General features: G+C 39.8%; 7 protein-coding genes across 18 annotated transcripts; 3 read left to right on the forward strand and 4 right to left on the reverse strand.

Moving 5' to 3' along the window:
- Nucleotides 1-3137: 3137 nt before the first annotated feature.
- On the reverse strand, nt 3138-10295 carry LOC115013578 (kinetochore protein NDC80 homolog). Its single transcript, XM_029439984.1, is given in 18 exon segments — nt 3138-3699; nt 4020-4122; nt 4342-4349; nt 4351-4473; nt 4653-4745; nt 4864-4953; nt 5174-5320; nt 5572-5777; nt 6353-6497; nt 6799-6899; nt 7070-7163; nt 7259-7348; nt 7512-7614; nt 7949-8121; nt 8577-8703; nt 8991-9077; nt 9525-9623; nt 10161-10295. Coding segments are annotated over 18 exon segments (1926 nt in total). The 5' UTR covers nt 10169-10295; the 3' UTR covers nt 3138-3570.
- An 802-nt stretch (nt 10296-11097) lies between these two features.
- Nucleotides 11098-38582, reverse strand: nipbla (NIPBL cohesin loading factor a). Its single transcript, XM_029439542.1, is given in 50 exon segments — nt 11098-12370; nt 12465-12662; nt 12928-13102; nt 13251-13606; nt 13761-13907; nt 14297-14497; nt 15038-15145; nt 15506-15696; nt 15819-15992; nt 16247-16337; nt 16579-16733; nt 16959-17052; nt 17187-17327; nt 17596-17631; nt 17633-17727; nt 17845-17953; nt 18049-18102; nt 18246-18344; nt 18509-18643; nt 20121-20267; nt 20466-20564; nt 20740-20842; nt 21017-21237; nt 21658-21744; nt 21874-22017; nt 22510-22642; nt 23203-23285; nt 23408-23537; nt 23761-23861; nt 24080-24160; nt 24258-24409; nt 24970-25201; nt 25419-25505; nt 25607-25707; nt 26100-26261; nt 26439-26612; nt 26711-26887; nt 27043-27256; nt 28893-29638; nt 29756-29998; nt 30254-30475; nt 30679-30769; nt 31538-31686; nt 33238-33398; nt 33615-33726; nt 33832-33932; nt 34615-34780; nt 35033-35181; nt 36490-36562; nt 38168-38582. Coding segments are annotated over 48 exon segments (7590 nt in total). The 5' UTR covers nt 35097-35181; nt 36490-36562; nt 38168-38582; the 3' UTR covers nt 11098-12022.
- Nucleotides 38583-40772: 2190 nt separating this feature from the next.
- Nucleotides 40773-53647, reverse strand: LOC115013669 (excitatory amino acid transporter 1-like). The gene is made up of 10 exons (XM_029440120.1): nt 53524-53647; nt 52724-53045; nt 51562-51699; nt 46760-46964; nt 46546-46588; nt 45631-45899; nt 45316-45549; nt 44621-44815; nt 43543-43677; nt 40773-42857 (listed from the first exon to the last, which is right to left on the reverse strand). The coding sequence occupies exons 2-10, from the start codon at nt 52905-52907 to the stop codon at nt 42650-42652; spliced, it is 1611 nt and encodes a 536-aa protein (XP_029295980.1). The 5' UTR covers nt 52908-53045; nt 53524-53647; the 3' UTR covers nt 40773-42649.
- Nucleotides 53648-64379: 10732 nt separating this feature from the next.
- Nucleotides 64380-72360, forward strand: lmbrd2a (LMBR1 domain containing 2a). Of its 2 annotated transcripts, none has more exons than XM_029440760.1 (18): nt 64380-64514; nt 65615-65830; nt 65984-66093; nt 66703-66801; nt 66928-67095; nt 67194-67404; nt 67542-67616; nt 67717-67821; nt 67910-68093; nt 68427-68608; nt 68779-68912; nt 69141-69246; nt 69377-69474; nt 70764-70867; nt 71187-71233; nt 71360-71468; nt 71873-71972; nt 72077-72360. In XM_029440760.1, exons 2-18 carry the CDS (start codon nt 65657-65659, stop codon nt 72138-72140), a joined length of 2070 nt encoding a protein of 689 aa, XP_029296620.1. In that variant the 5' UTR covers nt 64380-64514; nt 65615-65656; the 3' UTR covers nt 72141-72360. The 2 variants fall into 2 exon arrangements, with proteins under 2 accessions (XP_029296620.1, XP_029296619.1); XM_029440759.1 differs by having other exon boundaries at nt 64381-64514; nt 65526-65830.
- A 936-nt stretch (nt 72361-73296) lies between these two features.
- On the forward strand, nt 73297-80829 carry golm1 (golgi membrane protein 1). The gene is made up of 11 exons (XM_029440480.1): nt 73297-73495; nt 74863-75004; nt 75481-75660; nt 75807-75861; nt 75959-76061; nt 76267-76390; nt 77572-77734; nt 77927-78154; nt 78251-78415; nt 78610-78708; nt 79295-80829. Exons 2-10 carry the CDS (start codon nt 74876-74878, stop codon nt 78705-78707), a joined length of 1245 nt encoding a protein of 414 aa, XP_029296340.1. The 5' UTR covers nt 73297-73495; nt 74863-74875; the 3' UTR covers nt 78708; nt 79295-80829.
- A 1996-nt stretch (nt 80830-82825) lies between these two features.
- On the reverse strand, nt 82826-93827 carry naa35 (N-alpha-acetyltransferase 35, NatC auxiliary subunit). Of its 6 annotated transcripts, none has more exons than XM_029438860.1 (24): nt 93660-93827; nt 92522-92577; nt 91919-92047; nt 91797-91830; nt 91346-91460; nt 91085-91159; nt 90102-90290; nt 89835-89901; nt 89660-89703; nt 89497-89547; nt 88944-89027; nt 88662-88776; nt 87171-87349; nt 86955-87014; nt 86726-86832; nt 86373-86439; nt 86141-86239; nt 85775-85953; nt 85546-85682; nt 85353-85420; nt 85120-85260; nt 84758-84880; nt 84362-84442; nt 82826-84203 (listed from the first exon to the last, which is right to left on the reverse strand). In XM_029438860.1, the coding sequence occupies exons 2-24, from the start codon at nt 92535-92537 to the stop codon at nt 84144-84146; spliced, it is 2220 nt and encodes a 739-aa protein (XP_029294720.1). In that variant the 5' UTR covers nt 92538-92577; nt 93660-93827; the 3' UTR covers nt 82826-84143. The 6 variants fall into 6 exon arrangements, with proteins under 6 accessions (XP_029294720.1, XP_029294721.1, XP_029294723.1 ...); XM_029438861.1 differs by lacking the exon at nt 93660-93827 and adding an exon at nt 93618-93641 and having other exon boundaries at nt 91919-92044; XM_029438862.1 differs by having other exon boundaries at nt 84144-84203; nt 90123-90290.
- Nucleotides 93828-93969: 142 nt separating this feature from the next.
- agtpbp1 (ATP/GTP binding carboxypeptidase 1) lies at nt 93970-121165 on the forward strand. Of its 6 annotated transcripts, none has more exons than XM_029438854.1 (27): nt 93970-94099; nt 95469-95527; nt 96926-97056; nt 100659-100726; nt 101213-101276; nt 101608-101754; nt 102270-102401; nt 102507-102600; nt 102778-102815; nt 103082-103290; nt 103410-103587; nt 103838-103879; nt 104664-104764; nt 105398-105514; nt 106260-107011; nt 107625-107708; nt 107879-107968; nt 108057-108205; nt 108488-108575; nt 109291-109435; nt 109974-110124; nt 110862-111042; nt 111224-111353; nt 111974-112105; nt 112809-112985; nt 114120-114271; nt 118818-121165. In XM_029438854.1, the coding sequence occupies exons 2-27, from the start codon at nt 95496-95498 to the stop codon at nt 118996-118998; spliced, it is 3765 nt and encodes a 1254-aa protein (XP_029294714.1). In that variant the 5' UTR covers nt 93970-94099; nt 95469-95495; the 3' UTR covers nt 118999-121165. The 6 variants fall into 6 exon arrangements, with proteins under 6 accessions (XP_029294714.1, XP_029294715.1, XP_029294716.1 ...); XM_029438855.1 differs by having other exon boundaries at nt 118821-121165; XM_029438856.1 differs by lacking the exon at nt 103838-103879.
- The last annotated feature ends 12447 nt before the right edge of the window (nt 121166-133612 follow it).

Genomic DNA, 133612 nt, shown 5'->3' on the forward strand with positions numbered 1-133612 from the left:
TATGGATGCCACCTGTCCATATGGGATCTGATAAACACACCATGGTCTGTCCTGTTTAGTTGAAGTAAGTCTCTGTGGCTGTTAACACACGGCACCAGCCTTTCTCCTCTCCTTCAACTTCCTGCACAAACCCCTCCCCTCCTCCCCATCCAACACACACACACATGCACAGGGGTTGCCTCTGCTAGTGGTGGAAGTTATCCATCACATTTTTCATTCCCTCTCTCCACGGAGCCCCTCACAATCACCTCATCTCTTCTCATCACATCTGCCAAAACATTTCTCTCACGCTCGCAGCGCTGACGCTTTTCAAACGTTCCCCCTGTAGAAACTTCTTCCAGTTTATTGTATTGACACGATGTGGAGTTTTAGGGTCAGGCCGTCGCCCCAAATCCCAGGATTATACTTCAGCTTTGTTTGCAACGCTTTCAAATAGAAAATACTCCTTTAGCAGATCTTATAAGTCTATGATGTTGAGTTAGGCAAAGTTATGAAGTATTTCAGGATTATTTTCATCACCTGCCAATTATTTTCTCAAATAACTTAATAAAAAACTGTCAAACAATAGTGTAGAAAATGTCTCTTAGAATTTCTATCATTAAAGGAGACATCTTGAAATTGTCCAACCAACGATGACTAAAACAGAGACAAGCAGCAAACTCTCACATTTGGAAGATTTCCAACCACTGTTGTGTTGTTTAAAATATCCATTACTCTTTTTCATTTGCTTTCTTTCTTTATTTCCATTAAATAATTTATTTATTTATTTATTTTTTCTTTCAACAGGTGGAAGTTAAGTGACGAAAGCAATCAACTGCAATTCTTTGCTTCAAATTTTAAGGACACTTTATTGATTCTATTTATTCATTATGAGACAAAGAAATAAAAGTATCTAAAGGATAACATGTTAAAGTGTAAACACTTATTTCCAACATGGTCCCAAGATGTTAGAAGACAAAGAAAACACAAACAAAGCACAAGAAAACTAAACCAGACTTATTATGGCTCTGTGTTGATGCATCATGTCATGTACAAAATATAGGTAAGATAGGTACATTGAAATTTACTGGACAATTTTAAGTGTTAGGTTGTAGGGTGGATTTTCCCTTTAGGGTGGAATGAGTAAATTGGAAAAAGATGCACTTCTGTGAAATCATAACTCAATACCACCGTGTCAAACAAGAGTAGCTGAATAAGAAAACATACATCTTTAATTAAAAAAGATCCTGTGAAAAAGGCTGTGAACCCTAAAGTTTAATAAGACAGTCTGACAAACACTGGATCAGGATACAAAAAGAAAAAAAATATTTTTTTAAACCCAAATTGTGGCTTGAATTGTGTAGATTGCCACAGGATATCTGGATTGAATCTCTGGATAGAATCTCTGGATATAGATGTGAAAAATACCAATACTGCAGGCCAAGCATGCAGAGTTCATTGGAAACTGGTACAATGTGCGATATTGACCGTGACATAGGAGCATTGTGGAGCCTCGGACAAGCAATTTTCAATAAATGGTCCTAGCAGCAGTACAGAAAACTCCTAAAAGAAACGCTTCATTTACTAATGAGCCAGTCAGTTTATGAGTTTTGGCTTAAATAAAAAACTTAAAATGCTCTAATTTGTTCAGTAAAAAATAGGATAAATGTTGCAGACAGAAATGGAAACTATGTCTGCTATTTCATTGGTTCAGTGATTGCCTGAACTAATCTTAACTTAAGTCAAATTCATAAATTCACAGATAAGTAAAGGTGTCCGAAACCCATTTTCTTCTCATATATTATCAAGACTGGATCAACAATGTATAAGAAGCAAAGTGTTTTTGAGTTGGGTTAAATGTAATGGCGGTGCTGCAGGTATGTTGTATTGACTGCAGAGTTAGTTGGTACTTGCATTTCTTTAACAACACATAGGGGTATTTGCTGCTGTAGACTCCCATTGAGATGAAGAGATTCAGCCAACAAAAACATTTAAACACCTTTGCATCTGGTGCTTACTCTGATCCAGAGAGTTGTTACACATCTTTTGTTCCTACAGCTGAAGACAAGTTAGATTTAAGGCTTTTAAAAGACACTCGCAATGAAATATAAGACCAACCCTACAATAAGCAAATTCTTAAAGACCACTTACTTACGGTTAGGCACAACTTTACCCAAATGTTTATTGTAGCAAAACATTTCCCCATGTTGTTGCTAACTGGAGATGCATCTGCAAACAAACATGTGTGTGGCTGGTTCCGCCTGACATTAATGCTAGAGACATTTGGTAAATCATTCTAAAAATAGATAATTATTTTTGAGATTTTCAATTGCAATGTCATAGACCTTTGAAAGATGAATCTAAGACATTTTAATAACAGGTGAGGCCTTATTGTTATATTCATTTATTAAATACCTATTAAGCCTTGAAGAATCCATAGGAACCCTGTGTTAATTTTCATATATATATATATATATATATATATATATATATATATATATATATATATATATATATATATATATATATATATATATATATATATATATATATATATATATATATATATATAAATATATACACACACACGTTTTAGCAACCAGAGGTGTGTGCTGCCTTCTAGTGGCTTCAGAACAACACAACTATTGGGACCGCACGACCACCGTGAGGAAGGATCTTAAAGCCACAAACAAGGAAGTTTACAAATATATGAAGTGCTTTGGTATGCATTACTCTGGCGTCTTTTTGACACATGTTAAACAATTCTATAGAAATTTAACGGTTTAAACCCTTTAGTGTCCGCAACACAGCACAAATATGAAGACATATTTTAAATTGGTCAAACCATTTGGCTGAAAAATTAGTGGTTCTTATCAAACTTGCATTATATTTAGTCTTTTTGCACACATTTATTTTTCTATACATGTTATTATATTTTTAGGAAAAACAGTCCCATGTGTCCAAAGTCTAAATATAATATGATAAGAACATGGCTGTATCTCAGACAAAAAAATCACGTATTTGGTAAACTCATAACAAATTGAATATTAAAGATATGCACACACATGCAGCGTAAAGAAATGTTTTTCCTATGAAAGACATTTAATAAACACAACACATTTTCCCTTAACATATTGAATATAGTATTTGGGCACAAATAGGGTTAAAGTCACTTTTATTTAGCATATGAATGTTTATTAAAAGTGTTGAAACAGACACAAAACACAGACGTGAACATTCTGTTAATAACTAACTGAAACTGAACGTGAATTAAGACTTCAAAACCTCCGTCTTGATGCAACCACTTTGTATTTACAATGCTTCTGTGGCTGCAAATACACACTGCTGTTCAAACAGAATAATTTATACCAAGAAAACTGGCGGTGACATTTTTTGTTAATCTAAGGCTATAAGTCATAGGATACAATTACAAAAACATGTTCAGAACTAATGAATGAAAATCTAATGTGTTACGTTTCTTTCTTTTCTCAAGATTCATTCTAAAAAAACACAAATGACAGGAAAAACTCCCCCACCCATTGTCTCTTAAATTATCTGCCGACTTAAAGGCCCCCACCCTCACGCCTCACTTTACAAACTGTTTGCTTTGGATGTGAAGGTCTTCAAAGTTTCCCTCAGCTTCTGCACAACAGCTTCATCCTCTTCCACAGCCTTAGAGCAAACACGCTGCACTCTGCTGTGAAGATCCTCCATGCACTTCTGTTGGACAAGAACCACAGCATGCATTACAATATAAATACAGGAATAATGATGCCATCAGACCAATATGTAAAATATCTTTAGATTAAGATAGTTGTAGTGCATTCGGCTTTTTACAACTGAGTTTTGCTATAATCCCTTTTGTGTCTTTCATACCATCAAATCCTTTTGGCATGGAAAGCCTCAAGATATTGAGGCAGCGATGGCTACAGTCGCATCTAAACCACTGTGAAATACTTTGCTACATTTACTTAATGACACATAAGTTTATTAGCTTGCTAAAACTAATGTAAGTATGCCGGAGATAAAGAGAAAGTCACCTCTGTGATTGACAAGTGGTTAGCAGCTGTAGTAAATACAGACGCTAGGTTGTTTGCTACTGTACGCCTCTCCTCATTGGTCTCCTGCAGCACCAGGTGGTACCTGAAGAAGAGATGAACACAAGTGTTTCATTCTGAGTTAGACAGACAGAAACCTGGAGGATGTTAACACTCACATAAAGTCTCATCTTATAAAAAATGAAAATAAATGAGGCAGAGGTATTAAGATGAGACAGTATTACGAGGTCCTTTAGACAATGCTTTGTTGTGTAGCGGCCACAGGCTCCAACAGGACGATGTAATCCTTTAGACAATCACTCACTGTTGTTGCTGCTGCCTTCAGTTGTTGCACTGACTCGTCGTATCCATAATTAACCTTCTTCTCAAGAAGCCTACGATGGTTCTCCACTGACTCCATCTCTGCTGCCCAGTCCTGTTCCTCCTGGGCCAGCTCCTATATGGAAACAAGCACGCAGGAAACTATTGTTATTACATGTATGATGCAACTGTGCATTTTCTCTATGTCACCAACATGTTAAAATGTAAACTCATTTTTGTTTATCAGCTCAGAAGACAAATAGTTCAGTGAAGAACAGACACAAACAGAAGCAGACTGAAGTATATGGACTATACCTGCATGTCGGAATCCAACCGTTCATCCACCTTGCGGATCTGCTCTCTCAGCTGCTTCAGGTCATTGGACTTGTCCAAGATGTTAGAATTCACCTTAAAGACACACACACATTTAAAAAGGACAAATGTGATTATAAAAGACGCACTTTGGTTATTTTGTGTGTCAGTACAAGAAAAAGATGACAGCGCAAAATAATAAGGTTTTTGTTACCTGTTCACTAGACTCCTCCAGACTGAGTTTCATGTTGGCTAATCGACTGTTCTCCTCCTCCACGTCACTGACGAGCTTTCTGAGGAGCATCTACAACACAAAGCATAGATCAGAACATGGACAGAGAATACCAAAATATATCTTCACACAATTTTGTTTTACATCAATCAATTTTCCAACAGAATAATATATAAAATGTCAAAAGCTCGAAACAACTGGAGATAACCTCAGCATTGGGACAGTAAGCTAGCCGTGTTCATACGGAATTTAATAGTTTGTGTGAACAGGATTATTACACAATACACAGTACCTGTGTCTGCGCTTTATGCTGAACCATGCCGAGTCCACATTCAAACGGCCTGATCTCAAAATCATGACCACAGGCGTTCTCTGCAGACAGTGGTATCAGCTTCAGTTTACGTGCCAGCTTGTGGTACTCTGCTACCTTCAACTCCGCCTGGAGGGAAATAGCAGGATAGGACAGACACAGGAAGGGCAAGGAAACAAGTTCAATCAAAAAGGTCAAAATGCGTGCTGCTGGATGAAAAACACCTGCTATTATCAATCTTTACTGATTACAACAGGGACACAAAATATCATATTTTAATCCCAAGAGACCAAGTCATATGTCATATACCCTATCTTAATGGAAAAAAGTGCTACTATCCCTGCTCCTCTGTGCAAACATACTAGATCTACATACAGTACCTTCTCGTTCACTTTGGCCAGAGCGATCTCCTCATTCCACTTGTGCTGCTCAGCGTCTTCAAGAGACTTGCTGAGACTGGAGATGGTCTGTTGGAGTTCTCTCTTCTCTCTGTTGATCCTCTCGACATCAGCCGGCGTAAACCTCTGGTTCTTCAGGAGGTGCAGCAGTTCATCTTGCTCATGTTTTAGAGACTCCAGATGACTGCCTGCAGAAAGAGAAAGACAAAAAACACGATATGAAATCAGATTCAATCCTCAGTTCTGATTGGAAAGCTATTGTAGAAGACCCAATAGGCCCTCTTGTGACTACATAACAGATTAGTTAAACCCCCGGGTGTGAGCCAATTTGAACCAGAATACTGTTAAATTACTAAAACAGAACTTTGTTGCTTAGTAGGAGCTTTCTTTGTTTACTGGGTGACAGTAAGAAACTCAATATGTGCAGTTAGCAGTTCAGCAAAACCCTGAAAAGTATGGTCTCTGGTGGCCTATTAATTAAGAACAGGAATGTTAAATGTTTTTTTTAACAGGGGAAAATGTCACAGCCAAGACACAAATCTAGTTAAACCTTAAGTGGAATCCTTATTGTGTTGGCGCCGTGTGTGTGCACAGGCCCAAAAAGAACTTGGAAATGTGTAATTCCAGTACTTAAAGCATAGTAGCAATTAGTGTCTGAATATTGAGATCCACCATCAAATGTCCACAGGATCCAGTGCATCCTGCTAAAGAACCAGTGCATCCTGCTAAAGAACAGCATCTAAGACCATCTAGTTATATTTACCAGTGGTCTCCAGCTCCTCACTCAGTTCAGAGTCTTTGTTCTCCAGGTTGGCTGTAAAGGAATCCAGGCTGCTTCGATAACTCTGGAGTTTCTTGAGGTCTGTCTGCAGCTTCACTCTTTCCAACCTCTTGGTCATTAGACGGTCCTGTCCAGGAAAAGGAGATAGAAAATTATTTATCTGATTTATTGTTGCTCACACTAATGTTTCATATTACTGATCAGGCTACAGCTATAAAACCTTTGCACCTCCAATAGTCATAAATATCTAATTTTCCTTTTGTGCAGTACTTTTTTGTTGACGATGATCAGGTTTTCACCCTTTCCAAACCTAAAAATGAATGCAGTGCAACTGCTCTCACTGAATATAAGAAATTGTAATGGAAATATCAAGATTTTTAAAAAGTCATACCTAATCTATGCGCAGGTCAATATAAAAGTCTTCCTACCGTCTGGCTGTTCTTCTCCAGTCGGTCAACCTCAGTGCTGAGTATTCCGTACTTCTCCTCCATGGAGTCCAGCAGGGCTTCGTCAACGTTGTAAATTTTCCCTGTGAAGACACACATTTTTTATTTATTTTTATAAATGGAGACTCAAAATTGAACTTAAAAAAAATCTAAATTGAAACAAAATCTTTTATTTACAATATGCTTGAATAGACATATAAAGCAAGTTATTCTTAAAAAAACAACTCATTTCATAGAGAGATGCTGTGCTTACTTAGTTTATTGAGGAATAATTCATCCACATCGTCAAATGTGTCATCCCCCTGCATGAACTTTGAGTATGTCTCAGCTGTGTAGTCCAAGAGGAGCTGCAGTAAAAGGGCCAAGAGAAGATCATTTAAACTGGCTCTGGCTTTTTCAGTAGAGTAGTGTTAATGCCTCATGCTGCTGTTTAAAGAAGTACCTTGTTATACTCGGCCCCTTCCTCGATATCATCAGTGTCCTCGCAGAAGTCACTGAACAGCAGCTCCTGCTTACTCAAACACCAGTTGATCTGCCAGACAAAATAATAATAATATAATAATTGGTTTTAACTAATTTCATTAAACTACAAATGTATTAATTTATTCTGCATCTAATGCCAATCAACCTTTTTTTTTTATATATATTAAAAGTCCACTGTAATTCCTATTGAAAAAGTATCGTTTGCTTCTCACCTTGACTTGGTCAATTAGCCACATGAGAGCAGCAAGAGCCTGAGGCCAGGTGTGAGGAGCTCCAACAGAATACATTGAAGACTTGGAGAGAACAAACGGATACCTTGAACCAAAAACAGGGAGAAAATAAAAGACAGTCAGCAATGTTTCTTAAACTATAGAAGGTACTTGCATGTACAGACTTGTATAGTATGATTATGTTATTTGCCATTTCATTTAAGATTTTCCTCTCCATCATTCTTTGTAGTATTTTTTTTTTTTATCTAGTACCATCCTTAAATTCCAGTGGTACTGAAGTGCCTTCTTAATACTCATAGATAGGCTACAAATTGTTTTTTTATGTTCAAAATATGCACTTAAGATTGTAGGGGTACTAAATAAAACAAAGAAATACTAATAAATAAAATACTTATTAATACTAAAAGACATCATTTTACCTCAGGGCTTTTAGGATAGCTGGAACCTCTTCCTCAACTTTTGAGTTTGGCATCTCAAAGGTCGGGTCTAGCTGACGGTAGACAAACTCAAACACCTTCACAAACTCCTTGGTGGAGGGAGACTGGAGGGTCTTGGCTGACAAAGTGCCCGGGTAACCCTGCTCTGTCAAGAACTAGAAAAGACAAAGAGAATATCAGTCTGTACATGGCAATATGGATTACTCATATTGACTAACAATACCTATACTTTTTGCAGGTACAAAAAAGGTTAGGCTACAATTAGATGTCACACTCAGTCAGATAACGTCAGCAATAATATTTAATCACTGTGACTATAGTGATAAAAAAAAAAATACAAACCTGATATCAGCCAATATCAGTACTGTGCTAATAGTGATTGTGCGAGACTGTCAGGGGTGTTGCATTAATAGTCAGCAGTTTAATGTATATTGCTGTCTGCCAAAGTCAATTTTTGGATATAACCACCAAGGGGCACTAAAGTCTTTTATTTTTTTATATCCCACACAGTGGACTTAGTGTATTGAAAATAAAGGGTGTAGCAATGTTAAAACTAACTAACCTACTTGTGTGTAAATACATTACATGGACTGAGACAAAGTGTTTGTACCTCATGCAGCTGTCTGATGCATTGCTGAACAAACGCTTTATCATGCAGAGGTCTGGTGTCTTTTATCTTCTCACTTCCTCCAAACCCCGACATGGTGCTGTTACGAGGCATGCTGGCTCCACTAGTCCTGCAGACAAAATATTAGCATTACCACCACAGTAGCAAAAAGCAAGTTCATTTATTGACAAGGAGAAATAAGTTACATTCATTTGCATCTAAATAATTGCATTGTAGAAACTTATAAATTAGGAGAGAAAAACGTTTTCACCCCTTTATTTAATCTTTCTACTACTGTAGTCGTACTGGTATCTGTGATGTTTTATTGATGTATAGATACTATTTGTTCTCAGTATTTTATATGTGAAGTACATTGTAATGCAACTTTGGTACATTTCTGAAATATTATTAACATACCGCCGTGGACCAAAGAAGCTGGTCCGCCTTTCAGAGTTCACAGACTGCGGTTTGGGTATGTTGAGCTTTCCAAATGAAGGTTGTTTGCTGTAAAGAAACAAAACTGTAAACAAATGGATGGATGCATGCTGACTCACACATGAACAAACTAGCACTAATCAATTTATCGGTCTTCACTGAGTCATCACATGTTCACAAATAATGTTTGAAATATTATGCAAAAATAAGTAGAATGTAAACCATGAAGCATAACATTATAAGAAATAGCATGAAACTATACCCAACATATTTTCTCTGTACAGTTTAGAACAAAATAAGATGTCTCATTGTAATATTTGGGATATAACCCCTTATTAGAAGTAATCAAGAAGCAAAGGGTTTAGTTGTTGTGTGGGTGTGGCTAACATCATGTAAACACACTCACATTTTTGTCCAGTACAAGAGTGGAGTCCGTGCATGATACAAGAAATACAAGCATCTTTGCTCATTATACAACTAAAATGTAGACATGTTTTTAACTCGCTTCAAACCAACCTCTTAGGCGTTGTATACACCATGCTCATCCTGTTGCTGTCTTGCACTCGCATAGGCAGCTCCGATGGTCTGCCGCTTGTTACTCGACTCAGCCTTCCGCTGCACACAAATTATCAAAAAAGAAAGAGGGCATTTATTAACGCTATCCTACTGTCTCACAATGTCCGCAAAATGCATACAACTGTATATTATATTATATTAGCTCGATAATGTTGGCTACTACTTGAAGTTGATGTCAGGCGATATGGCCACAGCTGGCTAACGTAAAGTATGTCAGTATCTCAGTGTATGTTGTGCGGTAGTTAGCTAACTAGCTAGCTACTCGTTCAGTGACTTAGTTTAACTACAACGAACTCTACACGCCGAATTAGTTGTTGTCTAGCTAAATCTAATAATCGTTGTTAGGAAGTAAAGATGACTTTAAGTAATTATGACGGTTGGAAACATCGTTTAAATGAACGTTAACGCTAGCTAACTGTAGCTAAAATCAAACAACAATGACGGCTGCTGACAATATCTTCTAAGGCAAGCTAAAACCCATTACATATCGTCAGACTTATTTGTCTGGTTATTTGCTAATAATTCCAGTGATACAAAAATCAATTTGTGGTGTTATCTAGCAAATTTAAGACGTACCGCTCCATATTTTGTAGCTGGAAAGTTAACGTTTACAAAATGAATCGAACATCCGAAGGGACAGTCTCAAACGAACCAAAACAAACCCCGCCAAAAGAATACGAAATTTTCTAGGAAGGCGGTGCCATCACGAGAGTACGGTGAGCCATAAGGTCCAAGAAGACTTCATAACGCGCTCTACAAATAATGACTTTTCCACAGCGTCACACATGCATTGTAATTATAAAAGAAAAGATGCACAAATGTAATATTTGGAATATTGGGAAAGTCCTCTCGCAAAGCAGTGTTTACTATTGTACTGCCTATGACTGTAATAAACTGCCGGAAGAAAACTGAAAATCTTTTACTTAGGCGAGTAGCAATACTACAGTTTCAACATTCTGTTACAATTAAAATCCCTGCATTCAAAATTACTTACATACATAAAGTATAAAAGTATTAGCATCAAAATATAATTACAAAAAGTAAAAATACTCATTTTGCAGAATGGCCTATTTCAGAAACATATACTGTACATTACTGGACTCTAAAGCCACATTAATGTTGCAGCTGGTAAAAAAAAAGTGGATCTCATTTGGCGTAACCTTTAATATATTAGTTGATTTCTATTTTGTAATTGCAGCTGGTGTAAAAATATCCAAAGAAATTACATAGTAACATAGGCAGTTACTGATGTTAGGTCTTCCATAGCGGTGTAGCCCGATTCCCTGAAGTGCAAAATTTGTTTATAACAAAAAAACAGAATTACATGATGATAGAATAATCATATTATAAAAAAACAAGTAAAACCACAAATTGTGGTTACCATACTCCCTCATATGTAAATGATCAACCCTCTTAGTCCTTCAGGCCTGTCTGTGTTTTAACAGTATTCAAGTCCTAAACTTTTCTTCATTTATAAAATGAAAAGATCAGATTAACACCTTGAGCAGACAAGTGACAAAGAGAAGTAGAAAATTTATTGCAGTATTTGTTCCACCAAAAGGGTATGAATCCCCTTTCCTCTTATTACTAGGGTGACCTAATACAACAAAATCTACATTTACAAAATATCCTCCTGCAATAGGCCACATATACTGCATGCGTAGTTCGAAATAGAATAAATTATGTCCAGAGGACTCTGCCATTGTACAGCATGGACAAACAAAAGTGAACAAAAATAAAATTTCTTTTTTTTTTTGTCTTTTTTCTTCTTTTTCCTTCAAATATCTAAAAGCTAAAAGGAAAAAACCATCAGGGTGCTAGTAGTATAATAAACTCCAAAAACACTTTAATAAGAACATCAAAAAGACTAATTTCCAACATTCACTTAAGGTTTTATTCTTTTTTTTACAGCTTTTTTGTCTTCAGAGATATAAACATTTTAGTTTTTTGTCGTGTTAAACTATGATACAGTGGGAGTAGAAATGAGCGACTAGAATCTGCTGCACAACAGCGAAGGAGCTCCCACAACAATGTTGACATAACATTTCCCTCCAGGTCTCTTTTCTGATAGCCTTTTTAAGGGATAATTTGGGTGAATTATTCCTTTAATGCCTTCTGGATTCTATCCTCTGCACTTGTACACAAACAAAACGTGAGCAGTCCCTCTAATATAATAAGTCTTATGTTTGTGTCATTTTCATTTTTGCAAGAATAACTCATGTAAAAGTATGTAGTGTCAAATATTCTTGCCCTCTTGTGTTTTCTTACAAAAATGAGGAAGAAGAGGAGGGTAGGAATCCAGTGAAGTTTGGCTGTGTTGTTGGAGGTGGCAGGTTGAGGAGGAGGAGGAGGAGCAGGGAAGAGGAGGATTTTGATAAAGTAGAAATGGAGAAGGGGGACCAAAAAAAAACAAAAAAAAAAACACCACACGGGAGCCATTAGCTAGCCCCTCCTTCCCGCGCCGCATACAGTGAGCGTAAAGTCTGTACTACTTTGTTGCTCAGTTTGTGGTTGCTGGTCAAGGCAATCTTCTTGTAAATGATGTCCGACTCCTTAATAGTGTCCACCCAAGGCACCTGTTTGCGGCCATCGCGTTTCTTGGCGTCCGCCCAGGGCCCCGAGTAGGAGCCGGCCATCCAGTGGATGCTATATCCATTGGAGGTCTTCTGGATGACTCGAGCTATTTGCGGCCGGTCCTTGTATTTGGGGCAGCAAAGGGCAATCACATCCATAGACTCCACTATCTCACTCATGGAGTCAACTGCTCGCCTTGACCTTCGAGAGGACTGCAGAGAGGACAGAAGAAAAAACATTGCACCATTTTCCTCCACATGTTTTAATTGTATTTTATAGATAGTGTTTGGATCCTGTTTCTCTCACCCCTGGGGTCTTTTCGTCGCCATCACTATAATCGTCGTCCGTCTCTGGTCCTGCCTGATTGCGCGGACTGGGTCCCGACATGGGTCCGGCGCCTCCCAGTAGGGCGTTTATGGCTTTGTTTCTGATGTTAGCGATGGCAGAGGCTTCTCCCTCTTCATCCTCCTCGTCTGGGTCCAGATGTTCCATCAGAACCTTGAACTGTGTGGAGTGAAAGCACAAGAAACTAACTTTGAGACACACGTTTCACACTCCATAGCAGTTACACATTGACCTCTATGAAGCAAATGTGACATAATAAAGTTGGGGTAACCATTACAAACTGACGGGTAAATAATTAGAAGTAGTTTTGTATTTCTATGCGTACGTAAGTAACTGGTGAGATGCCTCAAAAACAGATTAACTGGCAATCGCTGATGTACACTAAACATTGGCAAAGAAAGTCTCATGTAGCTTCATCGCTTACATCTAGGTACTGTCTGACAATCCGCTTCTTGACATCGTTTGTCAGTGTGGCACGAGCGATGTTGTTGAAGATGAAGTCGATGGTTTGTCGTGGGTGGAAGAGAACAGTGTTTTTTTTGTTCACTGCCTTATCGTACACCTTGGCTGACTCTGTCGGAGAGTACTTCTGAATTTTACTGTTGGAAGACAAACAATGTTGAGTTACAGAGGTCATGACTTCCCAATGTGACTGAAGGTTTGAATTGGTCAAATTAATCCACTTAAAAATACAGATATATTATTGAGAAAAGGGCTGTATAGAAATAAACATGGCGTAGACCTTACCCGTCAGAGAATCCATATAGGTTCTTCAGATGCTGTTTGAGCACCAGCAGCAACAGGATGCCCTGAACCGAATTAGCAAAGTCCAGGAGACCTGTGGGATTGTCTGGGAGGAGCCTCATTACTTTTTCCATATCCTCCAAAACCAAATCGTCCAGATCGGATTCTGAGCTCTCAGAGTCTGCAACAGGTTTTCTGACCTTTTTAGGCCGCCGTACCACATCGTCATTTTCATTGTTTTCTTCTTCATGGCTCCTGGGGGAATCGCAGTTCATCTTTTCCTCTTCATCCTCCCCATCAGACGTTTGCTTCCGCTCCTTTACCTTCTTCTCCTTACGCCTCGGCTCCTTTAGCAGAAGCTGGACAGGAGAAATAATTAAAAACCCATATAATTACTTCACTGTAAAAAGAAAAGAAAATAAATAACTTGCTTTTCAAGATTTGTTCAACCCCATTTGAGGAGACATGTTCCCCCAATACATGCAAGCTACTTAAAAGAAAATGCTACCCTACCTCTTTGAAGGTTTGCAACAAGTTGCTGCCAGAAACAGACAGGGTGATGTCTATGTGGTGCATAATGAAGAGAGGCTCCTCCTGGCTCTGGTATGGGAAGCAGGCGAGATTGTCTGCTACAAACAGCAGCATGTTTACTTCCGTCTTCTGCAGAAAGAAAGAGAGGAGGGGAAAAGCGTCATAGAGAGTCAGTGTCTGGTACAAACTCTCATTGCAGTGTTCACTTATTAGAATTTATATTGACACATGCTCAAAAATAAACTGGTCTTATGAAATTTGAATAAAATATGAATAATGGGATTTAACATCTTGTGTTCGCCGTCTATGTGTAAAAGGTCGTCTGTATCCCTTAAGAGTCGTATTTAACACTTATACTGTTTCATTACATTTCTTGCCAAGACACACGGTTTGCAAATGTGTAAAAAAAAGTAAAAAAACACAAAGTATATTTTCACTTGGTATGTTGTTATTGAGGAAATTGCATTTTGACACTGAGCAGTGCCAAGACGTGTTACGATGAGTGCAGGTTTACTCACAGTGCTGTCATCAAAGAGGTTCAGCAGTGAGATGAGGAAAGCCCTCCGGTGCTGCCGGTTCCCCCGGATCATAGAGAAGAGGTGGGCGCATTGTGCTGAGTGCGTCTCATCGTGTCTGAAACCTCTTATGATGTGCCTGCGAGACGACTCGATGGCCTGCTGCAAGTTGTACGACATCTTCATCCCAGCAACTGCCTTCATCTGTGAAAGAATATGTTGAAAGAAACGTGTTACAAACTGAGCATTTCAGACAACTGCTGAGACAGCTGCTACCATGAGAGTGTGAAAATGAAATCATTTGTGTCGCAGGATTTCTCCAGCACTACAGAAGTTTCATCTACATTGTCAAAAAAGGAAAAACTATTGTAGTCTGTAGAATCTGGCTGTTGTGCATTTAACATGCGTGTTGCTGGCGTTGGTCTACTGGCCATTAATAGAATAATAATTGACCTACAAACCACTTCATGCAATAAAGCAGTTTCGGAACATGATTGTTTAAAGTGATGCGCTGAACAGTTTTTGACTTCATTATATGATTTTGGCACGGATACAGATATCAGTTACTTTCATCCAGACTGTTGCTGGAGTGGACGTGTGTTGATTATTCTGTACTGAAGGTTATTAGAGGAGCACTTAAAGACCGAGTTGGAATTCCTTATCAAAGACCAAAATGCTCAACTAGCTCAAGTCCTCGAGTTACAAGACGAGAAAGTATTTTGAAACTTAACACTGAACACTCACATGGATGAATCCTGTGTACTTCTTGTCAATCTCCACCAGCTGCTGGTCAGATTTGTTCCTCATGCTGGGCTCTGGGTCTGTTGCCATTGCAATGAGGTAGGGTACACACTGCACAGACGGGGCAAAAACGATGTCACATTCTTATGTTTACATTTCTGTTTATCAAACACATTATAAAACATTGAATTGAAGTAAATGAGAGTTTAACTATACTACTACAACACATGAAATAATGGATCTGGATCTTTTAGGTTATGTTTAGGCTTTAAGATGCTTATACACACACACAAACATTTTTACAAACAAATGTATCAGAATAAAAATGTAGATATGATAACCATAAAATATTATTGTTTGATATTCATATATTGAAATATTGCCTAGAGATTTGTTTAGTAATTGGGACTTTATTATTTGTCATTTACTAGAGGTTGGGTGGTTTGACAGCTTCTGGTTCTCAAGTCTTACCTGTACAGGATGGATGAGACCCTGGTTGAGTGTGAGAGCTATGACGTTGAGAGCAAAGTGCCGTACACTGGACTGGGTGTGGAAGAACGCCTCCAACACCTGTTTTAGATAAAGCTGCATGATGGAGCTGCTCATCCCTGAAGAGATGTCTCCCATCTCCTTCAGATCCTCCTGTTTGGACAGTTTCTTCCCTGCAAGGACCAACAATAGGATGTATTACACCAACCTTTACAGGTAAAATACCAAATGTCACCAACAAAATCTGTCTGCTGTCAAATGGATGTAACACTGGAGTTCTGACAGCTTAACTTACATTCTCTGTCCGCTTCCTGCATCCGTGTGTCCTCCTCCTGAAGGTACGTCTGGAGGTTTTTAAGGACCTGGATTTTGAGGTTGATAGAGGAGGCCCTGTCTGCCAGGATGCCGTTGTACAAAGTCTTCACCTCAGGCATAAACATCTGGCTGGGATGCATGATCACAAGGAAGCCTGAGAGAAGAGAACAACAGACATCAAAGACAAGTAAGAACAAGTAAACAATGCATCTCCGTCTGCTGGGGCAAGAAAATCTGCTGCTAGCACATAGCTGGCCTTACGATTGCTGTCTTGCAAGTTGACACTGTAGGTCAGAGTCTCAGCATCACAGTCTGCCAGTCTTTCTAAACACTTATTTATGCACACAGTAAATATGGTGACCTTTACATTTAGTCAAACATAATAATATTAAAAAATAGTGTTCTTGCCTAAGCCGATGATGGCTTTGGTCTTGACCTCCTCGTCCTCATGTTTGGTGAAGTATACCAGCAGCTCGAGAACTTTCTCCTTGATAACCACCTGTACACAACATACAAAGAGAGTTGTAAGGGTTGTGAGCGTACATTTTATCATTTGTTATAGCAGCGATAAAAAGGCTTTGGTTTCACATCAAATCTAATTTTTCTAACTTTCCTTATAACACATTCTCCATCATTGGTTGTTTTCTTTAATTATAATTTGACTTGTAGCTGCAATAAATTGCTTTCCCCAGCTTTGATTTAAGATGTTAAATATTGTAAAACATCGACTGCACTCCTACCTTGTTGGTGCCCTTGAACTCCTCCAGATCAAAATCAAAGTGCCGGGCCAGGGCACCCACAGTGAAGAGCGATCGCAGCAGGAAGGGCTTGTTTGCTACCAGCGTCGTGCTGTTAGGATCCTCGTGATGCTGAACCTTCAGCTTGTTAAGTGCACCTGAAAAAAAAAAAAGATAAGCGAGCATAAAGTTACTTCTAAGAAGATTATTGTTTTGTCATAATTGGAGAATAGGTCTACTCTCTTTTGAACTGAAACATTGTTTGAGAAATTGAAACAAGTTATATCGAGTTGTCTTGGAATGCGGTGAAGGTGACATCTTAAAGCTCAACACTGCAGACTTCTGTGCATACTAAATTACAGGTTTCTAACTGTATATCTCACCATAGAACCTGTTGAAGCAAGCCCACACAAACTTATAGTTGTGCGTGACTTTGTTGACAACAGCTCCAAGACAGCTCACACAGTGTTGGACCACCTAGAGAAAATGAAGGAAGACCATCAAATCATCGCTCTAACATCACTGTTTACACTTTACATTTTACATTTCACAGAGCAAACGTGGTTCTACAACGGTGGACCCTTTCTAAAAAAAAAGCCACTGTCACACACCGTCATGCCGTATTTGATGATGAGCTTCATGAGGTCTTCTTCGATGGTGGCAAGGAAAGTTTCACTGGGGTGCTCCATCAGAGGCACCACAAGCTCCAAGATCTTTGCCACGTTACAGATGACCATGAAGTCATTGGCAGTCTGCAGGGGAAACAGGATAACAGGAATTACTGGGGAGCTCTGATAGATCCGAACCAACCGATAATGACTGGATTGGGGGGGGGCCTGTACTACTCAGAGAAATCGCATCAAGCAAATTGCAAAATTGTGTTTTCACTGCTCAAAACAATCTGTGGATCCTTTATGTGAATTTCTCCACACGGTTCAATATTTTAGCTATAATAATAACATTAAAGTATTTTCTTAATACTTGTGCAATAACAAAATGGGTTTAGTATACAGAACTTACGTTACACTTCGTGGTCAGGTAGGGTTGCATGGTCATAGGCATGTTTGACCATCAGCTGGGCCCTGATCTTGCTGAATAAGTACAAGGTGGTGATGCACGCCACTAGCCGTGTTGAGTTCACACCTTTGTTCTCTGCAGAGGAAAGAGGAAGTAAATTCATTAGAATTTTAATTCAACACAACTAGAAGTATAGATGGCGGTTTGAAATAACAATGAATAAGTTCATGTCAAAATAATAAACTTACATACCTGAAAGAGTCTCCTCGTACTTGAGGATGTGCTCTACTAGATTGTCAACGAGCTGAACACAGGCCTTTTTGGCTGGCTTATACGATGCATCCTCTTCAGACTTGAGAAGCTAGAGCAAGAGAGACAATGTTCCGTTTTAAAATGTTTTAAACATCGATATGTTCCCCACCGGGTGAAGACCGGACACAAAAATCAAATACTCACATTCTGAAGAAGCTGCTCAAACCAGTCATAGCCAGTGTCTCGACACGCTGCAACCTGAAGAAGAAATCACACATGAAAATTAAAAATACTCTGGCCAAACTTTACCACAAGACAAAGATACAGGGTGAAGGTTGAAGAGAGATTTTGATGTATTATTATAACTGGTTACAACAAACTGGTAAGTCAGCTAAACTTACCACATCAGTGATGTTGAGGATCTTTCTGGTCATGGTCTCCTTGTCGTGGGCCGGAGTCGGAGTGAACCACAACTTCTGGAATGTTTCATTCACCAATTTCTATAAATCGCACAAGTTCACATGTCATTAGTTTCAATCTATACTTTATACAAACCTTTCAAAAAGGTTTTGTGATGAATATATTGCAATACAGAGAGATTTATCTAAAAAGGGCATGATAGATAAATAGAATTATAATGATAAATAACAAAGTGGATCCATACCTTGATGCCTTCCTCATCATTGACCCTGCGGATCATCCTCACACACATCTCAGTAATCTTACTGAAGGTTGGCTGCTCAAGACAGATGTCTCTGAGGATCTTGATCACCCGTTTTCTTACGCTGATACCAGTGTCCTGTGTACCATAAACAATTCAATTCATAAAGGCTTGGCAATGTTCTGTGAGCATATCATCAAAAACTATTGTTTTCATATACTAAAGAAACTCCTGCATGGGGTGCGATAGCACGTCTCTGCCAATAGGTGGCAGCTTAAGACTGTATTGAAGAATGAACTTCTCATGAACCCTCCTGAGCATTTCCATGACAACAGGCACAACAATTTCAATGCATTCACTTGTCAGATGCCGAGTACAAAGTTTGTGTGTTGGACTGCATTTCAAACTGATCGCTTATATGATCACGGCCATCGCAACGTTCAGTGTTAGTACTACAACGCATGCTGCTACTAAACTGGCTCCTTATTTAATTATTTCCATCATGCAAAAGCAGACTTGAAACATCCAAAGTTAACCCTTTTATGCCTTTTTTTCTTCAAACTCAATCTATGCAGTGCTTTCCCATGTAAACTCAGGGATCCGAAAAACAGCCTTCTTGCAACAGTGGAAGAAGCAGCCCTGCTTGTTCCATTAGCGTTTGTGTTTAACAGGTGCAAACAGCAGATACGTTCCCACAACAGTTATGAACTAGGTTTTAAAGTTTAAAACATATTGTGGGTGCCAGGAAGGAAAGTTTTTTTTTTTTTACAGGTGACAATCTTCTTTGTCCAATGAACTGACCAAAGATGCCTCATCAAAAGGCTCCATATGTAGGAGTAACGATTAGCTCCAACGTTAACGGTTCTTTTATCAGCACTTTTTGCTGTCATTTATTATCACGCTGTAGCATCTCCCACACACACACACACACACACACACACACACACACACACACACACACACACACACACACACACACACACACACACACACACACACACACACACACACACACACACACACACACACACACGAAGCTGCAGTGGAGACAGTGAAGTGAACTCAAAGACAACAACCGCGCTCGTTACTGGAAGTAATTGCATAAACCGTTGCAACTAAAAAGCCAATACTATAATCAATAAACCTTTTCAACAAGTATAAACGTGTAAACATGGAGAACAGCGATATGCCAATCTGGTCTGTGTGCAGTCTCTCATATCCACCTCCGCTATGTTTTACACAAGCACAGCGTGCTAGCTCGGCTAATAGTGAATTGTTACTGACCTACTACACACTACGACAGTAATATCGTTTAAATCCTAACGATACCCATCCCTAACCACAATGGCAGACTTGAGGTGTGGCGTAAAAAGCCTGAGACAATGGACACACCAGCCTACACCTGTGCAGGCTGGTGTGGGGACGTGTGGTTGTTTAGAGAGCATTAAACTGACCCATATATAGCTATTCATCAACATTTTGATGACTCAACATACCATAACATCATTGCAAAAAAGGCTAAGAGATTAACGCAGTTATCAGAAAAACAGACACATGTCTACAGTTCACTTAGTGATTGAAAGACCTCACAACTGAGTCAGATCCAGCAACTTACCAGTATCCTCTCTATGAGCATGTCATAGTACTGCTCCGTGAGTTGGGGTCTGCTTAGCACAAATTTGCCCAGCAGCTCCACAGCTGCCTCTCTCACACTGGTAGAGTTGTCCATCAAACGACCATGGACGCCACGCTGCATGTCGGACTGCAGAAGGGAGAAGAGTGTGTTAGTATTTAGCACTTGGATACATAACAGAATATCATTGACATAATAAGAAAAGCATATGTTGACATAGCAAGAATGTGACAAGAAGGTTAAGACAGCCCACACACGTCTTTGAAATGAATGTGTAATTCAGGCATGACAAATTGTCCCTGTAAAAAAGCACAGATCCTGACATACCCTTGCCAGTATGCTGGGGTCCACAGCCACAACCTCAGACAGACATTTCATTGCTTTAGTCCTTACAGCAATGGCACTTTCCCCAAGGACTCGCAAGATCTATAAAAAAATAAATGCACCAGACTATGATAAAAATGTATAATTTTTTACAGTTTACAAAACAAACCAGTAAGTCTTAATATCAGCCGTATTATACTGTGTGAACAATGATAGATTATTCCATGTAGGTGATGCGATTAATTAAAAAGACAAAGATACAATATTTAAATCTTACCTGTGTTAAATAAATATCAAAGCTCTGGGCAAACGGCCTCATGGAGGCCAAATAACGCACAATCAGACAGGAGTCCTCATAGTCCACAGTGTCAGAGTTCATTCTGAGAGAGGGGCAAAGAGGTCCAATGTTAAAGGACTATACAGTCAACAGTCATTGAGACTGTAACTGACAGGCGGCTGTGACAACATAAAAGTAACAGAGGTTTAAATAGGTCAAATAAGTTGATGTTATGAGTGATATTGAGTACACGGCTGAGACATTCACAAATCCTTACTTTAGTGTGGCGAAATGAGCCGGCGTGGCCTTGATGATGTTGCGCAGGAACTTCTTGCGCTTCTCAGCACGTTGCATAATTTCCCCGGTGGTCTCCATCTCCTTGGCATGTTGCGGTCCGTCCGAAGAGTCCTCATCCTTCGGGTTCTGGTTCCTCATTGACTTCTCAGCCTCTGTGGTGGTGTCCCGGAACCACTGGGCAACGTAGAACTTTCTAGCAAACTAGAGCACTGATAAAAAGGTCTCCGTATCAGATTTTGCTGATTCAAACAATATAATAATATATATTTGGAGTAGCAAATCAATTAAACGTCATTAACACATGGTGATACTATAAGCCAGTATTGTTATGTGTGCATCTAATGTAGCAATACAAAATTAATTAAAATAAAAGTAAAAAAGTTGAGTAATTTGAGCAGATAAGAGCATCAATTTATGGTTTACAATTTCAATCGATGTTTCTCAATGTTGTGGTTACATATAGCAGTTGCCCATAAGAAGGTGCTTCCATATGTGGCCAATTAGCCCATTTAAAGTAATAAACCAAACGCCAACATGCACATACAGAAAAATTCATATATAACCTTAATTTAAACAGTGTTTGAAGTCACCACTTGTACAGCCAGTCTAATGTAAACCCACCACCAGTGAGGCATCTGTCTCAGCATTGTCTTCCATGTAGTCCAGTAGAGCCTTCTGCAGCTGCTGGGTCTCATCATTACCTTGAGACTATATAAACAGAGAGAGCGAGAGAGATGACAAATAGACATTGTCTGCTTGTTCCATTGAACTTAGTTGTCACTATAAACATCAAATGATATGCACAAGAGAGAGTGAGGGCATCCAATGTTCTTCTACCCGTTTCAGTATTCGATCAATTGATCTCTGGTCCATCTTGCTGGTGACAGCGTCCTTCCTCAGACGGGCAGCCACTGTGCCCAGGTAGTCCAGAGATGCTACTCTCAGAGCCATCTCTGTCTGCTTATTACTGAACTGGTGTACCTGATGGGAGCAGAGACAGATGAAGAAAGAAAAAATGTAAAAGAAGATTGACTTTCACTTGCACGCATAAAAGGAAAAACAGAAATAAACCATCTCCTCATTGCATTAGTGCATTTCAAATGAATAACTTTCTACTTTAGTACATCCTCATTAGCTAATGTATTGCAATAGTAGCTACTCTTCCTATGGTCCATATTCATATTTCAAGTGTCCTTTAGTGTTTAAATACTTGACTGGCACAAATGCCATTAGGTTGATGGCAGATGTCCAACACTCGTGTTATAGAAATGTCTGATGAAACTATTGCATCAACCAGAGGATGTGTTTTACAAATAATGAGTTGCAACCTCTTAAGTCCATTTCTTAGTGTTAAAATAGTTATTTTTTGGCAAAAAGCTGCCCCCTGCTAGTGATCTGGATAATGTATTATTGGAAACACTTGAGCACAAACATTTACACTTCAGTTTAAAGAAAGAGCTTCGTCATACTAACCAGTAGTCTACCAAGCAAACTGAGCAGCAGCTCTGCAGCAGGCCACTCCGGTTTGTTTACTGTCGAAAGCAGGTCCTGGACAAAGTTCTCAAACAATGGCCGGTAATCTTCTTCTCCCTGCTTACTGCCACACCTGAGGACGGCCAAACAGGAAGAAAGCGTCAGAGGAAGAAAGGGGGTAATAACAGGAACAAAGGGAAAGTATAATGAGAAATAATTTATAGTAGCAATATTAAATCAGGGGTAAAGGAGTCATGAAGACACCAAGAAATGTTGTAGGAAGTGTAAGTTCCAACAAGCCGGCAGACTAAAGCCACCAAACGCATTAAAGTGTTCGAGTACTTGAAAGGCTTAGAGCAGTGTTTTGACAAGTAGGTCCCTAAATTGTTAGCAACCTGTGCAGTACCCAGAATGCACATGGGGAAACATGCACATCACAAGGATGCTGTTGGTTTGATACATACATTTGCTGACTACAGAGGGCATAACAAACTGTGGCAGTGATGCACGTGAAAGGCAGCATTGCTCCAAATGAGAAAAAGTAGTACTTCTTCAGCCTTTATCTACTGCATTAGTCTGCACTGAACGCATGTAAATAAATACTGTAAGCTGAACGCTTCAGTACAATTCAACTTTGTAATCAAAAAAGTACAAAGTCTATCTGAAGGCAGTACAGACTGGAATGGTAATTACTTTTTGAGGAAGACAGAGAGGAAGTTTTGTGCCGTTCTCATCGCCGTCTCATACGAGTTGGTTATCAACAAGTCTTGATCCACCTAAAAAGAAGGGAAAAAAGAACTTGTGAGCAAATTTAATGTCTGAATGTGTGTTTGGATTTGTATCAATTGTATATTTTCTTGCTTGCTTGCTTGGTGGTTTTTTCAGCTTGCTGCCCTACCTTGGTGTCGTACTCGTCGTAAATGTCCCTGTCGTTGGGGAGATGCACCACACACTGGATCAGCTGCAGCACCAGAGCCGTCACCATTTGGATGTACAACGGTTCTCCATCCTGGTCTGAACTGTTCAGCCTAAGAGGTGAAGATGCATGATAAGTAACTATTCTGGGAATTATCCAGGAACATAATAAGACTTGCTGGGTTAGGGAACATACTTTTGGATTGGGAAATGTTTCACCTCTGCCTCAACCATTATTATTATTTTGCTACATTAATATAGCCTCTCATTTGGTGCCTTATCCCTGCAATACCTAATAACCAGAAATCAATGTGAAATCATATAAAAACAAATTACCTGAAATTCCTGAGGGAGCGTTTGCTGGTGGGCAGTCTGGCCAAAGAGGTAAAGATCTCCTCCAAGATCAGCTGCCGATGCTTTTCATATCGTGAGAACACCTGGAGACAGAAAATAATAAAAGGTGGTTAGTCTCGACCTTCAAAGTTTTTTAGAACAGTAAAAACACATGTACACAAAAGTCAGAAATAGATGTTAAACTGTAAAAAACTGCAATTTTGTATTCACCAGAAAGTGACCCAAAAAGATTGCAAGCAGTCTTTTTAGATTAAGCACCAAAATGTCTATATATTTTTAGGAGAAAACAATGTGCACTTACTGCTGTGACTAATTTAATGGCACACAGCTGCAGCTCACTGACATTCTCCACAAAAAAAGGAGTGATTCCCATAGAAGAAACCTGGAGAAACAAAAGAGAATGGCATAAATCATCATCTGATTTGCAAAGCCATTCATGACTTGATAAACAGATGAGTGCAGTCCAACACTGTTTTTACCTGGAGGATGGTGGTGTCTGTAAGCAGCTGGATCTCTAGGAGCTCAGAGATGTTGCTGACAATGTCGCACACTTTGTTGTACAACATGACAATCACACGTTGCTTGTGAGTGGAGCATTTTGCACGCTTTGCCTTGGAGCTTAACAGGCCACCTAAATGGACAAGAGTAACCCTGTTAAATGCTTCTCAAAGTGTTTGTGATCATTAACCATGATTTTACATTTTCCGTTAATGAAAGAAGAAATGTCCCTTAATATGTTTTGGCACTCTGTTGAATTACCTTCTCCTTGAATGGCAGGAACTTTGACTTATATATTTATAATTATATTATTTATAATATATATTATGGTTATTTATTAAGTGTAATTCAGGGAGGCATGTAGGTTGCTTGAGGTTAGATGCTTGTGTTTATTACAGCTGTACTTTCTGCTGAAGGTCATTCCATTTGTGCTTACGGTATAGTCAGTAAAAGAGATTTGTTTTATTTTCATGTGATAACCTTGTCATTTCCAGACACCAGGGATCATATTGTTTGTCCATCTCTGAGCTTACTTCGTGGACAGCTTTATAACCTTGATAAAAAAGGTTCTCACATAGTAATCCACCACATTCCAAAACTCATCAATTTAGTTTCACTCAGATCACAACAGCCCAGTGACGTATTAAAATCTAATAATCAAATTAAATACAGCTGTTTTTTCTTCCTCCTCACCTCCATGAGGGTCCACCCTGTAGACCGGGTCATATTGTGGATACAGTGAGTTCTGAAGATGGAACTTGGTGTATTGTAGCACCCGCTCTATCACGTCTTCTATGTAGACAGCCTTCGGCATGTGCGATGAGGTCATGATGTTCAGAGCCGTCAGACATGCGTCTGCTGACTTTGTGACTCTCTCCATTATCAGGTCTCTCCAAAGTTTCTCTTCATCCTCAGCATCGTGGTCCTGAGGTGAGAAAGGAAAACAATTAAATAAACTAATTCATTCGGGCAAATAAATATTTTGTAGCATTTCAACGATGTTCTACTTTTGCTACCAGTGGGTATCTTTTGATCTACATGAATACTGTATTGATTTCTGTAGTATACCACACAATTCTCATGTTAGTTAAATTCTACTTTCGAGAACATTCAACACAGAAAGAGGGAGGAAGGGCGCTCACATGGCTCATCAGGGTGCAGAGCTTGGACCCGTCCTGGATGTTCTTTTCCAGTATGTTCAGCAGCTTCACCAGCTTGTCTGATGGGATCTATAACAACAGAGACCCTTGTTTAGACCTACATCTGAAACAGCGCCACACATCCACAACACTCACATTTTCTTTAACTTCATATACTATATATACAGTACCCTGCCGGAGATGCCCATGGCCTTAATCTTGGCGGACTCGCTGCCCAGCTCGCTCAACTGGTGTTTACCAAGCATAAACTCTTGAGGTATCTCATCATCATCTGTTGGCGCGGCAAAGCACAAAAACAAACAAACAACTAGAGTTACTGCTGTGCATGTGTATGCCTTGGCCAACCCGTCAAGTTGCAGTTCACATCCATGTCTGTCAAAAATGTCATCACTTCAGCATTTTATCTTTTTAGATATTTGTGTAAAATTGTCATAATTCGCATGACTTTTGACCCCAGTTCTTCAGTTCATCCTTAAGTCCTAGTGGACGTTTGTGACAAATTTGAAGAAATTCAACCAAAGGCGTTGCTGAGATATCACATTGACGAGTGTGACAGACAGAGGTACGTACAGACGGACCATTCAAAAACATAATGGCGGCGCATAGGCGTAATAACATACAGGGAGGTTTCTGCATTTGGAATTGACGAAGCACGATATTTACCAATGGCTGTGAAATCCACATCCTCCAGATTCTCCAGTATGTTGTCAATGCTTGTCAAGAACCTCTTGAATGTGGACGAGTCCATCAACTCTTCTTGGGTCAGCTTGGGTTCATATGCTTTCCGTTTCTTCTGCTTCTCCTTTATCTTCAATCTTCTGGCAACTGTGAGAGAAATTTCATCCGAATTGTTTTCCCTTCGTTTTGTTTTTATTGTGTGTGCCAGATACTTCACACTCTCTTCTAATCTCCAAATATAATGTGGCATAAGCTGTATCTGTCAATGTCACACACAAAAGTAAAAAGAAACATAATTGGAAAACCTGTGGCTTGAATACAGACCTTCACTCATGGCGGGAGGCGGTGAATGTTCATCGGAGGAGTCTCGGTAGCGGCTCCCTGAACCTCGTCGACTCTCCCGGGGCCCGCTTTTCCGATGTTCCCCCGAAGCCCGGCGCTCTCTTTCTTCCACATCCCAGGTCCTGTCTTTGTCTCGGCGTTGCCGCTTTCTTGCAGCTGTAGAGATTAGTGATAAAGAAATCGGGTTCATTACATTCCAAGAATATTTCTTAAATCAAATGACCAAACTTTGTGCATCGAACAATTTGACTCACACTCTCCGTTTGCGTCAAAGTCATCATCTGAGCTGACCTCAGCATATTTGGGCTTCTCGTTTACAGTGCTTCGTTTCCTCTTGTTCACCTTTACCCTTTCACACAGGGGCATGGTCGACTCAATCTCTGCGAGCAGCTCTGGGGGCAGCTCCTTCAGAACTTCCGGGTCCATGCCACCTGATAATTTGACAATTATATTTTCAAGTTATTAGCCAAAAGGTTATTCTGCCTTTAGTGCACGGTAAAACAAAATGCCCAGAGTGAAAAATGCTGTACGTTATTTGCATGAAATGAGCAAGGATGTTTGCAGTTCAAAAGCTTCTTGTTCTTACCTTTGCTAGACTTTACTGAGGAGATCCTGTTCTTCCCAGACTTGCTGTGTCGGATGATCCTCTGGATCTGGTCAACAGAGAGCTTTTTCAGAACCACTACAGGTTTGGGCCTCTTCTCAAAGTCCTTCACCAAACCAAGCCTCTCCAGTTTAACCTTGGGCTGTACCCACATTGAACTTTCATTTGACCCACTGCCATCCTGATCACGTTTGAGCTGGAAAAAAAAACAAACAAAGAGAAAAGAGTCAGAAAAGCCAAGTATGAAAGTATGAAGTTTTGTCAAGTATGAAAATCAAACTTCAATTAAATACACTCTTTAAAGTTTGGGACAGAAAAACGTGAGCTTTGTTTACAGAAAATAAAAATCATGTAAAATAATAGAATGTAAACAATGGATCAAACTGATTGACATGGGATTAGTGATTTTGATGTTAGCTTCAAGTATAGTTCCAATAATAAACATTTAAAGGAATAATCCACCGGCATCCCAACATTATCTCCATGTTTTAAAATAACGGTCAATACGTGGTACATTGTCAACACTGCAGTGCCAAGGCAGCAACTCTCCCCAGCCACTGTGGGTGAGGGGCCAAAATGGTGTGATTGGGGTTGTGGATGTCTCCACTGTTAACATTTCTCACATCGAGATTTGACAAAAAAAACACGTTGATGTACAACATGCAATCATTTCTAAATGGCTGAAAGAAATTCATTAGTTAATGCCGAGCAAATAGCCTCTTCTAATAGCCTTTGCCAATGCGAAACACTATTTGACATTGAAAACACTACCAATGACCGACATGCGTCGATAAGTAACAATTTTAATCAAAACATTGCTTAGCCCTACTGAGAACAATAGATGGGAACTTTACAGAAACGATTAAGATCGTTGCTGTGATCGCATTTCCTTCAACCTGATCTATGCTGGTAGCCTTGTAACCGATAAGTTTGAGCCAAGTTTCCATCCTCCAGAGGCTGCATAGCTGGTTTAGTCCTGCCAGGACGGCTTTTAACCGTTTCAATGGCCACTTCAACTAAAAACCTGCTAAACAGCCATATTTTCAATAGACATGCCATTCATTGCTGGTATGCTGTGTGGATGATTAGCTACCAATTATAATTGCAACATTTAACCAAAGACAATCTTGTTTGCTTGGGAGCTAAATATTGCTACCATACAGTGGCTGCTCACGCAACTATGGTTGCTTTTTGAATGTTTCAACTAATCCTTTCTAGAAGCGCAAAAGAATCTACTGAATGCAATACATGTAAAACTGTACTAGTATTTTAGTAAGCAAACACTCAAAAACTACAGTATTTAAATATTAGCTCAGCAGATTTTACTGCAGTGGGGGGAAGTCACTGCATCATGGCCTGTGGCTGGGGGTTGCATCTCTCAACACTGCATTGACAGTAGATGTAAGAAAGGATGAAACAAATGGAAACTGGATTGTGAAATACAAAATCTGCTTTTTTTCAGTCCCGATGTTTGGGTTGCACAATACTGACAGTGAGATTTCCACACATGAAATATCTGAGAAACAGCAGTGGCGCTACTTGCTTTTGTTTACACACACACACACACACACACACACACACACACACACACACACACACACACACACACACACCTTAATAAATAAAAACAAACAAAAAACAAACATTTTCTTCTACTTTTAGCAGATTGTTAGAATTTTATCCCAGGAATAAACAAAAGGCTTACAAATAACAAACATAAACATGTAAACAAGAGTGAGCAGTGGTGTGATTTGGTTTTGTGAGATTGCAGGCAGTGAAAGTTGAATGATTGGTAGGCGAGTAGATATTTGGTTTGGATAAGCCCAGATCACCTTAGGGATCTGGAAGTTCTTCAGTGCGCCACTATGCCCTCCCAGGAGCTGCGCAGGGAAAGAATCTGGAAGTTTAGCACCAGAGGCAGATGAGGCCGGTTTGGAACCATCATGCCTATTGCCGCTCCGACCAGGCTCTCCAGTGGAAGAAGCCCGGTACCTATCTCTGTCACTTCGGCAGCGAGAGTCAGGCGAACGTCGGTCTCGACCACCAGTCTCGCTCCGATGCCTCCTATCTCTGTCAGATTCTCTGTCCCTGTCTCGTCCATGTTCCCCTCGGTTTGATGGCTTTGGCATGTCTCCCCGTCGCTCAGAGGACTTCTCATCATGTCGGTGTTTTGATGACTCCCGACCATCTCTCCTGCTGTCATGTTTATCAACCCTGTTCTTTATGACTTCCGGTCGCCCATCTGGTTTCAACCGCAAAGCTGTGTCAGAACCCTCCACTGCTGCCGGCCCACTAGCTGGTTCTTCAGGCCAGCGTTGGGCCTCAAGGGCTGGAATAGGGGCAGCCGGACAGGGGTCGAGCTGGCCATCAACTCGTCCTGCCTGCTGAAGATCGATGCTCACCATGAGGGGAGGGCGGCTGGCACCGTTCCCAGCTGCGGTGGCCTCTTGTGGGGTCAGTTTTCCGGCATTGCCCCCTCCTGTTGATCCACTGCCTGGAGCACCTGTGGGGCCGCCGGGTCCCCCCGCGCCTGGCTCTAGGGGAAAAGAGTCCTGTTTCCTCTTCTTCAGTGGCTTGTCTGTAAAGAGAAAGACATGAATATTAAACCTACTTACAAAACCTCCAAAGTTATAAACTCACAACTATTTGTTCAGCTTTTTATCCATATAGCCATATTTAGAGATATTCTAGACACCTTTGTCTTGCACCTCCTTGGAGCACTTCTCACTAGCAGCCTCTCGTTCTATCCTTTCAATTTCAGCGAGGGCATCCAGCTCTGCCTCGTCGTAAGGGGAACTGGGCGGCTGGAGACCACTGGCACCACCAGCATGTTGTTGCAGCCGAGCTCCAAGATTTTGCTGGAGAACAGGCACCTGCTGAAAGCCCAGTTCTGCCTCCATATTGTCAGAGTTCTCGTCCATTCCCGGTAGAACATCACCTGAGATATTAACAAAAACACTTTTACAGGGTTGTGTTTAAAGGGGCTGACGGTTTCCAGTACTCCATGGATTCTGACAGACAGGATTTATTAATTTTTTTCTTAAAGACACGAGCGCAGCATACCTCTTTTTAGTACTGTTAATTGATTAAAAAGCTGTGAAAGTGATTAAGTTTTAAACTGGAGATGTAGGAAACCGCATAACAGAAAAATGGGGATCCAGCTAAGATTGAGCTGATCTAACATCTTCCTTACCTGGGGTATCGGACTCATTTGACTTGACCCTGGATAGCTTGAGGGTGAGTTTTGTAGAGTCCTTGTTCGGAGAGCTTACAATGTCGTACATATCTTTCTCCTCTTTCACCGCTGGGGTTTTCTTTCTTTGCTGGAGCAGCTGTTTCTGGTCAGGTCCTCCATCCCTTGGTGACAGCGCATACGGAGGTGGTGACTGCAGAATCAGCGGAGGACGCGAACCCGCTGTGACGAAGCAACACCAAATAGAGAAGAAAGTTATCCTCCAAAGGCATGTAAAAAGAAAGCGCACAAACCCCAACACAGCAAAGTGATCATCTGTTACTGTGAAATTGTCATTATGTATTTAACGAAGCCAGAGACGGCTGTTTCCTAAAGGAAAAGGGTAAGGCACTGTAGTGTCTTCTTTTCTCTTCCAGTGTCCTTACGTTTGGGCGTTCCTTCACTCCCTGCTGGGGAGCAGCCAGACTGTGGAGACCTCAGAGAGAAAGAAGGATTCCGCATGGCAGAGTCACCATCCTGGACAAGAAACAGACAAGACAGATGTGAGCTACAAGGTATGAGCTTCACACTGGACGTTCAACCTAAAACTTACTCCAAATTGTTGCCAATAAAGCTTCTCTTTTGGGGAGCAGTAACTCCAGTGTACGGTTACGTTTATACAAATGTTTTTCCTAAATATCTTTTGCATTCCCCAGCACAATGGGAAACCTAGGGAGATTCCACCTGAAAACCAGTGTCAATTTAGAAAACTGCTAATTCTAAAAACCAAAATAAAACAAATCTCTGAACCAATTTAAGATTCAAGTTATTAAAACACACACACACACACACACACATACAGGTGTTAATTGAGAAACCGTTGTGCCTGGTTGGTTAACATTACATAACTTCTGAGAACTTATGAATTACTTAGGTTCTCTGTAGCCTGAGGCAGCTTGTAAACTCGTGCACCTGAATTCTTTCTAACTGTGTGTGTGCAGTCTATTGCACAACAGACATTTATCATTTTAGCAGTGTTTTCCATGTTTTTCCTCATCCGAATGCTCACTATTGCTTGTTTGTTACCCGAGCAGTGATAGGGGGGACTTTCAAGTACAGTGACATCCTTGCATATCTCTATATTATTTCTTTGAGGAAAAACGGCTTTTTGGCTAACATCACAAATCTTACATAAGTTTCACCGGTTTAAAATAGCAATATTCAACAGTCCAACTTTGTTGTTTTTTCATGAACACTACCTTGGGTTGGGTAGTAAACTTATAATGTATTCTTTTTAGATCGTACCTCAGTGCTCAGTCGATGTACAATGTTCATGTAGTCCTCAGTGCCATGTCTGTCCGAGTGGTGGTTCGCAGCGTTGGCCATCTGACCCGATACTTTGCCCTCATGGATATTTCGTATGCCACCTGGAACCATGGGACTGGCCACAGACACTGTCAGATAAAAGAAGAGGTTTTCATTTTTATTTTACTAAATTATCTACAGTGAGGTTATTATAATAGTTTTGATCATTACAGAAAAAAAAACATCTCTTAAAAATTAGAGATGTGTCCAAAACTTTCTTACAATATAAAGTATATCAGCACTTAGTAATGGATTGTATTAGAAATGTTTTGAGTTAAACTGCATAAATGTGGCTTCAGTTCTTCCAGGAGTCACAGAGAGGTTTTATATGTTCCAACACCTATACATATAAAATGTAATTACTCTGAATTTACAGGTTGTATACGCAGTCCAATTTTCTTTTAGTGCGTAAACTGCAAACTTGTTTTGGCTCTTAGCTAAAAACAAGTCTGGGAAACAGACGGCTGTAATTCACTACATGGTTAAAACAAACCCGTTCCTCCAGTTATTAGTCTGATATTTTACTAATAAACTGGGAATGCAAAGACACTTTAAATGCAAAGGATTAACATTTCAACAAATGACATTTAATTGGAGGAGGAACAACAATTGTTACAGAGGTTGTATTCATGTTTTGAGGGCATGAATTTTCTAGTCAAAACCCCGCCCATTACAACAGTAACCGTAAACACAACATAAAAGTTAGAAAAGTGAAAATGAAACTGTCGTACGTAAAAGAAACTTGGATTATAAAACTACAAAAACAACTTTTCATAATTTAATATACAACTTAAATTCTGAAAAGTTCAAATGTACAAACACGCAGCGTATCAAATATTTGCTGCACTGCAATTTCTTTTTGCACATCAACTGATTTATACAACATAATGACATGTCAAACTTGACCTACAGTATCTGCCCTACTGAACACCTGAGCTACAATCATGAAATTGCCACACTGACTCAGTAAGGCCATCGGGAAAAAAGTTATTTTCAACTTTGTTATTTTTATACGAACATTCAGGAAATCCCCGGTTAAACATCTAAATCCAGTGGGACAAAATGCAGTTGGAAATTTAAAAAAAACAAAACAGCAATGAAGCAACACCTGTGAAGCAACTGAAGGAAGTGTTAAGTTCACACTAACAGTGGCTGAACAAGGAAGGAACAGAATTTTGTCCACAAACCCACAGCTGCGGATCACAGGCAACAAATAAAACACCAGCAAGCCGAGCGCATTAAGAAGATCAAAGTCAATCATTTAGTTGTGTCATTTGGCCATCTGACAGACTTAAATGTGATTTCCATTACAATTCATTTACTTCTGATAAAATCTAGATTTTTTTCATGTCCAAAAGAAAAATATAAGTTCACCAGTGTAAAATATGAACACCTGAAATCATATCAAATCACCAGATTTCTCCAAACGGGGGTCTCACACTAAACCTTACTAAATGGTGGTATTTGGATGTTTATATATAAACCTTTTAGGAGACACAACCAAACCTCAAATTGCTGCTAGCATGTTAACCTCACATACAAGTCTGAAATGGTGCTGATGTCTTTCAATGAAGCATACAGATCATATACATCAGCCAGGCGCACGCACACAAACGGGCAACACACACATACACTCTCACCTTGTTGTATCTGCTGGTGTTGGTTATAGCTGGGTGGTTGTTGGTGGGGATACTGTTGTATGTAACCAGGGGCAGGACTCTGAGGAGTGTAGGGGCTGGGTACCGGACTGTTCTGGCCCATGTACCGACTACTTGAACCTGTCTGGGGCGCCACAAACCGGCTGTACAAATTGGAAGAGAGTACAGGGAGAAAGAACGTGAGCAAGACAGACAAAAAAGGAAGTTGCATGCCTAAACACCATGAAACTAGATAACACTAAATGTTGTGATGCAACTGGGATATACAAATTTAAAACAGAAGAAAATATGTTAACAAAATTGACATGGTTTTTAGTGTTTTGATACATTAGTCAGTTAAATGTTGCAGCCTGGCTCACCTTGGTGGATTGGGAGACATTGCAGCCGGCTGGAAGTTTGCAGGCTGAGAAGGGCTATGCAAGGAATTTTGGGTGATCTTGTACGGTGGTACCATTGGCTGCTGCATAACATCTATTCAGAGATTAAAACACAGTATATTAGTTTATAAATATCAACATGAAGCTGGTCTTTATTACTGTATGCGCTCAAGTCATAATGTGCAACAGGTATTTATACTTTTCTCCCTGAAGATGCCAGGGTTCCTGGCCAGCATGGTCTGCAGCAGCAGTGGTGCATCTCCCTCTGGCTCGTCGCTACCCAGGTTGTCCTTCAGCTCTCTGAAAAACGCACATAAAAACACAAGTTCAGTGGGTAGCATAATTAATAGTAATAAGTAGAAACAGACAATAGTGAATAATTGTTTTAATCTAAAACATGTTTGAATGAAAATATGTATTGCATCAAACAAACACATGACTCATTGTATACATGTGTAGCCTGTAATTCCAGGCTGGGTGATTGAATGATGTGATGTATTTTCTGAAGCTGTCCCTTTAATATGTTTGGCTGTCTTAGGACTGTAAAGGCAATGTTGGAAATCAATGAGCAGAACTGTTTAATGGCAAAATTGGATTTATAAAATCTTTGCATCAATTTAATGACTTGCATTGCTTTGAGGGTATATATTTCAGTGTATTTATATCAATAAACATATCAATACTTCAATACAAAATGACATATTACATGAAAACAATTAAGCCTTGTTGCACAGCCCTACTACATAAGTATAAAACAAAAGTGGCACCTTTTAAGATAAATGATAATACTTTTAAGCTATAATTTGAATACATAAGTGCTTGACTTTTAAACAGGTTATATTTATTTCTAGCTTATTTGCCTGCGGGTAAATTAAAATGTATACTGACTGAAGTGTTAAGTATTTAATTTCTCCATCTAATTAAACATTTATTTTAAGGACACTTTTTAAGTTTTGTCATTTAAACACACTTTCACACTCACATGTACTCTGTGGAGACCTGGTTGAGGCCATGGGCTAGCTGGGAGGCCAGATTCTCATCCCGACAGCCCAGTAGGCAGGTAACTTCCTCCGCAATCCTCCCATTGTATAGGAGGCTCTTAGTGGTGGTGGCCGGGAGAGGGGAAGGGAGGGGCAGCTGGTTCAACACTGAGACGAGATGATGGACAGGTAAATATGAGAAGAAGAGACAGACAGGGTGAGAAACAAGCATGAGCAATACAGGACACATGGTCGCAGAAAAGTAGAGAGAAGAAGAAAAACAAGTGGAAGAGACAGAATATGTAATTATAATTGCACATTTGCATCTGTTCAATATTTCACTTTGTCATTTTACACTGGAAGCAGAGACACAACTAAATCTGTGATGGTGTGTTTGGAGCACGGCCGTGTGTCACTCACAGTCTGTGAGGCTAGCGATCCCAGCAAGAGTGGTGATGGGAACATGAGGCATATCCCCATTCATGCTGAAGGTGAGGGTGGGGGGTGTGTTGATACACAGGTAGATCAGGGGGTCGATGGACGACACCCGTCCTCACATCTCCTGACTCCTAGTAGAGAGGAAGGTTAGTCAGGGAGAGAGAAAGACAAAAAACAGCATGAGTGATGGACAGAAGAGGAGAAATTGTAGGAGAAATTGTAGGAGAAAAAGCATTGATTTACAAAATGAGTAAAAGAGGCAGAGAAAAGAAAGCATAGAAAGAAATGAACAAAGGTGAAATGTCATTCAAACACATCAAAAACATGGAATCAAATGCTGTGAATGAAGAAGCATTTGCTGTATATACTGCCATGTCTGCATGTTTCTGTTTTGTGAGGGAAAGATGGTGCAGACTGCATCATCTGTAAGCCACAAATACATGTGTCTTATTAGATCTCGTCAATCAAGATAACCTGCCATGGATCTCACACTTTTCACTCACAGATCAGGTATATTATTAGTTATACATGTTACTGATCCATAAGGCGGTAAACAGTGCTCTCTGCTTGGATCACAGGGACACGGGATCAGGAATGCCATGCCGGTTAGGTCTCTTACTCAAGAAATGTCCAACAGATACAAACGCACATAGCAGTGACAAATCAACAATGAATTATTCAAGTGCAATGTACTAATAAATTAAATCTTTAGAAAAGGATTGTGATCTTTCTTACACCTTGCAGTCATAGTTCAGCCTCAGTATACTGATTGACACTTATTATGAGTCATTTAAATGTTAAATGATTTAATAGCAGATATTCAATACAAACACACATCTTATTGTCTTCAAGAATTGTGGAAACCAATGCATTCTCTGCATGGAAAATATATTGTTAACATGTACATATATGTAAACATATATTAACATCACGGTTTTGCTTATTAGATTAAATGACAGAAAGGGGCTTTGTGTCTACTACCATAGACGTCTATTCCCTTTCACTAATTTCAAACTGTCAGGCACTTCACTCAAATTAGGACCCTATGTCACATGTAATTCATCTTAAATCCATTTGCTTGTTAGGTGTCCTTGACCTCTCAAGTAAGACAGCACAGGAGATCAGGAGATCAAAGAAAAGAAGAGGGTAAAGCCAGCTTCAATTTTCAGAATACCAGCCCACGTTTAATGGATAAACCCGGTTTTACAAGCCGATAGAAGGACAGTACAGGGCTCTTTTGATATCTACATTTACTCCACGAGATATGATCATATATTATTGACATCAAAATTGATTAAAACATTGATAAAGAATAAAGACAACGATTAGATGAGCCTCAAACCCTCCATACACACTTAATCAACATGCTGCCTCAAGTCAGAGCAAACTGGCATTACGACTGTTAATATTGACAATGGCTCAAATCATCATAGTAATACCTTTTTGAAGAATTCTGTGCAGTCTCGGGTGGACTCACTGACATTTCAGATAAAAAAGTCCTACCCCTTCAATCTGTTGAAAGAGAACATGGCGGTGTCAGATTTTGTGACATAAAACTGCATTTTACTCTTCTTTAGAAGACAATAACATAAGAGTGTCTACAGCAATTAAACTAAGAAACTGACCCAAAACAGAAAAAATCATGCAAGATACAGCATCGCAATATTGACTGTCACACAAGCATTTCATATTTGCAATGACCATGGCTATACTGCTACACAAGCTTCAAACCTAAAACGCAAAAGTATGAAGCTCTGTTGACCTTATGAAAAAATATTTTTAAAGACTAAAGAAATGCAACAATATACAGACTTTATATACACTTTTTACAGAAACGTCTGATGCAACTTAAATATGTAAACACAATGTTGCAACCAAACCTCAGTGCAAGCCGATCGTTGAGGTCAAATAGTAAATACGTGCAACAGTTCCTGCACGAGTTAACTGTTACAGAGAATCAACAAATGGATATTGTAAACATTACATTCGCTAGCTGTAACATTAGCATGCACAGTATATGTGCTCTTCCTCACTACGCAGGGGCTTGGCTGACAGCTGTGAGACTGACAGCCAGGAGGCAGCACAAAGGAACAGATGCACTGTGATGGTGGCGGCAGTAGTGGGGGGCTGAATCCTCCAGTAGCCGACAGCCACCGTACACATTCTGCAAACTGCAGAAAGCAATCAAACTGTGTGTGTTGTGGTCAAGAAGCAAACATATATGCGATCCCACTAACATGAACATGACTACAAAACTCCAATAGTTAAGTAACTATGGCTGAGGCAACGTAGCTTGTGCATAGTGTTGTGCAGTCTGTAGTCACTCAAAACATTTCAAAACAGGATAGCAACCAAAACCAACATTAGCCCTGCCAAAGCTTCCAGCAAACCAAAGCACAACGCGTGGAGTCAAACAACACAAAATAATGACAACCCAACAATTAGCTAACGTATTGTTGACGTTAGCATACATTACACTGTTTATCTTAGTTAGCTGAATTGCCTGCTGCAGCCCGCTACTTGCGAACAAAATCCTCAACGTTACACTGCCAATAAGTTGACTGCCTGGATCTTTCAAGCTAAGAGAGAAGCTAGTGTTACTCTTACTGTAGCAGCAACGATCACTAAAGCTAGCTGCCTAACATTTGCTAACAACAATAGTCGTGTTTTAATGGATAGCTAGTTATGCTAACTAGCTCTAACTGTTGTTGGTTAGCTTTTAACGTTGTTCCCCGTTCAAATATAGGGACTGCATTTCAAATGATACAAGGAAGCGCTTGTCGGGCTTGATGAATGTTAGTAAATTTCCCTTGAGCTCCGGAAAATTGCGATGAGTTAGTGAGAGTAAATGTAAAAGCAACGGCACGAAACCTAATTCCTCGGCAACGGCCCAATCCTCGGGCTCGACAAATGACATCCAGTTGAGGCCGTGCGCCTTGGCGGAGCAAAAACACACCTAGCTAGCTTGGCTGGCTAGTTCGCTAGCTTCCGTTACCTCCCGGTCAACGATTAACGACGCCGTAGGTGGTCTTGCAGAAGAACATTTATTGATGGTATTGTTAATAAAAGCCATTTTAAAAGTTTGTTTCATAATAATAGATAGGCAATTATATTTACCTTCGGATGTTGCGTTGAAAGGGAGGGGAATGTTTTAGCTTGGTTTGTGTCCGTGTCCGTATCTCTAGCTCCCCCTTTCTTCTCTCTCGCAGCTCCTCCAGAAGGAACTCGATTGGCTTGCCAGCTAGCTGGTTAGCTAGCTTGCTAGCTATCAACAATAATCCGGGTCGGACTGATTCGTTCTTTTTCCGTCTCTCAAGGGTGAACGTTTCCACGTACATTCATGAGGAAACATTCGTTCTTCGGAGTTTCAGTCGGTCTGCGCCGCCATAAACAATGAGTGCAGTCAATTTCGACAGTAAATGAGAAATATGACGATTGTTGCGATCATGAAGAGGCTCTCCTCTCGTAGAACAAAATGCCGACCGGAAGTTCTGCCGTCTGACTGACCAAAGATCTCAGGAGTGACTCCCTCCATCGGCGCCAAACAAAATGCCATGCAACATTTCGTGTGCGAGCCGCTAGACATCGCTGTAAAACAACTTTACATAAAACATTTAAACATGTGAAATGTCTGCTATTTTTATTTGTATTTCTATGTCTATACAAAGATGAGCTGTTATATTTGTATGATGATTTTATGATTTTATTATATTCTATAGCAGAAACCCCTTATTTAAAGTTTTTATAAATTAAATGCAGCATTAAATACAAACTATTCAGCACTCCACAAACCCCTAAGCCTCAAAGACCCTTGATATAAGTGAAATGTATAATTTTCTGAACTGCTGAATCTTCATTCTCTCTCTGTCTCTCTCTGTCTTTCTTTAATGATTTAATTTATTTACCCCTTAACCCCTGGTACACTGTACACTGTATGTCTAGTGTTTGTTACTGCACCTGTGTTGCAATAAAGTAAAAAAAGACAATAAGGACAACTTTACCTTCTCTGGTAGCGTACATTTAGTTAAAAAACATCTAAATAAACTGAATATATAGGCTACATCTATAAAGATTTTTTCTGGTGAAGAAACAGGCCATGGAATTACCAAAGGTATTGATTAAATCACGATAAATATCTTACAGTTTCTTCTCTCATATGTAAAGGTATAGCCTACTATATAATGTTAAATATTATTATTTAAAAAACACACTACACACAGATACAATAGTATTTTTAAATGTTCAGATCATTTACTTAAGTAAAGCAGTACCTTAATACTGCTATTTATAAAAAATACTCAATTGCAAGTAAAAGTTGTGGAGAATTAGCAACATATATTTAAATCATCAAAAACAAAAGTAGGCTACTCATGCAGAAAGATGCTTTTTCAGAGTGTTACTGTATTATTTGATAACTATTGATGCACGAACATAACAAGCAGCATTTTAATGATGTGGAATGTCAAGTTGGGGGTAATTGTAATTATTTAGCCTCCTGTCATTGCAGTTTGATCTATGATAATGCAAAGCTGTTCTGTCCAGAACAATCTTAATCTGCAAAGTAACTAGTAACTATAAAGGCAGTGGAGCCAAACATAGGGTCTACAATATGAAATGTGATGGAGTAGTAGCCTATCATAAAATAGAAATTAGTACAAGTACCTCAAAGTTGTACTTAAGGACAATTCTTGCGTAAATATAATGTACATGCATACACAATTACACAGGTGTCTTTCTGGGTGGGTTCATATGACATCAATAAAGTTTCATTTCGAATATATATTTGATGATATATAAAAATGTAAATAGCTATATATTTGGAGGTGTTGTATTTATTCTCATTTAAAGTTTAAAATTAAATCAAAGGGTAGATGAGATGAGTATTAAGATATGATATTAAGGTATATGCATGTAAATTGATGACATATCTCAACATGTGCCATCTGAAAGATACATTGTCTGTATGTATAAAATATGTCAAACATGCTTAATCGGCTTAGTGTCAAGGAGATATCCTGACTTTTCAGAATTATTGCACGTTGAAAAAGTTTCATACATTTGCTAGATTTATTGATATTATTTATTCAGGAAGTGCAGAGCATAGCATTTTGAGGGAGAACAAATCGCTGTTTGACCTCAAGGTGTCAGCATCGGCATTTGATAAATGTGATGGTGATCACAGTATTCTGGGCAATAGCTTTAAGGAAGCTACACTGTAGATAAGGATTCCTGGTTGGCAGTTCCACCAAGGACAATCTGAGGAGCAGGAAACAGGTATGTCCACACTCGTTAAAGTCAAGTCAAGTCAATTGTATTTATACAGCCCAATATAACAAATCATACATTTTCCTCTGGGGGCTTTACAATACGTACAGCATACAACCCTGTGTCTGTCCTTAGATCCTTAATTCAGATAAGGACAAACGTTTCTTTCTTTTTTTTTACTTTAACATCAATTTTTTAAAGAAAACTCAGAAAAAAGCAACAGAGGAGGGATTCCTCTGACTGGACGGACAGGGAGTACAGTAAGTATGGACAATCAAGTTGACAAAATTATAGAACAAATATATGAAGAATATCAATCCGTGAGGATGTCAAACAATGACTAAATGAGGATTTTAAACCTTTTAAGACATATAATCATCTATCCTAGAGGCTTATTTTAGAATTCACACATTACATATCATTCATTCATGATGAAATAACAATAACAATTGATTTGATTTTTTTATTCATAAAAACCCATGCAAGATAAAACTACAACTATTGCTCAGTTTGTGTGTGTGTGTGTGTGTGTGTGTGTGTGTGTGTGTGTGAGTGTGAGTGTGTGTGTGTGTGTGTGTGTGTGTGTGTGTGTGTGTGTGTGTGTGTGTGTGTGTGTGTGTGTGTGTGTGTGTGTGAGTGTGTGTGTGAGTGTGCGTGTGTGCAGTCACATACAGTCATATAAAGAGAGACACCAGCAACTGTAAACAAAGGAGTGATTCCATTTCCTGAAGTGCGTACAGGAAAAACATTTGGTCCTTTAAATCAGCCAGTTTTGCATTTGTAGAAGGAACTAGAGGGATTGTTAGTTTGGTCATTAGGTTTGATAAGAGCATGGTTACAACATCTTTACATATGCAATCCTCAAGTAACCTTTTACTATTTAAATCTACAATTAATGTACACGTTTATCTACATTTCTATATACAATACAAGTACAGTATATTCAGAAGAATCTTCTATACAAAGCAACTTATATGTTATGTATACTGAAATATCTCAAGTACAAGTTAACTAAAATAGATGGGGAATTAACTGAAATGTGTGATTTTACAACATGCATCCATATTAAACCAAATGAAATAAACATTAGATTTTGTAAATCTAAAGAAAGCTGAATTGCGAATAGACGATCATATATATTCAACCTTCTGACTACCATCTTACTAATCTAATATAAAAACAAATATATCATACTGACATGTGAATGTTTTAACCAAATACATTTTTGTTACATGCCCATGTTAGTGAGCTGGCTCAAAATGAGAATTTAGCAGAAAAAAATCATTACTATCTTCCTATTGAAGCAGCACTTCATTATTGTGCAGGTTAGCAATTTGTTTTGGCGTGTATGATTTGTACTGTACACAAAATTGGAAAATATTTTTGGTGCTTTTTTTGGTTGAAATATAATGGCATAAAATTCTGATTTGATTACAGTTCAGATTCTCAGCGGAGCAAATTTACAGGTTAAAAACATGGCTGAGTGATTTTGGTTTGTCCGTCTTAATGATTGTAATAATTGGTTTGAGGTGTATGTGTCACAAAGAGGGCTGGACAGTTGCCAATATATTCTGACAGCTTTGAATAGCACTTCCTGCTTTGGACAGTTAGGGGACAAAGGTATGTGTGTCTTAGGTTACATGACATCTTTCAATCGTTCAGTTGAAGTCTGTACACCAAATAAAGAAAATAAAGCCACTAATGTTTGTGCAGAAGTTTGTAAATAGGCAGCCCTTTTACACCAAAGAAGTTGGCCTGTGCATGATATCCAACACTGTTCAGTATCCAAACTGATTTTTACAACCATTTCGTTTACACTTTTCTCATAGAACACAGATAACACAATTTTAAAGCCAGAAAAAGTAAAGTATATGCTGTAATAATATAATATTGTAATGTAATGTCATCTACTGTGGTGTTAAGACTCACAGCAATACTGACCTCTAGTGGGGGAGATTAGACATCACAGTTCTGAAAGGAGTTGAATATGCTATGCAGTCCACGGACCACCAGGCTCTAGTAGTTCATTCTTACTGAAAAATAAACAGCTTCCACCCTATAGCAGATACATGTAGTACTCTTAGGAAACACCATAGTTAAAAATCTTTAGAAAAACAATGCAACAGTGAACCATTTCAAGTCTACAGTGTGTCCGGAAAGCCCACACTAGACCTCACACATTAGTGGAACTCATCTTGGCTGAAATATATTCTAGCTGTAGATCAATTTAATGTGATCCCTTTAATCTTGTGAGAGGAAGGTTTGCAAATTAAGAAGAGCTTAGTTTGTGGTTCAATGCAGTGCAATGGTTTTCCTAAGAATGTATGCAACAATTTACATCTTGGTCTCGCTGTCAGCAGGCCTTTCGTTTTCATACTCATTCTCCTGGCAGATGAGCTGGTACGGCTTCTTGTCTGCTTCCTCCACCACTGAGTTTCCCACCTCGAGGTCCTTCTTCTGCAACTCGTGGCGAGACAGGTGTTCCACTATACCTGCCCCGATGGAGTCGCCAAGGACATTGGTGGTGGTGCGCAATCGGTCCCTGAGGCAAGACAAAGAACCGGTGAGGACAGGAGGCAGGGAGAAGACAAGACACGACAAGATGAAACAAGACAAAAGAAAATAAGACAAGACAAGACGAGACAACATGAAACAAGAGAAAAAAGACAATGCAAGACAAAAACAAGAGATGATAAAACAAGAGAAGTCAAAAAGACTAAAGAAGACAATGAGTGTGAAATATTAACCAATTTCATTGAGACATGGACTGTCTGTAATTGTGTGTACATCAAAAAGAATGATAAGTAAAATGGAGACGTATTTTTAATCCCTCTAAGCAATCTTCAAACAGCATGAAACACAGCCACCAGATAGGCGGAAGTTGGGCTTCGCACTGGGCTTGGACCCCGACTGAATAAAAACCAGATGGATTGAGGAACGAGGAATGTGAAGGGAGTGTCTCTGGAAGCCCTCCCATAATCCACTCATGAGTGTACGGGACACCAAGTTGATCCCTTTTAACCCCTAAACACCCCCCCTGGGAGGAGCTGAATTGAATTCATACCACACTATTCTTATGTCACTATAATATAACTATATTTCCTCATGATTCAATCCTGCTAATATTTCTCTACAAAGTTTCTAATTGAAAATTGTTCAATGTTTTTTTGCTGACTTTCACATTTTAAGTGAGTATTTCCCTCGGATGTCATGTAACCGATACTTACAGGAACCAATCAACTGCAATGATGAGTGAGATGTCATCGGTGGGCAGGCCTACAGACGTTAGCACTATCATCATGGTGACCAGTCCTGCCTGAGGGATTCCAGCTGCTCCAATACTGGCTGCTGTGGCTGTGATACTGATGGGAAAAAGTGCATTAAAAAAGGTTTAATTGTTTTAAAAATAAAATCAGGGGAGGAGAATTTATTTTAGTTCACCCCTCTCCTTTCCTCCACTCTGTCTCTGACTGTAGGTGTGTGTTGCTGCCCTTCGAGAAGTACAACGGATCTTAAATCTTAAATCTGTTTTTTTAATTGCTTTATCTACAAACAATTTCGCGGACCCCCTGTTGAAGACCTATGCTCTAGTTCATTCCTTGGTAATAGCATTGAAGAGGGTCACTTAAAATTCAATCCATTTGCTGAAATACTATCCCCCATCTATCTCTAGTTAGAAAGCAAGACTGGTGGTTAGACATGTATAAAGCTGTAACCTGTGGTTTTGAGGCTTGGAGCATTTCAGAGTATTTCTTGCAATAATGAAAGACAAATGTAATAGAAATATTCTCCAGTTCATCCAAAACGGATCAAATTCTCAGAGTAGGCATAGCTTACAAATCCTTTCAGGATCTTTAAAAATGTAGAGTCAGCGATTCTGGATAGAAATTGTTATTTGAACTCAACAACCAGAAAAATACCCCCCCCCCCCCCTCCAGATTTACCGTCCCTCTGGCTCACACTGCGTTTATCTTTATACATCCATGGCCTTTCCCCTGTCCTGTGCTTGACCAAGAATGCCCCCCTGTTGCTGATTGGCTGGAATAATGTTGTGTGACTCGGTCCAAACCACTTTGTTTGTTTCCCATTTACAGAGCCAGGGCTGTGTATGAACACTGGATTTGTTTTCAGTGCACAAACAGAACGGACAAGTAGCAGACCGTGAAGGGATATTCGGTGAATTTGACAAAAAAGTGTATCGGATTGGAATCGTTGAGTCCACCTTTAAATTATTGAATAAATGACATTATTAATTGATGTTTAAAGAGCACAGGCTGCAATGCAAGCGTAATGAGTATCACATACCTGATGGTGAGAATCTGTCCAAAGTCAAGGTCATAATTATTGACCTGAGCGATAAAGATGGCAGCCAGGGCTTCATATAGAGCGGTGCCATCCATGTTTATGGTGGCACCGACGGGGAGCACAAAACGGGTCACACGCTTGTCCACCTTGTTGTTTTCCTCCAGGCATTTAAAAGTGATGGGCAGTGTGGCAGAACTGAGCGGATAGAGGGATAGGGAGAATAAATAAAAAAACAGAGACATGTACTAAGGAACAATCAACCCGGTCTAATAGAAAGTACAGTAAGTTGCTGAATCATGCTTAGCAACGCTCTGATCTGATCATTTGTAGAAATTCAGGGAGGCTGTCTACATACTAAAGTCTAAAACCACTCACTGCAGGTTAGATTAAAAAAATGCAACAATTGCATTTTTTTTTTTTTATTCATCTGCACAATATCCAAAAGTAAATAAATAAATAAAGGACATAATTACAGTATTTGGGGAGCTATTAGGGGACTTATATATATATATATATATATATATATATATATATATATATATATCTCATATCTCTATGCCTTTTCCAAGCAGTGATGCGATGCCATTTAATTTCCATGCACACTGAGTGAATGAGAGAATGACAATACATTCTACCTTTCTTATCAGGTTGTGTGATTTTGAGTTGGAATTCAATTGTGTAACACAATCACATACCTTGAGGATGTTCCCAGGGCAGTGATGAGTGCCTGCAACAGCCCACCGATGAAAACAAACGGGTTCTTCCTGGTGACCACAAAGTAAAGTGTTGGCAGGACCAAGATGGCGTGGACGAGCAGGCCGCATATGACTGTCACGGTGTACATTGCCAGCTGGCTTCCCATGGATGCGATGTCATCCATCTCCACAATCTTACCAGCAATTAGGAACAGGATACCGATAGGGGCATACCTGAAGATTAAAGAGTTATATTAGGAATCTGTCATCCAGATCCAACACTTCATTCACTTCATTAACTCTATCCATCCTTACCACATGATTATGGCGACCAGCCTCATGATGACTTCATTGAGACAGTCAAAGAAGTCTTTGAGGGGCTTCCCCTGCTCCCCCATGCTGCTGATGATCAGACCGAAGCAGATGGAGAAAACCACCAAGCCTAAAGCATTGACTCCATTAACCGACCCTGGCACTGGAATCATCTCCTTATGGGTTATCGGCTGGCTTTCATTAAGTGTGAATATAGTTTCATTCACTGTCATCTTCACATGGACTACCCTCAGGGCATACTGCGTCTTAAACTGAAAAGATGACAGGGTAAATAATGATTATTCCTGTGGCAATAACATATATGTAAATACTTTTAGTCAAGAATAATATTGGAGATTCAGAGTCTTTGAAGACACATATATATATATATATATATATATATATATATATATATATATATTTACAAGCTTGTTGAATATTAAGAAAATGTGTCCCCCAACATTAAAGAAAAGCTCCAGCCAAACATGTTAGATTTCAATTCTTTACACTAAAATGTACAAATGAATCAGAAAGTAGTTATTTGTTTGTGCTTTTAACATTTTATTACCAGTACACAAAATCTCACAATCCCACCAGAGTACCCCCATCTGCCTAAAATAAGGAAGTGAAAGTAGGCTTGGTTAACAACTCAGCTGTGCAAGCATGGGCATCAGATTTGCTTTTATATAGGTGGCAAATTTTAGAATTGAATTGAATTTCCACTGTAACAGCGATTTCCAGTAAGTAGTTAAAAGTTCACAGGAATGACAATATGAAAACAGAAACCCTGTACTGGAGATGCTTTAAACAAGGCAAACATATGCACTCAAATATGCTAAAGTGAGACAACTAAGAAATAAAATCTTTCATATAACTGCAGGAAAGAAGAAAGAGAGAGGGTGTACTTGGGAGTGGTACCTGTTTGGTGCAAGCCTCCACAAGGTTAGGAGGAAACATGTTTCTGGAAAGCACAACAAAAGAGGTACATTTATGTTACGATTTACAAAATGACAAACGCACATTGCTAAACGAAACAGATGTACAATGTATAAAATATTTGGGCCAGAATAAGTGTACTGGAGTGCTCTTGTGAGTGTCTTTGGTTATTCAAAGTGCATACATGTGTGTGTACCTGATAAGGTCCAGGAAGGCATCAGCGGGGCTAACCTGCTCTATGTGCTGCTGGTTGGTGAACTCATCTTTTGATCCTTTTCCAGGGTGAATAACGAGCACCATGACGATGCCGATGAACACAGCAATGACAGTAGTGGTGGTGTAGTAGATCACTGCCCTCATACCCATTTTCCCAGAAGCACGGCTGTCCAGAGCGGCCATACCTGAAAAGGACATCATCTACTTTCATTTATATCAGCACAAAAGGTTATATCCTCCAAAGAGTTTCTCAAATAAGTCTTTATCCACTGCTACCTGAAGTCTTTACAGTGAACAGTGGGTTAGCATTTAAAAAACAAATAGTTAATGAATTCTGTGTGAAAGCTGTGAAAAATCTTCACAGTTTCGTCCACATAGACTTCTGTTTCGCTGACAGTGTGAAGAGACAGTGTTGCCTTGTGACCTTACAGTTGGCATAGATGTGTCACTAACTTGTGTCCCTATGAGCATACAGTTAGCCTGGGAAAAAGGTGCTGTAATTATATGTGGAATACACCCATCTGGATTATCTGCCTAACTATCTGTGACAACAAAGAGCGGCGGGAAACACAATCTGGCTCTGACCTTTACTGGTGGGAAAACAACACCTACTGTCTAGCACCCGGTGAAATCTGATTACATACTGTATATTCATATAAAGATAATATATTTTCAATTTTAGCTTCAGGGAGAACCTCTTTGAAAACATGCCAGAGATTATATTCTGAAATTGTGATTTTGTGCTTTTACTAGTTGGGCAAAAATGACTGTGTTTTATTTGATCATGCAACAGTTAAGGTTAAGAATTGATAAACCACTGATCCAGAAAAGCAAGTTGTATAGGAACCAGAAAATAGTTTGGAGTTAGCAGAGTCTGGAGGCTAAAACGTACTCCACACCTCTAATAGTTTTAAGCAGACTTTGTCAGGATAGTGGTGTTAAAAAGAAAGACATCCATTCAGAGAACTGGATTTAGAAACTTACATGCTGCCTCAATAGATATGAAGTTGTATTTTCAAAGTGTCAGTTCCTATTATGGCCATTATCTCCATTCAGAGCTGTACAAGGCAAAGCCGGCTTTGTGTGATGGGAGATGTATGTGTTCCTTTCATATGCGGCACTTTGAGTGTGTGTGTGTGTGTGTGTGTGTGTGTGTGTGTGTGTGTACCTACTGCCCCTGCTTTGGCCCTCTCTGTTCCTCTTGTCTACACATGCCCATGACTTAGGCTGTTATCCAATTCTTTTTGATCCTCTTTCTCCCCTCCTCATCCTTCTCTCCCTCATTCTCTTCTCCCAGATTCTTCACCTCCTCTCTGTACCACCCCTCCATCCCCACATCTTGTTTCAGGGTGCCCCCTATAGTACCCCTCCCCTCCCACCGCCACATCTTGGCCTCCCTCCTGTCTTTTTTTCTTGCACGCTGATCTTATTGCTGCAATCCTTTCACTGTCACCCGTTTCCTCGCCCCCCTCCCCACGCCCCAATTCTCTGTCCTGCTCTCCTACAATTTCTTTTCTGACAGCCCTGGGAAAACTTGTTGACTTAGTTAGCCCGGCACGCACACAATGGTCTCCAGCCTGTTGTCCAGGCAACAACGGACGCTGCCTCACCAATTCCATCCTTTCAAAGGAACGAAAGGACCAACATTGAAGGAGAGCTCGGAGAATGACTTTCTTTCTCATTAGGGAATGTTCATCAAACACAAATGTAAGCCTACTTTGGGGGGGGTTAGGGTTAGGGTGGGCAAAGATTGACTCAACTAGCAAGAAACTAACTCGACACGCTAGTCTATGAAGTTTAGAAGTTTAAAGCTGAATAGATTTAACAGAAAATTCATTGATTTTGATAATCGGTTGGTTCGAGCCTCTCAAATGTATTGATTTTATGTTTTTCTTTGTCATGTTACTGTACTGCATTTCTTAGAAGTGCTGGTTGGACCAAACAAGCTTCTAGCTAACTATGCTTCTTACATACTTTTACAAATTCAAATTTTCAATCCATAACATTTATTGGACATTTTTTATAACTTCCTTCATATTAATTTCCTTCATTATTTAATTTCTACCTTTATGTTGCGACCTTTATTGACCAAATTCCCAAATAATCTGTCTTCTGGCCTTCCCCTTGACTCCCAGTCCCTCCCCCCTACATTCAAGCTCCCCTCCCATTGACCTCATCATCCCCTCTCCCGGTCCTCCCCCCTTCATGGCTCTATTAATATGTGGTGGACTCTCAGCTATCATAATGAAATGCCTGAAGACAATATGGATTTTGCAGTAAACACATTGAATGATTTATTTGAAGTCTCTCATAATACTTGATCCTTGGTTCTCCTGCCTGTCTGTCCACTAGTCCGTCTGTTCTGATTCCGAATTCAACCTCACTTTTGGACTGGATCAAAATTGAGTCAAAACCCTTTCAACTGGGACAACCCGTTTTAGACAGAGGCACAATTTAGACAGGAGCGTGACAGCCACTTTACACAGGGGATTTGTGTTTGCAGAAAATAAGTCATAGGAGCTTAGCTCTGATGCTCTTATCCTCATGCAGAGTCATGTCATGTAAAGCAATCCCTGCTTTAGACATATAGCCTAATTACAGCCTACGATATGGGGTTAGAAACATAGATAAACATACAGCAAAGTGTGTCAAAATGCTCTTCAAGATCAAGATTAGCTGTTATCCTCTTAAGTAACCTAAGACCTCTCATATTACTTTTAAACTGAGGTCATTGTTTAAGCGGAAATCTGAAAACTGTGGGGGGAAAAAGTGACTTTCATTAACATATGGTGAGTCAAACAGCTGTGTTGCAGATGTTCAAAAACATACTGTATGTAATAACTTTCTTTCCCATGTGGCAAAAGCAAATTTAATAATGTATTGATTCTCCTGGTTATTGTTTAGTCAAAATTGGTTGTAGCGTGTCAGCATGTGCAGGTGTGTGTATGCGTGTGTGTTTTGGTAGAGCTTTTTATTTTGTTTCTGTTGTTGCCATGACCTCTGACCTCAATATGCTATATTACATTTCCTGAAAGCTAGCTGATGATATCTCCATTGGTGCTGTAAAATTATTTGTCATTTGTAAAAGTTAGTGTTGCAATAATTGTATCGTGTAGCAGTTCATTTGTAATCTGTGTGGTCATATTCTTGCAGGCTGGAACAAAACAAAGCCAACCTAAAAGCACACGCTGTGCTCTTTTAGACAACTTTCTTGCAAATAACGTCTGATAATTTGGGTACATGCATACACATGGCGTGTGCCAGATGACTTGACTACAGAACAGTACTCTTTGTTGGTCTGGACATGTTGTAGCTGCGATCATGTGACATGATGTCAAAGGAAGCTGATGTTACGCCCTGCTGCCGCACAAAGCAGGTTATTATCAGACAACGTGTATCTGTCATCCCTTCAGGAGACGGGCCTCTTGCCCTGTCAATCACTGCTCGGGGACTGGAGATTTGGTGTCAGTATGTCCCGCCTACATTTGTCTGTCAGTGCTGCTGACCAATGTTTTTGGTCACATGTCACAAGTCACATGTTCTATACTTTTATTTCCATAACAAGTAGAGGCTCTGCTCAGTGACAAACCCAAAGAACTTTGCCTCTGGCAGAAAACCCCCCTGTGTGTCTGACTGGCTTCATGAACCATGTCAACAGTGACGAATGAACTACATCCCTGGATTAGGACTGAAAGTGTCATATGTTTTCTCAAACACAGGTCCAAGTACATGTGAGCTGCATATATCTATAAGATGTACTAAAACCACAAGGTAATACAGCCCGTATATTCAATTATAACACAATAAAGCTGGTATCACTTTGGTCGTGTTTTATCAAGCTCAAGACCATTACAACATGGGTGAAGCATGTGATTGAGGCCAGTAGTGTAAGTTCAAAACATATCTCTCTGTCTCTGTTTTGCTCATGAGGTCATTCTAACACACGCTCCACTGTGCCCAAAACCAACAAACAGCGTCGACTGAACAAACAGCTGGCCCGCTCTGCCACACATGAGGCAGCCGTTGGTCAGTCGAGCCACAAAACAACAAACAGCACTATCACTGGTATTACCTACACAGAAACACATGCTACCTGCAAAACATGTAACTCAAATCTCATCTAAACAGAGTCAAGAATAGTCCTACTTTTTCCCACAAGTGCAGACTGCTGCTATGCTTCGCTTCAGGCCAGTAGAGACAGCAGGAGGGGGCACAGAAGTAGAAAGTGGACGGGTTTTTGTCTGTGATGGGGCTATTTCTACAGTGACTGCCAGAAAGCTTCAGTTTTTTGTATTCGGAGATACAGTAGAGGGCTGTGTGTGGTGACTAAGTTGTTTGATATAAATTTAGAACAAAATAGTGTCACACGCTTGAACTGTAAGTGGCTTAGTTATGTGTGCTTATTTTAGATATCTGAGGTACATTTGAACTAAAAATAGCCAACACTTTTTACCGTACTGACGTTACAACCATGTGGGAGTGCTGTGTGTAAGCCTTGGGTGTGTACATTGCCACATTATTGGTGCAATTAGTAAGTAGTTTCTATCAGATTCACATGCATGAGAAATATTTCAGTTCGATTATCATTATTATTATAATTATTATTGTGTGAAATCAGTGAAAAGAAACGGGTCAAGGCATTTCAACAAGCAGAAGTCCTGTTATGTCGAAATCGTTCTGTGTGAAAAGACTAGAAGAGTAATAGGTCAAATTAGCTAATTAGATGAATAAAAGTCTGGTGGGAGATGTACTGATGGCACTAAAATGACCTGATGTTCATACCTGTGATGAGGCTGGAAACCAGCAGGGGCAGCACAAGCATCTGAAGCATTCTCATCAGCAGCTCTCCAGGGAAAGAGAAGAACTTCACCTCCCGGTAAGACATTTTGTAGGGCCGAAGGGCAAATCCAAGGATGATGCCTGTAATGAGGATCAAATGTGGAAGTTAAATCCAAACTTTATCAGAACATTTCCAGTCTTTTGTGTTAACAAGACTAGACCATGAGACAGTCCCAGATCTGACACCTAAAGTTGGTTATAATCATATTACAGCAAAATGTAACATATCTATCAATGGATTTGAAAATCATAATAATATTGATAAGTGTCAGCGTCCCAAAATATCACGTGAAAGCTGAAACATCATATTGTTTTATCACTCAAATGCACAAATCACATTTCCACAAATAAAATATAGTTGACTCATGCCAATGTATGATGCAGGAGAGCAGGAGCTACACTGTTAAGGGTTAAAGCATGTGAGTACATGATCATTGCTGAGAAAACTTGTATTGTGCAATGATGTCTCCAGTAAGTGTTGTTTTCTTTTAGGATAATAGGTCTTGACTTTTACTTCTGCTGTGATTGTTTTTCAAACTTGATTTTCTTATGAAGTTCTTTTCTTCAGAATCAGTGATATCCATTCTCTCAACAAGCAGTTTATCCCCTGCAGCAATAATCCAACAACAGGGCCCAGGTGGCTGACCCAGCAGCCTGAAGTGAAGAAGATCCTGATTTCAACAATCAGGCAAATGTGTTTGTCATGGCATGGTGTAATTGTAGCAGGGCTGCAGATGTGCAGGCAGTTGGTGGGCCTGGCTCACGTCCTACTGAGTCAGATTCAAAGGTTAATAGCAGCAGGTCAAGGGTCAGCTGCAGGATCTGATAAATGCCTGTCTGCTAAATTAATCTGAGCTCCCTCTATTCTCTCATCCGGTGAATTTGTTTCTATTCTTCACCTTCTTCCGTCCTTCTACATGGGTGTTGGCCACAGAACATCTTTTTTACAAGTTTGAATAGAGGAGGGGTAACGTGGTGATAGATGGAGAGGAGAGGAATAAACAAAGTCTTCTCCAATAATATTCCATTTTAAATCAACTAACTTACCAAAAGAGTGCAGTGCCTGAACAGTGGCTTACATGAAAACGAAAAGGTTCCCACTTACCAATAATGACAGCAGCTACGGTAAAGATCACAAAGGCATTTCTCATGAAGAATCCTTTCACATGGCCCTTCGTCATGCTCTCCACTCTCTTTTTGGCCCGCAGTGTTTGGGACTGGATCCCGGCCCGGATCTGGTGGAGCCCACTCCGGGTCCTCTGTGGGTTCTCCCCGTTGCTCTGAGTCATAGCTGCCTCTGGATCTTCAGATGTCTTATTAAACGTGCAGGAACTTGAATGTGATGGGGACACCTTAAAGGTGCTGCTGAGTAATCTGTTGCTTCTCTTCCTCTCTGTCACACTCGTTCTTTGACTCAAGGGTTAAGACTGTCACGGTTGAAAGGGAAGGACATATTGTGAGAGTTAGCATTAGATATTTATACACAATGTCAAATGAGAAATGTTTGTATTTGACCATTTTGTAAGTGTGCTGTGTATTACTCTGCTGCACTCTATAGGAACTCACTCAAAACCTCTGTATACAATATACAGCACATACAAAGTGGATGAAGTAACAATCATGCAACCCCCCCAAACAAAATCCATAATAAAACGTAAAATAACTCTTCTGTCAATTAAATCCATGCATGAAGAACACATGTGTTGCACCCACAACTGTGAAGCCATGCTGACTTCCTCATACGTACACTCGAGCCACGACAACACACGTGTGGTTAAATTGATACTGATTCACAGCCTCACACATGCAGACACACATGCAAATACAGCTACTGGTCAAATGGTAAAATGCATTTGCAGACACATTTAAAATGGTAAAGTACTTAGATATAAGTTGTTTCTGTACCTTTAGACTTGAGCAATAACTTCCTCTGGAGTAATGTTTTTTTCAGGGGGAAAGTTCAGGTTTAAAGCCCGGTGAGTGTGAGAGAGACAGAGGAGCTCTTTGGCTGCGAGCTGGTTGGTGTGAGTAACCAGCAGTGAAGAGAAAGAGGAGAGAAAGAGGTGAGGGGAGGAGAAATGGAAAGGAGGGAGCAGCAGCGGGGATGAGAGAATGAAAGAGCCAGTGAGAGCATGGAGGCGGTGCCATAGTAGAAGAAAAACTAGAGTTAGTCACTCACACAGCGTGGGCTTGTGGGGAGGTGAGGCGGGAACTAAAAAAGGAAGGAAGGGGCCCCCCCCCCCTTTCAGACAGAGGGGAGCTTGAGGAATAATGAGCTTTCCAAGCAGGAAAAAGAGAAAGGACCTTCTTGTTTCTTCTGTCCCTCTCTGCCGTCCTTTCAAATGGTTTTTCACGCTTGAGAAGTTCAGCCTGATTGGAGATTCCTGTGGAGAGTGATTCCACAGAGAAATGAAAGTCCTACATCAATCAAAAACAAAAAATGGAAGTAGATTAGCCATTCATACATTTATTTTTGGCACATCTCCAATGGACACACTCATCAATCAATCTGCCTTCTCTTGCTGCATTTTAGTATATTATTAAACATTTACCCCAGACAAAGGTCATGTTTTTTTTTCCTACAGGGAAGTCTTTAGGTAGGCTAAACTAAACTGGGTGGGTAAATGTTTACTGAGTGCAAGTAGTGCAACTGGTGCTCTGGTGCTTTCGGCTATAAACAAACAACTTGTTCAAACAGTGATGCATGTTTTAAATGTAGAGGATTTTAGCAAACTGACGGCTACTGGGACGAACAGCCACACGTGTGCTATTTAAACGTAATGACTACTTGAGCTTTAGCACAGCAGACACATTGTTATGAAGCAAAACACTTCCACAGAGGATGATCCAAACACAAGCAGACTGATGACCGGGAGTTTAGTTTGGCAGCAAAATTCAGGAATTCACAGTTTGGCATGTGCGATGAACGCTGGGGGTGTGTGTGGAAAAGTGTGTGTGTGTGTGTGTGTGTGTGTGTGTGTGTGGGTGTGTGTGTGTGTGTGTGTGGGTGAATGTGTCTGGCTGAATGTGTCTGGCGAAATAGTGGGGGAGAGAGTAAGTGAGAGAGGTACAGCTGAAGGCATCCTCTCTGACTCATATCAAGGGAATCCATGTTTGGCAGAGATGTAGTGAAAGGTTTCAGTCCACACACACACACACACACACACACACACACACACACACATACACAAAATATATACAACAGTAGCTGTTCTTGCATGAGTGTTAGAGAACTCAAAAGGGTAATGAAACATGTTTCCAGTCATCCAACAATTTTAAGTATCAATCCAGGATTTGCTGTGTGGAGATCATTTCAGCACATTTGTTTTTGAATAATTCAAAGCACCAAATATTTCTTTTCATCAGTAATATATTTTATATAATGACACAGTTATTTATAATAATCCACATACATTGTTGTGGACTGCTTCTTCATCTCCAATTTGATGGAGTGACGAGTAAAAAAACATACTTTCTTTTTTTGATTTACTGAAAGGTATTTTTGGTCTAAGATGTAAAATGTAATTTAAACCAGCATTCTACGTCTGAAAACAAGCATGTGAGTATACACCGCGGATAAAGATGTTTTCAATGTTGCAAATACCTTCAATCATTATTCATAATATAATGGAGCAATAAAGGAAAGCATCAGGTTGTCTGTGAAATCATCGCTCCTCTGAGATGCTTGGATAACCATCATTAGTTTTGAACAAACCGGCAATTACTGTCTGAATTGCAGGGAGATAGAATACTGTATGTACTGTGTTACTCCATCATCCCCTGGGCCTCGGAGACACTGAACAGATCCTCTCAACACTTCACTCTGAGGAGTTTAGACTAAGTCACAGACCGGCTATCATTGTCAGTGGCTGCAAATCCCACTACATCACTGCTGTTACAACATTTATTTAGATGAAAAGACACTGGTGAAAAGAAGTTCGACATCCATGTTGAACCAATCTGGCAACTCACAGATGTAATATTTGATGCACGTACATATTCTTGCGTATAATGATCTTGTTGGTTTGGTGAAAATATTAAGTTATAACTAACTGATATATTGATTTTAGAAAATAAACACTACATACAGCTTTATAATTTAAAGGTCCAAGAGGATTTGGGGGGATCCATTGGCAGAAATTGATAAAATATTAATTGTGTTGTGTTTTCGTTAGAATGAGCCTTTCAGGCCACGGTAGGTTCTTCTACATGCTTGGAAAGAGAGCGGTTAAAATGGGGGAGGGGGCTTATTAGATGCCACTAAATCCTACACACTGGTCCTTTAAAGCAATCCAATACAACAGATCTGCCACAAATTCTATATTTAGGAAGATTATAATGTTCAGTTTTTGTTGACACTGTCAGAGGCATTTCTTATTGAGGTTGTGGTTAGTGGTGATGTCACAGATGTGTATAGGCAATAGGATTGAGAATCCAGATCCAGACACTGAGGCAGAACTGGTTGAAGAAAACAGACTTTACTATACGACTAGGTCAAAACATGGGTATCAGATATCAGGTGGCCCGGACAATGAAGATCAGCAGGGCTGAACAAATCAGGAGGGCCGCCTGGGGACTGAACAGCAGAGAAGAAGGAGACCTCAGGTGGGGGGCTGGGCAGGAGAACAACTAGCCACTTCAGATGCAGGCTGGAGAGTAGCAGGCCCGACACTAGCCAGCAGGGAAACAATCATAATAAAGTAATCTGCCAATCCAGGGAGCAACTGCAACACTGCATTTTGGCAGTACATTTGATGGCACAGAATGACACGAGTTAACTCATTTTCCGCTGGAAAGAAGTAGACCTGCTGGGATCACTTTTGGTCAGTTTGTACTGGCATTGAGGACCCACATCTAGAAAGGTATGGTGTAGACACTGAGGCGGAACTGGACAGAAAAAAAACAATTTTCAAATTGAAAAGCGTACAGTCAGGCATGAGAAGGCAGTCCAGACAAGCAAACAAATCCAGAGGCGCAAGGCAACCAGGCAGACTATAAACAGGCAGCAGGTCAAAACACAATGATTAAACCATGATTTGGAAAAATGAACATGTGGGCAGGTGGATGTGATAGTCAGGTGACCATTACCGGTGGGAAAGTCCGAAAGCATCTGATGAGCAGTTGGAGAAGGGCAGGTCTGGAAAGTTCCTCTTAATGTAGGGCATGGGGGAAGTGAGAAGAGACGGGGACATCCCCCCTCTAAGATGTAAACACACTAGCTGGCTCTTCCTCTTCCCCTCAATTGATGTAAAAGGGCTAACAATGCAAATACAATTAGCAGTAAGGATAGAGTTAGTAACTGATACACACAGCTCTCTCCTCTGTATCAGTATCAGTTATTATTTCACAGTAAAAAAGGTTTTTCTTTCTTACAAATGTGTGCAATGTGCAGTGCAACACAGACCAAATCACATGAAAGTAGTTCACTTTCTCTATCCATAATCTGGTTTGGTCAGAGGACATAACTACTGAGAGCATGTCCATGCTTCACCACACAGCCTTCAGGCCATTATTTATTTCATAATATTTCCAGAAAAATATTGCAAAATTATCCAATCAATCTCAACTTTCTCTTCAAATTTGAGAACTCAACTCCAGATGCACAAAAAGTTCTTAACCATCCAAATCTGCTGTTCCCGAGATGTGCCGAATCAATAATACCACTTGATCATACATTGGCGATTGTTTATTATTTATTAAGGACAGTTTTTCATTATTTAATAATACAATCATTATAATGACTCTAAAACATATAATAATCTAAATGTTATTATATGATATTCATGCATTTCTTTTATTCCTCAAATGTAATATGTATGTTTCTGTGTGTTCTCTTGCCTACCTCTAGAAGAGCAAACATAAGAAAATATTAGTAAATCCCAGAAATCAATGGCTACTCACAAAATAAGATGAAAACAAAAATAAAAGGAACTTTCTTCCTATAGCTCTTCCTGCCAAATAAGCTCCATTGTGTGTGTGGTAGCAATACTGACAAGCCAAATTCCTGGCTTGCCCATAATTAAACCTCAGCTCACCCGGAAAGCTTTAAATCAGCAACCTATCATTCCTCACCCTCACCGCAGCGACCCACATGGCATCCGTCGCACAGTTATCCCAACAAGCAACACCGGACAACAGCCTCTTTTGTCTTGCTGTCCCCGTGCAAAGCAAAGGATCAGCTGATGGGGTCAGCTGAAGAGCAGAACTTGTTAAGAAAGGAAAAGACAATCTGGCCTCTGGCCGTAAAACGCACAGAAGCAACCGAGAAACAGGTGAATGTGACACATTGCCATGGATGTTTGGTAGAAAATGTGTTGCCTTTGGACTGTGTTTGTGTGTATACTTGTATTAATCATAATGTAGGGACACAAATCAGTTCAAAGAGATTATACAAAATGTTTTTTTGTTTTTATGTTTGAAATAAAACAAGTTTCAATGCATTATCTTCCTTGTATCTGTGAGTTTAAGATGGTAAAAGTTAGTACTTCAGTTAGATGGCTGGTCTCAGCTCTGTTAAATAGATTACAGGAGGAATGTGGAACAAAATGGGTTTCTGTTTTTCCATCCTGATTTGACGATCTGTTTGTTCATTGTTGGCCATAGGATCCGTATGTCTTTGATGGTATCGCAGGCTCTGTTGGGATTGACTGTGAAAGGACACCATAACAGACCAGCTGGCAACAATATTAAAATACAATACAATTTGGGACTTTTGTTGGTTTAACCCCTAACCCTAAAAGAGGAAATAGTCATTGCTTGTTGCTGCCATCACTCATCAAATTACATAATCATTTGGAGAGAGATGTTAAGGCACTTTTCTTTTGCTAGAAAGTGAAGAAAATGAGGCTTATAATTTTGCAGTTTCATCACTTCAACTTCTTTTGTACTGTGAATGATGTCATCGGCAATCTATAGGCTTACCTTTAAAGACACAAACTTTCCCTCTCTCATACACACACACACACACACACACACACACACACACACACACACACACACACACACACACACACACACACATGCACATTGTATACACAAATACACACAGGCCATGCAATCAAACTCAGCACCATTGAGTATGTGCAACTCTATCTGGCCCAGGCTGCTCTGTCGTTTCAGATGGGAGTGGTCCTCTCTCAGGGGAGTGATGTATCCAGGACAGGTTATCAGATCTGCAGGCTACAGTGGCCCTCCAGGGACATACAGAACTGGGGCCACATTGTTCACCGGCATCTTTGTGCACGAGGGTTTCCCATGGATCAAATGTTACAGACTTCAAACCCAGGGGTCTCAGCGCACTCGTAGCTGTTGTTCAATGGGCATGATGGGAGACGAGGCTGTTCACACACAATTTCTCACTGATCTGAATAAAGCCACACTGGACGTTGTTCAAATGGCTTTGGAGAATGAGGAAAGTGAGGGTGGTGGAGCTAAACACATGGATTACTCTTGGAGAACATTTAATCTGGTTAGATTAGCTAGAAGAACAGCACTGGTGCATACTAGGACAAGTACTGGCACTAGTGTACCAGTGTCAGAACCTATGGTCATTATACTCAATCTGTCAAGCGTCTTTGAGTTTTCAGTTTTGTTATTATCATTAATACGTGCCCTATAAAGCTTAACAGTCCAATCAGTTTACAAATGTCATTGTGTTGTTGTTTTTTATATAGGCAATATAGGGGCATTAGTACATTAATAGTCAAATGTGTTATTTGTATATGTTTACCTGTGTTCAGCCTGTTTTAAGTCGTATGTCTGTTTCTGTGCATGTACATTAAGAGCAACAAAATACTCAAATAGTCAAATTCCTTGTATGTGTTCACGATAATTTAAGGTTTAATGATGAAGCTAAAACTGATTCAATATAGTCTGTTAACCGCTTTAAACTGAATTTAAGTATCTATATATCTTCTCTCTTGTTGGAGTGCGAGATGTTGATTGGTTGCTATAAATATCCAGGTGCACTGTTAATTACTGCTGAAGGCTGGATTGTCTTGTCTTCTATGAGTTAAGTGACTTCTTATCATTGAACTCCACTTGGTACGAGATTTAAGTTTCCCAAATAATTAGTGCCCCGTGGTGCCAAGGGAAACCTGACCGAGTCTTTGTTGAAGATGCGTTTGAGGCTCTAAAAGATTTAAATATGACACCTTTCTTTTTGTATTATAAACAACTGGCCAAAGAAGCCCATCTTTCTGTAAAGAAAGATTAAAGTGATTAATGACAATAGAATAAAAAAGAAAAGACAATAACATGAAGGAGAGAAAGCTAGTGTCTCACCTTAGGTTTCAGTCTCACTTCTCTGAGCTCTGTAGGTCGGAACTCTTGTTGTGTTTCTTTCCCTTTTTTGTTGGATTGAATGACAATCCAAACAAATGACATGGCTTAATAGTATGACTGCATACACTCCTATTATAATTATGTGTATAATAGTCATGATAATATGGACCAGAATCAACACAATAATCAGCAGCAGTAGTTTACTGGCATTAAGTGCAATGGTGTCAATACAGTACAACATATATCATACATACTTGTGCAAATTGATTTCAATTAGTTAGTTGGATCTTGTGGGAAAATGTGACTAGTGTACTTTGTATTTGTCTGTTTTATACACTGGCTCTGAGAGAAAACAAAGTTCAGCTATATTCTTTATAGTTGGAATGACTTGAAAACATAAACGTAAAAAATAAATATTGTGAAGATGTGTATTTCTCAATCATTGATAAAAGGTACACTGGTTTGTCTCTCCTTGCTGAGCTGTGTGATGCTGAAGATGTAAAAACAGATTCATTAACTCCATCTAGTGGTGGAAACTGTAACATAATAAATAGAAACTACTAAAGTCATTGTTGTTACAGTTTGCCTAACATATTCAGTTTAACTGTAGAAATGTCAGTGGTAATAACAGAAACAGTGCTGGATCAGAAGAACAACATGGCTCTCTCTACGTTCAGATCCAGTTAAAAAGAGACTTTATTTGCGAATATGTGTCAACATGAGTGCACCTGTTTGTTTGTGTAGAAGTGTAAGTGTGATCCACAGAGATTAAGACAAGACTCAGTTCAGAACTGAAGAAGAATAATGAAATAAACAAATATATTTTGTAATAAATAAGGGACTAAATATCATTCTCACAGACAATTGAGGCAATAATTAGGGCACAAGGGTCTGAATGGTTACACAGCTTATTACACTAATCCGAGAGAGAGAGAGAGAGAGAGAGAGAGAGAGAGAGAGAGAGAGAGAGAGAGAGAGAGAGAGAGAGAGAGAAAGAGAGAGAAGGGGTTAAGATGAGGATGTAGGCTGACAGATGGCCTCACTAAGCGCCTGCTAATACAACCAGGTTGTGACAGAGTAACACAGTCACTAGGAATGGACTGCTGATCTCCATTGAACTTAGTTTATTAGATTTATGAACCAGATGGAGTTGTTGGACAATCTCCTTGAGGACTGGCTCGAATCTCTGAATATTTTTGGCTCGGTTTGGATGGATGCACTCGGTGTGTCCAGAGCGGTTGGAGGCTGGTCTGTTTGTCTGAATCTTATAGAGCATCTGTGTCTGGACCTGATGAGCCAGGTGGACTTTTTACTGGAGCACCGAGCTGTGTGCTTCAATGTGCTGGGCCCTCTGTACGCCGACGACCCGTTTGTGTGGATGTTCTTCGACAACTGAAATGGATTGAAATGTTTTTCTGCCTTCGTTGGAAAGCATTTAGACCACAAAGAAAATCTAAAGCTCTCCATCACAACAGATGCACCTTTTGGAGTGCAGTGTCCACTTTGCCTTTTTAAGTCGCCTCTGCTTTAACACACAACGAACATTTGAGAGAGGCTGGAAAGGAGACAGAACTGGCATCTGTACACTGAAACCTTTTGATTTATTTTAGGGAAAATGTTGGAATTTACATCTGCAGCCAACAATCAGACACATTTAAAACTGTAGAACTGAATGACAAGAGCTGCTGAGATAAACGGTGTAAGATCAGTAATTGTTATTGTGGGTGGGAACATATTTTGATTTTATTTGGTTTCACATGAGTGAATATGCATCTATTATGGCCGAAGAAGACGTTCATGAAGACTGTAAAACAATCATCTATCAAGATTCAAGCATTTCTGGCTGCTAATGACAACTGGCAGTAGATCAATTCATCTTTTTATCTGAACTAAAAGCCAGCGTGGAGAGCATCACACGATGTAATCTATAGTATGTATGTTTAACTGTGTGATGCCACGATTCAATCTGAAAGAGATGACAAACTAAAACAGTTTGTACCATTGCAATTAAATAACACAACGTAATAAAAGAAATGCCAAAAAAAGTTATTGTGTGCCTGAAAGTATTCAGTTATATCCGCATTTCACGGCTGTGGATGATCACTTCATCACCATGGATGGCTTTCAACTTTATCTTAATCTTTCTACACACTTAATCTTTCTACACACAGTATTCTTTTCACTATTTCATAGAAATACATACATACACTTAATGTTTTACAGTACATATTATAATGTAGATTCACATGTTGTTTTTCATAAGACACAATATCCATGTCTGTAAACATGTAGAGTCCTGCTGAAAGATAGTTATTGGAACAAATGTAGTCAAATACGCTGCTTAGCCCAAAATCACAAATTTGTCATGGAGGGCTTTTTACACATGACACCCTCTATCCTTAAACCTTCATTTAAATGAAATATACAACTTTTATAAATTACCGTCAGCTTTATATTTATATTACAATATATAGTATAAAAAAAAATGTGCACTGTTTTACAGCTCAAGGAAGAAAAAAAAATAGTATAGGCAATACCAATTATCTCCACAGCATATTGCTGTATGTGGAATATTTTCTTCATACACATATATTTTCTATATATTTCAGCATATACAGTATATGAAAAAGGAATGTGATTGTATATAACTTTTGCCATATATTCACATTCAGTGGTGGAAGAACTATTCAGATCTTTTACTTAGCCTGTAAGATCAAGTAGGAAAATCACAGTGCAGAAATACTCTGTTACAAGTAAATGTTATGCATTTACATTTTTACTTAAGTAAAGGTACAAAAGTATCAGCATAATTAATGTGTGCATCACTTTAATATTTCAGCTGGTAAATGTGTGGCTCATTAATATACATTATAGGCCTATTACTTTTTATACTGCTGGTTAGCTTGTGAATTTCACCCTGGACACCAAAAATATTGTGTAGCATTAATCTGAATGGAAAGTAACAAGTAAAACATTTTTTGCCTCTGAATTGTAGTGCAGAAGAAGCACATGGAAATGCTCACGTGAAGCTTGAAGCCCACCTTAAAACTTGAGTAAATGTAATTATTATCCACCGACTGTTCAAATGTGGGTTACACTGTCACACAGGGACGTGCGGTCAGGTGAGGCAGTCATCATGAAAATGAAAAAAAACAAATATCAATAAAATAAAAATATAAATGTATATTTGTCCACTGGTCAGTGCTATAAATGCATTTTCTGTATGATTCCAATACTTTGATCATTTGTATAGTCAAAATAGCTGAATTTGCATATTCTCTCTTCAGATACAATTTCAACAATAGTATGCCTCAGTTTATCATTTACACATGTGCATTACAATTTACAGATCACAGTGTATCTACAAAGGCACAACATATTTTGTTACAGGTATCTACAGTAGATAGATCCCGAGGGACATTTAGGAACAGTATTATACTTTATGATCAAAACAACACATTTTTACACTTTGCAAAGTCATCCCGCGGGCTGGATTGGACCCTCTGGCGGACCGGTTTTGGCCCCCGGGCACCCCTGAACTACACTATGGAAAGTCAGGACGAATAATAAAAGTGTCTGTAAACATTATTTTGGCGACATACAGAGAGATAGCAACAGGCACGCGCCAAATGCATGCGCTCAACCTAGTTTGCGAGGGATTGCTCAATCCGAGGTGAGGCTCAGCTCGTCGCTGCCGCAGCTCGCATCTCTCCTGTATCTGAACAGAGAATACGCAAATTCAGCGATTTTGACTATGAAAATTATAAAAATTACTGGAATCATATAGAAAATGCATTTATACCACAGAAATGTGGACAGATACACATTTACATTTTTTACTGCAATAAATGTAACGTTCTTTTTTGGCCAAATATGTACCTTACCTGTGTGTGTATAAAGAATGCTGATATGAGATATGAAAAATAACCAGTAGTCAATGTTCATGCTGCCAATAAAATGGTGAATAAACTACTCAGTTGGGTTCATATATTTGTGAATCAGAGTCAGTGCCTCCCCAGCAATGAACCTCACCGCACGTCACTGATCTGTCACAGTATTTTTCAATAGGTCTATATCTTTGTTGTGTGGCACTATGCCTGTGAGGGACCCATATATGTCCCAATCATGGATGTATACAAATAACTAAAACGGTCCCAGTGCCTGGTATCCTGGACACTTTTAAAAGAAACCTTAAAACATATATTTTTAGTCCGGCTTAATCATTGGTTTTCATACTATTTGTATCTCTTGTGTTTTTTTATTCTAGTGACTCTTATTTATTTGAACATTTTATTGTTGTAATTATTAGTCTTCAAGTCTTATTCAGACCCTTGTTCTTTTTTTTGTCTGTGCTGTTTTAATCTTGCCCTTTGGGCTGCATGATTGTATGACAGGTGCTTTATAAATAAAGTTGAGTTGAACTGAGAACTCGCCTACATTTCCCAGAACTCCTTGCTGAGTCAGACAGCGCGCATTCTGTGTGACTGTTACGTAATGTAGTTTCAAAGGTTGTGTACGTTTGTCGGACTCCACGTCTGAGGAACACGATGTGATATTAAATTCAGGCAGTTAACCGCTGTACAAGCTTCAGCCTGAGAGCAGGAACTCAAACGGTAAGATGAATAACTTTCTGTAGATAATGTAATCACAGACTGTTTGTCCTGCCGAGTGAATCTGAACCGACGATCCGGATCAACTGTCCGAGACCACAGCGCTGCTTTGTTGTCACCTCAGCATCACCACAGTGAATGCATGACATACATTGTGAAAATGTTTAGTGGACACCACAATTCAACTATTGGAAGTAGAAATAAATTAGATTGGATTTTAGATGGCTGCTAGAAAAATAAATCGGATAATATTGCTATGGGAGTCTGACAAGTAGCCGAAGTAGCCTACAATAATAAATAACATTTTGAACCACACTTTATTTCTTTATTACAGAATTAAGCCTACTGTCCTTTTCTAACGCTTTATGACCGTACTGTGCTTTCGTTGTTTGAACGACCAAGTACAGATTTTAAAGAAACATACCTGTGTGCAAAGTGTACCTCTTTATAACTACAAATAATTTATCATTTTTATATTTGTATGTATAATTTTCAGGCTTTAGGCTTGTGATATACATTTGTGGTTATTCCATAACACTTGAGCTTTGTAATTCATCACATTGATCATCAAGTCTACATCCGTTGTTGACACAGTTGCATTGTTGTTGTTTGGCACTGGACTTAACATGCACATTTAAAAGCTTGCACTACATTTTACAGATATAAATAAAACATGCAAAACCACTAGTATGTCCCTTATATATATTTTTTAACACTCAAACAGACATTTCTCTACATCTCACTTTATTTATCTTCTCTCTTATTCCCTTATTTGTTGACAGACAGACAGACAGGCAGACAGAATAAATAAATTTAGGCATCCAGTAGCTTAAAAGATGACATACAACATTACCCATCTGCCCCCCCCCTCTCCCGCCATTACAAATGTGAAGTACAAATAAAATGAAGTGACAAGACTGTTATACATACAATAAAACTTTTACGAATACAAAGTACAGGCTGTTATGGTTTGAATAGAATCTGAAACTGAATTCTTTGATTGCTGTCTCCCAGGTCACCTCCTTGTTCAGGTCGTACTGGTTCTCCCTCTTATCCAGCAGATAAGAGCTGATATCCACTCAGTTTGTCTCTCTACCCTCCAGCGTGTCATCATGAGTTCTTGACGAGTCTGTTCATTCATCACTATGAGTGGTGCCGCGTTGGCTGTTGTGGTCGTAGTTGTTTTCCTCTTGGCCCTCTACCTCCTCCAGCGCTATGGAGATTTGCGGAGGCAGCAGAGGATGGTGCTGCTGGGGACGCTGCTGTCCTGGTACCTCTGCTTCCTCATCGTCTTCATCCTGCCGCTCGACGTCGGCACGGTATGAAACCATCGCAGCTGTTTAAAGTGTGTCAACATGACGTCTTAGTTGGATTTTCTCAGGATAAAAACAGGATCAACGGGATGAGTTTGTTTGTGTTTTTGAGAATAATCTGAGTCTGACCTGCCTGTGTAAACTCTGCTCCTCTTTTAGACCATCTACAAGCAGTGTATCCATGACAATGAAAACCACCCTACTCCTGTAACTCAAGCAAGACGCACTAATCACACAGACGACAAATCCTCTGTTTATCCAACTGTCAGGTAAATAAGATGACGTTTGCCCATTTCAAGGTCATGTATTCCTGCAGATTGTGTTCCAAGGCCGGCCAGCCAATATCCAAGCTTCACATGAGTTGGGACAGTTTTAACCTAAAAAGCTGACAGTGTGGTTTTGTAACCAGTAGATATAGACTTGAAGGGCTGGCTCATGTTTTCTCACTTATCTCTCATGTTATATAGTCATGCAGATAGTATTAGTATCATTTGTCCACGTTTTGAGACTTCTTCTCTGAGATGTCTGCCTTCACCCCAGTACAATGAAGTTGAATGAAATTCTATGTATGGTGCTGACAGCATTCAAAAAATAATTTTGATTAAATTCAGCAGCAACATATCCATAATTTGTAAACCCTGTTAAATTTATTGATACTGCTTTGCAAAAGTGTAGGATTTGAAATGTTCTGACTTTGGTGACACAGTGTTGGTTTCCAAAAAGACGCTGTCAAAGTGTGTTTATGCACCGTGTGTGTGTGTGTGTGTGTGTGTGTGTGTGTGTGTGTGTGTGTGTGTGTGTGTGTGTGTGTGTGTGTGTGTGTGTGTGTGTGTGTGTGTGTGTGTGTGTGTGTGTGTGTGTGTGTGTGTGTTTTACAGTATACCAAAGGTTTGTGAGAAGCCATGGAGTTATATCCCAGATGGCATCCTACCGGTGTTCTGGAGAGTTGTATACTGGACATCCCAGTTTCTTACTTGGTGAGATACACACACACACACACACACCCTGTCACTTACTCAAACATTGTATGTTCCAGCTTTTGCTATAGAGACAATAATTGTTATGGTATATTGACTCTCTTCTGTGTATGTGTATGTGCGCAGGCTGCTGTTGCCCTTCATGCAGTCTTACGCACGGTCGGGAGCTTTCTCCAGAGTTGGGAAGATTAAAACGGCTCTCATTGAAAACGCTATCTATTATGGCACCTACCTCCTTATCTTCATCTCTCTACTCGTCTATGTTGCTGCTCACCCACAGTGGAAACTCTCGTGGTAAGTTAAACGTGCGCCATTTCTGGAAGCATTAGATGACTTGTGGACTAAATTGTTTGGTGGTTCAGTGCATTGAGTTATCTGTAAAACTTGTGCAGGAGAGAGCTCCAGACCATCGGCATTACAGCCGCCAACACCTGGGGCCTCTTTCTTCTGGTGCTGTTGCTAGGCTATGGCCTGGTGGAGATCCCACGTTCTTATTGGCTCTCATCATCCCACGCTTACCTGCTAGACAAGACCTACTTCAAGGCAGCAAAAATGGCTACTGAGAAAGCATCGGCTGAGGAGAACATAGCAGATGTCATGGAAGTAAGATTTTATATACAATGCTGAGCTGTAAGAGTATTAAGAGAATAGATTCCAACAGGAGCTGAAACTGAAAGGGTTTAGTGAATCTTTCAACAAAAATAAATATTAACATGAACAAAAATATTTCTTATTATCAGGAGGTAGCAGGCGCCCATGAATCTGTCACGCACAACCACTGTCTCAGGAAGTGTGTAGACACCATTATTACAAAGGTAAGAAATACATCCAAACTCCAAAGTTTTGATTCGTACATTTACAGTTTCTACAGCCAGGCTCTGTGGGACAGTCTTCATCTGAGTCATCTCATTACAGTGTCCCACTGAGTACCAAAATCAGATGGGGAGAATTGTGGAAAGCTCTCGGGGTGAGCAGAATGTCCTCCTCAGCAAAAGAGGCCTGGTTCAGCTTCATAAAAATGTAAGTAACATTGCACTGGTTTTAAAGGAAACGTGAATGTGAATAATAATAATAATAATAATAATTTGTGTGTGTGTGTGTGTTTCAGGTAATTTCTGCAGTGCAGAGACGCGGTCAGGCTCAGGTTCAGTGGTCTATCTTGTTAGACCAGGCCTTTCATCTAGAAGATATAGCTAAAAGCCAGACTAGCACGCTCCGACACTTCATCCACAGCTTCCCCTCAGCACAGCTCCACGGCTGGATGCATCGGTTCATCTACACTCCTGCTGTCGGTGAGTTCAGTCACTGATAAAGTCTCAAATTTACAGATGGAAAGTACATTTAATGCTTCCTTAAAGTACAAAATAAAGGTACTTTGGATTAAGTATCTCCATTTTATGGGACATAATTTACTAAACTACATCTCAGATCTAAACTTTGTTTTTTACGGGACTTTTAATTAATAGCCTGTAGGTGTAGGTGTACTCTATTCTCTGATCTGTGTGTGTGTGTGTGTGTGTGTGTGTGTGTGTGTGTGTGTGTGTGTGTGTGTGTGTGTGTGTGTGTGTGTGTGTGTGTGTGTGTGTGTGTGTGTGTGTGTGTGTGTGTGTGTGTGTGTGTGTTAGAGTGGTACTGGGAGTGTGTGTTCAGGCAGGGTTTCTACAGGCTGCTGGCAGTTCTCCTGTGTCTCCTCTCAGCAGCAGTGGTTTGGTCTGAGTGCACCTTCTTCAGCACGCGCCCTGTCCTATCCCTCTTCGCTGTCTTTGTTCAGATGGCTGAAAAACAACACAACTACATTTGTATCGAGGTAGGCAAGTATTCAGTTAGGCACACACCCAACAAACACAAGCTTCATTAAGCAAGAACCCACTTGACAAAAAATAGTTTTGACCATAGTTCTAACATGTGTATTCTTAAAAGTATCTCATGAACAGATGTTGAATTAGCTAACCTCGTTGTTTTGTTTCTCTCCACTAGATGGTGTGCTTTGTTAGTATCCTCTTCCTGTGTGTCTGTGTCTACTCCACAGTGTTCAGGATACGAGTTTTCAACTACTATTACCTGGTGCCACATCACCAGACTGACGCGTACAGCCTGCAGTTCAGCGGCATGTATGTTCCTCACAAAAGTCCTAATAAAAAGATATTTCTCTTTCATAAGAGGCATTCTGAAATATAGTTGTTAATGTGATCAAAACATCAGCCTAAACTCCAGCCTCTTTTACAGTAAACACCCTTATAGGGTACCATCTCAATAGTGGATCACAGTTCTTCTCACATTGTGTTAAACAACATTATTATAATATCGGGTTCCTTCTCTTTGTTTTTGTTTCCTCTCAGGTTGTTTTGTCGTCTGACCCCCCCTCTGTGCCTCAACTTTTTGGGCCTGATTCATATGGACTCTGCCATCTCACACCAGGACAGAATACAGACATCCTACACCTCTGTGGGTCTCACACAAACATGCACATACCAACACATACATGGACATTCATACTAACAAAGACAAAGACATGTCTCTTTGCATTCAAATCAAATGATGTGATTCAATGTACCTCTTTCTTTCCCTCTGTCAGATCATGGGCTCTATGCATGTGCTATATTTTATATCTGATGGGTTCTACATCTACTATCCCATGTTGGTATTGCTGCTCTGCTTTGCCACTTTTTACAGGTAAGTAATAACCCCAAACAACTATTTAAATCAATTTAATATAAATATTACTTTCAAGTGTAGTTTTGGTCATTTATATTGTAGAACGCAAATACATCAGTATTGGTGTACACAGTGTTTCCAATACATAGTTTGTCCATTAGAGAGCACTGACAGAGTTTTCCATTGTAAAATATCTACCTTAGTATACATCTCGGTCACAATTCCAAGGGACCCATATCAAGATTGTTTTGTTTTTGTTTTTCAAATATCATTATCAGTATCAGCCTCAAAAGTCCAGTTGAGCTATAATTCTTACATTACGATCATAAAGGGTGAAATAACTTAGTTTAGCTGTTTGTCTCAATGGTGTAACTTATTGCAGTCTTATGCCTATGTTGAGTTATTTATTATAGTTAAATGGATGGTAAATGGACTACATTTATATAGCGCTTTTCCAATCTTCGCGATCACAACACATGTCAGCATTCACTCATTCATACAGAGTCAGAGGAAGAGGCTACCATACGTAGAAAGTGCCACCGGCTCATCAGTAGTGATAACATTCATTGGCTATGCTATCGGGAGCAATTTGGGGTTTAGTATCTTGCCCAAGGATACTTGTTGACATGTTTACTGGAGGACCCAGGGATCGAACCACTGACCCTCCGATTGGTGGACGACCGCTCTACCACCTGAGCCACAGCCGGAAAATAGTAGACACTCAACGATGAAAACAATAATTTAATAATTAACCAATGTTTTTCACTGTCACGTCTAAATGTTGGTTAATTATTAAATAATGTTTTTACATCGTGACCACCAGTGTGGGACTATTTTCTTTCATACCTGTATTTTCATCGTTGTCAGCACTTCTCAAACACTGGTCTGCGTTCCTCCTCTCTCACATCAAGTAAATTATACAATATACATTATACAAATGTGTAGGATTATAAAGGGAAAGGAAATTGAAAGTGATTGTGTGGACGACCCCTCCTTCCCCTTTCTATGCTGTTGTTTGTCCTGCATTTGTAAACAACTAGGGTTAGGTGTACACACTATCCACCTCTTTGGTACAAGTAGGATTACACTCATGTATCAGTTTGCCCATAATGGCCATGCAATCCTCCTCTGATGTGATCAACGTGATCAACTGATGGATATGATGCAGCTTGTTGGATAACCGATCAATACTGCAGGAAGTGTTTGGGAAAGGAATCTGCTCAGGAAAAACATACCTTCTTGTTTATGTAGCACATAAAGAATATATGTTGAACAGTATATTTCTAATTGTGTCTTTGGGTTTGTAGCCTGGGCTCTCGCTGTTTGAACCTCTTCGGCTTTCATCAGTACATCACTGACGATCACTTGACCTCTGACCTGGTGGATGAAGGCAGGGAGCTCATCAGAAGAGGTAGTTTCATCACAAATTCAACCACTCACTATTTCTGATGTATCTGCTCAACGTTGGTGTATTTGTTTGGCTCTTTTATTAACTTTAGAAAAAAAATATTTCTTCTTCTTTTTTTAGTAAACTTAATAGTTAGTTACTAGATCAAGCAGTTTATTTCACTGGTAATTTTTTTACTTTTACTCTGTATTTCTTATACCTTCACATTAAGTTGTTGTACAGTATATCCGAAGATCATTATTTGTTCAATCACTGTAATTTCAATAAAACCCATGGCACATGTTTTTTTTAACGATATGCACGACAATTTGGTCTTTTGCAGAAAGAAGAAAAAGACAGAAAGCTGAGGATGGACAAAATCGAAGATCGGTTGGAAATGTTTATTTTATCAAATCATTTCTCTTACAAGTAGCCAAGAAAATCTCTAGGTATGGTGGTATTTATTAAGTAAAATGTCTAGGTATTTATGGGCCTGTTTTTTTCCTTCTGGTTCAGACCTGGAGGGAGCGGTATGAATACCAGGGGGCTACTGGGCGGAGCAGAGCTGGTTACACTGAGTTTAAGGATAACCAGAGCAGCCCTGTCACAGAGATCAAGAGTAATGGTAGGGATTAAAGAAAAATAGTATAAAATATTTGTCTGTGTTGCTCACAGCTACTGTAACTAATGTAATTAGACCTTTCTAACAGGGTCTGGTGGACAGTTTTAATATAATATATATATATATATATATATATATATATATATATATATATATATATATATATATATATATATATTATATATATATATATATATATATATATATATATATATATATATATATATATATATATATATATATATATATATATATATATATATATATATATATATATATATATATATATATATGCTTGTTTGTATTACTGTTTTTCCATAGTTTACCACTAGACTCTCACTTATATCCATCAAGAGGTCTGCCTGCTTGCAGTACACAGTGTACACATTGCTCTCTGTCTTTCTTAGTTATCACATTCAACAGAAGAGATGGGGAGGAGGAGGAGGAGGAGCAGCACAGAAGCTTACTGCGAGACAATTCCAGTGATGAAGGTTCACCAAACGGAAGGTATGTTCTTTTGCCAATTGAACACAGTGTTTAATATGAGCTGACAAACAATCAAAAAGGCTTACTTAATCCCTTGCTCTGTCTCTCTGTGTCTTACATTGTAGGTCCACAGGAGGACGTTACCGGTCTCTGTCACCTTCTCGGACGGGCATCTTTGACGATGTTTGATAGACAGAAGTACATCCAGGAAGAACAAAAAAAAGCTTATAAATGCTGAAACTGGAAACAAAGACTAAAGACTTCTTGAGGGAAGTCTGGATGGAAAATAGTATACAGTATATAGTATCTCAGGAAATAAAGAGGAAGATAATGTTTCTGAGACATGGACTTACAATCACACACTGAAAGAGATAACTTACTGTGATTAAACTGTTTGTGCAGAGCCAAACCCTTTTGAATATACTGTATGTTTCATATTGTCTTTCATGCAACAGTGTTTTACAAGTTAGATAGATGGATAAAAGAGATGAATGGCACATTTACACACAAGCAGTAACTGAGGATAATCACACATGATACATGTGGACACTTTTTGTTGCCTGACTATTTCACCATAAAAGTTTTTTTAATTTTTTTTTATTAATGAATCACTTTGCAAATTGTGAAAAACAAAACAAAATGAAAACTGATCCATGTCTTCAAAGGGGAGATATTATCATAACAACTTAAATTATTTCATGTTGTATATTTTGTGTTTGGAAAAACATGACTTGTTTGTATTTAATGTAGTCTACAGCCAATTATTTTCTGTAATGATACGTATGTATGTTTTGTATTTAGGTGTTTACCACAACAATGCATTAAAATGTAGTAACTTTACCCATTTAAAGTTGGAGCAACTTTCTCAAAGGCTAGTATTAATGTTACCTTCACACTGAGGTAAGACTAAATGAAAAGTAAGTGTTTTATTTTTTTGGGTGGTCTCCATCCTTTTTATTTTATTTATTTTTACAATTATTGATAAGTATTTTATCTTAACATATTATTTATTTTTGTCTAGTTTATTTGATGGTATTTTAATTTCATCGATCAAAATAACAACATTTTTAGCATTAACACTGCATCTGATCAGAGCCCGTGGTGCCTTCTAAACCTCCTCGTAAACCACACAATTCTGTATTAAGGAGTTGACAAGTTGAACAATCAAAAGATAGACTGCAGCAGAAATGTCATATTGTTATTTTACTCCAAAAAATGATCTTATAGAAGCATTTTGTAAAGTAAATGTATGTGATTAAAGGTATTTATGAGTTATTTGAACATTGAATTATGGTTTATCCAAAACACCGGTTGTTTTTTTTCCTACAGCAAGCGGAGGCAGCACCCGACTGTCCTAGACCGATCCAGCCAACACACAGAGGGACTCTACTGTTTGTATGGCATTCATGGATACGAGCTAAATAGGAGTAATGCGCTGTTAATTGCTGGAGTAACGCGGACATATCTTTAATTATTTCACCAAGTATCACTCCATATACTTGACTCAACATTTATTCTTGTGTTACGAGACTCACGTCTACTGGGTAAGTTAAGTAGATGGGCTGGTTGCTAGTGTTAGCTAAATGCTAATTGTTAACCCAAAGCTATCGGCAATTGGGGACAACCTATGTTGCTAACGACGCTAGCCTTTTCTTGCAACTTAACAGTAAACTATAATAGTAAAACTGGCCAGATTATTCTTAGTTCTTTAACCTTCTTTTTCTGGTTTGGTTGTCATTTTTTTGCGATAAATTATACTGCAACATATTTTCTACAAATCTGTGTGGTTGCTGTTAACATCCGCTTTAACGTTAGCTCATTCCTTACCTGATTGTTTTCTGATCGATTATACGAGTGACCTATTTAATGGTAGCAGTTGTGTAAAAATGAATATGTCAGTTTACTATATAACATGTTTAAATTATAACCTGCTCTCAGGCCTGTGATGTGATTTGATAGAAAACACCATATTTGATTATCTTAATCCAGTGCGTGTTTGTCATCTTCAGCTGAGGTTCACTCCCATGTGCCGCCTTTAATGTACCATTACTGCGACCGTAGCCATTCATATCAACATCATTAACGATCTAGGTTAATACGAGGCATCTCTTAGTCCTCTGATTATTCGCAAATGTAAGTGTTAGCTTTGACGTTATCTGTCTGTTGTGTTTTTAGTCTACGCTAAATTTGCATGAAGGAAGTAGTAGATTAATTTGAACTATGCTCAACTGTAATGTGCACCTTTCCATAATGGGATAAAGAAACAAACATGGAAAGGCAGGGTTGGGCGTATTAGATTGCATTATCACCACCAGACAATATACTGTACCAGTGACGTAAAAGTATATCAGACTTTGGATCTTGGTACCTGTTGTATTACAGCACCAATGGATCATTGGGTAGTTAATGTGTGCTTTAAAAGCATCTTGCAGGCATTTAAAGTGTGTGTGTGTGTGTGTGTGTGTGTGTGTGTGTGTGTGTGTGTGTGTGTGTGTGTGTGTGTGTGTGTGTGTGTGTGTGTGTGTGTGTGTGTGTGTGTGTGTGTGTGTGCGTGCGTGTGTGTGTGTGTGGTCTTAATATTTGTGCATATATAAACAAAGTTGCATGTGTAAAGTATCTTATATAGATTTGCTAAACATACTATGATGTCGATACGTTTTGATAACATTTCCTGTATTCTGTGTTTATGCTGACATCATGGTTGGACATAGGTTTGGTGCGAGTGCTAAACACAGATAGACTCCTATAACAATAGCCATGTTTTCAGCAACAACTAGCCCCATGACAGCTGACAGTTTCAAATAGTAAATGTATATGCAGGGCTCACAGACAGAAAATACTTATTTAAAACATGCAGTTATAGAATGAATGGAAATTGTGCTGACCCTGGCTGTGGTTTTTGTGTGTCCAGTTTGTCAACAGCTATGGGTGGGCTGGGAAACGGGCGACGTGGAGGAAGATCACCCCCTCTAATGATCGGCGCACTAATTGCCTGTATCCTGGTTCTGGGTTTTAACTATTGGGTGTCAAGCTCCCGTAACCTGGAGCTACAAGTAGGTTCATCTTGTGTTTGTTTGTTTCTGTGGTTTTCTACCATAGTAGACAGTTCAAATATCACCTTAAGATAGTTTGTTTTTGGGATGTCAGCTTGTAGTGTTTGTCTAAATCTTGTGTTGATAGTTCACATGTTGTATAATGATTTTCAAGGTTTTTGTTGTGAGAAGGTCTTCTGTTAAGCAATTTTACAACTTTCAAACCACTTCTTTTAGCTAACACAAATCATTATAAGCAACATACATAACAAGCCTTGGTTATTTGTACTGTAGAACAGGACTTCTGATGATCTTTTTTTACTTGCATAAAGAAGGAACACCCAAAACACGACCAGTGTGCTTTATATTTTTTCATTATAACCTACATTTCTATTAATCGGTAAATATTCTGTGTTTTTTTAAATTTTCACTGCACAGTCAGATTGTTGTTATCATTACCTGTGTCAGAGCCCTTTGTCTTTGCATGTGTGATGCAGACTAAGCTGTATGAGCTGGAAGGCCAAGTGCGCCGTGCAGCAGCGGAGCGAGGAGTAGTGGAGATGAAGAAGACTGAGTTCCAGGAGGAGATCCAGAGACAGAAGGAGCAGATCATCCACATAGAAAGCCTCTACAAGAGACAGCTGGAAGGATCTCAGAACACCTGCAGCCAAGAGAAGGTGCACACAAACAAACGAGCCAATGGAAGTTTAAATGTTGACACAATGCAGCAAGGACAAATTGCACAAAAAACTATTGCCACAGAGGAATTTGTAACTGTAATAGTAACTGTGAATATTGAGAGTTTCTGTGTTTCTGCTTCTAGGGCACTCTGCTGCTGAACATTTCCTCCAGTACCACAAACATACAGGAACTCAAAGGTAACTGTCGACCTCTTTTTCTCAAAAAGGATAGTGTGTGTAGAAATATAATTCAGTTCTTATGTGGCTCTTAATGTCGTGTGTGTTTGTACTGTAGGTCAGTATAATCAGCTAAATGATGACCTGGGGAAGCTTCAGAAGGAGCTGCAGAGTTGCCAAGGCAACATCAAAAACCTCAACAACAGACTCACTTATGACATGTAAGAACATTTCTTTTATTAAATATATTTATACAGGTCTGTTTGAAAAGAGATCAAGATAAATCTTCATTTATGTTAATTGACAACAACCACAATTCATCATTGTCTCCGCTTCAGGACTTGCTTCAGTCCAGTGAATATTATTCTGTCATTCGTGGTAAACGTGTGTGTGTCTGTCTGTATGTGTGTTTGTTCACATGTATAGGACCCATTGTCAGTCTCAGGTCCTGTCCCAGAAGGAGTTGTGTGATGAGAGAGTGGCCGCTGCTAAACTCGAAGTTCAGAAGAAAATGGAGAAGCTCATATTTCCTTCAGGTGTTTCCTCACAGGTAAGCTGGTTTCCTGGTTGACAATTTACCATGTGCAAGGATGTAAAGCATGTTTACTCTCGGGATATATATATTTATATATATACATATATATAAATATATCAGGATCAGGCTTTTATTTATTTATATATATATATATATATATATATATATATATATATATATATATATATATATATATATATATATATATAATAAATAAATAAATAAATAAATAAATAAATAATAATAATAATAAATAAATAAAAAGCCTGATCCACTTCTGATCCTGTTCAATGTAACCTATTGCACTCTGTGCACACCAGTCGTCCTAAACGCTCCATTGTGCTCTGTTAGGCCCCTTAAACTGTTTCTCAACGCATACGTTCACATTTGTTTGTGATACAGCAAAACTGCAACTCATCAGGCTTGATTATTGTCCTGGTCAAATTAATTTCATGTTCAGGATTTTATCCAGATAATCATCAAATTATGTGTAAAACTCTTAAAATGGCACAAAAACATACTGGAATTACTTTATCATACATTTTGTAGAGAAAATATTATTTGTATTGCATCACATATAGGAACGCATCTATTTTTTAGTGTGCATAGTTTTTTGAGAAAAACAAACAAACAAACCATCCTAAATAAGGTACCGGTAATCATTAAGCAAAAGGTCCTCCTGCATAAATAAAGGATAAATACATGTATTTTTAAATAACACAATCGTGTGAGTCTGTTCTTTCTTGTATGATTATTCTTGTATTTATTTGTATTTAAATTCGGCTATTTTTCACTTCTCTACCATAATAACGAGCTCGACAGCTTTCTCAAGTCACTTGTGAGGATATTCACGATTGTCCCAATAATGGAAATGATCAACTATTATCAACTTATTGTGCTTTATCACGATCCGCAATTAAATCCTACATTGTCCCATGCCTAACCACAATTAAAACAATCTCTCTAGTCCATAGGACTTCAACAGGGGGTACTGCAGGGGGGTCGCAAAATAGTTTGAAGACAAAGCAATTATCTATGCTTTGCGCATTGACATTCCTTCCTCCGCTGTGTTTCGCGAAGGGCGGGACCTCGCTCCCGACACACACACCTACGGTCAGAGACAGAGCGGAGGAAAGGAGAAGGGTGAACTAAAATAAATTTGCGGCACGTGTTTTATAATGGTGTTTCCTCCTCAGCCCGAACACGTAGTGGAAGGAACAGCAAAAGAGGACGAGCCAGTCATGACTGAGGTTGATGCAGTTAAGACGGCAACTGTTGTAAGCAACACAACAAGCCTCTCTCAGCCCAAAGGAGATGATCCACCTGAACTACTGACCAATAAGATCGTCGTGGACAAAGGTGACAGGCATAGATGTCATGACGGCTCAGTCTACTTAACTGAAATTTAACTCAAAAGCATGCAATGACGCAAATGTGTATGTATGTACATACTGCACATCCAATTCATTTTGTGCATATCTTTATATAGACTTAGACGTAGATTTGCAATAACAAGTGTACACTCTCACATTGTGCTTGCTTGTTTCCCAGGTCTTTATACCCCCATGGACCTGCTTCCAGAGAATGATCTCTCCAAAGCAGAGTCCCAGTCTGTTCCCTCAGCTGCTGCAGTCAAGCAGGACCTTCTGCTACCACCAGAGGGAGCTGTCGTAACAGAGGAGGCTGAGGCAGAGACCAGTGAGCCGATGAAGAACAACCTGACCGAAGAAAAAGAGATGGAGGTGATGGATGTTCGTGAAGAGGACGCTCAGACCGATGGTAGGAGGCCTGGTTTGTTATTCCTATCCAGGTATTCTCAGTTAAGAGGTTGTGATATTGTAATGACATGAAACAACAATTTGGTCATGTCAACAGAGGCAGACCCCAGGATAGAAAGCATGTTGATTGGCCGGATCAAGGCAGAGGAGACTCCTATGGGTCGGAAAATTGATGAGCCAGAAGAATATGACGCAGAGGAGCAAGTCGTGGGTGGAGTCGATATGGAGAAACGACAGCAGACTAAACTGGCTGAAAATATAGGTATGTGTGCGATAGAATAAAAAGGTATGTGTGTGTATAGAGACAGCAGGAGAGAATGAGTACATCCTCAGTCTCCACTTTGGGGTTTATCTCAGTGCATTTGAAGATCAGAGGGTTAGTTATTTACTTATAAAGATTAAGAAATAAATGCACTGTGTGTTTCATGGTAATAACCACTTTTGACTCCCTGATAGACAAAGACATGGAGGAGGAGCTGGCTGACTATAACGGTGATGATGAGAACGAAGGCGAGTTTGAAGCAGACAAACAAGCTGAGCTTGCTCAAATCTAAGGTATGCACTGAAACACACATCGATGTATTCCTCACTGACAGTCACTCAAGTTATTTATTAACGTCGAGTCAACATGCCACACATTAGAATTGCTGAAAGAAATCGCATCAGACTTGATGTGAAGTGGTTTTAGCTCCGACATGTGTTCAGTGATTTCTAAGATTGCTCATTGTTTTAAAAGAAGTTAGAGGATCAGATAAACTGGTATGTTTAGGACACACCGTGTGCAAAGATAAATCAGATTTCTGTAGCGAGGAGTGTACACGTATGATGAAGTCTGCCCCACACAGGTGATTGATGGGAACACTACATAACAATACTCACATTTCATTTTTCTTGGGGAATAATAATTAAGGAAATGATGTGGTTTCAGGAAATAAATCTAGCTTCTGATTTGCCACCAGCTGACTTTATCACTAACATTTGTAATGTTTTTGTGCGTTCGATTGCATTTATTTTTTCTTCATGAAAGGTTATGCAGCTTTGTGTTAATGTAGGTCTGCTCTAGGCACTGTGCAGCTATATTAATATAATTTAAACGCATATATGCTTGTGTTATTTATACAATATTGAACTTTTCTTGTAGGGCTGGAGTTGGAGAAGAAGCGTGCACAGCACATAATGAAGCAGAACCGCACATCAAGGTTAACGCTGCCCTCCAAACACAGTGAACACAATACAGACTCAGACGAACATCTCTATTAGAAAGACTTGTGACATTAGGTTGGGTTCATTTCAAAAGCATTTTCTTCCTGCAATGTGTTTTACTTGTCATCTTAATTGGATTCTGTACATTTGATTTACACATTGTAAGATATTTTATCAGTTCCAATATTTTCCGTATTAGAGTAAGAATCTTTGCAACTTCATGTTCAATTCACAATATTCTGAAAGAGCAAACAAAAAAGACTTAATGTCAGCCGAGCATTTCACTGTAAACATAAAACCCCATGGTGCTTTTATGGTGGTGACTGCTCACATAAAATTGTATTTATTAGTTTAGGTGATATGGAAGTAATTAGTACTTCTAAGTACGATCACCTACTCGGTTCTTAGTGTCGCTTCAACATAATTTAAGACATCTCAAGACTTGACACCAGTTGGCTTGAAAGATTGAACATCTCAACTTCGCTGCAAATCAGTGGGTTTTGATTATGTGATATAGATGTGTGGTTTATGTTCACTACGTAATGACTGTGACTCAAATGATGAAACTTAAGTGATGATAACGTGCAGATACTTCAAGGGGTCATGAGGTGTGAATTGCTGTAGTAAGTGTAAATGGTCAAAGTGATCCCAATGACGAAACTCATCTTAAACCGCAGCTTCACTTTGTTGAACTGCTTTGTGCTTCTGTCCTCGGCTGTATTTCAGACGACAAAGTGTCACAAGGTCGTGCGCTTCACATTTGGGGATCAGTAAGACAGAAAAACAGTTTTATAATGATTATAATTTAAAAAAACCCCGGATGATATTGGTAGATCAACAACCTTGTTTTATTTTGACTCGTGCATTATCGATTCTGTGTGCACCGGTTTTCCCCTTCGTTCAGTTGCTTCTGACAGAGTGGAAGGTCGGATGTAGAGCCGTGGTGTGTTCACTGACTTTGTGGATACTTCCTCTGGTCTGCTGAAGTGAATGGACTGTATATTTTGTGGCGAGGACATTTCCTTGAAGCAGGGACATTGTGTTGAGTTGGGCCCAGTAGTTGTGCTTAAATGTATTAGTCCATTCAATTTAAAGCTGCACTAGATTGAAATCTGCGTGGGTTAGTGGAAACATGAACTGAATAATAGGCATCAGAAAAAAAAACGTAAGTACATTTTTTGTGGCGGGATCATTTATAGCCATTTATTGGGCAGATGATTTTACTTAATTTTCAAGATACTTTTTCCAGGTACTTTATAAGTAGTGACTTACTTAATACCCAGTTACTTAGTATGTTGTAGTTTTAACTGCCATCGTTTCCATAATGCTGTGATTTATAATCCACAGTCCATTCCAGCATCACATATAGTATCTCCCATGTCTTCAGCTCCACTGTTTTGCCAGTTATTAAAATGGGGCTGCCAGTCATTATTCAATCCCACAGAAACTATTTTATATACACGTCATGATCCTGAGGTTTCCAAACATGTCTCTACAATGATAAAATGCACAATACCTATAGAGTTTCCCTTTTGAATTGAAGGTTCAGTCATAAAAACTAAAATCTGTCAATTTTGTTAACTTATTTATTATTTATATTATTATTATTATTATTATTTTGCTAAATTTTGTTTTGGTCATGTTTCAAAGTAACCATACAAATAATAATAATAATAGGAGTGCTGATGACAGAAGGGATTAAAGTTCTTCGTCGCAACGACGGATTTAGGTCAGTTTGATTTCAGAGAGGCCGAGAATGAGATCAGTGTAAAAACAACAAGGGGGGGGGGGGGGGGGGGGGGGGGTGTTATGAGACTTAAGAATGCTACCAGGTGATGGGTAACTTTGTACAGGCATCCAATCTACTTGGATGCAGGCTCCCACACAATCTACAACTGTAGCATCTAGAAATGTTATTAATGATCTTTAACCACGTTGGTTTCGCTGCGCTGCACGTGCTACAGATGTATGACCGTGTCACCGGGAGCCCGGCGGTTGTATGAAACCCTGAGATGGAGAACGTTTGAAAGTTAAGCAGAGTTAATAAACCAAACTTAAACACCAAACAATGTTTTGTTTGGTGTTATAATAAGATTGAAACAAAAACGCACTGAAAGGTTAAGTAGACGGTTGATTATTTGTAAGACTAAAAGCTTTGCAGGAAAGGAAAAATATCTGTTTTATTTCATAGATTAAAAGCATCTTCCCTTCAGATGCTATTGGTCTCGGGTATTTAAATTCAATTAAGGTTAACACCTTTTTACAACTTGATGCCTGCATAAAGGCCCTGTCGCACATATCCGTATGACAGAAACGTATGCGATATGTGTGACAGGGCCTTTAGAGAACAACAGCAGAGGTTAGGGTTAGGTGGTGCGAACATATCATACATTTGACTTGTTGTGCTACTTGTTTAGCAGGAGTCGAAGGCTGATGTGGGGAAGATGTTGTTTTACTTTAAACCCTGCGACAGATTAATGGAAACCCTTTGACACCCAGAGTGTCCAAACCAGTCGCACATCTGCACTCTTGTTTAAACGAATGAACATGGACTCTCATTTATGTCGAAGTGTCTTTTGTCTGCCTTTCTTTCATTTTATATTCAAAGTTGCTGTTATTCGATGTTGGTTGCAAAACTTAAACAAGCAATGCTTTGTGTTGTCAGAAAGCTTTGTCTGCCTGTTTGTGTAAAAGGTCCCATTTTCTGAACTAGAAGTCTGTGTACCTGGACGGAAAATAATTAAAAAGAAATGTTTTAATTGGATCCATTTCATTTGTTTAAATGTTTTATTTTATTCTAAACTGTTGAACACATTTGTGAATGGTTTAAATGATCATAGGCTTTATTGATGATAGAAAATAAAAATTGTTTTTATTACCACTATCAAGACATGGTTTCATGTGGGATTTATTGTTTGGTGTAACCGTTATTTGTGATGAGAACATAGATCAGATAAATGACATGGTCATACCCTACTCAATATACACTGAACCTGATGCACTATGAATATATGCATATGGGAGTAATGTTACCAATATAATTATCCACATACGCTACACTACACACATCGCTTTAATAATTTAAGGGAACATGTTTTACACATTCATCTTGATTATCCAGTTTAAAGATACATTTCAACTAGAGACCATCTTGCGATGGGATCACACCAACGGTGCGCTAATGGCCCCTTCCCCACTTCCTACCCCGGCACTTCTGGCGCCCTGACTTGGACCACACCTATTTTCGGACTCGGCCTGGAGGGCTGAGAGCTGTGAATATGTGCCGAGTCCGCCAAAAATGTCCCTTATTTTGAAATTCCAATGTTGACAGGTATGCTCATTTTGGCTCTTTCGACTGTCTTAACAAATGTGGGCTCTTATTTCTCCATGACATGTCCTCACAATATGATTATAGTGCATGTTTTGAGTTCATCTGTCAAAATATAAAACACAAACACAGCACAGAAAGGAGCTTTCATGTCTGCGTTTTTATTCATGATACAAGTCAATATATGATCCATGCTTATAAAAAAAAAAAAGAACTGTTCTGTTGAGAGCGTCCCTCAGACATGAAGAGTTACTAACTCCTGAGCCTTAGTGGTGAGAACAGCTCAGTGCACCACAGAGGGCAACGTGTAAAAAAAGAAGCCCTGAACCCTGTAGTCAGTACGTCTCCATCAGTAGGCACAGCTTGGAAATAAATAAATAAATACAGCTCAATTATAGTGTGTATCTCGATAAATTCAGATGAGTTTTACTGCCAAATACATGTCAGATATGCTGCTCTGTTAGGAGCCACCCAGAGCTCTTGGATCGTCTGGGACAGGTACTCATCGTCCCCCGGGTCAGAACCAAACATGGAAGCAGCGTTCAGTTTCTGTGCCCCAACCCGGAGTTCTTTTAAATCGAGGCTTAACACTTTTCTGTTTACCACTGCTTTTCTCAGTCATTTAAAGAGGTTACATTATTATACATCTGCACCTCTGGCGACATCTACTGTATTTCCAATGTTGATCTTTAACTTATCTACTTTCCATTTCATTTGTTTTGAATGCTTTTTTAAAGTACTTTGAATTGCCTTTGTCTGAAATGAGCTATATAAAGAAGTGAAGTGGTACACAATAAAACCTCATTGTCTGTATGAATCTCACATACAGCATATTGCAGGATTTAGATTTAAATTTAGATTAAAATCTTCACAGAACTAATTTTGGAATTTGAATAAAAAGACGGTTTTATTACGTTCTTGATATTTGACAGTTGCTGGTGTGGGTTTGAGGAAGCAGTGTGAAGGGTTCCCTGATCTGGAAAGTATCTACCACAGCTGTAGGTTGTGAATTTTGGATCTCTTTACTTTACACGTACAAGATCATAAACAGAGTGGTTCTTCTCCGCAGATTGTCCTGTCGACGTTTCACAATGCAATGCAGACTGATTTGTGCTGTACGAGAGAAAACAAGATACTACAGTCCTTAGAAACTCAACATTTTCATTCAGATAAGCACATAAATAGGTTTCATATTATTGAATCATATACACTCATTATCACACACACACAGACACACACACACACACACACGCACGCACACACACACACGCACGACTTCATCTCTCATTCAGGTGAAAAACAAAATTCAGGTGCTTCACACACCCCTTTACAGTTAGGTGTATGGCACACACATTGTTCCGACATGGACTGGATCAGGGCCATCGCACACACAGGTGAGGGTACAGTCTTTGCAGCTGATGGTCTTTAAGATGACACTCTTCAAAATGAACTCGCAGAATCAGATAATCTTGACCACAGGAAAGTACTTGTGAGCTGAGAAGTCAAATTCTGGGAGCACCTAGGGATGCAAAGACACATTTTACTTCAACAACGTTGTCATAATATGGAACATTATACAACGTTAAGATACATTTATCAAAACATAAGCTGATTGAACACAATTTGTATAAAAAACCCCACCAAATGACAATCCAGGGAATGTGTATGTTGCGTTACCTTGGTTTCCTTCTTGTGCCCTCCTGCCAGGAGCTTCATAACCACAATGTTGGGTTTGGCCACCTTCAGTATACGGTTCACCTGGTATCAATCATTAACTGGTTATTGATAGTTGAGAAAAGGTCAAAACTAGAGTACAAACAAACTGTTTAGTTCAAGTTTAGAGTAATACAGCAGATAAGTATTGTGACTCCATAAAACTAAGGATGCTATTCTTTTGAATAATGCTTGAATGATGTCATACTAACTAATAAAACATTAGCATAGGTCTAGACTATCATTTGTTTAGGAATAGGTTTTGCTGAAGAATCCAGGGACTCGTAGCTTCTTAGCGAAACACAAAATTGGTTTCCTGTAAGAGCAGGCATTTATTTTAAAATAGTGACATTTCCTGACCTCAGGGTCTGGGATGGGCACGTTTTCTAGGATGAGCTTGGCCTGCTGGAAGTGTTTGCTGGCGGCCATGTAGAGGTCAGCGGAGCCTGGTGGAGGATTGTACTTCTTTAGATCAGACATCTCCTGGAGAGGGCATGAAAGGCAAAGTCAGAGAGCAGGAACATTAGAGTGCAAGGCAGATAGAGTGCGAAAAAAGGGAAACAATTTAAAAAGGAAAGGTGACGGGAGTACGAGCAGGACAAGGGGGGGGGAAATCAGAGGAAGAGTCCAGGGGAAAGGACAATAATAATGGGTTCAAAGGAAGGGGGACAGAACATGTGGAGAGCCTGCTGGATAAATTACATCCACAGCAACAGCAGTACCTTGAACTGGATATAGTGCACAGGTGGGGGGGTGACCACGCTGTTGAAGGGGGCGAAGCGATGCTCGTAGCGAACCTGCTCGCTGTCCAACTCAAACTGAGGTTTACGCATCTTCCCGTCCATATCCAAAGCTACCATGGTCTGAGGAGAGAGACAGAGGTGGGATAATACTGCAGTGTGTTTCAAGTAGCAGAGAAGCTGGGGTCAAAGGTGCGTCTGTACTGATGTCGTACCTTGTACATGCCAGCACACATGTTCTGGTATGCTTGGCTCATGGTGATCTCCTTGCTGAGAGGGCGAACTGCAGAGGAAACCCAAACATCACATCATTATTATGATGCACCTACTGTCCATGAAGATCACGCTTCATAGTGTGGTCATACTCTAAGACTCCACCTCAGCCACGGAGGCTACAATAGAGCGTACCTTTTTTCTTCTTCTTGGTCTTTTTGCTGCTGCGTCCTTTCACCTGCTCCTCCACAATTCGCTCCTCTGCCATCTGAGACGAGTCGGCTCTGCTCAGAGTGGACATCAGCCATGCGTAAAGGAACTCAGACAGGTACCTACAGTCAAAAACAAACACCGATTCATTCACAGGTGATTAAAAGTGCACCTGTGCATGCTGTAGAGAGATTATAGAGTTGTGTGCTCTCACCAGTAGATATAGTAGTACTCATGCATGCTGTACAGCTCCAGTTCAAAGCCGCTCAGCAGGTATTGGACCATGATCCTCAGGTTATGGTACAGGATCCAGGTGCCCAGACAGGCCAGATGCTGCCGCTGAGGCTCAAGTTTCATCAGCAAGCCATGCAGCGCTGCATCCACCTTCTCTGCCTGCAGAGCACAAAAGGAGTAGTTTAGTAGTAGTAGTTTGTTTATAACTTTAAAAAACTGCCCTCAGAGTAGGTGAGGTATCACTGCGTAACTTGTGTGGCGCAAGGTGCAACAAAACGTGGTGTTGTGTTTAAATATAGTATAAACAAAAAGAGGAATGCGACAGAGAGAAACAGCTGCACGTCACCTCGTCCTGCAGTGTGGCAAACTCTTCAAGAATGTGACCCAGCTTGTCTCTCTGTCGAGCTCGGTTGTGTCCGTGGATCTGGATCAGACTGCAGAATGGCTGCAGGAAGAATTGACAACACGAAACAAACAAACAAACAAACAAATAAACACACAGATTCACCACTTGCTAATTCATATAGCTGATGATAGATTAGCCCATACTTCCTAAAATAGCAAAAAGATTAACATACCCTGGAGCAGTGCGTAACAAAGGAGTCAATGTAATCCTTGGCCTGGTGGTTGTTGAACAGACAACACCTGGAGACACACACACACACAGACACACACACGCACGCACACACACACACACACACACACACACACACACACACACACACAGACACAGACACACACACACAATAATCAATAATCTTGAGACAGCTCATTTGAATGACACAATAAGTTTACTCAAGAGTTTGCATATCATACTGACACACAAAAACAAAGTTCCAAATAAATCCTTAAAATAAATGTAATTATTGACATATGACATTAAATGAGTCGCATGTTAAGGTTTTAATCATTTAACCATTGAAAGACTTACTTGTAGGAGAGGACAGGTGGGCTGACGAAGTATCTCAGAGCATCTTTAATCATGTCCTGCATCAGGTGCGTCCCAAACACTTTCTTATTATCAATCAGGAACGTTGTCTGGATTTAGGAAAATAATCCTTTTTAGTTCTCATACACTGGGCTTTAGACTGATATGTTTTAATTCTAAAATAACTGTACGCACATTTCAATGAATCTCTCTGTAGGCATTATTAACTCACCTGGAGTAGAGATCTGGAGAGCACACATGGAGACTGTTCACTGAACTCACAGAAGAAGTCCTGAGAAAAAGCCCACAATATTGATATTGTTTAAATATATATGCCTGTATCATTTATAATGTCCTACAAAAGCATGTGCATGTATGGGATGATTACCACTTAGAATATTCATTTGGAACCAAGTAACATAAAAAAACCAAACAGAAAAGCGTTCACCAGTATGCCGTGCAGGTTGGTGGTGTTGATCACGTCACAAACAGTCTTGATGCGTTCTATAAGTTTGCTGAAGTAGGCCACCATGTCTTCCCTCTTGATGATCTTGGCGTAGCGTGGAAAGGTAGGTGGCAGCAGTCTCTGGTTTACCAGTGGCTCAAAGCCCATCATGATGGGGTGGTCTGCAGCATACACAGAACAACAAAAAGGTTAACACAGGTCACATTTAGAATAATCTTCCCTAAGAGGCAGCCTCAGCTACACTTTTAACTTGTTTTAGCTGTGTGTGGAAATGTGTTAAAGTTAGAGGAGGAACATGTAGTGTGCACTGATAATAGCTTTCTCTGTTAACATGATGGCTGGGGAGCAAGAATGTGTGTGCGAAACTTTCATTTAGTTGTCCTGACTGATTTACAAACTGAATCCTAAGCACGTGCGGTGAGTGAGTGTGTGTGTGTGTGTGTGTGTGTCTCTAGTCGTTTAGCACAGTTGCTTTGTAAACTCATGTCAAGCCAAATTATGTGCTTGACTCTACGGCTGAAAGGTTTGCATGTGTGAGCATGTGAGTGTGAGTGTGAGTGTGAGTGTGAGTGAGCGTGTGAGTGAGCGTGTGAGTGAGCGTGTGAGTGAGCGTGTGAGTGAGCGTGTGAGTGTGAGTGAGCGTGTGAGTGAGCGTGTGAGTGTGAGTGAGCGTGTGAGTGAGCGTGTGAGTGAGCGTGTGAGTGAGCGTGTGAGTGTGAGTGAGCGTGTGAGTGAGCGTGTGAGTGTGAGTGAGCGTGTGAGTGAGCGTGTGAGTGTGAGTGAGCGTGTGAGTGAGCGTGTGAGTGAGCGTGTGAGTGAGCGTGTGAGTGTGAGTGAGCGTGTGAGTGAGCGTGTGAGTGTGAGTGAGCGTGTGAGTGAGCGTGTGAGTGAGCGTGTGAGTGAGCGTGTGAGTGTGAGTGAGCGTGTGAGTGAGCGTGTGAGTGAGCGTGTGAGTGAGCGTGTGAGTGAGCGTGTGAGTGAGCGTGTGAGTGTGAGTGAGCGTGTGAGTGAGCGTGTGAGTGTGAGTGTGAGTGAGCGTGTGAGTGAGCGTGTGAGTGAGCGTGTGAGTGTGAGTGAGCGTGTGAGTGAGCGTGTGAGTGAGCGTGTGAGTGAGCGTGTGAGTGTGAGTGAGCGTGTGAGTGAGCGTGTGAGTGAGCGTGCGTGTGAGTGTGAGTGAGCGTGTGAGTGAGCGTGTGAGTGAGCGTGTGAGTGTGAGTGAGCGTGTGAGTGAGCGTGTGTGTATGAGTGAGCGTGTGCGTGTGTGAGTGAGCGTGTGAGTGTGAGTGAGCGTGTGTGTGTGAGTGAGCGTGTGTGTGTGAGTGAGCGTGTGAGTGTGAGTGAGCGTGTGCGTGTGAGTGAGCGTGTGTGTGTGAGTGTGTGAGTGAGCGTGTGCGTGTAAGTGAGCGTGTGTGTGTGAGTGAGCGTATGCGTGTGATGTGAGCGTGTGTGTGTGAGTGTGTGAGTGAGTGTTACCTCCTTTAGTGGTGTCATTCTGTGACTGGATGCCGTGCTGAATACTGGAATGAATGGCTGATAAGAGGTCAGCTGCCTGAGCCACAAGTTTCTGGGCCTCGCCCACCGAGCTGGTCTGATAAAGATACAATCGTAAACAAAAACACACTTGAGGATGAAAATGGCCAATTGAACATACAAGTTATTACAATCCTCTTCACTGCTCGGAAATTCGAAGAAAAACATTGTAAAATCCATGTGGCAGTCATTAACTCGTATGTATGTATGTTGCATGTGCATTACCTCTTTCTTGGTAAAGGTGATCAGTGCAGTCAGTAGAAGGCGTGTGAACTTGATTCTATTGAAAAGTGCCAAAAACTGCTGATGCTGGAAAAATAAAGTATGAGAACATTGAACAGGCTCACATTTTACATGGAAATCTATTAATACACATATTTCCTTATTTGTCTTTGAAGCTTTACAAGGCACAAGAAATCCCAAAGGCTGACTTTGTGTTGTTTTGACAAAGATTTGTTCTTCCTTCATTATTATTATAATTATTAATATTACTGTAATGAAACAGCTGGAGTATAATCCCTAAAAGGTCATACGAGTCCCACTCTACTGATAGACAGTAGATGGAAAACAGATTATAACAGGATTGAGATAGAGAAGGGGGGGGGGGGTTAAGGTTTACTTTGTAGTCATATGCATTTTATTTTGAAACTGCAACTACATTAGTAAAAAAAAACAGAGTTTAGCTTTCAGATGGTCTGAATGCTATTCCAAAAACATGCATTAAAAAAAAAAAAAAGAAGCAATAACTCTACAGACATGGAGTATTGACCTCACATACCTCTACTTCGACCTCAGGGTCTCGCTGCTCACCCTGTCGAGTGCGTGTGCTCTGAGGCAGAAGGAGAGCAACCAATATAAACAATATAATAATCAGCGTTCCTATCAGAAATATATCATCAAAATTGGAAAGACTGTGGCTTAAACTGGCCGAGAACAAATACCTTAACTTTCCTCTGTAACTCATCTTCCACGTCTTTCAGCATACCTGGTAAGAAGAACAAATGAGAGAGAGGTTGCCTCAGCTTTGTTTCTCCGAACCAACAGTACTATTCTGCAATGGCGTCAGTACACATGAAGCTGTGGAACTAATAATCTTTCACAATACATTACTTGTACCTGTCACCCGCAGGTCTGTGACATTATTGGCCATCTTGAAGCCATAGGTCATGGCCTGGAAGTCCTCCTACAGAAAAATACGAGGTGAATCAGCATTCATACAGATAATATGACACCGAGTCATCAACCAATTGCATTTTTAAAAATAAATGTTTGCATAAATATCGGTGGGCAAAGCAGAAACACCACAGATAAAAAATGATTACCTGACCCCCAGAAAACATAAAAGACAATAACTCAAATGTTGCCACACACACATGCACTGACCGACTGTAGAACGTTGCGTACCTCCTCGAACACAGCAGCCTTGTTGACTTTCTCTCGGGCGATGTCACACACCTTCAGGATGCCCAGGGCGAAGGCTTTGAGGGCGGGCTCCTCAATCAGGTCGGGGTTATGGACATACAGACATGTGAACACAGTCTGTGCAAGGGAATGGCCCTCCAGCCATGTGATCTATGAATACACACAAACATGCACACATGAGTACGGGATTTCCCGCAGTGGTGCTGATCTAAAATGCAATGGGGGGAAAAAAATAGATCAGTTCAGAAAAAAAGAAAATAGTTTGTTATAAACTAAACATTTGCTTGCCATTTATTTATATTGCCCTATTTGAATGTTCATGTAAAGCAGGGGTGCTCCACACTTTTTTGGCTTGTGAGCTACTTTTAAAATGACCAGGTCCAGGGTGCTATCTGAGGTTTGTGCGACGGGGGGGGACGGGGGGGGGCACCTCCTTTCCTCCGCTCTGTCTCTGACTGTAGGTGTGTGCGGGAGAGAAACAGAGCGGAGGAGGGAAGATAATTACATTTCATTACAGGTCATTTAGCAGACGCTCTTATCCAGAGCGACTTACATTGAACTAACTACAGGGACAGTCTCCCTGGAGCAACTCAGGGTTAAGTACCTTGCTCAGGGGTACAATGGTGGCAGCCTGGTAGTAAACTCCAGACCTTCTAGTGTTTTGTTTGGAAGGCGTACCACTAGACCACTAGACATCACCACCATCAAATCCACTGATGTTTTCTGTCTGCACTACATCTCTCCAAATTCCACAACATTTTAGAAGATCTTTGACCAGTGGGAATCACTGTCAAAGTGCTCTTGAATAAAACACTAACTCTTTACCCACTCTCTTTGTTTCCCTGTGGAGGGGAGAAAAAATGTGCCCCTCAAGGGTCAGTAAAATATAAACCTCTACATGTATAATACCCACAACATTTACATTTTAAGAAAGTGAATCTCACCAAACAGCAGAAAGATGTGTCTATGATCCCGATGAGTTCAGGAAGACTCAGGTCTTTCACTTTAATGGCACCTTCCTAGACCAAAATAAAAACGTTAATAAAAATATATATATATATATATATATATATATATATATATATAAAACTAGACAATGAAATCAGATTTGTAAATTTAGATTAAGAAAATTAGGTTTTTGGTTTTAATTTCCTGACAATTCCCTGTTTTCATTGTACGGCAGTGAGAGGTCAGGGGTACTGTACCTTGATAGCTTGTTCAAAGTTGAGAACTTTCCTGTTGACCTGGTTTCCAATCATTCCTGCGTCCATCTTTGGATCCATCATCTCTATGGCTGACATGGCCTCAAATAGGCCAAACCTGCCACCATAGCAGAACGTTTAGTGTCTGTTTTGAACAAGTATTTACAAACAAATCCTAACGATCCAATAGTTGATGCAGATCCCAGTATGGTTAAATAAAACATGTTCATGCTAAAAGAATTATACGAATTCCATGTTTCATTGTTTTTACTCCATCTTGTCAATGCTATGAAGTATCTGAAACACAATTTAGACTTTGGGACATGAAAACTCTCTTTTGGAAATCAGCTCCATTTTCTTTCTTCAAACACTTTCAACATACCGTTGTATGTTTTTTTTTTTTGTAATTTAAGCAAACAGACTCTTTAAAGTGAGTGTGCAAAAGTGTACTCACAGTTTGTCATGAAGCAACTCTCCAAGGTACAACTCTGCATAAATAAAAAGGAGGAACACGTCAGTATCTTTCACAACGGTACACATACGATCCACACACACAATCACTTGCAGAGCCTGTACCTTTGCATGCACCCTTGAATTCATGCGTTATATCAACCCAGTTGGCATTGTTCTTCATCTTTTCTGGGATGCCCAGACCCCAGCCGGCATCATCATCCTCAACTGCTGACTTCATCACCATGGTGACTACTTACAAAAAGAAACAAAGTGTTCAAAATATCACAAGATGTCAATCTATTACAAGATTTAACAGAACATGTTAACATGACATTGTTTTAGGTTCATTCACACGATTTAAGTACAAATGTCTCTTATCAGACATGTTGCCTTACCATAGCAGTAACAGGTTTAACTAATAACATTAATGATGGCTCTCATCAATTTTGGATATGACAGTAAGCCATGCCACTGAGCCAGCATGAACAATAACTCCACAACAGGCAGAGCTAAATTGATGAGAGCCATGACCTGTTTTTTTAAAAGTCAAACTGTCCACAGTATGAAAACCCAGCATTATTGATAGGCTCAAATCACGGGTCACAGTGAAGTGAAGAGTCAATGAAGAGCCTCTGCTCTCATAGCATTGTTGCTTTACATATGTATTAACCATGATCTGAAAAATACACATTTACATTCACACAATAATTCACTACATTCATTCACCTTCTCCACTGGACATTCCAAAGGTTAGTTGGTACACACTCGGCTGGCTGATGAAGCTTTAAACATGCAGTGCAATCGGTACAGTAAGGTCACACGTTTAGACTATATCTCTATATTTACACTGAGCATGTGTGGATGTCAAAATAATCCAGTGTGGTCCAGTCTAAATCATAACATATTAAATTCAACAGGCAATCCTTTGTCATATTTGATATAAATAAATGTGAGAACAAACTTAAATGGCTATGTATGTCCTACATGTTGATGTTCATACTTCTGCTCAAGGAAAGCTGGACAGACAGTAGATTATGATCATGGGCAACAGGAAAGGATTAACATCATGCTCTGAGAACTGACTTGAGGATCTTAAATTGGAGCCTAAAAAGGTGTAAATTGCACGCCTGAGTGCATTGAATGGTATCAGCCATTTAAACCAAGAGCATGTCAGTAAGTACTGTGACGGCTAAAAGGGAGTTTTAAAAAACACCCATTACTGTAGGACTGATTTATAGAGGTATATTTACGTAATAATGTTTATATCACCTCTATCAAATAGAATACTAACTGAGCTGAGGTTATACGAGTGTGTAGCATACTATGAATACACTGACATCGATTTGACCTCACCTCACTACATGCAAGTAAAAATAATTACAGGTCAAAGAAATGATTGGTGCATTTCCTTCAGTCTGGCATTGGGAGGCATCTCATAAAGAGCAAAATAACTTATTAACTTATTCATTAATATTAATATAATTAATAAATAGCAAGCTACATGTCAACAAACAAACACATATATACGAGAGTACAAGTCTGTGAGCTTATTTGTCACTATCATCAATACCCTTGTAATGAGTACAAAAACGACGTACGTTACAAAAATGCTTTTTAGGTTACTCATGCAAGGTATCAAAAGACATAACATGCATAAGACATGTTAGCTAGCTATCACCAACGTCAAAGTATCTTGTAATGCCGTGTGCTAACAAGCTAATGTGTCCCACAGTGGCTGTTTCCTATGAACAAAGCTTGCATTTAGTCAGTTTAACACATTATTCAACGTGCATACAACATCAGGTATACAAAACAAGAATACCGTTATTAGAAAGCTACATGTTCGTTGTAAATTTGCACGTACCTTAGTATTTTGTATTGACCATGTAGCTAATAAAGATCTCTCTAAAGACTGTAAAGACCGGCGCATACAGTTAACGTCATAGGCCGCTGTCAACTTGGGAAATGTAGTCCTAATGTGTCATACTGTTGACCAAGGCTACAATGAACTGTTTATAGCGTGCAACATGGCCAGTGTAGGTATACAACTATAGTAATGTTGGTGAAGGTTATGATGCATGTGTCTCATTGCGGAGTTTTGGCTTAAACAACGCAGATAAACATACTCTCGCGTTGTTCACCGACAACCCCTCTGACAGTTGGGACCAGTGCCGTTGCTGGTTGGGGCTGGTCTCATCACAACATCATCAGGGCGTTTCAGGCAACACTTAGACACACAGCAGCGGGCCCCCTTATCTTGGAATTGGTTCACCCTGAATGGGACAGCAGTTCCTTTCCATACAGGTTCGTAATATCCTCGTTCTTGTTAGTATTATGCAAGCCTATTGCTTTAGCTAATATCGTCTGTGTGCGCTTTATTGTTAGCATATTCATCCGTTAGCTAGCCTGCTGGCGCAGACAGGCGGCCGTTCGTGAGTGACTAGTCCAGCAGGTGCAGCAGACACCAGCCTCAGCTAGGCTATCTAACAGCATCTTGAAGAACAGCCTTGCCTAGCTGTTTATCTTGCTAACAATAGCCTAATGACAGTGAATAACCCACACCAGATACTGTTAGAGCATCGTTGCCCACATGTCCCTGTGGGCTGGTGTTATGACGCTAGATTATCATCATTATCATTGTCTAAATGGATTTTGGATTTTGACTTGTGAAAGGAGGCAACCCTGTGGTGTTATTGTGGCCGGGTCCACCATCTGGCCTATGTAAACTAGCCTCCACAACATGTCAGTTTTACAATTGGTTTAGACAACATGATAACATGTTATAACACCATCCCGAAGGGACAGACAGATTATCCATATGGTCTGATTTAGCTGCTCCCCCTCAGCCCCTAAAATCCTCAAGGGTGTTCATCCGGTTGTTCCTGTAGTAAGAAAGGCTGCTGGGCTTTTAAAGTCTGACTCTGCAAGCTTTGGAATGACCTAAATGAGTTAATCTTTTTTTTTTGTATTGGTAAAACATTTTTTAACTGTATCTATCACCAGTGATGTCGAATGATATCTTTAAAATTGTACAGCAGCATTGTTTATGATGCTTCTGTATTCACTGTCTGACCTAATCTAATCTAGGACTCTTTGGAGACCTGTGAAAATGCAATTCGCTGAACTGTTGCTGTAGTCATTTTCTGGACTTTCTTGCTGAATCATGCTGTTGTTTTTTTTGTTTTGTTTTTTAAATATGTTTTGTCATTTGATGTAATGCAGCTGAATGCTAGTATGGCTTTTTTCAAACCTTGTGTTCAAATTACCTTGTCGACTACAGGTCTTTTGTCTCCAGACATTTGAGATCTGCAGCATGTAGGGCAGCCTTTTGTTTTGTGTAAATCAGTCAGGACGTTCAGTGTGTCTGATAGTAAAAGTCTGTCCTGGTATTGTTAATATGAGCCATCATTCTGCAGCTGTAGGTTGTCCCAGTACACCCTGGACAGGTCACTAGTTTATTACAGGGCTAACACATGAGGACATATCAATACATTCATAGCTATAGGGAGTTGAGGTTGATCATTGTCCGACTTTTGCATACTTGCAGGGGCCGACTACAGTCTGAGGTTACAACACAGGGAATCGCTTTAGGCACACAGGGTTTATTATGCTAATTTTTATAATTGTACAGCATGTTTATGCTTGTCCTTTTCCACTTTTCTTTCTCTTGCAGATGACATGAAATGTTGAAGTAGTGAAAATGAACAAACCCAAAATGGCCACAGAGAAAGGGTGAGTTGCTTTGCTATTTGAAGACAAACTAATTAGTTTGCACACACAAACACACATTCAGGCTGTGATATGTAGTATGGTTGTGTTTCTGTGTGAAGCTGCTCTGTCACAACCATCTGTTCACGCATTCTCTCTTTCTCTCTACTTCTCTCTCACTGAGTGCTTACCTTTACTCTCCCTGATATGATCCTGCTATTGTACTATTTTCTGCACCCGTGTTTGTCCCTGCTGTCTGTCTCTAAAAGAAAGTTTGCTTGTGCAACATAGCAGATAATTAGTTGGCCTTGCTTGAACCTTCCATGTGTGTTTGTCATCATGACTTAAAATAACATTCATTCAACTCATCATTAATGCAGCGGAAGTTACCTTGTAATATACCTTTCAGTGTATTTGTCCTGATCAAGTTTAATTTTCTAACTTTATCTGTATTCATTTTTGTGACTTGCAGTGGAGTGTGTTATTTAGACTGTACTTCAACCTTTGGTATGTTTTCCTTTGATCACTTTTTTTCATCATTCTTTCCATTTTTTTCTGTTTACACACACACACACACACACACACACACACACACACACACACACACACACACACACACACACAGTCTCTCTCAGTCTTTATAAGGACATATGAAAAACTCCGCTCCACAGGGTACAATCACAGAGTTTTGATTCTCTCTCCCATGTTTGCCGTTGCTGTACCAACAACTGACCTCTAACCTTGTGTTTCCAGCTGAGCGCCACTGAGCTAAGATTATAAATGGGTGATGGGTCACTATCCCAGAAATAGTGACGCTCTAGGAGACCGCCTCTACAGTCAACTGTATTGACATGAATGAAAAATAAATCTTAAAGTTGTTATTTAAACATTGCTTGCCAATTTGTGTGTGTGTTTTTAAGCATTTCATTATATAACAGAAAAGGCTATTTTTGTTGGTTATTATTTTGGCTAAGACATATTTGACTCACTGTGGGCATATAAGGGCATTTGCCCATATGAGGGGCTTCATGTTTTTTCTCCAGTGTAACCCGGTGCTAGATAAATTGAAACTGATCCATCATTCTAATCCTTATAATCCTCGACGTGGAGCAGGAAATCGTGACAGATTTTTATTTTAGTACATATTGTGTTAAAGCATCCACTTTGTTTTTAAATTCAGCCACATGACACATTATGTTGTGATGCTTATATTCTCTGCCCTTTCCAGATGGACTTGAATATGCAATTTAAATGTATATATATTTATAAAATGTTTATCCTTTCTCCAAATGCCTATACAGGAATGGTTTTATCAATTAAGTTTACCTGTTACATGTATTCTTCCTAATGGTAAAAGTGTGTGTGTGTGTGTGTGTGTGTGTGTGTGTGTGTGCGTGTGCGTGTGCGTGTGCATGTTTCCAGCGTTCCCAGTAACTCCAGGGTACTGATGCTCCTGAGTCAACTGGAGAGGATGAATGGAGAGACCATGGTGAGGGATGTCGAAACAGCAAGACAGGTCACTGCAAAGATATTTCATCTCATACAGACACAGGGTGAGAGCACACACACACACACACACACACACAATAATTTACAAAACAATGAGTTGAAGTGTAAAGGAATGAGCCATTGTGTTTATTATTACATGTACAATATTCAATAGAAAAAAGGTTAGACATACAGTATCATCTCCCCTCCACACTAACTAGGGCTCAGCGATATGGAGAAAATCACACTATTTTTGATTAAGTACCTCGATATTGTAGGGTTGACCATTGGTGCTTTATTACAAAATGATATTTTTGATAAATAATCATCAGTAATGTGTGTATATAGGCACATAATAGAACAGCTAGAACAGTCTGGTAAATTTAGAAAATGACATAATTTACTGTAATCCAGCCTTTAAAACAAGCAAAGACACACTACTGCAATATTACGATATCAAAAAGCTAAAACGATATCTATTCTCATATCACGATATAGATATAATGTTGTTATATTGTCAAGCCCTACTCCCCCTGGTGCTTACATTACCCACAATGAAACTTGACCGACGGCAGTTCAGTCAGAGGGTTGGGTGTTTTATGCTAGTAGTAGCTAACGCTGACTGACTCACTTAAGGCAATTCATCAGATTTTGAACGGCTCCCTGTGGAGCCACAAATGGCTTTATATATATATATATATAGATATAAAATCTATATATATATTAAATCACATATAGTAGTACTCCCCAACACCTACAAACTGACTTTGATGTGGAAATAGGTTCCCTTTAAAATGTCTTAGCTTCAACCAGACAGGTCGAGTTGATTCATTCATTAAAAATGTGTTCGGTGCAAAATAATGTGTTCAGTGCAGATGCTGTGCAACTGGAGATGGGTTAGTGCACTTGTAGTCAAAGTGTGGATGGATTGATACAGTGTCTTCCGAACTGGCTCTCTGATTACTTCTTTGAAAGGAGAGCAGAGAAGAAGATCTGACGGCAGAAGAAGAAGGCATTGTGCCGTGTCGCTGTGTAGAACAGACTGAAACATGAGTTCAACACGGAGCCTCTTCCACTCCAAGAAGATGAGATGAATAGAAATCTCTGGTGCAAGCATCATTGCTCCAGTGCTTTAACAATTAGTTGATTAATGTAAAACTGACAAAAAGATAGTTTTGATACTTGCTATACGTGATTTATCAAGCAAAAATGACAAACATTCAGATGTGAGGATGGCTTTACATCATTGTACATGTAATATATTTTGGACTGTTCGTCTTGGGTTGTGCTTTTTTTTTACTACTTTAGGACATTATAACAATTATATAATATATTATATTATATAGCAAACGAATAATCAGTTAATTGAAAAAAATCATAATTTTTGACAGATTAATATATTATAAAAATAGTTGGTACTTGCAGATAATACTTAAGAAAATATATAGAAAGGTTTACCACAACACTAGAGATTTGAACTGTTTACTGTTTCCCAATGCGAATGCTAATTTACAAACAAAACACTAGAAGGTCAGGAGTTCAATACCAGGCTGCCACCATGAGCAAGGTACTTAACTCTGAGTTGCTCCAGGGGACTGTCCCTGTACTTAGTTCGATGTAAGTCGCTCTGGATAAGAGCGTCTGCTAAATGACCTGTAATGTAATGTAATAGCTCTTAAATGAACTTTGCCCCAGAGCTAGTAGTTTTCAGTTAGTGGCATTTTCATTCTTAAGTTTTTGAACGAGGACAACTTGTAATCACTTGAGTAAAATGTAGCCTATGTGTAAAGGTGAATACTTCTGCTGAATGTTCCTCTCTCATCTACGGTTAGGCTGTCTGTCCCACCCTGCCTGCAGCCTCAACTTGAAATGTGTATAAGCGTGACGTAGGTTAGGGGGAAGGGGGGTCTGTGACCCTGTTCACAGTAACTATACACCCCGAGACCGGCTTTGCTGTACTCTTGTCTCATGTTCAGAATTTTTAGACCTTTTGGAGGCAAGAGGTCAAGAGATACCAAGAGAAATAAAAAGGGAGAAGGTAAAGCCAAGCGTTGTGTGGGGTAGCCATAAACTCATACATCTGATGAAAAGATCACTTACAAAAAATACATATATTTACATTTCTCAACAGACAATGTTCTGGTTTGGTTTATTAGAGAATGATTTTAGTCTTAGCGGCAGCAGTTCTCTGTTGTCTCTCTCATTTGCTGTCAGAAATTCAGTGGCTGTTTTTATGTGCAAGAATGGCAGCTCTCCCGTGAGGAGGGGTATCCTATACTGTTGTCAGTTTCCTATAGGAGCAGTTGGTGGTTTAGTTTCTGGTAGCGTGCAAGGGGAGGTTCTGATAACTAAGTTCATAGTGTCCTCTCCCTGAGCTCAGCGTGTTGGCACCATAGGTCACATTTGGAGGATTGACAGTGGAGCAGTTTACTTCTAGCCTTAGAGGGAGAGAGAAATACGAAATATGTCTTTACTTTTCATATAGACTATCAAACTAAGGCGTTTAGATTCACAGTAGACACAATCTTTGGGACTCCAGAGGCAGTGCACTTGGGATTTTGGAAAATAGGACATATTTTCACCCAAAGCTTTAGCGAAGACCTTTTGTTATGAAATGGAGTACCACTACACCAGGAGATATTGTCAGTCTGAGGTCTCCCCAGACCCACCAGGTAAGATCCAGATCCAGATCACATTCAACATTATCTATGATGGCATTTGTGTTCAAATATTTCACTTTACTCTGTTTATGTGCAGTACTCTACAATCACCGGTAAAGACATATATGACGGGTATTTAGTTAAATAAAGGGCAACATTTACAGGTTATGTGCGTGCATGTGTGCGTGCGTTGCTCAGATATGCACATAGTTGTGCAAGTGTGGAAAGTGAGTTTATCATCAGTCATGAAAGCTGCATGCTCGACATCATTGCCATATTCACCTGTTGCGTGTGATGCCAGAGACTTGAACCCCTCACGAGTCTTAAATCTTCACCAGGGTTTAGTTGGACCAAATCAAAGTTGGTGATTGCTGGGAAAAGTTTTGATGAATATTATTTTGTCTCTGATGAGTTTGAATAAATGTAACGTGAGGATCAGCAAGGTAAAACTGCTGTTGCTTTCAATGTAGTCTGGTGGCTTTGAGGAGAGATTCTGTCAGTACTGTTTGTGTTTGGAGAGTTTGCAGTACAGGATCACTCACTGAGGACTCTCCAAAGAGGTCTTGAATCTGACAGCTCCTGAATTACATGGCAGGTGCAGGGCACGATTGAAGAGGTGGAGAAAGAGAGAAAGAAAAAAGAGTAGAAGTTGCAGAAACACCATTTATTTCCACATGCTGTTGAGTGGGGTAGTTTCTAAGAGGATAAAGATAAAGCTCATGTGTGCAGAAGCTAATATTTGACACAATGTCAAAGACAAAGTATCTATTTATTGTGTAATGCAGCAGTAACCCAGGACAGTGGTCTTCACATGTTCCAAGATAATCCCCTGTGACATTGTGACTTTGTGTCTTTAATGGCCGACCCAACATTTACGGCACGACTTCCCGTGCTTGGAATAACAGCTCTCACGTTGCTTGTGTGAGAAGCCCCTCAGTTGTTTTGCACAAATGCAGTACTGTTTATCTTCACATTTCTGATCCTTTTTATTTTGTTGTGTGTTGCAGAGAAGAGCGGAAAAGAGGTGATGTCCAAAGGCTCCAGTGGCATGGAGGTCATCCTGGCTTCACTGGAGGTCAGCTCACTCATCAACACAACTGTGCATTGACACCACCAAGTTTACTCTGTAGTTTTTACTTCTGTGGTTTCCTATAAATGTGACCATCGAAGACTTAGCATTCTTTGTGCTAAGCTAAGCTAACATTTCCCAGAAAAGGCAAAGTACTTCTTTAAGAAGACGTATTTCCCTCCCTTTGAGACATCCTTCTTAACCCTAATAGACAACAACGATGTAAGCTTTGCCAGAATAAGCTCACTGTTTAAAACATTGCATGCAGAGACATAAGAAATGCATCCACGTCTTTGTATAACCAGCTGTGGGAAACCCTGCTGCAGATGTCACATCGATGCATTGTTTAATTTGAGATAAGACTGCACACTTAGGAGAGAGAACATCAAGTAAACTAATGTATGAAGACCCACGGTAATTGCACACATTTCTATCGTTCACTATATACATCTGTATGTTGTTTGACAAGTGTACTGTGTGTGGCTCCAACAGAACACCAGGGATGTCCAGACCACTCTTAACATTTTGTACATTCTTAGTGAGCTGCTGACTGTGGGTGAGTAGAGTTTTCTCTTTTTTTCCCCACATAATTAATGAGCATTTTATGCCCTGAATCTTTAGAGCTGATGACAACATTTACTTCCTTGTTAGATCATAACTTAGAGGGCAATTTAACTGTCCCTTCCAATTTAATTTTCATGACTGAGAAGTAGCAAACATGTTTCAAAAAGCATAAACAATTCATTGTGCTCCTCTAATAAATGGTAAAGTGGTAGTAAATGTAGCTGTGATCAATAATGTTTTAAGGTTTGTGCTCTCCAGGATTTCATATTTCCATCATGAATGATGTTTTATCACAACTAATGCTGTTTGTTGTCTGTCTTTAGGTAGAGGCCGCAGGGTGGGAGTATTTGTGTCTAAAGGAGGAACAGGAATACTATTCCAGATTCTGATCACTGCCAGTAAAGAGCTGCCTCCCAGTGAAGAACTCATGCTGCAGCTTCACTCACTGCTTGCCAAGGTTGGCCCAAAAGGTAGACCTACTCTGCCAGTTTAACAAGAGCAAACACGCAGCACACCCATATAAATATCAGGGTGGCAACTAAAGTTTGTTTTCATTGATATTTGGCTGAGTTTGCTTTTGTCTCTGTTCTCCTGATTTGACTTTGTTTTTGTCCACATTTTCATGTCCCTTATGTCAGCAAAGGTCTAATAAATATGTTGAGAGCATTTCCTTCCTCATTAAACATTTTAAAAATATTTTAAATGCATTGATTACATCTGTGCTGGCAGTTGTTCTTCTTCACTGCCTTCGCGGGCAAATTGCTACATTTCCTGGCATAGAATAGCGTGAAAATATATTGTGTGTGTGTGTGTGTGTGTGTGTGTGTGTGTGTGCGTGTGTGTGTGTGTGTGTGTGTGTGTGTGTATAAAAACTCTACAGGGCGCTCTTAAGACTGCTTTGTCATTTAGTGTTTTACAGGAAACAAGAGAGACAAAAACACTGAAAATCTAGTGATGTATTCTCTGCATGATCGTGTGTGTTCAGACAGAAAGTTTGGAGTGAAGGCGCGTTTGAGCGGAGCGCTGAACGTCACGGTCAATTTAACGAAACAGAACCTACAGAATACCAAGCTGCTGCTGCCCTGCCTGCAGGTTCTCAGGGTTTACTCCACCAACTGTAAGTCGTTTTAAACTTTACACTTGTCGTTACCATTCTCTCTTGAGGTTCAAGCTGATTCCTACTTTTGCCTGGTATTTAATTTATGTTTTTGTTTTGGTAAAGCGGTGAATGCTATTTCTTTGGGCAAGAACGGAGTGGTGGAGCTCATGTTCAAGATTGTGGCGCCGTACAGCAAGAAGAACACCAGCCTGCTTAAGTAAGCCGTCAGTTGTGTTAATGAGCATGCATTAATGCTGGGCTATAACAAACTAGTGCCATCCACAGGCTGCATCTCCTTTTCCTCCTTCATACAGAGATTTAAAAACTTTTAATCTGACATTATAATGTGTTCAGCAGACCATGTAACCCATTTGCCTTGTTTCTAAATCAACAGGGTAGCTCTGGACGCACTGGGAGCACTGCTCAAATCCAGTGAGTAATTTGCTTTGTAGCATTGCCTTTTGACTCTTCAGTAGTGTAGTGATCCTCAATTAGTACTGTAATCCAAGCGGTATTCTGCCTCTCTTACCTCCATCATCATTAACCCTTTGCCTGTGCTTTACTGAATCTCTGTTCCCTCCATTTGAAGTTATCTAACCCCCAACGTACCCTCTTTTTACTTCTCCCTCGCTTCTCTCCATCTCATCCCACATTCGTAAAGTGCAAATTATCACTGCTTTCTTGTCTCGCTCTTGCAGAGACGAATGCGCGCCGTGCAGTGGATGGTGGACACGTGTCTGTCTTGCTGGCTCTCTACCAGGACTGGCATCGCAATGACACACGCCATCGCCACATGCTGATTCGCAAAGGTCTGCTGGTCTGCCTCAGGAACATCACCAACATCAAGCTCGGCAGGAAAGCATTCATAGACGCTGACGGCATGAGGATCCTCTACAACTCCTCCACTGTGAGTGAGAATGTGACATACGCATGGCAAACAATTACAGCATGCAACACATATGCACTGCACACATGCTTACACTCCTTCTCGCCTACTCTCTACTTTCTGTGTGGTTTTATTTCAAGGACTGTCTCCCGGTAAGGACTCTGGATCCACTTGTCAACACTTCAAGTCTCATCATGAGGAAGTGTTTTCCTAAGAACCGTCTGCCTCTGCCCACCATCAAATCGGCTTTCCACTACCAGCTGCCACACGTACCTGCTGTAGGGCCTGTAGCTCAGCTGTACAGCCAGCCACCTGGGGGTGAGAACACACACACACAGACACAGACACAGACACACACACACTACACTAGAGAGTGCCACAGCACAGTGTATGCACACACCTTCTATGATGATTTTGCAGTACAGACAGACACATAGACCTTTTTATCGCAGTCATCTCTCCTAGATTCAGTCCTGCATAATAAATGACACAAACAGAAATGATGCTAACACCCGTGGACCGCACAAATGGTTAATGGCAACACTGCTGCACACAATGTGCCTTACAGGAAGAAAGATTCTTCAGCTCTGCGACAGGCCCTTAAAGAAGGGTAAGACGTACGTAAGAAACAACTCCATCCTCAGAAATCATAGACTCACTCACTGCTGCTTTCTCATTCACCTCGCATCATAACTTCACTAAACTAACACATGATGTGTTAGTTATAAACATGTAATAAAGATTATTAGTGCTTGCTTGCTCACTAGTAGACTTATTTACTTGCACTGTACTCAACTAATTCGCTTCCTTGTTGCGTCCACAGGCTGTCTGATGAAATATTTGAGCCTCATGCCTCTTCCCTTAATCTGATCTAAAATAAAACATGGCCGATCACAAAAAAAACTGCAAAATCCATAAAAGTAATGATATACACCACCATTTTTGACAGCTCTAATTGGCTAAAGAAACCCAGTAATTGCCTCAGCCTTAGCTCAAAGTTGTGTTTACTCCTCTATATTGCCAAAAACATGTCAGTGATGTCAGTAACCCAACCATGGAGAACAGTGTAACATAACAAGCTACTGCTATTACATACACTTGTCAATGAGATCATCAGCTCAATGCATCTGTCCTCTAAATCTCTCACTCATCTCTGAACCATGGCTGCACACATCTTTTCGTTAACATTTTCTCATAAACTCAGTGACCAAAACCAGTTTGAGTTTTCCTGTCTGGTTATCTGCCAGCCGTACACACACTTTCAAAAATAATGAACTCCCAGCTTGGGCAAAAGAAAGGAAAATATTTGTTTTAAGGACAGTCAACTAACCTGTGTACGTGTTTGTGTGCGTGTGCGTGTGTGTGTGCGTGTGCGCGTGCGTGCGTGTACCCAGTGGATGATGTGGTGGATGAAAGTGACGATAACGAGGAGACAGACTTGGACACAGAGAACGATACGGAGAATGAAGAGGACGAGAAGGATCAGCATACTGCGGTACAATTCAGCACTCGCATGCACACACAATATTTCACACGGCAGCATTACGTGTTACACTTAGTGTTCAAAATGTTAAACATATTTTCTACACAGTGGTGTAGAGACAGTGCAGAGTTTAGACCTAAGTCTTTTAAATCTTTAACACTTTTGCATCAGGATTGAACTTCACAAAGGGTTGTCATGTATAATATAATCAGACCTAATTGGCCGACGGATGATAATTCATAGGCCTTTTATTTAAAAACCATGAATAATAACATTATCATACTGTGATATTTGGGACTTTTAAATGATATGATACTGAATTGTGAGTTTTCACTGACATAGCTCAACATTTCCAGCAGAGGGCAGTCATAACTCACCAGACAGTGCCCAACACTCTCATATAACATGCCGACCATATCTGATATGTATTTACAACTACTGATTCAGTCAACAAAATAAGTGTTAAGTTGTTGTGTTACTTTTCTTATTAGCTGTAGTCCCCCCCCCCCCCCCACCACCACATGTTTTCTCCATCTCATATTCCTCAAATAGCAACAGACTTGAACAATAACCCAAACACATTCAGATAGCACACTATCTGAATGTGTTTTACATTGAGATGTGTGTTTGCTCCATTTTAATCAGAATGATGACATAGAGACGGACCTAAACAAGCTACATCCCAAAAAGAACCCTGGCCGTCCGTTTGAGGAGTTGAGGGTCTATGAGAGGTTCTTCTTGGAGCTTTCTGAAGACTTCCAGGTCAGTCATGTGTACCCTTGATGACAAGATTTCATGGTGAAAAAAATGACCTAAACCAACATGAATTATAGCTGAATTGGTATATTAATAAGTAAGTATGTGACAGTGTACTCTTAAATGTTGATCTTATTCGCTCAATGCCAGCACTCTTGTGCACTCTTCAACATGGTCACATATCTGTTCAAGACTTCTATGTATCTTGGCTCTTATTTGGTTTTTCTTTCATTTTGTGTTTTCTTTTCCTTTTTAATTTCTATGATCATTTTTGGCTGATGTTGTAAAGCGCTTTACAATGTCATAATGTAACGTAATAAAAAGCACTTTGAGTGGTCGCTAAGATTAGAAAAGTGCCCTATAAATGCAGTTATTATTTTCTTTATTTAACAACTTTTAATAATACTTTTAATTATCATTTCCACCACTTTTTCTCTGTTTGGTTAATAACTTACAATGTGTGTTGCTCCTGGATATTTTTCTTTATTGATTTGAATGACTTTTGTCTGCGATGTTAAAACCTATTTTGCACACCTGCCAATCATTGTTAATTACTACAACAACCTAAAGTTTAAGCCTTTGGCCCTTTGCATATTTTATGAGTCTGGCGAAGCGCTGAGCATTTCTCTTGTTGCTTCTGTCAGTGTTAATAAAAGGTCTTCGGTTACATCTTTACGGTTTTAGTGTGAGGTCTCTACCACAAACATTTGTTGTCAGTTTTGTTTCTGATCGATATTTCTTATTCCGACAGGGTTATAACTTCGAATCCTCAAAGAGTGCCTCTACCACATCCTCATCATCATCAGCCTCAACTCGATCCACTCGGCCAATCATCGTGCCCACAGCTCAAGCCCTGTCCCCAAAGCACGGCCCCATATCGAGCTCTCAGTGGGGCTGCAACACCCTGCCGTCTCCTTCAGCTCCCGCTCCTGCTCCCCCTGCTCCTCTAACACCTCTAGAACTGGACACCATCCATCTCACCAAGGACCAAGACAAAAAAGAGGAGGCTCACATTCCTTCTCCCGACACACGTACAACATTGCCCTCCCTCGCCAGGCCTTTGTCTCAAGGGCAGATGATAGAACAGGGCCTAGCACATGTGTTGGAGTGTGTCTCTCTAGAAGAGGAGGGGGCTCTGAACACAGGAGAAGAAGGAGGAAGGGGAATCAAACAAGAAGGATCCCCAGTCAATGCCACAAGACACATACAGTCTCCTCTGCTTTTGGGTGGTATCTCTACACGTCGTGTGGGAGGAGGAGGCAGTAACTGGGGTTCAGATTGCGGCTCAGAGGGAGCCGAGGATGAGGGAGGGGAAGGAGCCGTTCTGGAGGTGCCAGACACGGCGCTGCTCCTCCCGCTGCACGACCCCGACCTTTACGTGGAGAAGGTGAAGGGAACACACTCCGTACCCCAGTACGCTGAAGTGGCTTACCCAGACTACTTTGGCCATGTAGCCCCAACATTTAGAGAACCCCTTCAGGAGAGAGTTTATGGTGTACAGAGGTGATACATTTTTCTGAAAAGTGTGATTTCATTTAACATATAAACTGAAAAAGGAATAAAGATTATAAAAACTAAGCTGTGTATATATAGAAACCATACAATTAAGAGAATAAAACAGAAAACATTTGATTTATTACAGTGTACTATTGTGTTTTCCATGCCAGAAAGAGTTACCAGATTAAGCAAATATTTTGCATTTAGAATATTTTTAAACGTTTTTAAATCTTTGGCTTATAGTACAGATGTAAGCATGAACTTGTGGGGCTCCACACAGACCTTTTAGAGCCTCAGTAATAGTGATGTTTTAGTCATACGTTTTCCAAGGACAAGTTGTGAGTCAAAGATCCATCCTCAATATGCAAAACGTTAAAGGCAATCATGTGGCTACCTTCTGGGGTTCTGCAGGGCAGTCCAAATGGGATTTTCAGTCTAAATGTGAGCTACAGATCACTGTTTTTACTTTGCTGTGTCTGTAAGGTCGTGGTAGTGGCTAAAGGCATTTCTTACAGTTTATTGCATTCATCCTCATTAATAAAGAGTATTTTTTAATTGAAAGCATATTTGTCCATCCATTGTGTTAATCATGAGTTTGTTTATGGGTCTAATCCTGCAGGTCTAAAATATTCCAGGACATCGAGAGGTTGATTCATCCCAATGATATCGTGGATAAAGTAGTTTACGACCTGGACATTCCTAGGTGAGTTCCTCTTACCGAGTCTGATAACATAAAGCATTACATCATTTACAGACTACATAAAACTACAATTATGACCAAAGCTACAGTTTGTCCTTTTTCTGATGATGTTGAGATCTGTGACATTCACAAAGCAGATTAGCTCGATCTATGATCCACATTTTATGTTTCAGCTGTCCTGTGATTGAAGACGATGGGGAATCACTGAAGTTCAACTCTCAGTTCGAGTCTGGCAACCTCAGGAAGGCAGTTCAAGTTAGGAAGTAAGTATTTATTGTCACATCAGTTGCATGGTTATGGTTGATGGTGTTTGGGTTCACATTTACATTTTGTGTTGTGGTGTTTCTCCAGATATGAGTACGACCTCGTGCTGAATTCAGACATCAACAGTAATCACTACCACCAGTGGTTCTACTTTGAGGTGAGCGGCATGCGTGTTGGAGCCCCCTACCGCTTCAACATCATCAACTCTGAGAAGTCAAACAGCCAGTTCAACTACGGTGAGAGGCACAACATCATGTGACACACCGTTTCAGTTTGTCAATATCCGTCTGACCGACAGAAGATTAGTATATCTTCTAAAATATTACATTCAATTAGACTGTATTGAACTTAAAAGCCCTTTGAGCTACCGTTAGTCTATATGAAGTCGTTGTGTGTGTGTGTGTGTGTGTGTGTGTGTGTGTGTGTGTGTGTGTGTGTGTGTGTGTGTGTGTGTGTGTGTGTGTGTGTGTGTGTGTGTGTGTGTGTGTGTGTGTGTGTGTGTGTGTGTGTGTGTGCAGGCATGCAGGTGCTGATGTACTCTGTGCAGGAGGCGATCAGTGGCAAGCCTCGCTGGGTCAGAACAGGAACAGACATCTGTTACTACAAGTAGGTGCACTCAGACAGGGAGAGAGGGGAAAGGAACAAACTACCTTTTTAGTAATTGTTACAGGGGGTAAGAGCACAGTTTTCATGCAGCATACCAATTCCCCATAATGCAGCTAGTGTGCTGTGGTTCATTAATTACCTTTTATATTTATACATTTTATATACAGTAGCTATAAAGCACTCTTGACTTCTTAATAGCTTGCTGCACTGACACAGTTATTATGAGTTATTATAGTATGTAAAGCATCCTTTAGAAGGAAACCCTTTCTTTACAAATTGCACCACATATTTAGAAAGTAGTGCATGTATAATGTTACATACACTCTGTGGCCATTTCATGAAATACAATTTTACTGCCATAAATTATTTTAATGATGCCTATAATGTTCAGTTTTAGGGCTTTTGGGTTTAGTTATAGTTTTTAGACATTGTCATAGAGGTGTTAATAACATGTTTTGGTGCATAACAATAAACATAGTAAGAGAAAATAAAAATAAAAGCAAGTACTGCCACATAAATATAGAATAGAATAATGTACAATAAAGATACTTAAAATACTATAAAAAGTATGTAGAATATATCTTGTTTTAAATGAAAAAGTTGTGCAGGAATGTGCACAATATTGACGCAGTATGAAGATGTGCAATGTACAGAGATAATACTGCAACATTATAAACTAGGTAGAAGCTCATGATATGTTCTTCGTCCTCCACAGGAATCACTTTGCGAGGAGCTCCATTGCAGCCGGTGGTCAGAAAGGAAAGTCCTATTACACAATGACCTTCAGCACAAGCTTCAGCCACAAGGATGATGTCTGCTACTTCGCCTATCATTACCCTTATACCTACTCCACTCTAAAGGTACTATTAATACCACTGTCTGCTGTAATCTAGAGAGCTTTAGCATTTATACTTCTACTAACTCTTGTATCCTCCTCTTGATCATATTCTCTAGTATAAATGGTTTTGCGCTTTACAAAAATGTCAAATTTAATCATACACTTGTACATTAATTATTACTGCTAAACCTCTCAAATCCCCCAGCGTAACCCCAGATGCACCCGCCTCTTGATGGGCTCCACTGTTTTGTTTCCTTTGTTGTATCACTTGTATGTCCTTCAAATGTGAGCTCAGATAACTACTGTGCACTCATTATGTTAATAGTTATGTGTTTATAATTGCATTTTGTCTCCCTTTTTATATAGAGTGACTATTAAGAAATGCTTATAATAAAACAAATAAAAAAAACAAGAGAAGAAGCCCAATCTGAATCACTTAATCACAACAATAAAACAACAGTAACATGTTAAGATCTGGAGGGATGGGGGACTTAAATGGAAGTTGTCGTTAATCATTTTAGTGAAATGTAAAAACTGTCATTCTGTCATTGTGTCCTCAGATGCACCTGTCCAAACTGGAGGCTTTGAGGACCCCTCAGATCTACCTGAGACAGGACGTCTTGTGTGAAACTCTGGGGGGAAACAGCTGTCCCCTTCTCACCATCACTGCCATGCCGGAGTCCAACTCCAATGATTACATCTGTCAATTTAGTAAGTAAATCACTGTACGTAGGTCTGCGTGCATGCGTCTTTGTTATTCTGAAATATGGACACTTGAATACTCGATGGGCAGACTGTTACTACTGTATGATATATTTGTATTGTTTGTACCCAGAACTTCCATCCTGAGTATTGATAGTGAATGGATTATCCTGGTGAAATAAAGTGTTGGATGATAAAACAAAAGACATCAAAAATGCCCCAGAAATCATTGATTTATCCTGAACAAATGTTTAATGTGCAACAAAATCGTGATCACATCGGTACGCCAACTGACATGGGGGTCAAACATGTATATTTGTCAAATGTCCTGGTAACAGTTGGCAGCTTGAAACCATTATTAATAGGCCATAATATCTAAACAGTTAATGTCTGTTGTCTTGTCAGCTTCAACAAACCCTACTGACTCATCTAATCTAGTCATGCTTGGCTCCTGAATAGTTCTCCAAAATGTCCTCTAAGAAATTCACTAATAAGTGACAAATGTTCCTTTCTAATGGTTAATTAATTTAAAAACTAATCCTTGTAAGAACCTTTTACTATATTACTATATAACTACACTAGAACACCAGGGCATGCCAGTGCTTCCCATATAGGTTTTCCGTCCACTGTAGTTTATTGACGCTATTTCTCAGCTGTGAAAACCTTATATTGAAGAATCTGTTCATTTTTTTCTCATACCTCTGTTTGCGTTTGTGCTGTGCTGTCCCTCTTTCTCCCCCCTTCAGGGAATCGTCCATTGATCTTCCTGTCGGCCAGAGTGCATCCTGGAGAGACCAACGCCAGCTGGGTAATGAAGGGCACGCTGGAGTTCCTGATGGGCACCAGCCCACTGGCAGCCAGCCTGAGAGAGTCCTACATCTTCAAGATAGTCCCCATGCTCAACCCTGATGGAGTTGTGAACGGAAAGTGAGTAAAAAGAGCTTTCAAGTATACACACATACGTCTGCCGAACCGGGGCCTGCGCATTGGTCACAGCTTTATTTATATACGCACACACAAACTCTTGTCCTGAAGGATTCTCCAGCTGTTGCTCTTTTCTCCTCCACTTGTATCCTTCCCCTCTTCTGCCGTCTCCTCTCTGCTGTAGTCACCGTTGTTCTCTGAGTGGAGAGGATTTGAATCGCCAGTGGCAGAATCCCAATCCTGAGCTTCACCCCACCATCTACCACACTAAGAGCCTGCTGCAGTACCTTGCACACACACAAAGGGCACCACTGGTATGACTTCTAATTAACTGGACTTAATTCACTTTGGGGGCATTTTGTGCTTTGCTGCATCATCTTTCATTTGAGAAGTATAAAGAACTTCTCTTAACGTCTTATTAATGTGAGAGCCACTTCTCCTGTTCAGCTGCCCACTCTGTTTGGCTGCATGTCCACTAAGCTTCACATCAATAAATCACTACATTAAGACATTAATGCAGTTACCATAAACAACAGCCGTCATTGGCCTCTGCACTACATTGTGTGTCAGCAGGTTAGATATATTGGGATATTGCTTTATGGGAGATTTGTACAAAGGGATGATGACTTTATAACACGAGGCGAGGTCGCTGTCCTTCCTCTGAAAATAGACCTGAGAAAATGAGCAGCAATATCACAGTTCATTTGATGATGATACAGTAAATAAATTTACGCTATTGTAACTGTTGATTTGTAATTTTGTATTCAATATTTTTACTTAGCTAATTAACACCTTTGTAAAAACAATGGAAGATGAGATTAAGCCAATTTTGGTTCAATGCAATATGCATCTTAATCCTTTCCTCTATTTTCTGTGTGTGTGTGTGTGTGTGTGTTTGTTTGTTTATATGTGTATATGCGCGATCAATGCACAGGTGTTTTGCGACTACCACGGTCATTCCAGGAAGAAGAATGTTTTCATGTACGGCTGCAGTGTGAAGGAGACAGTCTGGCAGTCCAATATCAGTGCTACGTCCAGTGATTTACAGGAGGACCTTGGATACAGGGTAAACACACACACACACACACACACACACACACACACACACACACACACACACACACACACACACACACACACACACACACACACACACACACACAAATGTGCTTCGCCTGTAACATACACAAACACTGATTTAAGGAGTACCACTCCCTCAGTCTTCCTCTCTGTTTCAGATTACTGTTCTCACATCACTGAATAATAATTGCATTGAACTTGCAATAGATTATTTATTAAGTGTTACATTTAGCTATAGAATATGTTAAATTTCGTCTGCTGTATATCTAGTCATTAACATGTGTTTTCAACTCCAGCTCTTATCTGACAAACACGTTCACATTTAGTTTACTTCAGTTGTTTTAGTAATTCACCTTGAGTGTTGCTCTGCAGTGGTGTAGAACGTTTTCTTTTCATTCACCATCAGCTGGTCAGGTCAGGATCAGTATGTTGTTTGTCTCTTCATTTGGGAAGGCAAAAAAAAAAGTTTCTGACTCTGCAGAATGCTAATAAGGACGTCATTGGATGCCAGTGGACATGTCGCTTCAGGCTACTAGCCGTCAATACTGCTGCTTTGTCAAGCAACCGCTCTGTCCATAAGTCAGTCTTTGCTGGACACAGTTATTTGTGCCTACGTAACATTTTAATCATCCGCATCCCAACGCATACAAACCTACACAAAAACACTCAAACTGTTTCTATTTTTGCAGGCACTTCCTAAGATCCTGTCCCAGATCGCCCCGGCCTTCAGCATGGCAAGCTGTAGTTTTGTTGTGGAGCGCTCCAAAGAGTCAACCGCCCGCGTTGTTGTATGGAGAGAGATAGGAGTGCAACGCAGCTACACCATGGAGAGCACGCTCTGTGGTTGTGACCAGGGCAAATATAAGGCAAGCGTGCATTTCATTTTGTTTATAGGGTATGGACAACAGAAAGACAATAACCCTGCAGTTAAATACTCCCTTTGTGCAGCTATGTATACAGTTTATATATATTTATTAAGGATGTTTGTATTATTTGCGTATATGCTAATTAATCCTAATTAATCCACATTTGCTATTTTCCTTTCTGACAAAAGCTTGACAAGAAAGTAACATTATGCAGAGAATTAAATGTTTGGCTAATGTGTCCGGTTTTATTGCATTGTACATGTGTTTTGTTGTGTTCACCCCCCCTGTGAGTGAGAGGGAGGTTCCCCTATTAATCAAACCAAATGACCAGCAGGTGGAGCTGCAGTCCTTGTTTCCACTTTCTCTTTGCCTCGGCTCTGTCCTTTCTCCTCCTTTCTTTTGACCTCTTTACCTCCATTACTTCTCTCTCACTGTCTTTCCACCCCAGCTGATTTCCTTCCTACTGAATTCTGCCAATATCAACATCTTTCATATTCAGAGGCAGTCTAGGGATGCCATTTTGGCACTGATTAGCCCCCCCACTGGTTTGTGTGGAAGTGTTTGTCCAGATGTGCAGGAACTAATGTCTTCTGAATTGGTGAGGAATATCTCTGTGGCCAGGCCAAGTTTAGATGTTCCTAGCTCCGCTCTGGGGAAATGGGAACATGAAAGTTTTTTGGTTGAGTCGGGGTTAAGCTCTGTGTGTGTGTGTCCCCGAGTGAGTATTCATTTACTTGAATGATTGTACAGCACTGAGAAGACTTTGTTAGGGTTGCAGGTGTGAGTGTATATGAATTAGAATGTGTGCTTCCTGCAAATGTAATATATCATCATGTTTCAACATGAAAAGTTTCCACAGCAAGTGCTTTCCAGCATTGAGAATTGGGGCGTTTGAAGATGGACAACGGCTCCGTCCCCAGGCTCCAGAGCAGATATAAAAAACCACAGCAGCCATTTTAAAGTAGAGTTCTGTTGGAACTTTGAAATGATTATTTTTTAAATCTAGCTGTATGTTGGAAGTGTGGATGAACTAACTGCGCAGGTTTTTTCTGTGTTATAGTTCCTCCTGGTGAACATATAAGTATTTATCTAGTCAGTATATGTCTTTGATGTGCATGTTCATGTTCTCTTCAGGGTCTTCAGATCGGCACCAGAGAGCTGGAGGAGATGGGAGCTCAGTTCTGCGTCGCCCTGCTGAGGCTGAAGAGGCTGACGGGGCTCCGCAATCACCAACACCTGCTAGATTTAGAGAGCGATATCATTGGGACACAGTCCAAAGTGGTCAGGTTAGTCAAGTCACACGCACAGTTCATGCAGGTGCACACAGATGCTGTGAGGCTACGCAGAGATACAGAGCGTTCCTTTAAAGTAGGGCTGTCAAAATATCCGATTTTCCCTACACTCTAATTGTGGCCAAAATAATTCACCATAACGATATTATCGCTAGAAAATTAGCAAAGAGATAATGCTCAGTGAAATTAGTCTTTAACTTCATTAATTGTGCGATTTTCCTCCTTTTTTGGCTAATTAACTTCACTTAAATTACGAGTGAAGGATGGGGGAGAGAGAGTCCGTAACCATAACTGTACAAAAGCATACATTTAGTATACGCTAGATTATTGACATGATATCAATATTTCATTCTTTAAATATCACGATTATTGTCAATAGCGGTATATCACCACTACTTTCAAAGTTGGAAACACACACACACACACACACACACACACACACACACACACACACACACACACACTATACACAGTTGAGGCAAGCTAACACTACAGATATCATGAACCAGTTATTTCAAATTACAGAACTTTTTTTTATCTCAGCATTGTAACCTTCCCAAGATTGCTGAGAGGAGAAGTAACTTCTGTTACCAAAGAAAACTCTACCTGGAAAACAGTAAAGTGGTTACAGACTTTTTATCTGCACAAATCCCCCTCCTTACTGCCAGACACGTTCCCCCTCTTGGCACTGATACTCAGCGGTGTGACTGTCACTCCGGTCCTCCTCTGAAGCGCTACTCAAGAAACACATGAAGGCTTGCATTATGCAGGGTTGCTGTGAGCATCATTGAAATTCTATCAATGATCATGTGTGATGAATATAATGAAAACTCTGGAGTGAGAGGGGAATGGGTATGAATAATTGTCAGCAATGTCATTATTTCTCTAAGAGAGTGTTAAACAGCCACACGATCTTTTAAACCATTTACACCTACACAGTGAGGTTTTTCAAGGCCACAGTGAACAGGATGATACCGTGTGGATTAAATGCACATGAAACATGCAAACGAGCACACTGCCTTCTTGCACCGTCGCTCGTAGCTGGAATATATTAGCACAAAGTAGAAAAGAAATATATTAAAGTGATCAGTGTCAGATCATGTCCTCATCCACTTAAGTGCCGGTGCGTTCAGGGGACAGCAGCATTGAAGGTGTTCAACTGTAAGACGAACGCTAATGTCACTAGTCAAACACAATGTATAATATATTCACATTGTTTACACCTCTTGTCACAACGTTATTGCTTTGTAGAAGAATATCGGCAGTGATTCAGTAGAAAGTTCATCTTTATTATTGTCTTTGAGTTTAAAATTGGCCTCTTTCTCTCTTCTCTGTGTTTCCATGATGTGTTGAGATGACTCAAACAAAAAGTAATCTTATTATTATGTCCTCAAAAAAACCCAAAAAAGCCAATTCTTCTCGAGTTTCAACTTCTCCAGTGTTAGGATTTGCTGCTTTTTTTCCTGTTTTATATGATTGCAAATTAAATATCTTTAATCCGTTCATTGTCATATTGTGCTTGGGGAACTTGTCATGGACATTTTCCACTATACAATTAAGCTATTCATTGATTGATTAAATAGTAGATAGATGATTATATATACTTCAAATATATGTTTTATCCGCTTTTATTAAAACTTAATAAATAGAAAAGTGTTGATGTCATAACCCTTCCCTTTGCCAAACAGTGCGCTTCCTAAAATCAGTAAAAGTCAAGAAATACCAGGTTGATAAACCGATGTTAAGTATGATTTTTATTTTTATTTTTAAAGAGAACGTAAGAGTTAAAGATAAATTAGGAAAATTATGTTTTAGCTCTAAAATATTGATCAAAATCTGAACACGGACCCATTGAAAAATGTCGCACTAAAGTTTCTTGAGTCCATATTTTAAGAAATGGCGATGAGCTAGCGTTACCCTCGAACATCCTAACAAATGACCACAGATCTGAAATGTACGTCAAATCAACTCTATTAAAATTCCCTGTTTGGAAATGTGAGGTCCACACAGATTAAATTGTACTTCAGTTCAACACCACACAGATAAATTATTAAACTTGGCCAAACCCAAGCCGTGACCACCAAGGTTATCTTAATTTCTTTTTTTAATGTCAGCATTGTCTCCTCCACAGATTTGTTAAAGCAGTTGGTTTGAAAGAAAGGCTTTAAACTCAAAACCACTTAATGCTCACATCTCTCCATCTCTCTGTGTCTCCCAGTCTCTCTCTCCTACTAACCTACTCTACTCTAATATTGATATATTCATTCATCATTTATGTGTCTGATCATTAAGGGACTCCAAAAGTGTTTTTGTGTGTGTGTGTGTGTGTGTGTGTGTGTGTGTGTGTGTGTGTGTGTGTGTGTGTGTGTGTGTGTGTGTGTGTGTGTGTGTGTGTGTGCGCGCGTGTGTGTGTTTGTATATCCCTTGAGATTGTTTGCTCTCATCCTGGGTTTATGGTTTTATGCGTAGGGCTTGGTATGGTACCACTTACCATTTAATAGGTCAGCACAACAATGATATTGTGGCCTTTGGGAGGCGTCTGCAAATAACTGGGTGTCTCTGAGTGAGTAAATGGGTGCATACGGGTATAAGTGTGTTTCTGTGTGAATGTCAGGAAGACAGAAAGAGATGTACAATGTAAGTGTTTGGAGATGTGGAGGTTTATCCACATGTGAATGAAGGTCATTGTTTTTTTGTTAAACATACATCTGTACATTAAGATGCACTGTATGTAGAGATGGTTGCAGATGGTGGATACAGAAAATGTAAGATGTAAGAAAAGAGAAATTGGGTTTGGAATTTCTATAATGGCCTGTAATGGTTGACTCATCTGTTTTGGACACTATTCTGTCCATCATTACACACACACACTTATTTAATGTACATTTACTGACGCACAATTTCTCTGTCTCTCTCTCGTGCACTCACTCACTGGTGAGCTTGGTGGGAGATCATTGTCTGAGCCCCCCTGATCGACTGTCTCCTTGGGATCACATTTCAGGCCATTAACACCATTAAAAACCCACTAAAGCCACTAAAACCTCAAAGAACCAGCAACCATTTAACCATTAAGACCCACAGGAGGAAAAAAAACAGCCACACTAGTCAGAGGACACTTAGTGTCCAGCTTCTATTTTGTTAAGATTATAGATCTTAATATGTATAATATTGTAGTACATTCAGTGTATGTTGTAGGGAAGGTTATTTTTTTAAACAAAAATACTCGATTAGTCACCAGACAAATTTTGTATCAATTAAGTGTTTTTTAAAGGTTCGATGTGTAAGATATGCCAGAATTTAAACTTAAAATATTAAAACAGTTAACTAACATTATCAACAGAATGTGACGAGGTAACAGTGTTGACATTGTGTCAAAGACGTCTATGTATTTTGGTTGCAGAAAATCTACTAAAATTAGCATGCTAACTGACTAGCGCCGCTCCAGTCTGTAATACCACGTGTTCCTCTAGAGGTGATAGTGAGTCACTGTAGCGCCAGTCTGCCCTCAATACAGGGAGAGAAGTACAGCTGCCTGACTCACATGTAAATATTACAGCCGTGTTCTGTGTTTGAATGTAATCCAATGAAGAAACTATAAAACAAAGTGGCAGAAACGAGACAACCACCAGTCAGTCAGTCAGCAGTTAGCTCGAGTTCACCCACAGTACCAGGGACCTGCAAACTCCCTGTTGCTGGCCTAACACAGGTACACCAGCCCGCTGTGACTGTTAGCACTGGGGCTTGTTCTGGCTGAGCTCAAGTCAAGCTAAATCTTTGGATTTAGTCCAATAAACACACTAACATAACGTTACACGGACTACAGCCCCCGGCTAACATTAGTTCCCAGTAAATGTTTGATTGAATTTTTCTTGCTCAATGAACCCCTTACACAGGAGTAAATGCAAAACACAATATCAATTAGAATACAATAATAGAACTACTAAAACTAAAATATGAACATTAGAGATTGTAAAGACCCAGTTTAGAAGTGAAATTCTGCCCTCTTTGGAGCCGCTATCTCGGAATTACACATTGAACCTTTATCCATAATATTTATCCAAATATACTGGCAACTAATCCTACATTTTGTACGAGTGCCCCGTGCTATGTCTGATTTGTGCTTTCAAGAAATGGGCTTCTCAAAAGTACATTTGCAAGGACCATGAAACCCATTTCAGATTGGTGAAATCAAAGAGCTCTCAGTTGCCTCCAGTGCCTCCGAGTTCAGCTCAGAGGGAAGGACAATGACATGCATGTTATATGCTATACAGTACTATATAATGTAAGTGAAGATAAGGCTTTGTTTTTAAGAAGGGCTATATACATTTGTATCTTTTTATTATATATTTTCTCAATATAATACATGCAGAAATTACAATTTGTATTTTAAAATATCCATAGGTATCAATGGTACAATGTTCCTGCTTTTCTAAAGCCCTGACATGATGTACAGTAGGTGAGGAGCTTTGACTGTGACCGGCTTATTCACATCATTAACTTACAGAGAAAAATTAATGACACTTTTCTTTTTGTTATCCAGCAGCAGCACCACTACCTACGTGATGGAGGAGGACGAGCCGTCCTTTCTGGAGGCAATAGACTACAGCGCAGAGAGCAACGATGAGGACGCAGAGCCGGAAAACGAGCACGCCACCGAAGTCCAAGAGAATCCCGATCACATCGATCAACTGTCAGACTCTGAGAACAATCACAGGGAATAACGCTGAAGTGATTTTCTCCTCTAGAGCTGGCAATTTGAGCATATAACCAGCCAGTGCTTGTATTGTCAGCTGATCTAAAATTAAATATTTCATCGGTGAAATAGTCCAAACTCACACTTCTCATTTTGACTGGTGAATAAATAGCTTAGATTCACACCTGACCCTGTTGTATAGACACTTAATGATGGCACGTAGGCTACATTGAGGTGCTCCTTTCCCAGATGGATCAATTTTGTTGGCCCACTGGAGCCAACTTTGTTGCTCGATGAATGTTCTCACCTTTCACCGTCATACTATAACCTTCATGAACTGTAACCCCTGACCTCAGACACCATATAGCCTCTGAGATTCACTTATAGCTAGCCAGAGCAGCAAACAGCAAGCACCGCCGATCCTTAACTTGAACCCTTGTCCAGTCGCTCATTTCTCACAGCCGATCTCACACTGAAGCTACCTGACGAGGCTGTGTGTCGTGTACTAGAGCCAGTGGCTTCTGTAGGTACTGTTTTTAACCCCCTCTCACTCACCACCGTGTGTTTGGTTAAAACACTCCTGGTGATGGGGGGGAAACTGGATCTCTCTAAATGACCAGCTTAGAGATCCAACCAACCTGCCTTCTCATTTCCCTTTTCCTTCTTTTCTTTAGCCTCACCCTGCACTTTAACTTTTTACTCCTTTTGGTGACACTCCCTTGTGTCCTTCCTCACTTGCCTCCTTCTTCCCTTCCTTTTTTTCTGACAAGCCAAGTTAGTGGTGTCTAAATGGGATGCAGGGATGACCAAACGGCTCTATCTCAGCTTAGCTGCAGGTTAATCTCCGTCATCCCGAGTGTCTCACGTTGCCTCACCTCCTCTCTTTAAAACCCTCCCTCTTCGGCCGCAGTGCACTTGGTCCCATCGCCCATGTGCTGTTTGCCTTGCTTTATCCAAAACTGAAAATATTTATATCACTCAAATGTAGAATGTTCACGTCTTCATCAAGACAAACCTTGTACTATAAAGGAAATGCAGATATAAAACACCACAAACTAACTAAGACAGGTCTGGTTTGAGTTCCTCGGTCACGTACAGCGTTAAAAACATGAAGCTGGAATGTAAGATTTCCACATGCACTAATACTAATAATAATAGACAGTATTATAATGTTAGGCAAAGCAGTAGCGAACAAGACGCATGAGCTGCAGAGAGCAGAAAACACTTTTGCACTTTGGATAAACATTATAGATGCAAAACAAAGAGAAACAAAACTTTACAACATGTCACAGTTTGCTAACCTCAACTTCAGTCACCTCACTAGTTTGAAGTTCTCAGTCCCAGCCGAGCTGGTGGTAACATTGCTGTGATGTTTTAAAAAATTGTACTGGAATTTAGTTTCCTTTTTTTATCCTTTCCTCAATGTATGTACATGTTGTGGATTTGCTGAGGAGAGACTCATGCATAAAAACAGATGGTGCTTTGTATTGAGAGTAAAAAAGTAGTTTGTTTGATTGTTTCTTTATTTGTTCTTGGAGATAAGGTACATTGCTAGCGCATGGCTATTTTCTTGTTTTTATTTTGTAATTTATTAATTATTGTTTTCTGGAATGCAAACTTGTATGTATGTATGTATGTATGTATGTATATGAGGCATTTTGAGTGTATGAGTGCAAATGTATGCGTGTGTGTGTGTGTGTGTGTGTGTGTGTGTGTGTGTGTGTGTGTGTGTGTGTGTGTGTGTGTGTGTGTGTGTGTGTGTGTGTGTGTGTGTGTGTGTGTGTGTGTGTGTGAGAGTGTGTAGGAGTTTTAAGTTATTCCATTATTCAGCTCAGCTAATGCTCTTACAGTGCGTTTCTTCTTTCAATTTGATTATCCCCTCTCCTTCACTCCCCCCAATCCCTTTCTCTCCGTCCCGTTAACCTCTTTCATTCCCTCATTTTCTGTCCTTCCTTTCAGATTTTACTCATGAACAACCTACAAGCCAAGTGAGGTCATTGTTCTGGGCGTATGTGTGTGTATAAAGGATATATGATCTGCAAAAAAATGTCCCTTAGAATTATGTGTGCTGTTATATTTATGTTTGTCCGTAGCCTTTCATGTCGGGCTACTTTTTGTTTTTGTTTTGAGGTAAACAAGTTGATGGTAACACAGAAAATGGGAAGACATGGGAAATAAAATGTGAATATGATAAACTGTCTGCTGTGTTTAATTCTTCTTAAATTCTCACAACATTTGTCCTCATGAGGACCCTTCTCTCAAACTAAGTAGAGTAACTGTAATGGATCCTAACTGAGTTATGGGGAGAGAGCGCTGTGATTGGCAAACCAAAAACATAAACGGAGAAAAATGTTTTTCTTACAATCTGGGTCTTATTTTCATAGTTTTGCTTTCCCCTTTAGTTTCACCCTCATATGTTGGTTTAGATAATTTGTTTAAACTGCTTAAACAATTACTCCTATTTTCAAACCCTGTCCACTCTCATGCTCATGTAAGGCTGTTCGCATTACCCATTTCTCTCCTGTTACCAGGTGAGACAGGGCATATGGTTATGTTTAGATGCAGTATATTTATATTTATTGAAAATATGGGTTTTGCATGCTTAAGAAGGGATTAGTGTTGTAGTGTTACAAATCAGGGACTTTGTCACATTACTTACAATCTATATACTGTATGCGTTCAAAGCACTTGTTTGTCGCTGTAATTGTTCCTCCTGTTTGTACTGATCAAAAAAAGATACCTTCATAAAGCCATTCTCGTGTAAATGATGGGGGACAAAATCAACAATCCTCATTCTGGGTCATTTCTGGTGTTCAACCAAGAGGCTTTAGACATTTGATGCAAAAATCTTACACTATGGGAGATATTCACTGGATTTTAACAACTAAAATTCTAAAGTTCTAAATCCAGATTGAAGAACTCAAATAAACTATTGTTGGTTGAAACCTCTGGATCAAGAAGAGGTTTTATTACAGCTGCTTTAAGGAATTGTGGTATGTAGCCAGATAGTAGAGACAGGTTGATCATATTTAAAGGGCCTACGAAATGATAAATATGAATTTCTACTGATGATAGTAAATGCTATTTGTGATGTAAAATGATGTGTTCTGACGTCACAAGTAGAACACAGTCCACCAGTTGACAGCACGGCAGAAGCGGTAGAAGCGGCAGAAGCGGCGATGTCGGACTCTGGCTCGGATATTTCGACAGAATCGAGTGACAGTGAGTCGTCAATAGACTCTTTGCACCTTCAAGAAGAGGAGTTTATTGAAGAGGATGCCGGTGTCGTGGAATCAGATCATGCGGGCGAGTTTAACGTGGTGGAAACAGAGCAGCTCGAGACACAGTGTTCAAGATGGAGACACAGACGGGACATGCGGATGATGGTGACGGTGATCCTGGATTTGGCGGAGATCCTCTGCGGCAACAGAACACAGACAGGTATATACATTTGACTATAGTTCATAGAACTTCTCAATATATAGTAAATACATCATAATAAAACGTAACATTATCCTCGATCGTAAATAGATCACAAGCTATCGATAGCTTGCTAGCGAGTCGATAGCTTGGTTTCCTTGAATTGTTATGAACCCGACTAGTTTCCGCAAACTGCTCGATAGCTAAATATTCAATTACTTCTCTACTTGGACACATCGACGTCTGTAAAGCTTGATAACTTGATTCTTTCTCGAAGTTTCTGCGGTTGAGGTTCTATCGTTGTGTCTGATGTCAAACGTCATTTATTACGAGGCTGTATATAAAACATTAGCTATTAGCTAACAAACAGACCGGAGGACAGCGCTGTTTTATAGTATACAGACTATACTTATATATATATATATATATATATATATATATATATATATATATATATATATATATATATATATATATTCACTCACATATAGGAGTGAAGGAGTGAAGGAATTTCTTTCTGACATGTCTGAAATGTACAAAACACAACTTTACTAATAAATCTTTCAAACCAGCTTGAAATTGTATTGCATGTTTATACATGTCTGCGTAAGGAAAATATCTAAAAACATTCATAATAAAAGATGTGGTTGAATTGATTGAGAGAGCAATGATATCAAATTAAACAAATATATGAATTATGTACATGCATGTGGTGATTGTATGTTTAACACGTCATGTGCAGGTCTACTGGTACTACAACTGTAATGTACAGATGACGTACAGTCTGTATACTTACTGGTGTACACACAGCTTCCTCCCCAGTGTGGATGTCCAATAGATGGTCACTGATCATACAGGTACCCTCAGTTCTGTCAGTGGCTTCATTCACCAATGTTTCAATACCTCTGTAATAATAGGGTGATAGTTAAAAGTTAAATAGACTCACGCTTTTACTCAAACTACAGAATAAAATGGGGAAGCCTGTTATAAACATTGAATCTATACTTAATTAAGCTAATGAAGTGTAATTAGCTAAAGTTATTAATACTACAAACAATAACACACAGATATTGGCTAGGGCCTGGTGTAGATAGATAGATAGATACTTTATTCATTCCGAGGGAAATTTAGGAAACATTTACATTACAGTTTACATTTTTATGTCAACTCGTTACATACAGTAGGCCTAGACCGATTATGGCTTTATGCTTGAAACAATAAATAAAGTAAACTGTAGCACGGCTTACCTTTGCTCTCTCCCTTTTGGCGAATGCATTTCGTCGTCTCTTTGGTGGAGGACTCTGCACTGGTGGACGTGTTTGAGTCGACGTGCTGGCTTGTGCTGGCTGGGGTCTCGGCAGTATTGTAGGCACAGCATCTGCATTCAGTTTTAAATTCTTTTTGAATCTCATTTCCTTGGCGAGCATAGTTTTGTTCGAAACACGATCTCTGACCACAGAAAGCTAGATTTGGAGACGGCCCCACATCCCCATCCAACACATCGCTTCACAATTATCCTTGGCGATCGATTGTTGTCCATTCTTTCTCGTAATAATTGACAGCAGTCTTTGCTGGACGCTTCAACGCAGATGAACACTGGCGGGGGGCTGTATTCTACTTGTGACGTCATCGCCCGAACATTGTCGAAGTGGATGCTCTCGACGCAGCGATCGATTGTTGTTAGCGGAAGTCAATTTTATGCTGTTATGATCGTGATTTATTACGAATACATCAATATTAAAAATATATATATGGCACATTTCACAATAGATATGCAACCTCTATCATATACCAAGCCCACTGACACTGACGAAATATCATTTCGGAGGCCCTTTAATAACAAAGTGCTAATTAAGGGTACAACTTCTTTAAACAGCTTATTTGGAATCGGGTCTAAGAGACAGGTTGATGGCTAAAAAATTGTTGAAGTTAGTTGGTGAAGGTCGATTGGAGGAAAGTAGTCTGGATATATTTCAGGTCTTACAGCTTTTTTAAAGATCCGGTGGTTAAAGATAAGTCAGTACCGGTTGAGGGGAGGAGGTAATTAATTTAGTCTCTAATTATAATTCTATCGTTAAAGAAGCTCATGAAGTCGTTACTACTGAGAGATATAGGAGTAGAAGGCTCTGTAGAGCTGTGGCTCTCCGTCAGCCTGGCTACAGTGCTGAAAAAGAAACCTGGGGTTGTTCTTATTTTCTTCTATTAATGAAGAGTAATAAGCTGCTCTGGCATTACGGAGAGCCTTCTTTTATGTTTTAAGATTATCTAGCCAGAGCAAACGAGATTCCTCCAGCTTGGTGGAACGCCATTTCCTTTCAAGTTTTCTAGACTTTTGTTTTAGTTTGCGGGATTTAAGCCATAGAGCTTTTATGTACATCTGTACATGTAAGTGTTGTTTGAGGACATGTGAAAAAGGCAAATGATTCCTCGTTATTACAGGTGATAAAGGGAGAATGTTTTTGTTTCCTGGCCAAGCAGTTAATTCTATAAAGAAGAGGCTTTGAAAATCTGATGATGTTATGGTTTTTGTCCTCAATCAACCTCCTGCAGCTTTTAGTTCTTTCTTGAGGGCTATAAAATTATTTTAGTTTTTTCACAGAAGCCATCAGGAGTTGTAAAACTGTCTTCTTGCAGTTTCTATCAAAACTATGACATGAACTTGACAATTAACCCCTGAAACACGTAACATCACAGTTATCAGTCTAAAATGCACTGCCTGGCTTTGAGTTGATTCATTCCTGGGCTAATAGAGCATAAGTAGACACTCAATCATTTCATGTCAGTGGCCCAGTTGTATAAGCATTTGTTTAGCAATGTACCTCCGCTGCTTAAGTGCCCCCGAGTAACCTAATCTTTTGCTTCTGAGGAAACGAACAAGGCGAGAAGGGGTTAACAAAAACATGCCTTTAAAATAAGAATTGTATGACGCTGAATAGATATAAATGGACAGAAGGATGCAGAGGAGGAGGAAAGTAAGACATGGCAGACAGAAGAGAGAGAGAGAGTGAAAGCACGAGCGGAAGGAAAAGGAGGACGAGAGGAATTTGGAGAGGTGGAGGAGAATGTTAATCTGAGGAAGGCAGCAGGGAAAGAAAAGCTGTTTTCCTCTCTAAGCCCCACGCCCTCACTTCCTGTCCCTGCTGTCAATCAGCAGCTGAAGTGCATCAGACAAAAGACCCCCCCCCCCCCCCTCCACCTCCACCCTCCTTTCCCCTCATATCGTCCAACCACCAACACAAACCCCAACACCAACCAGCCAAGTAACTGCTCTGGTCAGAGGACGGACAGTGTGTATGTTGCAGGGTGGAGGATTTTAAACTGCTTCTGTAAGTTTCTCATGTTCATCAGAGACCCCTAATTACAAATCTCTCTCCCTCTGTCTCACGCATTAACGCAGGCACCGTGCCCAGCCTCCATCCTTCACACTGACGAGCTCATTTCTGTAGTCTAAGTGTGGCTCTGCGGGCCTCCAGTAGCGTAGCCAATTAGTGCTAGTGTACGACTTGGCCGTTTCTCTAACTCACTGGTGGTCCCACTGAGGGACAGAATGGCTCCCATGAAAAGATACAAGTCCACAAAGAACGGCCTGACAAAGACTTGTGTGTATAGGCTGCATGTCACAGCAGCACAGACTGGAAGAACTGTGTGTGTGTGTGTGTGTGTGTGTGTGTGTGTGTTTGATCTCATTGTAATTCAGCATCAGAAGTCCTCAATAAAGAGTTAGGCAGTATAAGCTGTTACACCTTATGATGAAATGCTTTTGAAGATGGTTGAATGGTTAAAAGGTGTCACTAACACTAAAAGAACACAATTCAAACCTGTTTCAGCCTGACAACAACCACAGTATTTTACCCCATCCAATCCTACAACCTACAATTTGTGGCTTCCCCCCTCATAATAAGTTATGAAACAGGCAGAACATGTATTTGTTTACTCTTTTATGTAACATAAACAGGCAACTGTCACCCCCCCCCCCCCGTCCGTTATAGTAAGATGAGGAGGTATGAGTTTTTAAAACTATCAAAATAATCAAAAAGTAAAAACAATGAATTTAAAAGTAACATTTCTGCGTTGAACAGTACGCAGAAATGCAATTTTATGAAATTGTGTTTTTAGTAGAGATTAAAAGGAAGTCACCGAGGTAACAGGACACTTTTTAACAAGGAGGCTGTTTCAGCGTTGGAGGTCCTGACAGCAAATACACAATCTTATTTTGTTAGATCCCTTAGATTGGGGGAAATGCAACAGGACATGGGATTAGGGCACATCTGACTAATATACATTATGCTGGAGCCAGACCAGGGAGTACTTTAAAAGTCATAAGTAAAACCTAAAAATGAATGATACAATCAAGTGGAAACCAATGCAAAGACACATATCTCTCTCTTATTCTTAACATATATAATAAGCTAAAGGGGGTACTCCAACAATTTAGTTTGCACTTCCATAAAGTTTGGGGACTCACAAGAGATGGATTTTTTAAAAGAATGATCAAAATCGAAGCAGCAGACATCAAGATATCCTGACTTTTAAAAAAAGACTAGATCCTACAATTCCCATAATGCAACTCAATAGGGTCTTTCTTTAGGCTCTCCTTGCTTCCTAAGTGACCAATTAGTTTACAGGCTCTCTGTAAAATGAACGTCATGTGTAAAATCTGCAGTGTCCCGTTGACTTTTAACCTAACCATTACACTCATAGATATCGTCTCTCACGCCCCTTCTGATTGTGAGCAAACTACAAATCCTTATGTGCAGCTTTTCAAACAGTCTTCAAACACAACAGTGCGAACATGGTGGGTTTTGTTTGTTCATTCGTGTGTGTGTGTGTGCGTGTGTAGTGTGTGTGTGTGTGTGTGTGTGTGGAGGACAGAAATTGCAGCTGGTGATATAAAAGACAGCTCAGATGACAGATGCAAACACATCGTGTTAAAAATCAAATGCCCTGCAAACATTTTCACAGACGCTCACATGGACCCACTTTCTCTCTTTTGCATATGAATAGCCCTAGATAGTAGATACACACACACACACACACACACACACACACACACACACACACACACACACACACACACACAGACATAATTGGTTACATAGGGAGCAGAGCCAACTTGTACCTCTCGTTGCCGTGGTAACCAGAGAGACTGATTTTTCTAGAAGCACTTACTCACATCCCGTCTGTTATTCACTTGTTTGTTCATTCCTCCTTTTAGCATTTCTTGAAACAACTCTCTCTCTCTTTCTCAATCGCTCTCTCTCTCTCTCTCTCTCTCTCTCTCTCTCTCTCTCTCTCTCTCTCTCTCTCTCTTTCTCAATCGCTCTCTCTCTCTCTCTCTCTGCTTTTCAACCCATTCCCACCTCTCCTCCAATAAGATGCCCTCTTAGCATGCATATGCAAATGAGGCAGACTTGAAAGCAATTAAAACAAATTGAGTAATAACAGCATTGTGTCCTCGAAGGTTGGATGCAGAGACAGTGGCTCAGAACCACTGACACAACATTTAAGCAGTCACACAATCCGTGTAATATCAATTCAAAGAGCTCCTGCTTGTTTCATCAGCGCAATGGAGACTGATTTGATCGTTTCATCTGTATTTGTGGACTCCTTTTCTAACTTGCTACCCGAAACCAACATTGCTTTACTACCCATCTCTTTCCACCTCGTTCCTATCTTAGCCTTTGCCTCTTTTCCTCGACTTCCCCCCTCGACGCCCCCACAGCTCTCTCCAGGGTGTATCAGATTATCATTGGCCAAGAAATCAGGAAACAGGAAGTTTGTATTGCTCCATAGACAGAACTCTGGAGATACTAAATGGACACACACACACACACACACACACACACACACACACACACACACACACACACACACACACACACACTCGCTTTCAATAATTTAGACAGCAAGTGTCAAAAGAAATATATTTCTCAACAGCATTGAAGTGCCTGATACGTATTACAAATTGGCCCACTGCTACACAACTGTAGTGTTCTCATGTCAATCGACACAAAGAAACAGAAAACTTAACCAAGATACATTTATTTTACCTGAAAATGTCTATTCTGACATCAAACAGAAGGCCTGCTTCTTACTCACACACAAGACAAAATTAGATTAACAGAAGAGAAAACGACAAGAACAGGTGAACAAATAGTTAGAGAAAAATCAAGGTGTAAATAGGAATAGAGTAAAAGGAGAAATAATAGACTGATAGAGAATAAAAATGGAGATTCAGAATTTTTAATAACAACAGTAGGATAACAACAAGAAATAAAAGATGCTGAGAATGTGAGATAATAGATGGGACATCTCTATACTCTTGTGTCAGCTTTCTGTCAAAGAGAGAGAGAGAGAGAGAGAGAGAGAGAGAGAGAGAGAGAGAGAGAGAGAGAGAGAGAGATGGTGAAAGAAAAGACAGCAAGCTCTGATATTGCTGTGTCAGCGTCCAGTCAGAGCCCAGACCAAGGCGACTTAGGGACGTCGATGGATGGACGCCAGCAAGGTTAACAGCCACAACCTTCAGGTTAACACAGTGACTTACTACACACTAAATGTATTGTGCACATGTTTGCATAAAACTTACAGACACACTTAACAAAAAGCATAAAGCATGGTAAGTTGATGGAACGCCGGAGTAAAGACAGTAAACACGATACTAATGAACGTAGTGAAACAGAGTGAGTGGTGATGATAGATCCAGAGAGATACAGACACAGACAGACTGGCACACGCACTGTCTCAGGAGTGTTATTATTTGTAAGTTAAAGTACGTCTGCTAAAGATATGAATGCAGCGACCTCTCTCTATACTCACTGTCTTTTCTTTTCACTGCAATGGCCTTGAGAGAAAACACATGCAAATAGACAAAAGACATCTTCACCAATTTTCACAAAGCGTACAGTAAAAAAAAAACCCACAAGCAAATATAGAAAGCAGAAACAGAATTAAATAAAAAAAAAACAAAGTTTCCATGGGCGTCCTCCTTGCCTTATTGGGGTGCACCAAGCAGTAGCAGGCTCATTACTGCCCCCTGAGATCGGAGGGCAGATACCACCCGCTGGTGCGAGGCCGCTGGTGGGTGTTTTTTCCTCCAAGGCAGCAATGAGCCCATTCCACATTCAAAAACAAACAACGATAAGCAATACAAAGTTGAGATTTAAGCCTTATCTGAAGGGTTTTCCTATTGCATTTTTCGGTTTTACAAGCCAACAGAAATGAAAGATGAAGACTAACTAGTTGGTTTAACAAACGTCTGGTTAAAAAGGAGCTCACAGCCGCTTCCCTGAGCTTGTCATTGGGACCATCCAATTGAGGCTATGTAAGCCTGTACACTATATTCACTTACTTTAAATTAGGTGTACAGCAGATATCTGCAATAATATCTGAATTATGTATTCAGGATGTTAAAACTGAAATAATGTGTTAATTTCTCAACTATTGACGGGTATTTAACTTCAGTAAAAGTCTGTATTTGTATTTGGTTGAGTTGTTTCTGTTTCTCGTGCGTTTTATTATGCATTTTTCTGAAAAATGTTGCTGTGCAATGTGCTTTCAGGGCCACCGTCCTTTACTGTATATATGCATCTAAATGTAAAAGTGCAAACAGTACATATGATTTAAAGTCAGTTTTTACAACATCCTTTATGTGTATGTGTTTGTATCTTCATCTTTAATGACAGAGGTAATTATGAAAGGAGGGATGGATGATGAAGGAATCTTAAACAGACAATCATTCAGCAGCAATGAGGAGACCGTTGGGAATTCAAGTGACAGTTGACAGACAGGTTGTCTAAGACCTGAGCATCCCTGACCTGACTAATCGATCAAAAACTCTTTTTCAAAGTCTACACATATACCTTTTTTCAGATTCAACATGACATAGACAAGATATGGTGGTAAATTGCAGTTTCCTCTAGTGTGTTTTTTTCTTTAAACAACGGGAACAAATAACATAATTTCTGCTAATGCTATGTCTTCTCCCCTTAGCTGTCAATCAAAACATCTCCAATCCACCAGAGGCTAAAATCTGTGAACTCCTGCACGACCCCGACGGTTGACTGAGTGACTGTCAAGGTAAAAGGTAGCTTCCAATCCCATCAGAGGAAAAAAAAAGCAGTTGTGTGAACCTCCTCCAAGATTTAGGAGGCAATTTAAGGATTGAGGCAGGCAGCCAGTACTCGACTGCAGCAACTGACAGGAGAGTTGTTATCGATGCAGAAGGCAGATGGGATGAGGAGTGAATTCCTGACTGAAAGAGCTTCAAAGCACTTTGGTATGTTAAGAGCAAAGACTCACCGGAGCCTCAATACATCAGTGTGTACAATGCAACAAGCTCCACTGAACACGTAATACAATATGTGACCCTGACAGTAACGCAAGCAGAGCTGGATCTTAGTTCATTCAAAAGCCAGAGCACTTGAATTTTGGTTAAAACTTTTTATTTCTTAAATTGGATTTATTGTCAATTTTTCAAATGAAGAATGGCGCATTTGCAAAATCAACCAACGTTCTTGTGCTAATTTTAAAGGATTATATGCTTATTTGCTTTTTTTCCACGAGTGGGACGAGAAGATAGATACCACTGTTATACCTGTGTGTTAAGTATAGAGCCGGAGCCTGGAGGTGATTAGCTTAGCTTAGCATAAAGACTGGGAAAAGGTAAGCCTTGTTCTCTCCAAAAGTACGAAAACATTGATTAATACATATGTTTTTATTTTACCTGCCATTATCTTAAATGTAATGTCTAGAAAAGTTATGGTTTTGTGAGAAGTCCCAGTCAACAAAAAACTAATGTAACTATTTCTTGGCAAACAACAGTTGACTTGAGTGAGGTTTAGGCAGCCAGCATTAGAACTTGAGACACTTTGCACAGAACTGCTGGACAGACTTATAAACTCTTGTTCCTCATGAAATAGTTAAAGCACACAACTACACTTACCTTTGTGCACACATTAAACAAACATAATACATGTGAATGTGATATGTTAAGCCTGGCTAACCACCTCTTAGCTTCAGCTCCGTACTTGATGCAAACACATTAGATTGATATCAATAATCTCCTCTCCAGACACATTAACTATTCCCTCGACCCCTTTATTGCCATTTTCTGTCCTTCCACCAGATGCCCTTAAACGTTCCTTCCTATTCCTCATCACCTGAATGCCCCATCTATCTACACGCATGTTTCCACTTCCCCACTCAACCCTCTCACCTGCATCTCATCCCCTCATCAGCTGCTCAGGCCCTGTTCAGACCTGGCACTTCCCCGCTCTGTATGCAAATAAGCACGTACATCATGACCATTTGCATATACTATACAAATAGAGAAAACACAGACACATCATCGACAGTATAATAATAACATTCAAAACACAAGATTCCCTCTCGGTGGTTTCTGTAACATGAGAAATACTTTCAAAATACTAATGTTTAAAAATACAGAAATGGCCGAAATAGGGCCTACACAGATCTGCTCAGACGTCGTAACCAAAGCGAGCTAAGTAAGTGTACTTACTGCTTAATGAATGTCGCCATATGCAGCCCAGACGACCTCTGAATGTGGTCTTAGCAACCAGATCTCGATGAGTCCTCATTGAGTGTTGGGTGCATTCACACCTGTACCTACTGCTGTCCACTTGTGATCGGATCACCCAGGACGCATGTTAATACCAAGCCTCAGTTCATATGCCGACCCAGTTCCATTCATTCCTTGTTCGACCATAAAAGTTGTCATGTTCCTTCATTCCTTTGCTTTTTCGAGCAACTAGAACCGAAACCAGAAACCCAACTCGAACCAAGCCTAACCTGTCTGCTTAATTGTACGTAAACCTGCCTGCCTATCTGCTGCTTGACAGCGAGTAAAGTATCATTCTGGAAATGTACTTTAAACCACAGAAGAGGTGAATATACTGCAACATAATTATGCATGTTCCTCATTCCTTAATCCGTTTGTGAAAACAAAATATTTTTGTAAACCAACATGGCAGGTACAGAGGCAGGATCTGAAGGAAAGTATAGTTTTGAAGACCACCAGACATTTCAGCCACTGTAAGTGAAGATGATCTCTTAATAGAGTGTGTTTGCATTTAATCACATGCGACTGGATATTACCATATTGCCATGGCTTGGTAGTCATTAGTGAAATGGTACTGTTTGAAGGTATGACCTCAAGATGACCTTAGTTTTCATAGTGGGAAAAAGAAGCCAGCTGTTAAGGAGGTACTGGGGCTGCGCCTAGCAGATAATGGCCGAAACTAATTAAAGCCAGTTTTGGTCTTAACTAGTTGCAGCAGTACTTTTCCCTTACCCTTTATGGGTCACCTGAGGTGTATAAAGCATACCTGTCAACCCTCCCGTTTTTCCCGGGATTATCCCGTATTTTTCCTTCTATCCCGCTGTCCTCCCGTTTAAATACTTTCCCGTAATTATCCCGTATTTTTAACCTTTCAAAAATATAAATCTCTCATGATTTTGCTATTGCAGGACACTACTGAATGATGTGCAACGGAGGGGATTTAGAAGTGGGTATGCTAAATGGTGACTGAAAAATAAGTAGGTGTACTCACCACTTGCTATACCCATTTAAGAATCACCATGTAGCAACTTTATCATTCATTTAAAAATGTGTTTTTGGAAGTAATTCACTCTCCTTTAAGCTCTGCTATGTTCTCCACCGGCTGATAAATGCTCCATAATGTTCACCAGATAGTTGCTCACTTTAACATGCTGTGGTTCAAATAACAGCTGGAAAAAATGTTTAGTGAGAACTGTGAGGCTGAACCAAAACATTAAGGTTGTAGGACCTAAATCAAAAACAATGAGCTGAAAGAGGCTAAAACACCCTAGCGCTGAGGGGAAAAGCAGAGGCGAGTGACACATGCATTGATTAGTGCAGCTTTAAAGTGAAGTACCTCAGTGGCTGCAGTGTAGAGCTCACTAGTAATTGACAAATGTTCTCCATCTCTACAAAATTAAAACCAAGTAATTAAACTGTAGTTGAATTACTGTAAATGGCACATTAAACCAAACGATACAATCAGTGATAAATTATATAATCAGTGGCTGTAAAATGAGAACATTTAATTACAACTAATGTATTAATTTGTACTTGCATCTTACAACCTTATCCGGAATTCAGAGGAACTCCATCCTTTATAGAACATTATCTGTGAAATGTGGCTTCACGGGACACATGGACATTGTTTTGTAAGTAGGTCAGT

This window comes from Cottoperca gobio, chromosome 9 (genome assembly GCF_900634415.1).
Source record: "Cottoperca gobio chromosome 9, fCotGob3.1, whole genome shotgun sequence".
NCBI classification, from domain to species: Eukaryota; Metazoa; Chordata; class Actinopteri; order Perciformes; family Bovichtidae; genus Cottoperca; species Cottoperca gobio.

What these genes read in the sequence shown, in the direction of transcription:
- lmbrd2a (XM_029440760.1), top strand. Translation starts at nt 65,657, where the DNA reads ATGAGTGGTGCCGCGTTGGCTGTTGTGGTCGTAGTTGTTTTCCTCTTG. An exon ending in ACATAGCAGATGTCATGGAA is followed by an intron (nt 67,405 to 67,541) that starts GTAAGATTTTAT and finishes TCTTATTATCAG; the next exon opens with GAGGTAGCAGGCGCCCATGA. An exon ending in TACAGACATCCTACACCTCT is followed by an intron (nt 69,247 to 69,376) that starts GTGGGTCTCACA and finishes TCCCTCTGTCAG; the next exon opens with ATCATGGGCTCTATGCATGT.
- golm1 (XM_029440480.1), top strand. Translation starts at nt 74,876, where the DNA reads ATGGGTGGGCTGGGAAACGGGCGACGTGGAGGAAGATCACCCCCTCTA. An exon ending in AGAGGACGCTCAGACCGATG is followed by an intron (nt 78,155 to 78,250) that starts GTAGGAGGCCTG and finishes TCATGTCAACAG; the next exon opens with AGGCAGACCCCAGGATAGAA. An exon ending in TAAACTGGCTGAAAATATAG is followed by an intron (nt 78,416 to 78,609) that starts GTATGTGTGCGA and finishes ACTCCCTGATAG; the next exon opens with ACAAAGACATGGAGGAGGAG.
- LOC115013669 (XM_029440120.1), bottom strand. Translation starts at nt 52,907, where the DNA reads ATGACTCAGAGCAACGGGGAGAACCCACAGAGGACCCGGAGTGGGCTC. An exon ending in TGGAGGCTTGCACCAAACAG is followed by an intron (nt 45,900 to 46,545) that starts GTACCACTCCCA and finishes TCATCTTTTCAG; the next exon opens with TTTAAGACGCAGTATGCCCT. An exon ending in GGACAGATTCTCACCATCAG is followed by an intron (nt 43,678 to 44,620) that starts GTATGTGATACT and finishes TTTTCCCATCAG; the next exon opens with TATCACAGCCACAGCAGCCA.
- naa35 (XM_029438860.1), bottom strand. An exon ending in CCACCTGTCCTCTCCTACAA is followed by an intron (nt 86,440 to 86,725) that starts GTAAGTCTTTCA and finishes GTGTGTCTCCAG; the next exon opens with GTGTTGTCTGTTCAACAACC. An exon ending in TGCCCATCCCAGACCCTGAG is followed by an intron (nt 84,443 to 84,757) that starts GTCAGGAAATGT and finishes GATTGATACCAG; the next exon opens with GTGAACCGTATACTGAAGGT.
- agtpbp1 (XM_029438854.1), top strand. Translation starts at nt 95,496, where the DNA reads ATGAACAAACCCAAAATGGCCACAGAGAAAGG. An exon ending in TAGTGAGCTGCTGACTGTGG is followed by an intron (nt 101,277 to 101,607) that starts GTGAGTAGAGTT and finishes GTCTGTCTTTAG; the next exon opens with GTAGAGGCCGCAGGGTGGGA. An exon ending in CAGGGTTTACTCCACCAACT is followed by an intron (nt 102,402 to 102,506) that starts GTAAGTCGTTTT and finishes GTTTTGGTAAAG; the next exon opens with CGGTGAATGCTATTTCTTTG.